Source organism: Humulus lupulus, chromosome 4, assembly GCF_963169125.1.
Source record: "Humulus lupulus chromosome 4, drHumLupu1.1, whole genome shotgun sequence".
Classification (NCBI taxonomy): domain Eukaryota; kingdom Viridiplantae; phylum Streptophyta; class Magnoliopsida; order Rosales; family Cannabaceae; genus Humulus; species Humulus lupulus.
Window position 1 is genome coordinate 174,543,891 of NC_084796.1, and position 144,179 is coordinate 174,688,069.

Genomic DNA, 144,179 nt, shown 5'->3' on the forward strand with positions numbered 1-144,179 from the left:
AACATTTAGAAGCTTTCCCGGAGCTTCCTGTTGTCGAGTCTACATCTTACCGTCGACAAACACACTTCCTATAACTATCTCATTCATTGTTTTGAAGAGTTTTTTCCTCTTTTTTTTTTATCCAATGGAATTTCTGTTCTTACCCATGTTCATCTGCAACACTTATTGTAGTTACTGGTAGGCTATTTTTGAATCTTCATAGGGAATATGTTTCGATTTTAAACTCCACAAGTGAAACCGAATATGAAGGTATTCATAAAACTGGGTAATTTTCTAGGTCCATCTAGGGTAATTCTAATCTCAAATAGGTTTAGGAAATACCTGTTTGGGGCATAAGAAATTGTAAGGTTTCTAGGTTAAAAAACCAGGTAGCTTAAGGGTTACGATTCCTTAAGCAGTTTTGCACAAAACTGCTTTTCAGAGGAAAGTAATGGCCTGCCGTTTCTGAACCACAGATCCCTAAATATCAGGGGACTGTTAAGAAACTAAGGCGCGTGGCCTAGGACATCGCGTGGCATCACGCACAGGGGCTGAGGCTAACTTTAGCTCGTAGAACAAAAATAACCTGTTTCATTCTCCATACTATCGCGTCATAGTTTTAGATCATCTTAGGTCGCCTACTAACTAGGATGTTTTGTCATTAGGCAATCTAATGGCTCCTCAAAAGAAGAATGTTCCAAAGAAGAATGCCTAGAGTTTGTTCTCGCAACAAAAGAACAAGGGGAAGTAGGTTGCCCACGAATCTCCCATCCCTCACTTTAGTCCAGTTGTGGAAAAGGAGCTTGTGTTTGATCCCAACACGTACTTCGAGGCTGAGCGCATCATCTCCAAGATCACGACCGAGGGGAGAGTTAATAAAATTATGTTGAGCCACAACATAGAGGTCGAAGCTGGAACTCTCCTTGCCCGACCTGCGTTCAAAGGGGAAAGGAGTTGTTCCGCTCTCCAAGACAAGTATGCGGCTTGGAGTGATGAGCACCTGAAGGATGGGGCCTTCCTTCTCCTGACCAGTACTTCGCGAATTTCTTGAATTACGTGAAGCTGGCTCCATTTTAGCTCCCCCCAAATTCGTATAAACTTTTGGCGGGGCTGAAGTACTTGTTCCTAAAACATGAGTGGGAGTTCCCCACCCCAGCAGACATATTGTACTTCTTCTGCTTCAAGCCAAGCCCCGACCACAAGGGACGCGGTGATGAATTCTACTACCTTACGCGATTCCCTAACTACGCCTCCATCATTGAGCTCCCCATCCATCAAAATGATTATAAAGATTTTTTTTTTGTCAAATGGCTTTAGAAACTGTGAACACCATTACTACAACCGACCTCATAAGTCTTTTATCCTTGTAAATTCAGCTCGTGAATTTGTGTTCCTTTTAAGATATTTCTTTTGTTTTTATACATATCTTGATTGAATTTGTTTCTCGTTCAACCATATTTACGAGGACGGAAAAGTTTGTGACCCTCAGGGGTTAGTACAAAAAATTATCCAGACTTCCCCCTGGCGAAAAGTATTATCGCCAGGTCGTAAGCGATGCACCATGTTGGCATGCAAGCTGATCGGAGAGGGGCAGAAATTAGCTCTGAGGACCCGAGATCCTCTCCCAACAATCCCCAAGCTTCCCGCTCCTCATGAAGCCTTACCGGTCTGTGAGGAAAGCGAGGAGGAAGAGGCCGAGGTGCCTCTTGTGCAAAAAAGGCGGGATCCTGAGGCTATCCGGGAACCCGATCCAGATCGAGTTGTGTCAGGGGCAGCAGTTGGCCCCTCCTGCCAAGGTAACCCATACCCCTTTAGGGAATTAGATCAGGCTGTTGCCGATTTTTGGTTAGTTTGGTATAATCTGAATAAGCTCATCCACCATCATTGTAGTGAAATTATATGCTATGCAAGTGCACACAGTCGCAATTCGTAATAAAATGGTAAAAACCAAGTATCGTCCTCAAGGACTGATTTATCAATTACCAATCAACCAATCTTTTTAATTCTATTTGATTGAACAATTTTGGAGATTTCAAACAAAGAAAACTACTAACGAAGCACAATGAAAATTTAAACAGAAAATAACAGAGAAAATGAAATTAGGACAATTATGATCCTCTATTTTCCACTCTTTAATTTCCTAATGCAAGAATTATATCCCCTTCTCCCTATTCAAGAACAAGTTGCAAAAACACTTCATAATCTGGTTAAGATTTATAAAATTCAATCTAAATGACAACTTCCTATATTTCTATGATAAGTTGAATCATGAAGAAGGCATTAAACACACAACTCAGAAAAATAGGCAAACAATTTAGATACTTTCGTTCTAAATTGAATTTTCATCCAAACAATGAAAGCATATCAAATTTCACTTTTCAGATTTTAATTTGATTCATGAAATAACAATTAAAGGTGATTAATCAATAATTTCACAAATGACACAGATTGTAAGGAATTGAAAGAGATGAAGAAGAACAATAATTCTGCATTAATCCATAAAAGGGGTTTCCAAAAGATTCACATAATAGCCCTAAAAAGAAATTAGCCCATAATATTCATTCTAGCAGTCATAGAATTCAATTACAAACATGAAACTAATAAAGACATATGAAGAAAACTCAAGAATGGATCCTCCAATGGTGTCCTCCGCTCTCCGCCGTCGTCACCCCCTGTTCAGCACTCCAAAAACGCACCTCTCTGTCTAATTACTCGTCATTTTTAACCTAATTCGTGTTTTGTTTAGCTTGAAATGACTAAAAAGTCCTTAATTAAAAAATCTGCGTTTTTCTCATTTCTAGACACATCCTGCGGTTGCAGGATGTCATTCCTGCGGTCGCAGGAATGCTCTAGAAATGCAAAAACTTCTCTGGAGCTGCGGCCGCAAGACACACTTCTTGCGGTCGCAGGAATTCTCTTCATATTTTGATCATAACTCCTTCAATATAACTCCGAATTGAATGATTCAAAAAGATATAGAAAGATACGAGAAATATCTACAACTTCTATTTCTAGAAGTGTTTCCAGAAAGTGAATAAATCATGGTCAAAATGCGGGTTGAAGTCTCAGACTTGCGTTATAGAGCATAAACGACGTGTGTTGAGCATCTTCAATGTAGTATTTTCCACACATAATGTCTTGAAACTCCACAATCAACACAAAATCCATCTTATTTATCATATTTAACATGTTTCTTCTCATTTCACTCCATATATGTACTTGACCATTAAAGCCTGAAACAAGAAGAAAACAAGCATAAATCTGCACTAAACAATCCTAAATAACTAAAAACATAACATAAAACAATCTCTAAAACAAAACTAAAATGAACCTAACAAATTCCCCCAAACTTAACCTTTACTCGCCCTCGAGTATATAATCTAACTAGACTCAATCCTAACAAACCAAGTTGACATAACTAACCAATTCAAACACTCAAGACTGTTATGCATATATAATTCTCAGGAAAAACAATCATGCAATTGAAACTTTAATCTAGATTTTCAGTCTTAACCACTTCACAATTCACTGCAATTTCTCAACATCAAAGATCATTTACTCATAACTTGCAAATAAGATAATTGAACCACTTTATGCACATCAAATTCTCACCAACTAACCACAAACTCATGTATTCCATATGCTTGCATTGCTTACTATTCTCCATTAATATAGACAAATGTACAAATCAGATTCAATAGGACTTTATGAGGGTTGTAATAGAAGGCTTAGGTATAGGTAGATAAGGAGACAATTTTAGGCTTAATCATACCACAAGCATTCCACTAAACAAGCTTTCCCAACAATTTCACACCACTCATCCCTTGTTACCCCTTTTTCTGTGCCATGATTGAGAATATGCACATATATTTTCTTTTTAATTTTCTTAATTTATTTATATATATTTTTTTCAATAAACTCCCCCAAACTTTGATTTTTCAATAAATAATTATTTGGGAGCATAATCACTTTTCACTTTCTTTCCCTCTTGAATTTTCAAAATTCCTCAATGATGAATCTTGGCTTTGAATTACGGCTTCATTTTTATCCATATACTCCATCATCAATACCTTCAATGAACATGATTGAGCCGCTTGGTGAGGTTTCTCTTCTATAATTACTTATTGAAAATCATCCAAATTTTCCTCATTTGGTCCTTTAGTGCAAGTGTTAAAAGTTGGCTCCATATTGTTATAAGTGCTCTCCCATCCTTTGTTGGTCACTGAACAATTCCAATACAACCATTCATTGTATTCTGCCATGTCTTCCAACATCCAATAGGCTTCATCCACGGATAATTGGTAGAAATTGGCGATACCATCTCCTCTTTCTATCCATTCTCTCGCTTCGACATTCAACCCATTGAGGAAGACCTCTAATTGACACTCTTTGGACAAACCATGGTATGGGAACCTCATTAGCAAAGCTTTGTATCTCCACCATGCCTTGTATAAAGGCTCCAAATCGTGTTGAAAAAAATTCATGAGGACTTGCATATGAGACATCTCAAGTTCCTCGCAAGACAAAAAACAAACATAGAAAAAAAAACATAAAAGAAAAAATATATTTATATATATATACAAACCAAATTAGAATCAAGAATCAATTATATTTGATATTGATTAAATAGTCCCCGGCAACGGCGCCAAAAACTTGTTGCGAAATTATATGCTATGCAAGTGCACACAGTCGCAATTCGTAATAAAATGGTAAAAACCAAGTATCGTCCTCAAGGACTGATTTATCAATTACCAATCAACCAATCTTTTTAATTCTATTTGATTGAACAATTTCAGAGATTTCAAACAAAGAAAAATACTAACGAAGCACAATGAAAATTTAAACAGAAAATAACAGAGAAAATGAAATTAGGACAATTATGATCCTCTATTTTCCACTCTTTAATTTCCTAATGCAAGAATTATATCCCCTTCTCCCTATTCAAGAACAAGTTGCAAAAACACTTCATAATCTGGTTAAGATTTATAAAATTCAATCTAAATGACAACTTCCTATATTTCTATGGTAAGTTGAATCATGAAGAAGGCATTAAACATGCAACTCAGAAAAATAGGCAAACAATTTAGATACTTTCGTTCTAAATTGAATTTACATCCAAACAATCAAAGCATATCAAATTTCACTTTTCAGATTTTAATTTGATTCATGAAATAACAATTAAAGGTGATCAATCAATAACTGCACAAATGACACAGATTGTAAGGAATTGAAAGAGATGAAGAAGAACAATAATTCTGCATTAATCCATAAAAGGGGTTTCCAAAAGATTCACATAATAGCCCTAAAAAGAAATTAGCCCATAATATTCATTCTAGCAGTCATAGAATTCAATTACAAACATGAAACTAATAAAGACATATGAAGAAAACTCAAGAATGGATCCTCCAATGGTGTCCTCCGCTCTCCGCCGTCGTCACCCCCTGTTCAGCACTCCAAAAACGCACCTCTCTGTCTAATTACTTGTCATTTTTAACCTAATTCGTGTTTTGTTTAGCTTGAAATGACTAAAAAGTCCTTAATTAAAAAATCTGCGTTTTTCTCATTTCTAGACACATCCTGCGGTTGCAGGATGTCATTCCTGCGGTCGCAGGAATGCTCTAGAAATGCAAAAACTTCTCTGGAGCTGCGGCCGCAAGACACACTTCCTGCGGTCGCAGGAATTCTCTTCATATTTTGATCATAACTCCTTCAATATAACTCCGAATTGAATGATTCAAAAAGATATAGAAAGATACGAGAAATATCTACAACTTCTATTTCTAGAAGTGTTTCCAGAAAGTGAATAAATCATGGTCAAAATGCGGGTTGAAGTCTCAGACTTGCGTTATAGAGCATAAACGACGTGTGTTGAGCATCTTCAATGTAGTATTTTCCACACATAATGTCTTTAAACGCCACAATCAACACAAAATCCATCTTATTTATCATATTTAACATGTTTCTTCTCATTTCACTCCATATTATGTACTTGACCATTAAAGTCTGAAACAAGAAGAAAACAAGCATAAATCTGCACTAAACAATCCTAAATAACTAAAAACATAACATAAAACAATCTCTAAAACAAAACTAAAATGAACCTAATAATCATCCTTCCAAACCGGATCTAAATATAACCCTGCTCCAGTGCGTAGACCACCTAGTGGTACGCCATGGAAATAGTTACCCTAGGGGCACAATCATAGTTGACAACACCCTAAAGTTTAGACCCGCCACTTTTGAAGAATACGGGACAAACCGTAGGTCCTGACCTTCTCTGCTCCAGGGTGCAATTTCCCCTGGGTTCAGACAATATGTAGATGAGTCCAACTCCGAGGAAGAACATGAACCCCTTAGGATCCAAGAGGTATTAATTGTATATTCCCCTTCTCCTCCATTAGTTATGTGGTAGGAGGTGGTTCCTATCTCGGTCAAAACACCCGAGCTCGTGATAATAGAATCCTTCCCTAGCCCGGAGGGTAGGAAATTTGTTTTATTTCTTTATAAATGCTTTTTGAAACATTATTTTTGTGAACTAACTCCTTTTATTCTTTTTAGGCAAAGAGATGGAACAACCAGGAGCTCCTGACCTACGAACTGCCTTTTAGGCTAGGAAGGCTGGTGCGGGCCCTGTTGTGAAGAGGCTCAAGGTGGTGAAAAAGACCACTCCTATAGCATGGAATACCTCAAAGTTCCCGGCTAAGAGCAAGGACACGAGCTCAACTCATGAGCCAGTTTCGGTGAATGTTGCTACTGAGCCATTTCCCCCTCCCCCCTCTCAAGAGATACTCCCACCTCCTCAAGTCATTCAAGTCGAGGCTCCCATTGTCTGAATACAAGTGGATCCTAAGGACTTGGAGAGGTTCCCTCAGGCCTTTCGGGGAATAATAAATGAGACACCATCTCATATGGTGGGCCACGCATACAAAGCCAGCGTGAAGGACTTGAGGATTATTGAGAAGCGTAGCTCGGAGAATGTCTTCGAGTCTGCTATGGGGATGAATCTCACTGTAAGTTTTCTCAAGTCTGGTGATGAATTTTTTTTTTTTATATTTTTGCTGAGTTCTCAATTGTTTTGTTATTTTCCAGTCCGTCCTGGCTCAATACCGTAGTATAACTCGGGCTCGGACCAAGAACAATGAGCTCCAGGATGAGCTGGACGCTGCCCAAGCCGCCTTGAATGCTACCAAGGAAAGTGAGGAGGCCACCAAAGCTATCCTGACAGCTGCTCAAAAGAATGAGCAAGTTGCCAAGGCTGCTCTCACCACCTCCCAAGAAAATGAGCAGGCAGCAAAAACTGCATTATCTACCTCACAAGCTGAGGCCGGTGAAGCTCAGGTCAAGATTGATGAGCTAAAGCAAGACTACTCGAGGTCGAGATCAAATGTAATGCCCCGAAATTCCTAATAAGGTTTAAACTTTGATTAGGAGGTCGGGAGGGCCATAATTGATTTATTATGTTATTAAATGATTATATGCATGTTTAGGTGCATTAAATATGCATGTGAACCCATTTCTGATTAATTGGGTGTTGACCACAGTTTTGGCCAACGACGTGTAGATGTCAAAACGACAATAAACCTTCAAGAGAAAAATACGACACAGACAATTTTTATAGTGGTTCAGCCCCAATGTGTTGGTAATAGCCTAGTCCACTTAGAGTTATGATTATGAATCTACACTCAAGATCAGATGAACCTGAGTCAACTGAGTTTCTTCAGTGCAGATGAAAAGAATACCATATTTCTCTCAAGATACAAATACTCTCTTAGGAAAATTAGAATCTGAATCCCCTCTCTGATGCCATGAGCTTTGTATTTATAAGCCCAGGATCGTACAAACGCAGTCCCTCATAATCGGGATCTTTTTGTTATTCTTTCAATATTTAATTAATAATAACATCTAAAATACAACAATATGCGATTCTTTGGGATAATATGAGAGATTCCCGTGCAGGTATGACCGATTCTAGCTGAAGCCGTTACTGGGATCTCTTGCGTAGCAATGATCTGTTTAGTCGGTCCACATCACACCTAGAAGGAAAACTGGAGGGCCAAAACACTTCTCCGGTCAGCCAAAACCTCACTGGTCGGCCAAGACAAGTGACTGGTCAGCCAAACACTTGATTGGTCGGCCAAACACATGTCTGGTCAGCCAAACACTTGCTGGTCGGACAAGCACGTGACTGGTCGGACAAGCACCTAACTGGTCGGTTAAAAATCTTCACCGGTCTGACAAAAACTCTACCGAATCACTCCTAAGCCAGGTTACCCAACCATTCCTTGCCATTTGTCACTTCTATTGCCACGTCATCGTTTTCAAATTTTGGGGATAACATTTGCCCCCCAAGTTTATTATATGATACTCTCACATAATAAAAAAATTTCTCCACTGCTGACGGCATAATAAATAAAAAATCTAACTGTACACATTTTCCCGCCTCTGCAACAAAACACGATGCCTTAGCAGACCACTATCACTGTAATTAACTGCTCCCAATCGTGGGGAGATAACATACCCAAGGGAATTCCAAGAGTCTAAAAATAAGTGACAGTTTCCACTTTTTCCCTTTAAATAGACCCATAAGTGCTCATAATCTCATAAGCAAAAAGAAGATAAAAAATCTCCCAAACTCCTTCATCTTTTTTCTTTTGGCCGTGTACCTCCAAAAGCTCTCCTCTTGGCCGAAAAGCTTCAAGGATTTCAAGAAGGTTCAATTTTCTTCAAGCAAGAACACACATTCCTCACGAAATCAACACATTTGGGTAAGCTTTCTTCCTCATCTCCAATTATGTGTTTTCTTCTTTCTCAAAGCTTAAAAAAAACTTTGTAGGCCGAAACCCCTATTCAACATACACCCATGAACTTGTGTTTGAATCCATGATGAATAATGTGTATTGTGGCTGTTTTGATGTTGTTTAGGCTAAGGGTAAATCAATTTTGTCTTCAATTTCCTGAAAATTTGAAGAAAAATGAACTTTCATCCCAAATTGCATATTTGGGTCCTTGGGTATTTGATGATAGATAGGAGCCCTAGAACTTCATATGAACCTTTCAAATCCCATATTTTGATCTTGTTATTATGTACTTTGTGTGAGGAAAAGTGTTTGTGCCAATGTCCTTTGGGATTTAGGCTTTCTCGAAATGGGTTTAGGGAAAATACTCATGGCTGATCGGTCATGGTTCTGTTTTTTTGCTTGAATATTCGGAGATGCCTATGGCTGATCGGGCATGCCTATCACCCGAGTGTGTGTCCTTCCATCCAATCGGATCAACACCCACTGATCGGGTGTCACATAGCTTCCCTCGGACTGACCCTAGCCCCTCGGATGCATCATTGACTGCTCGGGCGAAAGGCCCCTCGGGTGCCTTGATGCTCCTCGGAACCAGGGTGCAACCCCTCAGAATATTCGGCCATGCGCCTAACCGCTCGGACATGCGCAACTCTTCGCGGACACCACGCCTGGGTAGCTCCTCAGGTGCACACACGCCTGCCTAGATGGCACGCACTCGATCGGACATCACAGAGGCACGCCTGCCCCGCTGCTAGAACATGCGCGCCTGCTGCGCTCCTCGGTTGCACACCTTGGCTCGAACACCCTTCAACTGCCTGGATGCACACACACAGCCGATCGGGCATGGCGTGCATCCGCTCGGACATATTGCGCCTCTAAGCCTTTAGGCTTGCAATATTTCTTTTTCCCTCATGCACGCTACATTTTTACTACTTAGATAAATATTTTCTGAGTAGTAAAAATAAATAATTTTCTGTTGAACTGATTTTTTTATGTTTGTTTGGTTACTCACCTCCCCATTTTTATTTTTTGTAGATGAATCGCTTCGACTATAGGGGAGGTGACAACCATACAAATTCTGACACTTCCATTCCGCAATCAAGCGATACTCCTCAAAGTAGTGACTCTTCGTCGAAGTCTCCTAGCAATCGCACCCTCGAAGATCGCCTTCGTCGTCTTAAAAAGATCCTTCCCCGATCAGTCGTATATTTCCTACACGAAGAACAGTTTCTCAATCAATAGACTGAACATTCAGAAATGAGGGTGAAGAAATCCAATAGACTTCCTGAGGACCAAGACCCTCAGGTGGCTCGCAAAGCGGCACAGAAAGTAGTGGAACGCAGTGAAGTCCGAACTGCGGCTTCTTCAAGATCGCCTTGCCAGATACAAAAACCCAGCAAGCCTCGGAGAAAAATCATTCAGAAATTTACAACCGAGAAAAGACGGAGAAGAAACACCCTCTTGGTTTACAGCCAAACCCTCCAAACTTAACCCCTGCATGTTCGACAAACACATTCAAGCCTTGGGCCTGAAAGAGGTTAACGTGATATGTCCCCGCCCTCATCAGAGAGCCAACAAGCCTGGTGGACCTTACTGTGCCTAGTCTAGGTACCACATATTCGCAGGAGCTACCATTCCGCTGCATCGTTTCTTTCGGTCAGTAGCGGACTACTTCAACGTCTCCCCTTTCCAGATTTCTCCCAATGGGATTTAGGCATTGTCTACTTTATACATTCTTTACTTCCTGCAAGGTTGGGATCCACCCACTCCTCATGTAACGCCCTGGATAGCCAAGACCGCTACACTGTGTATTTATAAAGGTGTGAGACTTGCTAATCAAGTCGTTTAATCAAAACGTGTCATTAGCTAAAGTGTTCTAGGGCTAAAAGACATTTTGGCCTCAAAAGATACATTTTATAAGTTATAAACAGTTTACAGAAGGGATCCCCAAAACTCAACAATGTTTAAAAGTTGGTTTAGAAAATTCAACAATTAAGAGTAAACATTAGCCATACTAAGGCAAAACACAAGGTTCTTGTCCTCTCGTCCCTGTAATCTCCTCAACCGTGGCGGTTGAGCGGCCTGACATGTACATTCACCCTGCAGAGCTCTCCAATCAAGGTTGATCGATCTTGCCCTTGCCTTTACCTGCACCACGCAGCACCCGCAAGCCAAGGCCCAGCAAGAAAACAACATACACAACATAAACAATATTATCAAACAGATATCCCAATAAGCATGTTCAGATATTCAATCCACAACATATAGGCACACTTCAAGGTACAGGTAACCTCATCTATACTCAAATTATTCAACACTCTCATTAATCACATTCATAGCCAAGTACAATAATAAATAAACACAAATACTAGGGTCGACACCTTAGGTCGCACCCTCTGTTTAACCCACCGACTCCGGCCCGCTTAAACCGAGCTCAGTGCATAATAAGCTGTCCTCGGATACCAGTGTCCAAGCCGTGCCAATTGCACAAGTTAACCGTGGCACGCTTAGGCCGTTGGTTTAGAATTTACATGGCATAATACCATTCTTTCAATCATATATATCAGGGAGCCCTTAGTCCCATTCAAATATTCAACCGGGTGTAGTTTTCTTACCTTTAGCTTCCAGATGAATTGGCTACGGGCGATACTCCTTGAGCGCGATCCGATCCCCGAGCCCTAACTTAACATCTAGTCACAACGATGATGAAAGATACCATTAACAATCTTAAATGAGTTTCCAAACCAAGTTCTAGTCCCTGGATCATTGAACTTCACCAAATATGGTAAAAGATTCAATCCCGAGCACCCTAGGTTAAATTCCCAAGCCTAAAATCTCAAAATCCAAGAATCCCTTTGTAACGACCCAAATCCGCTATTAAGGCTTAAGGGCCTTGATTAGCGTGCCAGGAGGGCATGATGGGATTTTTGTGTGATTTTAATGATTTAAATGCATGGTTATGATTTAAAGCATGTTATATGACCATTTGTTTATCTGAGATGCATGACTATGTATGTTAGTATGCATATAGGCCCGGATCGTGTTAGAAGGGCATAATTGTAATCTTGGCCATGTTGGGCATAACTGCATTGATATGTGATGATTGTTGAGACCACATTGTGATGTGGATGTATTTGTGATTTGTGACTCGAGGCGATCCCAGTGAGCAGGCTAGCGGAAAGTGTTGACAGGAATTTATACCCAGCTCGGGGCGAGCCTGGGGGGTACGAACAGGAATTCAGAGAAATAGATTGAGATTTATTTTGATGATGGGGGATAATTATTTGGTGATTTATCAGGTATTGGGAAGCAACGGGAAAATATTAGAGACACTTGAGGATTAGCGGGAATTGGGTGAATGACTAAAATGGCCCTACTTGAAAAAAAGGATTTAGAATTTATAGGGAGGGCGTTTTGGTCATTTGGATTTTGGAGATAGGTTTTTTTTATAAGGCTTTATAGAGAGAGGGAATGCTGAAAGAAAAAGAAAAGAAAGAAGAAGGAAAGAAAGAAAAGAGAGAAAACAGGGGGGGTTTTCTCAAGGAACGGTTTGTGCGTTCTTGCACCGTTCCTCTCCATTTTCCTTGGGGAAAATCTCGGTGGAGAGCTAGGATAGGCTGGGCATCAAGAATCTTAAGGTTATACTTGAAGATTTGGCAAGGATTAGCAAGAACACATCAATGTTTGAGGTAAGTTTTAGAGATTTTCGGTTTTAAGGGTTGTGATGGTTTGAGCTGTGTTTTGGGCTGGATTGATGGGAATCTCAGGGGATTTCTGGGCAAGCTTTGAGGGAGAGCAAGCTAAGGAGGCCTAGGGTTGAATCAAGGTCGAAATTTGCAGCAATGGTATGATTTCTAAGACTCTATCTTTGTGGTTTGCTTGAATTTCTGGTTTAGGGTTGTTCATGGTAGATTTTGAGATTTGGGATAAATGATCTTGGGATTTGAGGATTTGGGATGCTTGGGATGAATGGAGAGTGTTCATGAGCTTGATTTTGAGTTTGGTAAGGATTTGGGGAAGTTTGGTTTGAGATTGGGTGAAAGAAATCGCAGAAATGCGATTTTGGGTTTTCTGTGCTGCAACTAGCGCTACAGCGCTAGTCAGTGGGCGCTGTAGCGCTAGTCCCTGTTTCTGGGGGGTGCATTCTGCTTGTAGCGCTACAGCGCCCTCTTTAGAGCGCTGTAGCGCTGCACTGTTCACAGAGGTGAGTTTTTGGGTTTTTATGAGGGATTTTGACCTAGGGTTCGGGGCTCGATTCCGCCACTTTGTTTTGGGGATTTGGGACTTCCCGGGGGCTCGGGATTGGACCCGAGGCTAGGTATTCGGACTTGGGGTTCGGTGTTGACTTTGACCTATGTTTGTGCCTAGGTGTGCGCTAAGGCTCGAGTGGGATCGTGCTCAAGGAGTCAGGTGATCTAAGCTATTGATTTGAAAGGTAAGAAAACTATAACACCCGTAGGATAGGGCGTGGGCCCATAGTGTGATTGCCGGGCATGGCCCTATATTGCATGTTGCATGATGAGATGATTGCAGGGCATGGCCCCAGATTGTGTTGTGTGCAAATGCTTAACCTTAAATGAATCGTGATGTGTGTGAATGATTATTTCGAATGTACTATATGTGTGATTATGATGAAATGAACGGCAGAGGCCGGGTACGGCATAGGCCGGGGCGGCCGTGGGCCGAAAGTAACACCTAGCACATGGGATGCTATAATCAGGGCGGGGCCCGGTGGATTCATGTGTTATGCTATAATCAGGGCGGGGCCCGGTGGATACATGTGTTTGCTTAGTCTAAATGGTTGACTTATTTATTTGTGGATTATCTGTTATGATAAAACTGTATACATTGCATATGTTATGTTCTGCATGAGTTTTCTTGCTGGGCTTCGGCTCACGGGTGCTCTGTGTTGCAGGTAAGGGCAATGACTGAGTCAACCAACCATGAGTACGGAGAGCGTGAAGCGACGTGTACATGTTTGGTCTACCCGACTGCTTTGGTTGGGGGTTTATTCGAAAATGGCTGTAATAATCTATGATTTTATGATTTCTCAACTGTAACCTTATTTCAAGATGTAATTAGTTTTCAAACCTTATTTTGGGATCCCAAATGTTTAATAATAGAAGTTTTAATGAAATGACGCATTTTCAAAGATTACAGCCTTAACTTTTAATTAGTCACACTTTTGTTTCAAAACCTCGGTTAGCGAGTCCATTGCACACTGTTTTGTCTTAAAAACTCACTTAGTAACGGCTCTAAGGAAGTAGGGCGTTACACCCTTAAGCGCCCCGGCATAGGCCACCCATGCCGCGGCATGGCCCCCAAACAGAACCATCTAAGGCACAAAAATAGGTAAGGGCCGCGACATTGCTTGGACCATGCCGCGACCCGCCCTCCTACCTCAGCATGCAACAGCCTCGAAGGGCCGCGGCTCACCAAAAACCATGCCGCGGCCCGACCCTTCAAACCTAGAAAAAACCACCATTTTCAATCTCTAAACCTCACCTTAAGCCATCCCAAAACCCCCAACTCAAAACCAATTAATAATAACAACATTAGAATGATTTAAACAACACAACTCCACCAAAAATCCAGCCTAACACTCACCAAAATCCCAATTCCAATTTCTGAGATTTCAAACCCACAGAACTCAAAACTAGCCATGAAAACTCTCAAATTCAACCATCAAACTTTAAATTAAACCTTACCTCAGCTGTAGAATCGTTTCTCCAAGAGTCCCCTGACCTATCTTCAAAGTTTCAAGCCTCAATTTCCACCTTAAATGCCAAAACCACCGATATTTAAAACTCAGCCATTTCTCTAAATTCCTAACCTCAGAAACAAAAAATTCAAAGCTTACCTTGGCTCTATCTCAGACCTTGATCAGTTCTTGAGCTAATCCTCCAGATTATTCCCTTCAATTCCCAAGTATTCAACTTGATTCTCTTGAAAATTCAGAGTTTTTCCTTTGCTAAGAGAGAAAAGAGAGAGAAGGAGAGATAGGGTCGGTTCTAACTTTGTGTCTACTATTTTCTAAAATCCTCCCAAGTCTATCCTTAAGTTATTAGACTAATCCCAAAGCTCGGGGTGCTGGGAACGTCCCCGAGGCCAAAACGGTAAAATCCCCCAATAATCCCGCCTAGACATCCTAACCTCAAATATATCTCCAATTATTTATTTTCGTCACCCGATAGTCTAACTCGCTACCCGATACCTAAAATACTCCTTGACTTGTCCAAAGTCAATTATAATGCCCCGTTGTGACTTTTCCCGCTATCTAGCCCTAGGATCGGCTCGAGTCGCCGGCTGCAGAATTATCCACATAATAATGTGGTTCTCGCATATATCTCAAACATATATATCACATCATCACATAATATCATCAATTATCACAAACACACTATTAATCATATATTTACGCATTTAAATCAATAACATTCATTCTAATCCCAATTATGCCCTCCCGACACACTAATCAAGGCCCTTAAGCCTTATTAGCAAATTTGAGTCGTTACACCTCATGAAGTGCACCACCTCTTCAACTTCAGGACCAACCCAAGCCACAAGAATACAGGTTTTTTCCACCTATTCCACAGGCATAAAGGGATCAAATACCTCCATGGTATTACTCATAAATCAAATCCCAGAAAATACTATACAGAGTATTTTCTGACTTCAGATATCAAAGCCAACAACTTAGCTTTTACACATGCGGTTCCATTTCACCAGCCCTTGCCTACCAAGGAAATGTGTTCCCGAGCAGAAGAATTGGCTAACATGTCCACCGAGGAGAAGAATGTAAAAGAGTTGGTTAACATGGACAATCTTCAGATGGTGGGGCTGTTACCAAGTAACCAAAACATCCTAATAGAAAGTACTACTAAGGAAGCGAATGCAACTGACCAGCCCAACACTGACACCGAGGTAGTGACCGATCAGTTCTCTCCCGGACCTACTCTCGTAGACCAAATGACCTTATCATTAGGGAATCCTTGCCAGAGGATCAACGCAAACATGTCATTCCCACACAGCTTGGGAAAGGAAAGACCATTCAGCTTCATAGGGACTTCAGCTCATCATCTGATGAAGAGGACGACTTTCTTGATCAAATCCTAAACTCAGGTTCAGTAGTCATAGTGTGATGTTTGGTTATAAATAACTTGGTTATACTTGATTTATAGAGTTGTCTGGTAGTAGTAAAGTATTTATCTACATGTTGCTCCACTTTTTACTAACAAATCTTGTGTTTACTCTTTTGCAGATTCAGAGATGTTCAAGCAATTCAACACTACCCTTGCCCAAAAGAGGAAACCTGGGGAGGGAAGTGGCTCAACTCCTCCAAACAAAGTCCCAAGGACAACCCCGACCAGCCAGGGAAGACAACCCGAGCAGCCCATCACGATCCCACAGCTGACCCCCTCATCGATTTCTCCCTTTGCGAGTTTAATCCCTACTAGCTCGACTGGCTTAAGCGAGCCCCTTCGCATTGGGAAGGAAATGCTTGAGCAAAATCTTCATGACGCTGCAACAATTCAAAGCTTTAAATCTTTGCCTCGGCTCAGTGTTGAAGTTGTTCTGCAAAGGAGGCTGGCCCAACTGATGAATGTAAGTATTTTATCATAAGACATCCAAGTTTGTTATTATTTGCTTTTTACTTGTAGTAACTTTCAGTTTTCCACTGCAGTCGCTCATTACAATCAGCCATGCTCAGCACTCGGTAGTGGACTACAAGGAATTAATCAAGGTCTTGAATGATCAGCTGGTGGACGCCCAAACCAAAGTAGAAACTTTAACTTCTTTTGAAAAGGATCTCAGATCCAAGGTTGAGCATATGGAGAAAACCATTGCCAAGCGGGATGGATCTCTTCGGGAGCTGGGTGATGAAAACTAGAAGCAACTTCAAATTAGCAAGACATTGACTGATCAGGTAGAGAAACTGACTCACGAGAACGAGGAGCTGAAGCAAGAAAAGGAAGCCGATCTCGCTCGCTACGAGGAGATTTGTTTCAATTGCTTCTACCAGGTGTGGAAGTTGAACAAACCCCTCAACCTTGACTTGCTCACAGAGGAGGCCAAAATAGAAGAGCTTGCCAAATGCGAGGCAAAGGCTGCTGAGGAGGCAGCTAGTCCTCCTGGTGTCACACCTTTTTCTCCTGCGTTATCGTTCCGACCGGAAGAAGCCACTGATGCTGAGGAAGGTGTTGATCAACCTGAGTGACAACCCGACCAGGGAGCCCCATAGCTGACCAGTGAGCCTCCATCCGACCAGCTGACTCCTTACCAGACTAGTAGACATTTATTTTATATTTTGCTATTGTACATTGCTCGTATGGCCGAGCTATTGGCATGAACACTTCACTTTTTTAGACTTGAGTCATTTAAAAGTTTTATTACATAGATGCCTTATATTTTCATATGAGTACTTAGTTTTCTAACTTAAAAATTCTAAACATTTCATAAGTTACTACTGATGACGGTGAGAACTCGTCAACCAAATCAAGTTAGAAAAATAGAATCGTATAGATTATTAACAGAAAAACTTTAAAGATCTAATTGGAAACTCAAAGAACACTTGCAGAAGAAAAATGGTGAATTCAATTTGTATTTCTTATGGTGAAGTGCTACAGTCTTTTTTCCAACCCCCTCTCATTTGGAAGCGGGGTTTATTTTATAGTGGGCTCTAATGGCCCTGGATACATTGTGGTCCAAGGGACCAGGTGGTACACAAGTACACTGTCATGAGAGTGGTTTCAGAGGTAGTGGTGTTGGTACCAGTACATGGCCAGGTACCATGAGGATGTCTCCACTACTCGACCGTACGAATGTCAGAGGAGTGGTGCAGGTGGTAGTGGTGTCGACTCTGACATCTGGCCATAGACACATATGCCATGCCCCCTCTCCTGGTGCTCCCACTACTTGTCTGGCAGGGGTACCATATTCATACTGTGACTCCTTTAGGTTTACAGGTACATTCCATATTCATGCGTGTACCCTGCAACTAGCGGGTATTCTCACCTTCTGAAGTGTGCCTGTCGATCTAGCCCCTTTATGTCTATCTAAGCATCAGATTGCTTATTGACGAGAAAAGATACGTATGAGAGTTAAACTTTGCTGGCTAGGCTAAGGGGGCTAGGTATGAGAGGTCCCGCAGAGTGCCCAGGCACGTAGCCAAAGCGAGGCCCTCTCACGCGAGACCCTTAAGGGCATCACTGGCATGCACGGGTGCTCCTGGTGGTGTGGCATGGCATGTGCGGGATGGGACCTCGTGCGCGAGGCTCAGGAGCACATGCATTAGGCGAGGCAAGACAGGGCCTCGCGTCCGAGGCTCGGGTGCACATGGATGAGGCGAGGTGAGACGGGACCTCGCGTGTGAGGCGAGGCCTCGCGTGATCCCTCGGGTGTGCATGGTTGAGGCGAGGCAGGGCCTCGCGCGGATTCCTCAGGTGCGCGCGGGCGAGGCAAGGCGGGGCCTCGCGTAAATCCCTCAGGTGCGCGCGGGCAAGGCGAGGCAGGGCCTCGCGCAGATCCCTCAGGTGCGCGCGGACGAGGTGAGGCGGGGCCTCGCGCGGATCCCTCAGGTGCACGCGGACGAGGCGAGGAGGGGCCTCGCACGGATCTCTCAAGTACGTGTGGACGAGGTGAGGCGGGGCCTCGCGCGGATCCCTCAGGTGCGCGCGAACGACGCAAGGCAGGGCCTTGCGTGCGTGGTTGGGGTGCGCAGCCGAGTTTTGAGATGGACGCAGGTCATGGACGGCCACGTATAGTGAGGCCCTTTTGGCCTTGGAAGGTACTCGTGCATGTTGGGTACCCTCGCGTGGCAAGGCTCTCGGGTCTCTCGGGGCATCTTCATTAAGACCTCCTATGGGACATGGGTCGTGGGGAAAAATATTGGGTTGCTTGGTTTGCCTGAGGCTAATGAGGGTAAACGTCAATATTTTTCTTTGGTGGAATTTGAGCATCTACACTTGCCCCCCAGTCTAGGAGAGGACCTTTAGGTGCTTTGGTAGACTCTTCTCTTTAATTCTTATAAATAGGGCCCCATGCCAATTCTATTAGTTACACTCAATCTTCTTAGCGTAGTGGTATTTAGACTTTTGCTCCTTTCAAGAGGTAAGGGGTTCAATCCCCCACAACCTCACTTTTATTATAGTTTCCTCCCTTTTTATATATATATATATATATTTGGGCTAATTTTTGGTATCTCTATACCCCTTCATATATTTGGAGGCTAACACATCTTTTCTATTTATTTTTGCAGACGCGCACTTTCGACCATTTGGCTCTTTTTGACCGTGACGGTACTTTTGGCCCCCAACCTCCTTTTGACCTCGACATCATCTCATTTATCCTACTTGAGGTATATTCTCTTTTTCCCTTGTGTTCATTGGGTCCACATTAGCACCACTCGGGATGGGGTACTTTGGCCTGAGCCCGTCGTGAGTTAGTCTTAAGGCATGCCCCTTTATTGTCACCCTGTGGCGGGTCATTTAGAGTGTTTGTGCCTAGAAGTTTTGAGCCCATTCCTTTGTGTTTTGTAGCAATCCTCTCAATTATACGTGAACCCCTTTGTGCTTTCGGGATGAGGTCTCATGGCAAGTGACGGTCCGTTCGGCATACCTCCGGGGGTTGAGTTTGTTGACTTATCTTCAGACTCAGAGTCCCCTGAGGAAAACCCTTACCCAGACTATGACTCCTTAAGGCAGGTCCGTATTCGTCATCTTGAGCACATGGCTGAACTTAGGCGTAAAATCTGGGTGGTGGAGAGTGAAATTGACTCGGTGTTGAGAGGAGACAGAGCACCTTTCCCCCCTGACCTTAGTGACCACGTAGCGAGCCTTAGGGTGACCCTTTTAGATTTGTAAGGGGAGTTAGAGTTTATGGAGGGACATCTTCCGCCTGAGCCTTCTAGCCCATCCTCGCCTGACGACTATCATGGGGCCGCTTCTGCTTCTCTTCAGCCCTTATTTTCGATTTTCCCTAGCTTAGCGCTTCCGCAGCCGGTGCCCCGGTGGAAGACTCTTACTAGGAAGAGAAAATGGAGGGTCAAGTGTTCTGTCTCTTCCTCACCTTTTTCTTTTGATTTTGCAGATATGGCGAAGGGTGGACAACGACAGGTGTCCATTAATGAACAGGACGATACCCTTTATTGGCGTCCACTCTGGTGTCCCATGTGTCAGAAAATAAACTGAGGGAAATTGTGAAGCACTGCCGTGTTCCTCAGGAGTATGCCTTATACACCCCTTCGAACAACTACCGGGCTGACTGCCCTAGTCCCAACTTCATGGCCCTTAGTGAGCACATCCTGAAGGCGGGTGGTACCATCCCATTACACCTGTTCTTCGTTGCGGTCCTCAACTACTTCGACCTTGCTCCACTTCAGCTGGCACCCAACAGTTGGCTGACCTTGAGCTGCCTTTTTATCGCGTTTGCAGAACTTGCCAAACGTGCTCCTACGACGCTAGAGGTGCACCTCCTGTACCATCTCATGCCCTCTCCCATGTCCAAGGGCTTATATTACCTACAAAAAGCCAATAACAAGGTCCCTTTGATAGAGGGCTTAGTGTGCAACCCGGGGTCCTGGAAGCATGACTTTTTCTTCGTGAAAGGCCCTCTCTCTGTTCGCGAGCACTTCCATGCCGCTCCTAGTAAGTACCCTGAGCCACCTTTTCTTCTCTTTTTTCTTTTTGTTGAAAATTATTGTTTTATAACTTCTGTTTGTGTTGACAATGGTGTGGATCATGCAGAGCAATTTGCCGTACCCGAGGTTGTTGGGTCGGAAGCGGACGCCGTGAAGGATCTTATCAACGCTGACCCCGCCGTGAAAAAGGCTGCGTTCCTAATCATTGTGGAAAATCTTAACCTTCACTGGCTATCCTCGGTTTCTGATCCCAGGTTGCTGTGGACGATTCCGGGATCAAAGAGGATGAAGGCTGCATCGGCTGAACCTTGCCCAGGTGAAGGTGAGGCTGAGGAAGTCCCCCTTGGACACGGGCGACATTACCAGCGATCCTCGTCTCCTGGGGGTGTCCTACCTGTTATATTATTTTATAATATAATATAATGTAATATTATAATATATTATAATATAATGTTTTAGATTAAATAAATGTGACAATGAGTGTCACATATTGTAACATATAATAGAGAGTTACAATATTTAGATATATGAGATATATCCAAATAATGTAACATATTTGGTGTTACAAATTTGTAACTTCCAAATATTACCCTTTATTGTGTAAATTTGTTGTTACACAATATTGAGATGAATTTCATAAAGCCATATGTGATATGGCTGTTAGAGATATGATTTTAACCCCAATAATGTGTTTTGGGAGTTACAAAATCATTTGGGAGGGTTTGGAACCGTTTGGAAAAAAAGCACATTTTTTGTGCTGAAATTGGTCGGTGGCCGCGGCCACAGAATGTTGATGGCCGCGGCCTGTGGGACAGAGACTAGTGGCCGCGGTCAGTAATGTATCTGGCCGTGGCCACAGGCCAAAAACTGACCAATTTTTCAGTTTTTTCAATCTTTGTTGAACGGCTCAAAAAACCCAAATAACTCCCAAATCACATTTTTAATTCCATATTAATCCAATTAAACATTGGTAACAGCCATGGGGGTTGGTGGAATTTGAAATTCAAAGGGTGTCTCTAAACTCTATAAATAGGAGCCTATAGCTCACTTGTAAGACACAACATTTCTATCCATTAGAGCACTTGGTTAGAAACACCTTGAGGCTTGATAATTCTAGAAAGATTTTCCAATATCTGAGAGAGATCCCTTAGTGTTTGAGTTAGGGGGAAATAAGCTTTTGGACAAAGGTTTTAAACCTTGTTCAAGTTGGTGATCCCCAACACTCTTCACTTTGGATGTGTAAGTGAGAGTTTTCTTTGTTTTGTTCTTACAATTTCCTCTATTGCTTTTCTTCTCATTCCTCCTGTTTTATTTACTTGTAATTTTGTTTAGAGTTGTAATCATATTTTTTTGTGTTCCAAACACTTTTACTTTATTTGTAATCTTTTGCTTAGAGTTGTATTTTTCACTATTCCATTCTTCTTCTTCTATTTTGTTTATTTGTACTTTCAGTTATAGAGTTGTAACCTTATTTAATTAGTCTATATTTATTTGTAATATTATTGCATAGAGTTTTAATATTATTATCAATTTCCATTGAGGCAAAACATTTTTTCCTAACATTCAAAAGCTTAACCCTTTTTTGTTTCAATGGAAGGGGAGACAATCAAGATCATGAACCAAGACCTAGTGAGATTGGATAGGTTTGATGGATCCAATTTTACTAGGTGGAAAGACAAGGGGAGGTTTCTTTTAACCACTCTTAAAATCGCCTACATCCTTGAGTCATCCTTGGCACTTCTAGTCGAGCCATCCGACAAAGACACTCCCGAGGAGGTGGAGAAGAGAAGGAAGAGGGAGGAGGACAACCTTCTTTGTAGGGGTCATATCCTCAACGCCATATCCGATAGGCTCTATGACCTCTACACCGAGACCAAATCGGCCAAGGAGATATGGGATGCACTTGAGAAAAAGTTTATGGCGGAAGAGGAAGGTACAAATTTATTTTTGATATCTCAATACTTTGATTTCAAATTTTTTTGGTGATAAACCTATTCTTCCTCAAATTCATGAATTTCAAATAATTGTTAAAAAATTGAAAGTGCTAATGATTGAGCTTCCCAAGGCCTTTCAAGTTGGTGCTATAGTGGCTAAATTACCACCAACTTGGAAGAGTTATAGGAAAAGAATCCTTCATAAAAATGAGGATTATTCTTTGGAGGAAATCCAAAAACATATTCAAATCGAAGAGGAATCAATATGTAGAGATAAACTTGTGGAGGGGTCTAATGGAGAGACTTCCAAAGCAAATGCAGTGTCACAACCAAAACATCCCAAAAACAAAGAGAAAAAGGGTAATGAGAAATCTTTGGGTCCAAAAACCAACCCAAACAAGTTTAAGGGCGAGAAAGGTCCTTGCTTTGTGTGTGGGGAAAAGGGTCACTATGCTAGAGAATGTAGGCATAGAAAAGACCAACAAGGACCTAAGGTGAAGGCAACTCAAGAGGAAAACATAGTTGCTACCCTTAGTGAGGTGAATGCGGTCCAAGGCAAGGTGAAAGGGTGGTGGTATGATACATGTGCCACCGTCCATGTCACCTATGACAAATCATTGTTCAATACCTTTGAAGAGTCAAAGGGCAACCATGAGATACAAATGGGAAATGAGGACAAATCTAAGGTACTTGGCAAAGGTACTATTGAAGTCTACTTCACCTCTGGCAAGAAAGTTACATTAGTGAATGTACTTTATGTTCCCGAAATGAGTAGAAACTTGGTAAGTGGTGATTTGCTTGGCAAGCCCGGCATTAAAGTCGTTTTTGAGTCCGGTAAACTTATACTTACCAAATCAAATGTATTCATGGGAAAAGGGTACTCTTGTGAGGGAATGGTTAAATTGTGCACCAATGATGTAACTTTCAATGTTATCAATAAAAATGTTAATTTCGCCTATATTGTATAGTATGATTCTTTATTTTTGTGGCATCTTAGACTATCGCATATAGGTTTTTCAACCATGAAAAGAGTAGTAAAATGTGGTATGATTGCATGCAATATTAAAAACTATGGTAAATGTGAAACATGTGTTAAGGCTAAAATGATTAAGAAACCATTTCCTAGTGTAGAAAGATCATCTAATTTACTAGATTTAATCCATAGTGATCTTTGTGGATTAAATGGTGTTTTAACTAGAGGTGGTAAAAGGTATTTTCTTACTTTTATAGATGATTTTGGTAGATATACCTATGTGTTTCTTTTAAAGCATTAAGATGAAACTTTTGATGCTTTTAAATTGTATAAATTAGAAGTTGAAAATCAACTAAATAAAAAGATTAAGGTGCTAAGAAGTGATAGAGGAGGAGAGTACTTCTCTAATGAATTCAATACATTTTGTGAAGAAAATGGTATAATTCATGAGTGCACTGCACCTTATACACCACAACACAATGGTGTTGCCGAAAGGAAAAATAGGACTTATCTAGAGATGATAAATTCTATGTTGGTGTTTTCTAAGTTGAACTTCAACTTATGGGGTGTAGCGCTTTTAACCGCTTGTCACATTCTTAATCAAATACCAATGAAGAAAAATGAGATATCTCCATATGAGTTATGGAAAGGAAGAAAACCCAACATAGGGTACTTCAAAGTGTGGGGGTGTCTTGCATATTGCAAGAAAAACGAACCTAATAGAACAAAGTTAGGTTCAAGAGCCATAATGTGTGCTTTTGTTTGTTATGCCAACAATAGAAAAGCTTATAGGCTATTAGACTTAGAGTCTAATATTATGATTGAATCTAGAGAAGTTGAATTCTTTGAAAATATGTTATGTGACAACAATTCTCAAGCTTCAACATCTCTAAAGGAGAATTTGTTATATGAGAACAATTCTCTCCAAAGTTGATCTCAAGAGGAGAATTCTCAAAAGGATGTAAAGCAACCCTTTGAACCTAGAAGAAGTCAAAGGCTTAAAAATCATAAAAGTCTAGTAGTGGATGAGATAGATTCTCAACGAATTTCATTCTACAAGGTAGAAGGAAATAGAGAGGAAGTCATTAGGAAAATTCCTATTGTACTTCTTGTTGAGGATGATCCTAAGACTTATAGAGAAGCTATGCAATCGAGAGACAGTGCATTTTGGAAATAAGCCATCAATGATAAGATGGATTCCATTCTTTCCAATAACACTTGGGAATTGGTAGACCTCCCACCGAGGTCTAAGCCAATTGGGTGTAAGTGGGTATTTAGGAGAAAATACCACACCGACGACACTATCCAAACCTTTAAAGCTAGATTAGTAGCTAAAGGGTTTAGGCAAAAAGAGGGTATCGATTATTTCGATACCTATACGCCTGTTGCAAGAACAACTTCTATAAGAATTTTGTTCTCTTTAGCTTCTATACACAACTTGTATGTTCATCAAATGGATGTCAAAACGGCATTCCTTAATGGTGACCTCAATGAGGAGGTCTATATAGAACAACCCAAAGGGTTTGTCCTACCAAAATATGAACATAAAGTTTATAGACTTGTAAAATCCTTATATGGATTGAAACAAGCTCCTAAGCAATGGCATGAGAAATTTGATCAAGCCATCATGTCTAATGGGTTTAGACATAACAATGGAGACAAGTGTTTGTATTCCAAAACTTGTAAGGGATATGTGATCATTGTTTGCTTATATGTGGATGACATGCTTATTCTAAGTAATAGCATGAAAGGGATAGAAGAAACGAAGAGGTTTCTATCATCAACCTTCAAGATGAAAGATCTTGGAGAAGTTGATACCATACTCGGTATCAAAGTAAAGAAACATAGTGGGGGTTTTGCGTTAGGGCAAGCCCACTATGTTGAGAAAGTATTGAACAAAGTTAACCATCTCAAGGTTAAAGATGCCAATACTCCATTCGATCATAGTGTAAAACTAGAGAAGAATGAAGGAAGAGTGGTGGCTCAATTGGAGTACGCTAGTGCTATAGGGAGTCTAATGTACGCTTCCCAGTGTACTAGACCTGATATAGCAGTTGCGGTAAGTAAACTTAGTAGGTTTACAAGTAATCCAAGTGTGGATCACTGGAAGGAAATTGGAAGAGTCCTAGGTTATCTCAAGAAAACCAAAGGACTAAGCCTTCACTACTCCAAATTTCCTTCGATATTAGAAGGATATACAGATGCAAGTTGGATATCCAATCTTGGGGACAACTTGTCCACAACTGGTTGGGTATTTACACTTGGTGGAGGTGCAATTTCTTGGGGTTCCAAGAAACAAACCTGTATATCTCATTCCACTATGGAAGCAGAGTTCATAGCTCTAGCTGCTACTGGCAAAGAGGCCGAATGGTTAAGGGATCTGTTGATAGAGATTCCCCTAATCAAAGATAATGTAGCTACTATATCGATACATTGTGATAGCCAAGCGACATTGGCTAGAGCATACAGCGCAGTGTATAATGGGAAGTCTAGACACATTAGTCTAAGACATGGACATGTAAGAGAATTGATTCAAAGAGGAGTCATCTCAATATCCTATGTGAGAACAAGTGAAAATCTGACGGATCCTTTCACTAAGCCACTAACGAGGGATTTAGTGGCTGCATCATCTCGAGGGATGGGACTTAAACTCCCTAAAGAGATTCACGATTGATGGTAACCTATCATAACACTAGTTATTCAACTAGTTTTAGGTTCAATAGGTAACAACAAGTCAATCAAGTGAATATTAGTTGTACTCAAAACAAGTCCCATCTAAGATATTGAGTACTTCTGTGTTACCAAGTGGAGGGTTAAAACCGAAAGGTTTTTTAATAGAATTCAATCTTGTAAAGACAAGTATTTTTGGTAATGAAATACTCTAAGAATTCAACCTATATGGACCTAGGGGTGGTGCCGCCTCTCATGAGAATAGGGATTATTCTCAAGAACGTCCATGAATGGAAAGTGCACATGGCCATTAAAGATGCAAAGCGAGACATAGAGGTCTCAAGTGAACATTGCAAAGGTGTGTGTGTTATCACCGACTTGTCATCATGAAAAGATGGTTCAATGCCTAGTGCAACCTAATTTTCGACAAATTTTGTGATAATTACACTATAGTAAAGTTCAAGTTGAAAAACACTTTGCTTTATACACTAATGCAATGACTCCTATAAGAGAGAGTTCTTATTTAATCAAGTGGGGGATATGTTATATTTCAAAATATAATGATTGATTAAATAAGTGTTACAATAGATCACTATTTAATCTAGTCGGGGAATGTTATATTATTTTATAATATAATGTAATATTATATTATATTATAATAAAATGTTTTAGATTTAATAAATGTGACAAAGAGTGCCACATATTGTAAGAGAGTTACAATATTTAGATATATGAGACATATCCAAATAATGTAACATATTTGGTGTTACAAATTTGTAACTTCCAAATATTATCCTTTATTGTGTAAATTTGTTGTTACACAATATTGAGATGAATTTCATAAAGCCATATGTGATATGGATGTTAGAGATGATTTTAACCCCAATAATGTGATTTGGGAGTTACAAAATCATTAGGGAGGGTTTGGAACCGTTTGGAAAAACAGCACATTTTTTGTGCTGAAATTGGTCGGTGGCCACGACCACTGAATGTTGGTGGCCACAGCCTGTGGGACAGAGACTAGTGGTCGCTGCCACTAATGTATCTGGCCGCGGCCACAGGCCAAAAACTGACCAATTTTTCAGTTTTTTCAATCTTTGTTGAATGGCTCAAAATACCCAAATAACTCCCAAATCTCATTTGTAATTCCATATTAATCCAATTAAACATTGGTAACATCCATGTGGGTTGGTGGAATTTGAAATTCAAAGGGTGTCTCTAAAATCTATAAATAGGAGCCTATAGCTCACTTGTAAGACACAACATTTCTATCCATTAGGGCACTTGGCTAGAAACACCTTCAGGCTTGATAATTCCATAAAGCTTTTCCAATATCTGAGAGAGATCCCTTAGTGCTTGAGTTAGGGGGAAATAAGCTTTTGGACAAAAGTTTTAAACCTTGTTCAAGTTGGTGATCCCCAACACTCTTCACTTAGGTTGTGTAAGTGAGAGTTTTCTTTGTTTTGTTCTTATAATTTCCTCTTTGCTTTTCTTCTCATTCCTCTTCTTTTATTTACTTGTAATTTTGTTTAGAGTTGTAATCATCTTTTCTTGTGTTCCAAACACTTTTACTTTATTTGTAATCTTTTTCTTAGAATTGTATTTTTCACTATTCCATTCTTCTTCTCTTCTTCTTCTTCTATTTTGTTTATTTGTACTTTCAGTTATAGAGTTGTAACCTTATTTAATCAATCTATATTTATTTGTAATATTATTTCATAGAGTTGTAATATTATTATCAATATCCATTGAGGCAAAACATTTTTTCCTAACACTACCTTTGTCCCTTCCGACCCGGTCATGGCTTCCCAATCCCAAGACCAGCATGCAATACCGGGCATTTTGTTTGCCCCGACCCCGCGGATTTTGATGCTTTTACTTAGGCTCCCCTCGACCCTGGTCCATCGGGGGCTTACTTTCCCAATCTTCCTGCACCCCCTCCTGATCTACTGGGGGCCCATTTTTCCAATTTTCCTACACCCCCTCCTGATCTACTGGGGGCCCATTTTTCCAATTTTCCTACACCCCTCCTGTTTCGGTGAGTGGGTCGTTTGTACTTACCCAGCCAGGTGCCCTTGACTCGGAAGGGGTGCCCTCGGTGAATCGCATGGCAACCTCCTACAGGCGGCGGTATGTCCAAATCGCCTCAGACCTCCCCGAAACTGATTGGAATGGTCTTGGGAGTTTTGCCCTATCGGACCTTGGGGAGACTCTGACGCGCACTACTGCTTGGGTGAGTTCATGCATCTTGTGTCGGCCTTGTTATTATTATTATTTTTTTGTTACTTATCATTGTTGTTGTTATCTTTCTTGTGCAGGCCTATACTGTGGCTCAGGGTTTGCCGACTCGGCTCACAATCTTTCCGCGTTGAGTACCGAGAGGGACCGTCTCACGGCCCGGGTCCAGGAGCTCAAGAGAGAGATTGATGAAACCAAGTCTAAGCTAAAAAGGTCTCGGGCCAAATTTTCTGCCTCGTCAAAAAGGAAGAAGAAGGCAGTTGTCAAGGCCACGATGCTGTAGGAAAGGGTTACCAGCCTAAAGGGCGAACTCCAGGGTACCAAGGCTATCGCAGTTGCGTCGCAGGAGAGGGTCGCTTCTGTAGAGGCCGAACTTGAGGTTGCCAAAGCTGATGTAGCTGCGTCATAGGAGAGGGTTGCCTCTTTAGAGGCGGACAGGGAAGCCACTTAGTATAGGTCTATAGAGGGTGCCCTCTATGGTGTATGGAGGCAGGATCCAAATTTCAACTTCTCCTCCTTTGGCGAGCATGCTGTCGCCCGGGCAGCTGGGTGGAACGGTCGGGGTAGGAGGCCCTGAGATCATTATTTTATAATCTTGTCCAGTTAGCCCGCTGTGGGTGTATGCTCACTTGAGCCTTGTTGTAATAATATTTTTTTTTTAAATCTTTCCATGTTACAAAGACTCTTTTTTTTTTAATATATACATATGTGGTTATTCGTCTCTTATTCCTCTGTGTTTGAGGTCTTTTTGAGTCTGTATGATGGGGTTTGGTAGGTTCCTCTCTTTTATTTATCAGGCTAGAGGTCCTTTGGAGCCCATGTGAAAGGGTTCAATGGGTCATTTTTTGATGCCTCTTGATTACTTCTACAAGGATATTTTTACCCCTTGGGTTCTAGCTATCCTTTTATATATTTTTGCGCGCGCTTATTATATTTTTACGAGAAGCGTCCTTCTCGTCATTATTCATAGTACTATTTTAGCAAGGGCCTCTTTTAGGACCCTTTTTGGCTAGACTACTTGGTTGCCGCTCTAGGCTTATTAGACCTTTTGGCTTCCTTGATGTTCATAAGGGTAGCTAATCCTTGTGAACTTCAGGAGATGCCTTGCAAGATCTCCTTCCTATTTGTTAGGGTTCACCACGAATTGCATTCTTCTTTTAAAGAATTTTGTTTAAGGCTCTGATGCAAGGGGTCCTTTTTAGGATCCTCCTGTTAGAGGGTCCTTTTGAGGATCCTCCTGATAAAGGGTCCCTTTTAGGGTCCTCCTGATAGAGGGTCCTTTTTAGGATCCTCCTGTTAGAGGGTCCCTTTTAGGGTCCTCCTGATAGAGGGTCCTTTTTAGGATCATCCTGATAGAGGGTTCCTTTTAGGATCCTCCTGATAGAGGGTCTTTTTTAGGATCCTTGTGCAAGGGGTCCTTTTTAGGATCCTCTGGATAGAGGGTCCTTTTTAGGATCCTCTTGTTTGCTGTGTGCTTTGCCTTCACGGGCCACTATTGCCTCCCCAAGTATCTGGTGAAGTTTATTTCAGCAGGCACTTTGATTGATGCCCACATAAAGGAGAAAAAATGGCATACGAAGATGTGAACAGTTTCATTCATAGTGGGTAGGTTACAACGATATGTATACATATAAAAAGTTTACATCTTCTTGGGGGGTTATCTAGACGCCCTCCTTGATTCTTTTTTACTGAGCTAGCATAATACATAACAAATTAAGCACGGATACTGCTTGCATTGGATGTGGAGGTCTCACTGGTAGTACTTCTTGAGGTGCTCCGCATTCCATGCCTGAGGCATGACGATGTCATCCATGCGCGCCAGTTTATAGGTATTTGGTGGTATGCACTGAGCAACCTGGTAGGGTCCTTCCCAGTTTTCTCCCAGTACCCCCGCCCCCAGGTCTCGCGTGTTGGGGAGTACTTTCCTCAATACTAAGTCTCCTACTCTGAACTTTCTCTCCCGTATCCTTGAATTGTAATACCTCGATGCCCGCTGTTTATACGTAGCCAGCCTTAATTGTGCCTTTTCTCTTTTGGCTTCCAGCAAGTCCAAGTTTTCGACCAACGCTGCGGTGTTAACCTGGTCATCGTATGTTTGCGTGCAGAAGGAGTTTACCTTCATTTCTACTGGAATGACAGCCTCGTAGCCGTAGGCCAAGGTGAAAGGTGTTTCCCCAGTGATGGAACAGGGGGTGGTCCTGTAGGCCCAGAGTACATTCGGGAGCTCTTCGACCCAGGCCCCTTTCAACTTCTCCAACATAGTTTTTAAGTTCCTTTTCAGGATCTTGTTGTTTGCCTCTACTTGCCCATTAGCTTGGGGGTGTACTACTGTGGAGAAACTCCTCCTGATCCCTTTGGCCTTGCAGTAGTCTTCGAACACTCCTCCTTCAAATTGTGTTCCATTGTTGGAGATGATCTTGTAAGGTATTCCGAATCTGCAAACAATATATTTGTTGACGAAGGTGGTGATCTGCTTAGCCGTTATATTGACTAAGGGCTCCGCTTCCACCCACTTAGTGAAATAGTCAACCGCTACCACCGCGTACTTGGCTCCTCCTCTTCCTGTTGGCAGTGCCCCTATCAAGTCAATCCCCCACACAGCAAAGGGCCACGGGCTGATCATGCTCACCAGCTCATTTGGTGATTGCCGCGGGTAAGTCGCATGCCTCTGGCACTTGTCACACTTTTTCGCGAAGTCACTCGCGTCCTTCTCCATGGTAGGCCAGTAATACCCTTGGCGGACGACCTTTTTTGCTGTGGACTGCCCCCCCAGCATGGTTCCCACACTCCCCTTCGTGTATCTCTTGTAAAAAATTTGACGCTTCTCCCTTATCAACGCACCGCAGGAGTGGGGTAGAGAAGCCTCTCTTTTACAAGATCCTGTCTACTAGGGTGTATTAGGTGGCTCTGTAAGCCAGTCTGCGGGCCTCCTTCTTGTCCAAGGGTGAGGTCCCGTCATTCAAGTACCTCCTAATGGGGGCAAACCATGGCTCCTGGGAGCTCTTGACCGTGTTGATCCTCTCTTCGGCTATGTTTGGCTTGGGGAGATATTCCACCGGTATAGACTCAAGAGTATCTTCATCTCTTATGGAGGCGAGTTTCGCGAGTGCATCGGCGTTCGTATTCTGCTCTTTGGGGATTTTTTCTATCGTGTATTTTTCGAACTGGTCCAAATACTCCTTCACCTTGGAAAGGTATGCAGCCATTTTTGGACCTCTGGCTTGGTATTCACCCTTCACTTGAAACACCACTAGCTGTGAGTCACTAAAGACATGCAAGTGGGATACCTTTAATTCCTTAGCTAGCCGCAGGCCAGCCAACATGGCCTCATATTCTGCCTCATTATTGGAAGCCTCGAATCCAAATCTCAAAGCACAATACATCTTGTGACCTTCAGGCCCTGTCATTACTATGCCAGTGCCGACTCCCCCTTCGTTAGAAGCCCCGTCTACATGGAGGCTCCATTCTTCGGGATGCCTCTCCTCTTCAGGTGCTGGTTCCTTCTCCTCTATTTCCCCCTCCTCTTGGGGTCAGTATGTGACCTCAACTATAAAGTCTGCAAGTACCTTCCCGTTGATGGAGGTCCTTGGGGTGTAAGTGATGTCAAACTGACTCAATTCAATCGACCACTTTAGCAATCTTCCTGAAGTTTCTGGCTTGTGCAAGACTTGACGCAGAGGGGTGTTGGTGAGCACCTCAATCGCATGAGCATGGCAATAGGGCCTCAATTTTTGAGAGGCCACTACCAGGGCATATGCTAACTTCTCTATTTTTGGGTACTGGGTCTCTGCGTCTACCAACCGCTTACTCATATAGTAGACCGGGCGCTGGTGCTTCTTCTCACCCTTGACTACGGCGGCGCTTATGGCATGCTCAGATATGGCTAGATACAGATACAACTTCTCTCCTTTTTCTGGCTTGGCCAAAAGGGGTGGCCTTCCAAGGTGCTCCTTCAGCTTGGTGAAGGTCTCCTGGCATTTGTCATCCCAAGCGAACTTTTTGTTCCCTTTTAGGATGTTGAAAAAAGGAAGACATTTGCCAGTCGACCTAGAGATGAATCTATTGAGGGATGCCACTCTCCCCATCAGGCACTGGACCTCTTTTTTGCTCTGTGGTGGGCTCATTTCCAGCAAGGCCTTGATTTTTTCAAGATTAGCTTCAATACCTTGGGAATTCACCATGAAACCCAGGAATTTTCCTGACGAAACTCCGAAGGTGCATTTGAGTAGGTTCAGCTTCATTCTGTACTTGTGCAGGGTGCTGAACATCTCCATGAGGTCGCTAGTGAGCTCTTCGGCTTTTTTTTGTCTTCACTAGCATATCATCCACATACACCTCCATGTTCCTTCCTATTTGATTTGTGAACATTTTGTTCACCAGCCTCTGGTAAGTGGCACCTGCATTTTTTAAACCAAAGGGCATCACTTTATAGCAATACAACCCCTTGTCTGTTATGAACGAAGTATGCTACTCATCAGCAGGGTTCATTGGTATTTGGTTATACCCTGAATACGCGTCCATGAAGCTAAGTAGCTCGTGTCCCGCTGTGGTGTCTACCAACTGGTCTATCCTAGGAAACGGAAAGCTGTCCTTAGGGTATGCCTTGTTGAGGCTGGTAAAATCCACGCAAGTCCTCCATTTTCCATTGGGCTTTGGAACCAGCACTGGGTTCGACACCCATAGTGGGTAAAACGCTTCTCGAATGAACCTGTTTGCCTTCAGCTTGTCCGCCTCCTCTTTTAGGGCCGCGTATCTTTCTGGGTCTAGTGCTCTCCTTTTCTGCCTTACCGGCCTTGCTTTCGGGTCGATGTTCAGGTGGTGGCACATGACCGCTGGGTCTATCCCTACCATATCCTCATGACTCCAGGCAAATACATCGAGGTTGGATTTTAAGAACTCTACTAGTTTGTCCTTCATGTCATCGGCAAGGTTTTCTCCTACTTTCAATCTCCTCAACGGCTCATCCATGATCGTTACTTCCTCCACTTCCTCTACAGGTTCAGTTTTGGGCTCTTCTATGACTCGTGGGTCTAACTCGCTTGGGTTCGCGCCTTCGTGCACAACCATCGCCATAGGTGCTGTTGGCTTTGTGGCTGTGCGGAGGGATGTGTTACAGCATTCCCTCGCTTCCTTCTGTTCTCCTTTCATGCATGCTATTCTCCTGGGGGTTGGGAACTTCATAGCTAAATGGTACACATAAGTTATCGCCTTCAATTCTCTTAGGGAAGGTCTCCCTAATACCGCATTGAAGGCTGAGGCGCAATCTACCACAACGAACTTTGCCATTATGGTGGTTTGTCTGGGCTGTTCTCCCATAGTAAGGGCCAACTCGATTGCCCCTAGGGGCTGTATCGAATCTCCCGTAAATCCATACAAAGACGTAGCGCAAGGCTTTAGGTGGTGGAGGCTCAATCCTATCTTCTCCAGTGCTGATCGATACAAGATGTCCACAGAGCTCCCATTATCCGCCAAGACCCGATGCACCCTCATGTTAGCAAGCTGGACTGTCAACACTAGGGGGTCATTGTGGGGGAAGTGCACAACTCGAGTGTCTTCTTCGGTGAAAGTTATTGAGTCATTTTCACCCTTGAAACTCTTCGGGGAGCATTGCTTCAAACTCAGGATGCACGGTGGTGGACTTCGCCTGGCCTCCCTGGCATATCTATCTCGCCCCTTTCTTGATCCGCCCCTGAATCCTGGTCTTCCAAAGATGTTCCTGACCTCTCCTTACACTTCTGGGGCTACTTCTCATACCCGCGGCGAGGACGCTGCTTCTTCTGGCCTATGGTTCTCCTTGCACACATATCTGCCCAAATGCCCCCTATGGATGAGTTCCTCAATCTCCACCTTCAAATGATTGCATTCCGCAGTTGTGTGGCCTATATCTTTGTGATACTGGAAATACTTGCTGGGGTCTCTCTTGGACCAGTCTTTTTTCATCGGTGGGGGCCTTCTGAAAGGGACTTGATTTTCGTTCGTAACGAAAATATGCTCTCTCGCATGAGTGAGGTCAGTATAATAGGTGTAGGGGCATTGTCTGCACTCGTCAGAGCGCTGGTGCTTTCGGGGTCGATCATCCCTTGCCCCTCATAGACCCTCTTTTTCTTGGCATTGCCTTAGTTCTCCCGAATTGAGGTCTTTGGTGAATTTTGGTCTTTTTCGGCCTTGAGGCTCTCGTGATCATCTTCCACGCGAATATATTTTTGCGCCCGCTAGGAGAAATCATCTAAGTCCGTGATCTCCCTCTCGAGCATGTTATCCCATAATTTGCTTCCTAGGCGTACTCCAGCTGTGATGGCCATTTTCAGCTCTCGGCGGGTTAGGCTCCCCACTTTAGCTGCCTCCATGTTGAATCTGTGAATGTAGATCTTTAGACTCTCATTTTCTCCTTGCTTCAGGTTGGTAAGGTTGGTGCCTGGCATCGTGTAGTCCAGCACGGTGTGGTGTTGTTGGAGGAATTCATCAAAAAACTGTTGCCAGGAACTGATGGACCCCGGTCTGAGTCTTTTGAACGATTTGTACGAAGGTCCTTTCAATGTGACAGCAAAGCAGTGGCATCTGGCCCCGCTACTAATTCCCATTAGTTTCATTAGATCGTTAAATGCGTACAGATGATATTTTGGATCTGTACTTCCTTCGTAGGGGGTCATATGGGGCTCCTTAAAATTGGCTGGGAGCCGAATGGCTTGGATCTTCCTAGTAAAGGGTAACTCATGGTCGAAACTCTTCCTCTAAAGTTTGACCTCCGAAGGCAGTGATGATTTTTCTTTGTAGGCTCCTCATTTATGTGTCCAGGTCCTGCCTCCTCTTGCTTAGGGAGTCTCTCCGAGCTGACGGGTTAAGATCCCCCTTTCCTTTGCCTTCTCGGGGTGCCATAAGGGGTGTTGTCCTTTTACCTGCCCTCTTTCTGTTGAGCTCCTCTCGTAAATCTGAGGGTGCTCTCTTTGAGGTGACCTCATCATCATTGCGAGGGGCAGTATTGGTCTTTGACTCTGGCTTCTGGGCCTATTTTGGTGGTCCGGGATGTTCGCGTTGCTTCATTCGAGGGGTGTTACTAGTGGAGAGTCGCATCTTTCCGTCATCTACTGGGATAGTAGTTTCTATCTCCCTCTGGTCTCTCTCTTTGTGCTTAGGGAGTGTCACATTTGATCTCCCTTGCAACAACCCATTTAGCACCTCTTGCATGTTTTCCAAGGTGGTCTCTAGCCTCTGATTCTTGCGGTGAAGTTCTCGTATTTCATCTTCGTAGAATTGAGACTTCGAGCTTGAGCTGACGGAGTGGACCCGAGGGTGTTTGTCAGCCCGGTGCTTCGACAGGCCTCGATCCTGTCGACCAGGGTTCAACACCTGTGGCGGCTTTGGAGGCAGGAACTCATCGGCGTCTCTTGCCGGGGCGGTCGCCGACCTTGGACGATCCTCCTCAGGTGGGACTACTGGGGACGAGGCCTCCCTTTCGTCTCTGGGCGCCTCAAGCTCCCTTGGGGCCTCCAGGTTTGCAGGTGGAGGAGGATCCCTCATGGACGCTTTTAGCTGATCTCCGTCAAGGTGGACCTCCACCTCGCGCGGCTCTCTCAACCGTTTCGAACATCGCGGCATTTTTCCTTATCAGAATCAATGGAAGAACAATGACTTGCACTCTATTCTTCCCACAGACGGCGCCAAATTGTTGACGGTGAGAACTCGTCAACCAAATTATGTTAGAAAAATAGAATCGAATAGATTATTAACAGAAAAACTTTAAAGATCTAATTGGAAACTCAAAGAACACTTGCAGAAGAAAAGTGGTGAATTCAATTTGTATTTCTTATGGTGAAGTGCTGCAGTCTTTTTTCTTACCCCCTCACATGTGGAAGTGGGGTTTATTTTATAGTGGGCTCTAATGGCCCTGGATACATTGTGGTCCAGGGGACCAGGTGGTACACAAGTCCACTGTTAGGAGAGTGGTTTCAAAGGTTGTGGTGTTGGTACCAATACACGGCTAGGTACCATGAGGATATCTCCACTACTCGACCGTACGAATGTCAGAGGAGTGGTGCAGGTGGTAGTGGTGTCGACTCTGACATCTGGCCATAGACACATATGCTAGGCCCCCTTTCCTGGCGCCCCCACTACTTGTCTAGCAGGGGTACCATATTCGTACCCTGACTCCTTTAGGTTTGTAGGTACATTCCATATTCATGCGTGTACCCTGCAACTAGAGGGTATTCTCACCTTCTGAAGGTGTGCCTGTCGATCTAGCCCCTTTATGCCTATCTAAGCATCAGATTTCTTATTGATGAGAAAAGATACGTATGATAGTTAAACTTTGCTGACTGGGCTAAGGGGGCTAGGTGTGAGAGGTCCCGCGGAGTGCCCAGGCACGTAGCCAAAGTGAGGCCCTCTCACGAGAGACCCCTAAGGGCATCACTGGCATGCACGGGTGCTCTTGGTGGTGTGGCATGGCATGTGTAGGACGGAGCCTCACGCGCGAGGCTCGGGAGCACATGGATGAGGCGAGGCAAGACGGGGCCTCGCGTGTGAGGCTTGGGTGCACATGAATGAGACGAGGTGAGACGGGGCCTCGCGTGCGAGGTTCGGGTGCGAAAGATCGAGGCGAGGCGAGGCCTCGTGTGATCCCTCGGGTGCGCATGGTCGAGGCGAGGCAGGGCCTCGCGCAGATTCCTTAGGTGCGCATGGACGAGGTGAGGTGGGGCCTTGCGCGGATCCCTCAAGTGCGCGCGGGCGAGGCGGGGCCTCGCGTGGATCCCTCAGGTGCTCGCAGATGAGGCGAGGCAAGGCCTTGCGCAGATCCCTCAGGTGCGCGCGGACGAGGCGAGGCGGGGCCTCGCGCGGATCTCTCAGGTGCGCGCGGACGAGGTGAGGCGGGGCCTCACGTAGATCCCTTAGGTGCGCGCGAACGACGCGAGGTGGGGCCTCGCGTGCGATGCTGGGGTGCGCAGCAGAGTCACGAGATGGACGCGGGTCATGGACGACCGCGTATAGTGAGGCCCTTGTGGCCTTGGCAGGTACTCGTGCATGTTGGGTACCCTCGCGTGGCAAGGCTCTCGGGTCTCTCGAGGCATCTTCATTAAGGCTTCCCATGAGACATGGGTCGAGGGGGAAAATATTGGGTTGCTTGGTTTGCTTGAGGCTAATGAGGGTAAACCTCAATATTTTTCTTTGGTTGAATTTGAGCATCCACAACTACTAAGCATGCTTTCTCACATTCTTATTGCTCTAATATTTTATGAGCATAGCGTTTTGTTTACACATTAATAGTTGTTCTTAATGTAAAATTTTGAAAAAATTCCAAGTTACTTACGCTTTGTAAAACAAGTTAGCTTAACGGCCCTTTTGACTTCAATGATTTACAAGTCAGCCTGAAAACAAATATCTTTGTTCGTGTTCTTATTGCTTGTGTTGAATTGTATACCAGTATACCCTATGTGCCCCCCAAGTGATTGAGGGTTGAAAAATCCTTGATCACTTACTACTTGACCGAATTTTTCCGAGACAGTTATTACTCGTGAAAGACATTGAATATAAAGAGGATATTTCAGCAGTTAAACACTGCAAAAACATGCAACTATTTAAACGCTGGTCATTCATATGATGGATAGCAACCAGTTGAACACTGCCTGGTCTTTCCTCCAGAAAACCTTTTTTGTTTTAAGATACACTGACAGTTGAACACTGCCAAAGTAAGGATAATCAACACATATGAAAAATTTGTAGCAAGATTCGACCGCGCTACACGTGGTCTTTTTTATTACTTGTAAAAATAAAGGACAAAGCGTGTCTAATTACGAGTCTCAAACAAAATAAAATTGTTCAACAATAAAATGACTCGTTAGCAAATAGCCAGTTCACAAACAAACTTAAATAACAAGTTAAACACTTGAAACTAAGCTACTACTCTGTAAGCAATATTTATTAATAATATTTCCTCAAGTGCTCGCCCTTCCAATAGTTCCTGATCAACTCTCCATTTAATTGAGAAAGTTTGTAAGTGTCGGGTGGTAAGACTTGCTCAATCTGATACGGTCCCTCCCAGTTTGGTCCTAGCACTCCAGCTGCTGGGTCTCTGATGAACACCTTTCTGAGGACCAAATCTACGACTTGGAACTTTCGATCTCTAACTTTGGAATTAAAATAACAGGCCACCTTTTGCTGATGGGCAGCAACTCTCAAGTTTGCTTTTTCTCGTCTCTCTTCAAGAAAGTCCAAAGATTCAGCTAACAACTGGTGATTCTCCTCCTGGTCATACGTGGTTCTCCGATAAGATGGTGGGTCTACTTCAACAGGCAACATGGCTTCATATCCATATGCCAAGGAAAAAGGGGTATGACCAGTTGTTGTCCGAGCAATATCCTGTATGACCAAAGGACTTCTGGAAATTCTTCCGCCTAAGCACCCTTAGCTCGCTCTAAATGCTTTTTTAAAGTATCCTTCAAAGTCTTATTTACGGCTTCAACTTGCCCGTTGGCTTGCGGATGAGCTACTGAGGAGAAACTTTTCATAATGCCATGCCTAGTGCAGAAATCGGTAAATAAGTCACTATCGAACTGAGTGTCGTTGTCAGAGACTATCTTCTTGGGCAGACCATAGTGACATATTATATTCTTAACCACAAAATCTAACACTTTCTTCGAGGTGATCGTTGCTAGTGGTTTGGCTTCGGTCCACTTGGTTAAATAATCCACAGCAACTATTGCAAACTGTACTCCTCCTTTCCCTTTGGGTAGTTTCCCGATCAGATCAATGCCCCATACTGCAAAAGGCCATGGGCTCTGCATTTGCTTCAAGACATTCGGAGGTCCCTTGGGTACTTTAGAAAATCTCTGGCTTTTATCACACTTCTTCACACACTCCATGGAATCTTCATTCATTGTAGGCCAGAAAAATCCTTGCCGCAAAATATTTTTAGATAGACTCTGCCCTCCAGCATGATCTCTACAGAACCCCTCGTGCACTTCGGTCAATAAGTGTTTTGACTGGTCGGGTGCTATGCACCTTAGTAGTGGCAAAGAGTACCCTCTTCTATACCACACCCCATCCATCATAATATACCTAGTAGCTTGCCTCATAACTTTCTTAGCTTCATTACGATTATCTGGGAGGATTCCTTGCTCAAGGTAAGTAATGATGGGTGTCATCCAAGTGTCAACTATTGTGATGGGCATGGCTTCTTGTTCATTAATGCTCGGCTCTGCCAAGTATTCCACTGGTACTATATTCAAAGTTTCAGCATCTTTTTCACTAGCTAATTTTGCTAGAGCGTCTGCGTTAGAGTTCTGCTCCCGTGGTACCAGCTTAATAGTATACTCTTCGAATTGTGCTAGCAGATCCTTGGTCTTATTCAATTATTCCATCATGCGTAGGCCCCTTGCTTGATATTCCCCTAAGACTTGGTAGACCACCAATTGGGAATCACTGTTTACTTCAACCGACCGGGCACAAACATCTCTAGCCAAGCGCAAGCCTGCTAGGAGGGCTTTATACTCTGCCTCATTATTAGAAGCATTAAATCCAAACCTCAATGCGCAATGAATTCGATGCTTCTCCGGCATGACTAATATAATTCCTGCTCCCGAATGATGTTCGTTTGACGACCCATCAACAAAAAGTTGCCAAGTAGGAAGATCTTCTCTCTGCCCAGTCACATGCTCTTGCCGGTTGGGAATATCAGTATTCCCAGTACATTCAGCAATAAAATCAACCAAAGCCTGTCCCTTAATAGCAGACCTCGGTTGGTATTTGATTTCGAATTGGCCCAATTCAATCGCCCATTTAAGTAGACGACCAGATGACTCTGACGCTGTAAGACTTGACACAGGGGCTGGTCGGTAAGCACTTTAATGGGATGTGCTTGGAAGTACGGTCGAAATTTGCGGGATGCAAGTACCAAGCGATAGGTCAACTTCTCGATCACAGGATACCTGGACTCTGCTCCTATCAGTCGCTTGCTATCGTAGTACACCGGACGCTGCACTTTATCTTCTTCTCGCACTAGAGCAGCACTGACAGCATGCTCTGTGACTGCTAGGTAAACAAAGAGGTCTTCCTCTCCATGTTCTTGTCGATTAAGTCACGGAACATGCCATTCACTAAACGCTGGTATGTGGCTCCCGCGTTCTTCAAGCCGAATGGCATGACCTTATAACAGTACAGCCCTATGTCTGTTCGGAAACTGGTATGCTCCTTATCGCGAGGATGCATACTAATCTGGTTATATCCTGAGTAAGCGTCCATAAAGGACAAAGTTTCATGACCAGAGGTCGCGTCAACCAACTGGTCTATTCTTGGCAAAGGAAATCAATCCTTTGGACATGCTTTGTTCAAGTCAGTAAAGTCCATACAAGTCCTCCCCTTTCCATTGGACTTGGGCACTAATACTAGGTTTGAAACCCAGGCAGGGTAATATGCCTCCCTTATAAACCCATTTTCCTTTAGCCGCTCCACCTCCTCCTTGAGAGCCTTTGCTTGATCCTTGTCAAGCAGCCTTCTCTTTTGCTGCACTGCTGGATAGCTTTCATCCATGTTGAGCACGTGGCTGATCACAGTTGGTGAGATACTCACCATATCCTTGTGAGACCAGGCGAAGACATCTTGTTTCCTCCGCAAAAATTCTACCAACTGTGCTTTTATTTCTAACTTCAACTTTTTTCCAACCTTGACCCCTCTGGTCGGGTCATTCTCATCTATTGGAACCTCCTCTAACTCTTCTGTAGGTCCCATCTCACTATCATAATCCCCAAAGTGAGGATCAAAGTCCATTCCCTCGCTTTGGGCAATGCTCTATTTGGTGACTTCATCACCAGATGGGGCTTGTTGTTTACTTAAACCAAGAGTGCTTTCTTAGCCAAACTCTTCTAACATTTTCTCTCGATCGACCACGACTGCAATGCTTTGGTCGACATCCATCTCTTCTACCTCCTCTCTATCTGCACATACAATCCTATTGTTTTCTTTAGCCCCCTTTCGTGCTTTAGCCATCGAGGCATTATAACATTCTCTAGCTTCTCTCTGGTCTCCTCGGACACAACCTATGCCTGCACTGGTCGGGAACTTCATAGAAAGGTTGTGAGTAGTGGTCGACCAAAGACCACATTATAAGCTGACGAATAGTCAACTATCAGAAACTCTGTCATAACTGTCTCATGTTTGGGAGCATCTTCTGTTGTGACTGGAAACTTGATCGTTTCGGCCGGTGATAGCCCTTCTCCAATAAATCCATAAATGACTTGAGAGCATGGCTTCAATTCATTGATAGATAGATTCATCCTTTCAAAGGATGATTTGTAGATGATGTTCACAGAGCTCCCCGTGTCGACCAGGCATCTCTTCACCTTCATGTTTGCTATTTGGACTGTCACGACGAGAGGGTCATTATGAGGATATCTCACGTGTCATGCATCATCTTCAGTGAAAGTGAGGGACTCACTTTCATACCGTGGGTTCTTCGGAGGCCGCTCCTCTACAGTCATGACTTCGGACGTTGATGTTGCGTCCAACTCATGTTGGAGTGTTCGAGCATATCTCTCCCTTGCTTTGTTGCTATCCCAGCCAGATGTGGACCTCCACATATGGTGTCTAGAGTGAAGTCCACAGGCTCGGGTTGCAAAGGTGGAGACCGTTGTCGCTTAAACCCAGGATTATAATTACTTCCCTCTCCTTGGGTCTTCTCTGCTCGATATTTTTTTAATTTCCCCGACCGGAGGAGAAACTCTATCTCGTCCTTGAGATAATTGCATTCATTCGTGTCATGACCATAGTCGCCATGGAAACAACAGAACTTATTCAAATCTCTCTTACTCATCTCCTTCCTGATGGGTGGGGGTTTCCGGTAGGGGACCTCCTGATGACTCGCGAGATATATCTATGCTCGGCTGGCCAAAAGAGTGGTGTAATTGGTGAATCGAGGTTCATACTTAGTTGGCTTGTCGTTTGGTCCTGACTTAGCCTTCTTTTCATTGTGGTGGTCAGACCCGTTATTTCCACACTTTTACCACAACTTTGTTCATTTCCACCATTCTTGGGAGGATCAGTTGATCTGCTCGGATTGTTCAGGCCATTCTCTCCCTTCTCAATCGCGTCATCCAATTTCATATATTTGTTCGCCCAGTCAAGAAATTGTTGTAACGTCGAAATCGGGTTGCGATGAATACTGTCCCATAAAGGACTCCGATAGATTATGCCAGAAGAAATGGCCACCATCTTCCCCTCATCTCCAACCGCAGTTGCTCGGTTCACTTCTCTCATGAACCTCTGTATGTAGTTTTTGAGAGATTCATCTTTCCCTTGTTTAATATCTGCCAAATGATTGGCATAAACTGGAGGGGTCTGAGCAGCACTGAATTGCCTACAAAACTCTTTGCTGAAACTCTCCCAAGAAGTAATGGAGTTTGGCTTAAATTTCCAATAACATTCCTGGGCAGTGTCGGATAATGTTATGGGGAAAAATCTGCAGCGATAGTCATCGCTCACTCCGAGCAGCTCCATTTGGTCTTCGAATTTCCCCACATGCCTTTTATGTATAAATTGGCAGTACCAGTGCTTTATACTTCATTGGTGGCTGGGCTGCTCTAATTCGAGCATAGAATGGGCTGCCACTCCTGTGGTCTACTGGATCGATTGTAGAATAGACCTTGAACTGCTACCGTCAGTGCATCAAGTTGGGCTTGGATGCCTGGGGCCACTGCTGGGGCCTCAAGTTCTGGACCACCTGGTCGGGTGCTCCTATCCGGCGCACCATCATCAAGTATTTCTACTTGACTAGTAGGCCGGTTCGGATCTCGCCCTTCGACCGGGACGGTCCTTCTCCTATTGGCAATGACATCTCTTAAATCCTTCTGAGAGGTATGCCTCCCTAACCGATCGAACACTGTGCTCCGAGTTTTTCGGAAGGTTTTCCATGCGAGACATGCTCCTTGCCACTCCACTGCTGGTTGGGATGCAGTCGTGGCCTTCCTGTCTGTGCTGGGCGGTCTTTTCCTCCTCGCTGGTTGTTGTCATTATTTTCCTTCAAATTGTCAGTGTGATGACTATCAGCTCCATCACGACCATGCCCGTCTTTGAATAGCAAAGTTTCTTTACCTCGAGGAGCTCTGTTTTGCTCCTGCTCAGGTGGAGTCTTCTTACTGCCTGACTTATGACTTCCGAATCTAGTAGTCACTGATCGGTGGCTCCTAGAGGGGGTTCTGGAGTTCGCCCTTTGGGTTGAGGCAGTGCCCGATCAGATCCCATCTTCTTCCCAACCAGGAGGGTTACTACCGCTTCTATTTGGTCCTTGGGGATTGGGTCTGTCAGTGGTTTTTCGACCAGCTTCTGTGGTCCTTGCTCCTTAGGTGACTACTCCTCGCGTTGCAGCTTGGGAATTGGCCTGGGCCAGCTGTGTATCCGCCTCCAGAGCGAGAGCAGCCTCACGGTGTCGCCTATCAGCCTCCTCCTGCCGTTGCCTGATATCTTTGCTCCTGGCCTCCATTTCCCGTCTTTGCTGCTCAAATGCAGCCTCCTGTCTAGCCATTTCTTCAGCAAATGACTCCTGTCGGGCATTGAATTGTGCCATTTCCTCCTGGAAAGCCCCCAAGGCTTCCTGGAGTTGTTCAACCTCTAGAGTCACGTCGTCGAGCAAGACTCTAGGCCCAGTCTCATGGTCTTGAGGACCAGGACCTTCTGATCTAGCAGGCTCTTTAGAGGAACCTAGCTTCTTGGAGGTCGCATTGGTGTTCTTAGGCACCATAATGCTACGGTAATTGTCTGTTTTTCTCTTCAAGCTCTCAATGAAAGCACCAAAATGTTGACTGCGGGTTTGCCAAACAACGTGTAGACATCAAAACGACAATAAACCTTCAAGATAAAAATACGACACAGACAATTTTTATAGTGGTTCAGCCCTAATGTGTTGGCAATACCCTAATCCACATAGAGTTATGATTATGAATCTACACTCAAGATCAGATGAACCTGAGTCAACTAAGTTTGTTCAGTGAAGATGAAAACAATACAATATTTCTCTCAAGATACAAATACTCTCTTAGGAAAATTAGAATCCGAATCCCCCCTCTGATGCCACGAGCTTTGTATTTATAAGCCCAAGATCGTACAAACACAGTCCCTCATAATCGGGATCTTTCTGTTATTCTTTCAATATTTAATTAATAATAACATCTAAAATACAACAATATGCGATTCTTTGGGATAATATGAGAGATTCCCGGGTAGGTATGACCGATTCTAGCTGAAGCCGTTACTGGGATCTCTTACGTAGCAATGATCTATTTAGTTGATCCACATCACACCCTGAAGGAAAACTGGAGGGCCAAAACACTTCTCTGGTCGGCCAAACCCTCACTGGTCGCCCAAGACAAGTGACTGGTCGGCCAAACACATGTCTGGTCGGCCAAACACTTGACTGGTCGGACAAGCACCTGACTGATCGTACAAGCACCTGACTGGTCAGACAAGCACTTGACTGGTCGGTCAAAAATCTTCACCAGTCTGACAAAATTTTTACCGGATCACTCCTAAGCCAAATTACCCAGCCATTTGTTACTTCTATTGCCACGGCATCGTTTTCAAATTTTGGGGATAACATTGGGTGATTTTCATATTTCAGCCATTTCGGGCATATTGGCATATATGTGGCATGTGTGTGTGGTGCTTTATTATTATTTGGTTATGCAGGGTTACTCAGCACGAGACGATCCTAGGAGGTAAGCTAGTGGGAAAGTCACAATGAGATTTATACTTGACTCGGAGTGAGTCAAGGTTTATTTAGCATTACCAGGTTATTGGGTAATCAGAATACATATTTGATGATAAATTGGGAGTTAGTAAGATCAGGGGGAAATTCTGAAGGTTTTGACTATTTTGCCCCCGGGGACGTTTTCGGGACCCCGAGCGTTAGGATTTGTTTGAGGCTACTTAAGCTTGAAGTAACCAGTTAAGAAATAAAAAGAATGTTCAGAACGTTCTCTCTCTTTCAAAGTTCCATTTTCGTCTCCCGGTCGCATTTTCAAAGGAAACTTGAGTTCTAGGACTCAGATTCAAGCAAGGATCGAGGCATAGCAATTCTAGGGAAAATTAAAAGCTTATTAGCTGGAGGATCTAGTTGGGAATCAATTGGAGGTAATTCAAGTTTTAAGTTCTAAGTTTTTAAAGTTTTAAAGCTTGAATTGGACTTTGTGTTTTGATGAGTTTTTGATTGAATTGATGCTTGGGTTTTGTTGGTTTGGGATCATGGGGATGTTTGGGAACTTTGAATTTTGAATTTGGAGATGTTTGGATAGGTTTGTGGAAGGTTTTACAAAGGAGAAAGCGAGGAAAAATGGCGGCCCAAGCTTGAAGAAGGAGGATGGCTCTGTCTGGGGGGCGGGCTGCGACATGGTGTCTGGAGGGCCGTGGCACTTAAGGGAAAAAGTTGCCAGAATTGTGTTTTTGTCATGGGAACTTAAATCTAAGGGCCTGGGATCGATCCTACTACCTAGTTGAGTGGGATTTGACGTCCCGGAGGCTTAGGTTGGCATTGGAAGTATTTATTTACTCATTTTGATGAGGTTTTATATTATGATTGTGACTAGGTTTTCACTAGGGGCTTGAAATCAAGATCGTGCTTGTGTCTCATTTATTAGTAACCTATGCTTGGACGAAAGGTAAGAAAACTGCACCCAGTATGTGATGCATGTGATGCACGAGAAACATATGATTAGGGCATGCCATGAATGTTGAATATGAGATTGTTCAGAGCTTGAGTCTCTGTGTTTGTGCATGGTCCTAATTATGCTAGGAATTGTTAAGTAAGCATGCTGAATGCCCTACATTTGGATATTTGACATATGATATATGCCTGGTAGCATTGCTTACTTGTGCATGGCACTGACTAACTAGTCAAAATCGGCAATGATGTCAGATCCGTCTGTGAAGTTGTGACTTACTAGTCAAGTTCAACAATGGTACTGAGCCCTGGTCGTGTTTTATTGGCCTAAGAGTCAGGAGCAGCATAAACGTCATGAACATAGTGCCGATAAAAGATTGGAACTAATCGACATCTGCATTGAATGACTTATTATGAGCATTAATGTCGGGAAAACCCTAAGTTCGATGAAAACTAAATGCGCTTGTCTAGTCTATGACTAGTTACTCAAAGCCAAGGCCAGAAGGCCCAGGTGACCGTGTAGTCACATGGATGAGGGTTCAGATCCTATGATAGTGACTTGCTTATAAGTCACTTGACTAAGGGTGTTGATCCCATGATAGTGACTTGCTTACAAGTCACATGGCTGAGGGTGCCGATCCCATGTTAGTGACTCGCTCCTCAGTCACCCATCTAATTAGGGCTATAAGCCCAGTATGGTTATTAGAACCACCAGTGTTAAATCACTCATCTGAATTGGGTTGACTTGATAGTAATCCATTCAGGAGGGCAGGATTCCTTATTCTGGATACCCCATCATTATCAGAACTTACTTGCATGCTTAAATAAGGCTGTATTTGCTAGGCATGCACGTTATGACTTGATGACGTATCACGGGTGCTATGGGATGCAGGTAAAGGAAAAAGAAAGTTGGACCATCCTTGAGTTAGAGAGCTTAGGTGACGATGTGTACATATGCGGCTGCTCGGCCGCCACAGCCGAGGGTTGAAAGAGGAACTAGGGTTAAACCCTGTTTTGCTGCTTAGTTCGACTGGTTGTAAATATTTTCTTGTAATAAACCTTTAAATTATATTTTGGGATCCCAATGTATACGTTAAACGTTATATCTTAACCAAAAATTTTAACGCTAAACAGCTAATCATACTTAGTTACATGATTATAGCCAAATGACTCGATTAGTGAGTTTAGCACTGTTTAAAATGCACACCGTAGCGGTCCCTGGAGTTTAGGGCGTTACAACTTGGTATTGGAGCGAGCCAAGGTTAAGGGTTCCTGAAGACAAGCTGGGCATGTACACTCATCACTAAAGATAGCTTCACTAAGGGAATGGTAACTATTTCTGTAGTTATGTGCTTAACTACTTAAATAGAATGTAAATGCTTTACCTGCACATTGTATTAGGGAGCATGAGATTCTGATATAGCCCGGCTCTTGACTATATGATTACCTACTCCATGAATATATATAATTGTGATATTTGCATGCTGGAGTTGGAAGCATGAGGTGAATGTTGGAAGAGCAGGGATTATGATTGATGTATGAATGCCATGGGCATGTTTTTAGCACTGCAGTGATTTGTGAATGTGGTGTGGTCAGATTGTTCCCATGGGGAAAGCTGTTCATATGCTCATCATGATTAATGGGTCAAGTTATTGACTGCAGATTCAATCACCAGGTTTACATCCAAGGCAGATAATGAGGCCTGGTGGTGATTATATAGAGGCTAGGAGTTTCAGTCAGGGTTGAGTTCTTCATCTGCCCCTCAGAATTTCCAGTAGGTGCTTACAGATTTGCAATCAAGATTGCAGAGGCATGAGGAAGAGATCGGGTGTTTGAAGCAACAGCAGAACCTGTCGGGAAACACTTCTTCCTTTGTTATGCCAGGAGTGGCACCAATTTTGGCTCAGCCTAGGTTTGAGAACAGATGGGAATTTCTTTGTGGAAGATTCCAGGAGTATTACCCTCCAGTCTTTGAGGGAGGCCTAGATCCATTCAGAGCTGAGCAATGGATGGGCATGATCAGTTCCATTCTTAACAGTATGGGGCTAATGGGTCACCATAGGGTGATCTGTGCTACTTATGTATTGTAGGATGATGCCCAGACGTGGTGGGAGGTAGTATCCCAGACGCGAGATATAGCTATGATTGACTGGAAGGAGTTTAGGCAGCTGTTCAATGAAAGGTATTACTGTGATGCAGCCAAGACTGCTAAGATAAATGAGTTTTTAATCTCGTTCAGGGAAATGCAACAGTAACTGAGTATGTTAACAAATTTGATGGGTTGGCGAAGTTTGCTTTTGACATGGTTCCCACAGATGTAGCTCGGAAGGAAAGGTTTATTCAGGGGTTGAGTTCCAAAATAGCTCAGGGAAGGCTCTTGCTGTTAAGAGCATAAGAAATGAGAAGAAGAGTGCCAGAGAGCACGGAGCTCAAGTAGTGGTACCTCCACTTATTAGAGCAAGCAAGAATGAACGCTGAAAGACTTATCCAATATGTGCTCGGTGCGAGAGGCATCATCTGGGAGAATGCCAAGAAAGGGCATGTTTCTTATGTAAAATGTTTGGGCATCGTAAGAAGAATTTCCCAAGGCTAAGAAAGGATGAGAAAAAGGGGATGGGCAACTTTACTCCATCTCGAGTGTTCGTTCTGATGCAGTCAAAGACTGGGACTAGTTCCTCAGGGATGGCAGGTCAGCTTTCTAATTCTAATTTTGTATTATGCTGACTGGTGTTGGTGCCATGTTGTTTCTTTGTTTGTTGTATATAGAGAAGCATAAAGATGATATGCAGATCACATGGTTATGTTGTGATAGGAATGTAATACTGTATTGGTGATCTAAGAAATGAGTTGGGTTATGATAAAAAGGACTCATTAGTGATTTTGATAAAGCTGGTTATGACTGGCTTTGGTATGATTCAGGATATGGATTGGTTAAGTAAGTATGGGGCAATGCTAAATTGCAAGGAAAGGATAGTAACTCTTGGGTTTGAGAGTCGAAAGCCTTGTGACAGTTGGCAATGTGCATGGATTGTGTATGCTAATGACATATGCATTAAGAGCTAGAGTTTTATTATAGGGAGATGCATAGAACTCTTTGCTAATGTGGTGGATACCACTTAGGTTGCGCCAGTGGGATCAGGACAGATTAGATTAATCTGTGAGTTTCTGGATGTGCTTCTAGGGGACTTTCCAGGGTTTCCTTTATGTGAAGAGATAGAATGGTGAGTGGATTAGTGCCAGGGATGGAATCAGATCTAGGGCACTATTTTGAACGGCATTAGCAAAGTTGTAAGACCCAAGGGATTCAGTTATTAGATAAGATGGAATTCTCTAAAGTGGATCACAGATCAGGTTAGTACCAGTTAGAGATCAGAGAGAAGGTTAAACAGAAGATTATTGTATCAGATAAGGGCACTGGGAGTGCTGAGAGTATTTTGAGGATTTGGTTAATGCCAAGATTGCTTTGATGAATCAGATGAATAGAGTATTCAAGGATTATCTGGATTGAATTTGTGATCGTCTTGGATGATGGTATTATGGTATATTCTCAGTTGGAGATTCTCCAAGGTCAAGGAACGCCTTAGAGGCAGGGGTTTCCTTGGATGAGCAGGATATTATATGTGCCTCGGGAAAGAGTTCTGAGTCTTCTTACAGATCAGAACCAGTTAGTAGGTTGTTATGACACCTCAGTGAGAGGGAAAAGTGATTGCTTATGCAACATGTTGGTTAAAGGATCTGACCAGAACTAGAGTAGAGTTTTTGGTGGGCCGGATGGCCAGTTTTATGCTTGAGATTATCATTTCAGGGAGGATCAAAAGGAAAACAATTAAGTGAACCACATATAGGAAATATTGAGTGGGAAGTCTTAGATGGATTAGCTAAGGATTAAATAGTGTCAGGTATGAATTTATTGAGGTATAAGGACCGGATTTGGAATCCGATGAACACTAAGATTAATTGGGAGATTCTGGATGAATCTCATGCTACTCTATTATTCTCTTCATTCAGGCATCATGACAGTGTATCAGAGTTTAAAAGTCTTATAGTGGACTGGGATAGAGAGGGACATAATTGTATATGTGGTAAAGTTCTTAACCTATTAGCAGGTCAAATCAGAGCATCAGAAACCATTAAGGCCATTGCAGCCTTTGAGTATTTTATAGTGGAAATAAGGAAACTTCGCGATGGGCTTCGCGATGGGGCTGCCCAGGATAGTGGGCTAGTATGAGTTGGCATTGGGTCATTATGGACCAGTATTCCAAGTGAGTTCATATCTATCAGTGAGAACAAGTAATACAACTGATCAGTTTTCAAACCTCTTTGTGAAAGAGGTAGTGCGCCTTCATGGAATCTGAGATCTATCCTATCAGATGAGGACTCAGTTTTTACTTCCAGGGCTTGGAAGGGTTAAGGAAGGCGATGAGTATATAGATGGAATGTAGTACATTTCATTATCCTCAGATTGATGGTAAATCAGAGAGAGAGAAAGAGAGTTATCTAGTATTGAAAAGGTATCTTATGAGGTGAGGTATGCTCAAGAATGTTTATCACCTGTTCATTGGATTGAGATGGGTGAGGAGGTGATTTTGGATCCTGAGGTAGTTCAGGGGACCATTGAGATTATTAGAGGTTAGAGCTTGGATGCTCACTTCTCAGAGTAAATGGAAAAGTCTTACTGAATTAAAAGTAGGAACATGGAGCTCCAAGTAGAAGATTTTATCTTCCTTAAAGTATCACCATGGAAAGGGGTGAGGAGATAAGGGCAAGTTGACCCCTAAATTTATATGACCATTTGAATCTTGGATAAGATCGGTCAGGTTGCCTATGGATTGGCCATATCTTTGGCACTGTCAGTTGTACACAGTGTATTTTATATTTCCATGTTGAGGACATGGGTTGGAAGGAAACTCATGAGTTTAGCAATGAGAATCTGGGGATTTGAGGCGAAGTTATCCTATAATGAATAGCCAATCTAGATATGAAAAAAAAGAATAAGGTTCCGAGGAACAAAATTATACCTTGGGTTAAGGTATGTTGCAGAAACAGTGAGGTCGAGGGAACGACCTAGGAAACTGGAATTAGTTGTGTAGAATTCTTATTTCGAGAAATTTAGATAAATTTCGAGGAAGAAATTTCTGTAAGGAGGGGATAGTTGTAATGCCCCAAAATTCCTAATAAGGTTTAGGACCTTGATTAGGAGGCAGGGAAGGCCATAATTGATTTATTATGTTATTGTAACGCTCTGGATAGCCAAGACCGTTACACTGTGTGTTTATAAAGTGCCAGACTTGCTAATCAAGTCATTTAATTGAAAGCGTGTCATCGAAACTGTAAAGGAACTAGGGTTAAAATGTTTTGGTCTCGAAAGCCACATTTTCATTAAGAAACACTATCTTTTTACATGGGATCCCAAAAATATAAGTTTAAGGATCGTTTACAAAAGTTGTAAGGTTCAGATACAATAACAAGACATACTAAGGCAAAACAAATAGTTAGGCAATCCCTGTCCTGACCCACTCCTCGACCTTGGCGATCGAACAGCTGGCTATATACATTCAACCCCGCAGCTCTCCACCTCAGGATTGGTCCAACTTGCCCTTGCCTTTACCTGCACCACGTAGCACTCGTGAGCCAAGGCCCAGCAAGAAAACATAACAACAGAGCATAAGCAGTCAACAGACAAGTCAATATCTCATACTACATCACATAATCTCAACCATATAATCATTCAGTATAATCAAGGATTCAACATGCTAAACATATCAACTCATATCATATATCACTGCACAAATGATAACTATGGCTAGCGCTCTTAGGCTGCTCCCTCCGTTATCCCACTGACTCCGGCCCGCTTAAACCGAGCTCAGTGAATGTTAAGCTGTCCTCGACTACCAGTGGCCAAGCCGCGCCCTGTGCGCAAATATTATGTACGACACTCTTAGGCCGCTTTTACATGTCGCATGGCATAATACCATCATTGACACGATACAAGTATCGGGAGCACTTAGTCCCATCACAAACATATAACCAGGTGCAGTTTTCTTACCTTTCAATTCACTAGCTTTGATCCCTCGACTCCTTGAGAAAGATCCCCCTCGAGCCCTAGCGCTCACCTAAACACAACCATGGGCCAAAGTCATCATCAATCCTCAAGTCCAAAACCTAGCCTCTGGGCCAATCTCGAGCCCCCGGGAAGTCCTAGTTCCACCAAACAAGGTGGTGGAATCAAACCTCAAACCCTAGGTCAAAAGCCCTTGCAAACAACCATAAAATCCCCTTCAGAAGACAGGGTAGCACTACAGCGCTCATGGGAGGGCGCTACAGTGCTACAAACAGAAGCAAAACCCCATCAACAAGCTTGGCCTAGCGCTGTAGCGCTAGTCACAGGCAGGCTAACACCAGTTTTTCCCTCCTGCGATTTCCTCAAACCAACCTCAACCAAAACTCCTCCAAATCTTTCACAAACTCAAAAACAACCTTATGACCATACTCCACTCATCCCAAGCACCCCAAATACCTAGAACTCAAGCACATGCATCCCCAAACTCAAAATTCACCATAGCCACTTCCAGACATTAAAACTCAGCAGAAACCAGTTGAACATCAAAGTCAGAGCTTAGAATTTATACCTTTGGTGGAATTTCAACCTCAAGTTGTCTCTAGACCTCCTTGACTTGCTTCTCCTCAACCCTTGGCTCCAACTTCCCTAGAATTCCCCATCAACACAGCTTAGATATCTTTGCCAAATACCAAAACCAGAACTGAAGGAACTTACAGAATTTACCTCAAGTGTTGATGAATCCTTACTAAACCTCTGCCAATTCCCCAAACTTAGCTTAAAATCCTTGATGCTTAGTTTATCCCAGCTCTCCTCTGAGCTTTGTTCCAGAAATCCTCAAGAAACTGATGAAGGAAGCTTAAACCGACTTTAGAAATCTCTCTCTGTTTTTCTCTCTTTCTTTTCCATCCTTTCCCTTCTTTTTCAGACTTCTACACTTCTCTACAATTCCCACTAACATAAAGTCTCAGTAATTCCCATATTTAGAAAGCCAAATGACCTTAATGCCCTCCCCTTTATTTCTAATCCTTTAATCCACTTAAGGGCATTCTAGTCATTTTACCCAATTCTCGCTAACTCCTTGAGTGTCTCTAATATTTCCCGCTTAACTCCTGATACCTAACTAATCACCAATAATATTCCTCAATGTCAAAATAGACTCCAGTATATCCACTAAATTCCCATTTATACCTCTGAGCTCACCCCGAGCCGGGTATATCCCCGCCATGACTTTTTCGCTACTTTGCTCACTAGGATCGTCTCGAGTCACAGATCACAGATATATCCACATAATAATGTGGTCTCGACAATTATCACATATATCAAAGCAGTTATGCCCATAATGGCCAAAATTACGATTATGCCCTTCTAACCTAGTCAGGGCCTACATGCATACTAATACACATAGTCATGCATCTCAGATATTCAAATAATCATGTAACATGCTTTAAATCATAATCATGCATCTTAATCATTAAAGTCACTCATAATTCCCATTATGCCCTCCAGGCACACTAATCAAGGCCCTTAAGCCTTATTAGCAAATTTGGGTCATTACAGTTATTAAATGATTATATGCATGTTTAGGTGTATTAAATATTCATGTGAACCCATTTCTAATTAATTGGGTGATTTTCATATTTTGTTCATTTCAGGCATATTGCCATATATGTGGCATGTGTGTCTGGTGCTTTATTATCATTCGGTTATGCTAGGGGTACTCAGCACGAGACGATCCTAGGAGTTAAGCTAGTGGGAAAGTCACAACGGGATTTATACTTGACTCGGAGTGAGTCAAGGGGTATTTAGCATTACCGGGTTATTGGATAATGGGAATACATATTTGATGATAAATTGGGAGTTAGTAAGATCATGGGGAAATTATGGAGGTTTTGACTATTTTTCCCATAGGAACGTTTTCGGGACCCCGAGCGTTAGGATTTGTTTGAGGATACTTAAGCTTGAAGTAACATGTTAAGAAAAAAATGAACGTTAAGAGCGTTCTCTTTCTTTCAAAGTTCCATTTTCGTCTCCCAGTCACATTTTCGAAGGAAACTTGAGTTCTAGGAGTCGGATTCAAGCGAGGATCGAGGCATAACAATTCTAGGGAAGATTAGAAGCTTATTAGCCGAAGGATCTAGTTGGGAAACAACTCAATCAGAGGTAATTCAAGTTTTTAAGCTTGAATTGGACTTTGTTTTTTGATGAGTTTTTGATTGAATTGAAGCTTGGGTTTTGGTTGTTTTGGATCATGGGGATGTTTGGGAACTTTGATTTTTGAATTTGGAGATGTTTGGGTAGGTTTTTGGAAGGTTTAAAAAAGGAGAAAGCGAGGAAAAATGGTTAGTTTGTGGTTGGGCCGCAACCCTATTCTAGGGTGCTGTGGCCCAAGCTTGAAGAAGAAGGAGGAGGGCTCTGTCTGGGGGGCGGGCCGCGGCATGGTGTCTGGAGGGCCGCGAAACTTAAGGGAAAAAGTTGCCAGGATTGCGTTCTAGTCGTGGGAACTTAACTCTAAAGGCCTAGGATCGATCCTACTACCTAGTTGAGTGGAATTCGACATCCTGAAGGCTTGGGTTGGGTTTGGAAGTATTTATTTACTCATTTTGATGAGGTTTTATATTATGGTTGTGACTAGGTTTTCACTAGGGGCTTGAAATCAGGATTGTGCTTGTGGCTCGTTTATTGGTAACCTATGCTTGGACGAAAGGTAAGAAAACTGCACCTAGTATGTGATGCATGTGATGCACGAGAAACATGTGATTAGGGCATGCCATGAATGTTGAATATGAGATTGTTCAGAGCTTGAGTCTCTTTGTTTGTGCATGGTCCTAATTATGTTAGGAATTGTTAAGTAAGCATGCTGAATTCCCTACATTTGGATATTTGACATATGATATATGCCTGGTAGCATTGCTTACTTGTGCATGGCACTGACTTACTAATCAGAATCAGCAATGATGTCAGATCCGTCTGTGAAGTTGTGACTTACTAGTCAAGTTCAACAATGGTACTGAGCCCTGGTCGTGTGTTACTGGCCTAAGAGTCAGGAGCGGCATAAACGTCATGAACGTAGAGCCGATAAAAGATTGGAACTAATCGACATCTTCATTGAATGACTCATTATGAGCATTAATGTCGGGCAAACCCTAAGTTCGATGAAAACTAAATGCACTTGTTTAGTCTATGACTAGTTACTCAGGTGACCGTGTAGTCACATGGCTGAGGGTGCAGATCCCATGATAGTCACTTGCTTATAAGTCACATGACTAAGGGTGCCGATCCCATGATAGTGACTTGCTTATAAGTCACATGACTAAGGGTGTCGATCATGTTAGTGACTTGTTTATCAGTCACATGGCTAAGGGTGCTGATCCCATGTTAGTGACTCGCTCCTCAGTCTCCTATTTAATTAGTGACATAAGCCCAATACGGTTATTGGAACCACCAGTGTTAAATCACTCATATGAATAGGAGTGACTTGATAGTCATCCATTTAGGAGGGCAGGATTCCTTATCCTGGATACCCCATCATTATCTGAACTTATTTGCATGCTTGAATAGGGCTATCTCTGCTAGGCGTGTACGTTATGACTGGATGACATGTTATTACTGTTCGTGAGAAAATTCAGTTTTCTTGCTGGGCTTCGGCTCACGGGTGCTATGTGGTGCAGGTAAAGGCAAAAGAAAGCTAGAACATCCTTGAGTTGGAGAGCTTAGGTGACGATGCGTACATATGCGGCTGCTCGACCGCCACGACCGAGGGTTGAAAGAGGAACTAGGGTTAAAGCCTGTTTTGTCGTTTAGTTCGGCTGGTTGTAAATATTTTCTTGTAATAAACCTTTAAATTATATTTTGGGATCCCAATGTATACATTAAACGTTTTAGTGAAACGTTACATCTTAACCAAAAATTTTAACCATAAACCGCTAATTATACTTAGTTACACGATTATAGCCAAATGACTTGATTAGCGAGGTCATCACTGCTTAAAATGCACACCGTAGCGAGGTCAGTTTAGGGAGTTACAATAAAGCCAAGGATTAAAGGGCGGCATCATCATCATCATCCATGGAGGAGATTCTATACCAGTGCTCGACTTTCAACCAGGACGGGAACGTCTCTTTTATGGAGCCCGGGTTATGGGATCCATACCTTGCTAAATTCGAGGTTCAACTTCTGCAAGAGCCCTCGGAGACAGGTGGTGCCTCTAGAGTGATAGAGGGAGGTGTCGAGGAGGTTACCTCTTTGGGGCGAGCTGAAGGAGCCCAATGATCTCCTTTGTATTTGTTTTTCTTTGTAATTATTTAACAATTTTTTTTATATTAAACAATAGCCTTCGGGCTCAGTTCGAGGTTTTTTCTCTCCATGTAATTTATTTGATTTATTTTGATATATATCTATCTTTTGATCCACTTATCTTTCCTTTATTATCTCTCATGCTTATGAATCCTCAGACTTGTACATTTGAGATTTTAGGAATCGATTTTTAGATCGAGACAGATTTTATTGAGCTTTGTTATATCAAAGTTTTTGTTCTTTTATTTGCATCATACCTGTTAAGAATTAGGCCTCGGACCCTGTTATATCCATGGTTTTTTAATGATTAAAACTTAGTTCAGTTTAGGTTCATTGAAAACTCGAGCTTAAAAAAGCCCTTGAATAATCAATTTTCCCAAATTTCTAGGTTTTTTACCTAGTTATATCCAGGGTTTTAAATGATGTAAACTTAGTTCACGCTAGGTTTATTGAACAGTCGAGCTTTACAAAGCCATTGAATACTCAATTTTTCGAAGCTTGTAAGTTTCAGACCTTGTTACGTCCAGGGTTTTAAATGACTTTAAACTTAGTTTGTGCTAGGTTTATTGAAAACTCCAGCTTTAAAAATCCGTTGAATAATCAATTTTTCCATGCTTCTAAGTTTTTTAATCTTATCAAGCAGGCTTAATTTGTCCAATCTCGGGTTATGTGCCCCCAAGAAACCAGAAAGTAGAAACTTTCTTAGTTGCTTTTACAAATATTAGAACACAAAATAATACACCCTAAAAAAATTATTTAATAATCCATCTATTATTTAATCAAATGGCTCTTATAAATTAGCCTTACATTGATGGTTGTAGTACTTATAATACTTTGTCAAATGTAGGGCATTCCAGGTCTGCGGAACTACTTCCCCATTCAGCCGAGCTATCTTGAATGTTCCTTCACGCAAAACCTCAACGACCTGATATGGTACCTCCTAGTTCGGGCCTAATACACTGTCCTTGGGATCTTTATTTGCTAAAATGACCCTTCAGAGAACCAGGTCACCCAGTCCGAGTCTGCGCTTCTTAACTTTAGAATTAAAATAGCGAGTGATTTTTTGTTGATAATGGGCAAGCTGTAATTGCGACTCATCTCATTTTTCTTCAATCAGATTGAGAGATGCGTTAAGTAGTCCATCATTATGTTCTTGACTAAATGACCTTTTCCTATGGGTGGCTACCGTGGCTTCGACTGGAAGCACGACCCCGCTTTCAAAAGTTAAGGAAAAAGGAATATGTCTTGTGGAGGTTCTGTGAGAAGTTTGGTAGGCCCAAAGTAGTTGTGGGAGCTACTCGGGCCATAACCCTTTGGCTTCATCGAACCTCTTCTTCAGGCTCGCCTTAAGCTTTTTGTTCACAGCCTCGACCTACCCATTGGCATGCTGATATACTACTGAGGAGAAGCTCTTACTGATGCCATATTTTTCACAGAAGTTAGTGAAGAGATCGCTGTCGAATTGTGTCCTATTGTCTGACACGATCTTTTTAGGAAGCCCAAACTGACATATAATACTCTTCCCCACAAATTTTAGGAATCTTTTTGAAGTGATGGTTGCCAGAGGTTTGGCTTCCACCCACTTCGTGAAATAGTCAATTGCCACCACCGTGAAACGAACTCCTCCTTTTCCCATAGGTAGAGAACCTATTAGGTCGATTCCCCATACCTCAAATGGCCATGGGGATGACATCATCGTTAGCTCAATCGGAGTAGCTCGGGCAATCATAGCGAAACACTGGCATTTGTCGCACTTCTGAACATACGAGATTGAGTCTTTCATCAAAGTGGGCAAAAAATAACCCTACCTCAGTATTTTCAATGCTAGGTTTTGCCCCCCAACATGATCTCCACAAAAGCCTTCATGTATTTCTTGTAAAATGGTTTTGGCTTCCTTGGCCAGAACGCATCGTAGGAGAGGTAATGAATGACCACGTTGGTAAAAGGCTCCATCCACTATTATGTACCACGGAGCTTGATAACGTATTTTTCTTGCGTCTTTTCTATCGTCAGGTAGCTTCCATATTGTGAGGTATTCCATTACGGGAGTCATCCAGGTCGGTCTTGTGTCGATCAATTAAACTTCTATCATTTCTGTTACACTCGGAATCTCCAAGAACTAAAGTGGCACTACATTCAATGTCTCAACTTCTTTTGTGGTAGCAATTCGTGCCAAGGCGTCAGCATTTGGATTTTGCTCGTGAGGTACTGTTCAACAGAACTGTACTCAAATTCAGACATTTCTCCTTTCACCTTTGCTAGGTAGGCTGCCATCTTGGTACCTCGAGCTTGATATTCTCCACATACCTGATTGATGATGAGCTGAGAATCACTATAGCATTGGACGACTTTCTCCTTGAGCTCCCTTGCCACTCTCAGCCCAACTAGTTAGGCCTCATATTTAGCTTCGTTGTTGGATGCTTCGAATCCGAATCTCAGAGTTGTATGAAATCGATGCCCTTCTGGTGAGATTAAAATGATCCAAGCTCCTGACCCATTCTCGTTTGATGATCCATCCAAGAATATTTTCCATAACTCCTACACCGGCTCCTTCAAGAGCTCCTCTTGAAACCCGGTGCACTCAGCCATAAAATCAGCAAGGGCTTGACTTTTGATCGAGGTTTGTGGTACGTACAATATCTCAAACTGGCTAAGTTCGATAGCCCATTTTAACAGACGTCCCAATGTTCCAGGTTTTTGCGAAACCTTCCTTAAAGGTTGGTCGGTCATGACGTTGATTGAATGGGACTGGAAATATGGCTGGAGCTTATTGGAAGCCATTATCAGACAGAATGCCAGTTTCTTTGTCAATGGATATCTTGATTCAGCTCCGAGAAGTCTTTTGCTTATATAATATACTGGTTTTTGAGCACGGTCTTCTTCTCGAACTAACATGACACTGACTACATTTTATGTCACAGCCAGATAAAGGAATAGAGGTTCTCCAACTATAGTCTTAGATAACATTGGGGCTCGACCAGGTGCATTTTTAGGTCGAGGAACGCTTGTTCGCACTCCTTAGTCCACTCAAATTTTTTGTTTCCTCTGAGCAAGTTGTACAATCGTAGGCACTTGTCATTAGATTTCAAAATGAAACGATTCAAAGTTGCTACCCTTTTAGTCAGGCTTTGAACTTCTTTATGCGACCTGGGCAAGGGCATTTTTAACAACGATTTAATTTTCTCAGGATTTCCCTCTATCCCCATCGTGTTGACTATGAATCCCAGAAATTTTCCAGATGCCACTTTGAAAGTGCACTTTGGAGGATTCAGCTTCATGTCGTACCTCTTTAAGATTCCAAAAAATTATTCTAGACTAGCTACATGGTTATTGACTGTCTTTTATTTGTCAAGCATATCATCGACAAACATTTCCATATTTCTCCCAATCTGATTAGCAAACATCTTGTTGACCAAGCGCTGATATGTTGCTCCAGCATTCTTCAGCCCGAAGGGCATAACTTTATAACAATATACATTATTTGGGTTCATGAAGCTAGTATGTTCCTGGTCCGCAGGATTCATCGTGATCTGGTTATATCCAGAATACGCATCCATGAAGGACATGAACTCGTGACCTGCCGTGGTATCTACCAACTGATCAATCCTTGGCAGTAGGAAACAATCCTTGGGACAAGCTTTATTCAAATTGGAGAAGTCGATAAAGGTCCTCCATTTCCCATTTGTCTTTGGGACCAACACGGGATTGGCGACCCAGATTGGGTATTTTGCCTCGCAGATAAACCTACACTTTAATAGTCGAGCTACTTCTTCCTCAAGAGCTTCAACTCGAACCGTTCCCAAGCATCTCTGTTTTTGGGATTTTGCAGGCACATTCATGTCCAAATTTAAGGTGTGCATGATTACACTCAAATTTATTCCCACCATATCTTCATGTGACCAGGCGAAAACGTCCAGATTCTACTGTAAGAAATTGACCATCTCCTTCTTCCTTTTACCATCAAGACTCTTTCCAACCTTTATGACTCTTGAAGCTTCTTTAGGGTTAATGTTTACTTCTTCGAGCTCCTCTATGGCTTGGAGTTCTGACCTATCTTCACCCATCCATGGATCAATGTCATCGCGTTGGGCAACGTTACTATCCTCTTTTTGTTGAATTTTTTTCATCCCACAAGTAACTTCTACTTCCTCGGACTCCTCACATCCGTCATTTATGACGATAGCTTGCTTTCCAGGTTGTGATTTTACCTTCATATAAATGTTATAGCATTCTCTGCCGATGAGCTGATCACCTCTGACGGTGCATATTCCCGCACCTGAGGGGAATTTTATTCCTAGGTGGTAGATAGAGGTTATCGCTTCAAACGCCATCAGCGCAGGTTGGCCCAAAATCGCATTGTATGTAGCTGGACAATTGATTACCACAAACTCAAGTAACTTGGAAACAATTCATGAGCATTCTCCCAATGTCACTACCAATCCGATCGTCCCGATGGCTGCCGACCCTTCACCAGAAAACCAGTACAGAGTCATTGAGGTCGCTTTCAAATCTGTTACAGAAAACCCTATTTTTTCCAAGGTGGACCTGAAAAGTAGATTCACAGAACTTCAGTTATCTACAAGTGTCCTCCAGACCCTCCGGTTGGCAAGCTGAATGGTTATGACCAAGGGATCGTTATGTGGGAATTGGACGTGGCTAGAATCCTCTTCTGTGAAAATGACTGGTTTCTTTCCAATCGTTGTTGTTTCAATCACCGCTGTTCTAGGACAAACTCCACTCCATTATGGGACTTCAATTTGTTAATGTACCTCTTTTGGGGCTCGCTGCTCGTGTCTGCCAAATGAGGTACTCCCGAAATGGTAGTTATATCTCCCCTACTATCGGAGGAGGGTATACCTGATTTCCTTGAGCTCCAGTTTGACTTACTGGAGCTTCAAGGACTAATGGAGGGTTTGATCAAGCAGGCTGATTAGGGACCACCCGATTTTAGGTGTACTGGGCCAAAGGTCCTGCTCTAATGTGAGTTTCAATCTCATCCTTCATTTGTCGACAATCATCAGTGTTATGCCTGATGTCATTATGAAATCGATAGAACTTTGAAGAATCTCTCTTCGCCCTCTGGTTCTTCAATGGATCTAGCTTCTTCCATGGAAGGCGAGTAGAATTTCCCAGGAAGATGCTGTGACAGTCAGAATCCTGTGATCTGCAGGGGGAAATAGCGAGTAAAAGCTGTGTAATCCCACACCGCCTAGGGAAGGTTAAGTGTGATGATTCTAGGACTGTGTTGGTATGGGACTACACAGTTGAAGAGGGCTTAAATGGATTGATGGATACTACCTACGCCAACAAGATGCATCTTCTTTTCGGTAGCCCATTATTTGAGAACTCCAAAGTTAAGCGTGCTTGACCTGGAGTAATCTCATGATGGGTGACCTCCAAGGAAGTTTTCCCAGGCAGCGTGCGAGTGAGGAAAAAGAACGCTGGAAAGACTCGTGTTGGTTTACAGGGCCAGTCGTCATTCCAGGAAGTAGCCATAGTGACGTGGGCATTACAAATGGTATCAGAGGCTTGACCCAGCCGGAAGTGTGGCCGACGGGGACGTCGGGCCTCTTAGGGGGATGATTGTGATAGTTAGGATCCCGTGATCCGCAGGTGGAAATAGCGAGTAAAATTGTGTAATCCCACATCACCTGTGGAAGGTCAAGTGTGAGGATTCTAAGACTGTGTAGGTATGTGACTACACAGTTGAACAGGGCTTAAATGGATTGATGAGTACTACCTATGCCAACAAGATGCATATTCTTTTCGGTAGCCCATTACTTGAGAACTCCATAGTTAAGCGTACTTGACCTGGAGTAATCTCATGATGGGTGACCTCCTGGGAAGCTTTCCCAGGAAGCTTGCGATTGAGGACAAAGCACGCTGGAAAGACTCGTGTTGGTTTCAGGGCCAGTCGTCATTACAGGAAGCAGCCATAGTGACATGGGGCGTTACATATGCGCTCCCTAGTGTCCGTTAGGTTGGTATAAGTAGTGTAAACAGGTTTGAATTTTCCCCATATTTATTTTTCTTCGTCCTGCTCTAGTCGCCCTCGCCATTTCCCTTCCTTTTGTTATATTCCCCTTGGTTATTCTGGGTAATGGTTTGAGCCTTAGCTGCACCATCCGCTACCGCTCTAACATGCTGGACGGGGGTCTGGCTGGTTCCCGCAGCGGAAGCTCGCGCCTCCTCTAGATTAATCCACTCTGGATCTCGGGCCAAGAATTCATCCAAACTCTTAACTCCATTTCTTTGGAGTTCTTGCCACAGGTTGCCCTGACTAGAATTCCTGTCCTTAGTGCCATTAGCTTAAAGCTGTCATCAGCATCCCTAGCCCATGTAGCGACATTGGAGAACCTACTTAGATATGCCTTCAACATCTCACCGGGTTGCTGCTTTACATTGGCCAGTGAATCGATATCAACCCAAGCTGCCTATAACTCTCAGAATGCTTTTTTGAAATCAGAAGAAAAATTCTTCCACGAGCTTATGGAATGCCTCTTATATTGCCTAAACCACTGCCTGGCTAGGCCGACCAGAGTTGCAGAAAATAAAATACACCTTAGATCGAGCCTAACATTATGGGCCATCATCATGGTGTTAAACATTTTAAGGTGGTCTGACGGATCTCCATCTCCATCTCTATCAAATTTTGACAAGTGTGGCATTCTGAAGACTACCAGATATGTGACCGCCGCAATATTCGGAGCTCCAGGCTTGAGCTCGTCCTCTGAGTCGCAATCATCTTTGTCTTTTCCAGATAAAAGCCTCTTCATTTGCTCTTCCATCAGAGCTAGTCTCTCGAGGGTTTGGTCTCTGGTCCCTAGGTTACCTTGGGGCTGTTCAACAACTCCCATCCTATCGTATGCGTTTGATGGGTTATTGTCCCTCCAAGCTCGAGCTTGGTTTGGTGCGGCACTATTCCCATTATCACATACTATGTACGGACCTCCCTCTTGTCGAGTATAACTAACATCTTCATTCCGAGCTGGATTCCTCCTCTGCGAATTTAGATGATCACACAAATTGGGTTGTGGATCTTACCGAGGGCTCTATGCTGAACTTAATTGATTTCTTAGGTCGCTCTCGGACCTACCACTATGACAGCTTTCGGTCCAGTAACTCCCATTTGTGAAGCTTATAGCTCGCGGTTGGGTCCGAGGATCTAGATTTTCAACAAGTGTCCGTGGGATGTAAGTATTGGTTAATGGGGGAGGATTTCTCCTATTGTCTCCATAAGCTAGAATGTCTCATGTAGGACGAGGTGGCGTTGGATGTATTATGGGTGATGGGGGATGCTTTATTGGTGAGGCAATCCATGTTCCATCAGGACAGACTAAATTAACCTACCTATGTTCTACTCCATTGTCTCTAGCTCTCTACACCTGAGGATTTGATCGCGACGAAGGAGGGTTTGTTGGAACATTTTGTTTTTGTGAGCCTGTCCCAGCCCCTCCTCGTGGATTTCCATGGGCATTTCTAGGGACCTGTGAATGAGGCACCGAACTTGGGGTTGCGGTTCTAACCAACCGACTAACATGCTGATGACCCCTATGAGGGCCACTGGGTTGAGCATTCTGGCGATCTGACCCTGTAGGTACAGAACTTGGGTGGCAGTTCTGACTGATCGACTTGGTTTGGATCGATTACTCCTATGGGACTTGTGAGACCCACTTTGCCTCTTTCCGACATTAACGTCGGTTGCAAGAGGGGGTAACCGAGTCAAAACCTCCTCAATATGCCTCTTTGCCTTAGTGAGATGGCTTCTCAATTGCATGTTTTGTAACTCGACTGTAGTTAGGCAGTTTGGATTTGGCTTCGGTGGCAATGACGCCGAACTCCCAGTGTCACCATGACCCACCGGTTGTTTTCCCGGACACTGCTGAATCTCAGGCCCATGTTCATTCGGAACAGCGGTATGATGGGCCTCCTGCCCACCAGGCCATTCTATCTCATTATCGTGCATTGAACAAGTGAGCATCATGATGAGAATCGCCTGGGATTTTGATGAAGCACTAATTTTCTCTCAATGAAAGCACCAAATTGTTGACGCGATTTTTTGCCAACGGTGTATTAAGAAATAATAAAGCAGATTAGTGCTTAATAGTAAACTGTAATGAATAATAATATGAATTCACTTAAGAACACATGAATTTTATGTGTTTCAGTGGTTAAAATCCACCTAGTCCACAAGTCAATATTATTGTTGTTTCTCTCTCTATTTTGGAAGAGTTTTGGTATTATAGAATAATGGTCCCCCTTATACTTTCCAACATTCCCAATCTTTATAAGGGAATTTCGTGGACAGGTTTGAGTAACCGCGTGAGTCAATCACACATTTACATAATAGTTACATTTAATACAAATAATTCCAATTTATATTGGGATATAATTTGATTATAAAACAAATAGATTCCAGCTATCTCGGATAATTAATATGACGACCTGGTCATAAATAAACGTATAAAGGGATCTCGAGTCTCTAGGGATCCACGGGTATGCAATATGCTAGAATTACCATGAGCTGGATATCTCCTCCAAGTTCGTGCTTCGACAACTATTAAAATTATGAGCTCGCGCTTCACAACCATTGCATCCTTAGTTTGGGATAAACTCAAGACACCTTACACCACGTATGACCACAATGAATCTCGAGTTGTCCATGTGGGTAAAAGCATATATCATTCTCGACTATTTCTTTTTTTTTTATCTGCCAGCTGTACCCGAACTGAGTGCATGGACTCGTGCTAAAATCATGGGACAACATACATAATCTTAATTTTTATTAAAAAAATAATTATTTATGTTTAAAAATGTTATTGTATTATATATATTTAAAAAATTATAAAAAATGTTTTGGTTTAATTTTTCATTTAATATATTGATGTCATTCATTTATATATAATACTAGAAAACATAACTGCGCTGTGCGCAATCTTTTTTAATGATTAAACAATAATTTTTTTAGGAGATTGTGTTGTAGGTTGTCATTTTCATCATTCACCTACAACATGCTCCCTATATAGTCTGCGAACGCGTCTTGACCCAAGTGTTTTTTTTTTCTAAAATAGTATTCATTATATAACAAATAATTAAAGTGAGGAAAACAAAGTCAAACAACTTGTTGTATGCGTTCTTTTATTTATTTATATTATTATTATACACTTTACGTGTCTTATAAATTGTGTATAAAAAAATTTATGTTTTGTGTAAGAGTTATTTTGGTCGATTATCATTTTGGACCCATTATTTTTTTAAATTAAATGTTAGACCTCATATTTTTTCAAAATAATAAAAATAATAATTGATAGATTGATTATTTGAACATTATATTTTGATTGATTACTCGTTTCGACCCTTTATTTTTTAAAATAACCTTTTGGACCATGTATGTATTCAAAAGGTTAAAATTCTTAATAAAAAGTAAATTATATATATAATTTATGCTTTGTGTAAGGGTTCACATAATTTTGGAAATTTTATTTTAAGAAATTAACTTTTGGACCTTAGGTTTTGTCAAAAGTTTTTTTCATGATAGTGTTCATTGTATATCAAACGTTCTGCAGGATTCCGAGAAATTCTGAATAATTAAAGTATCAAAAAAAGTAACAACTCGGTGTACATATACTTTATTTATTTATTATATTGGTCGATTACCCATTTAGACCCTTTATTTTTAAAAATTAACTTTTCGACATCATGGTTTGTCAAAAAGTTAAAATATGAATAAATAGATCAATTATTTGAACATTGTATTTTGACCGATTATCGTTTGGATCCTTTAATTTAAAAAATTAACATTTGGAGTATGTTGACGCGGTTCTTCGCCAACAGGTAATTAAGAAAATAAGAGGAAGGAATTAGTGCTTATGTTGAACCGAAATAGATGAATGATATTTTTAGGAATGGGCTGGTGACACAATTACGTTTTTAGGTGGTTCAAAGGTTAAAATCCTTCTACTCCACCAGTCAGTATTATTGCTATATGCTTGGTATTCTTTTACAGGGTATTTCTTACACGATAGAGTCCAACCCTTTGTAACTCCCAGGGTCTCCATATTTATAGGAGAAGGCACCTGGGAGTTGGTAAGAAGGTCATCCCGTGACCTTCTTACCTATCATGTCAACTCTATGACATTCATGATTAATTCCTAAAACCTGACACATGAAGTGTGGTCTAATCAATAGGCAAGGGGGATAATGGGCCGCACGGCCCGACCCAGTCGTGGGTGCCAGAATGCGCACATTCATGCTGCGTGTCCGAGAAGTCAGGGATATATCAGACACGTGATGTCTGATATATGCACGTTTACCTTGCGTGGTTGACTTTATAAGGGGTAACAACCTCCAACTCTAGCTCGTACCACGAGCTGGATGCTTCCCTCGACCTGTGGCTTTCAAAGTCCAAACTCAGTCTAATCTTGGCGAACCCTTAGGTTACCTCGAGCTGAGGAGGTAAGATCTTTTGAGTGGCAGCTCCGGTCTTGGGGATGTCCACGTGGTAGACCTGATTCGGCCGAATCTCCTGATTAGGCCATATCTCAGCTTGCTAACAGCCCGTGGGAAAACGAGGGCGTACATTTGCCCCCTAAGCCCCTATTCGTGGTACACGAAGTCGCATAGGGCCACAGTAGGGTCTTTTAGGCTTCCCCATGAACTCATCATATTCCACATTCTACGCAGGCGCCGAATACGTGGAACATCGTGGTTGGTGACGGTACGTCTTCCGAGAACCGCATTTAATGGCCTAGCCTATACTCAGCCGTCATTTCGTCTTTCGAGTGGGGAGCCTTGGATCCCACATCAGGGCAATCCAACAGTCCTCCTCACATGGCCCTTCACGTATATAAAAGGGGTGGCCACCTTACGCATGGGCCACCCGTTCATTTGAAATTTTTCAGAAATTTTCTTCTTCTTCTCTCTTCATTTTCAAAAGAAAAAACTCTCTTCTTTCCGGTTGCCATTCCCAGCACTCAAGAAGTTTAGGTGTAAGGGCTCCTTCGAAACTTTGGAATTAACTACTCCGACGAAGCCCCAACCCAGGCGATCCCTTCATCCTCTTCTCAACTAGAACACTCAGTAAGTCTCCTGACCGTGCATGTTTTGAAATTATTTTTCACTGTAGCTTAGGTAAATATTTACTATAGCCACATGCAGGGTTTTGTTGGTTTTTTGTGGGCATGAAGGGTAAAAACCTTTTAGGTTAGGGTATTGTTTGCAGTAGAAAACCATTTAGGAGCCTTGGTGCGTTTTCTGGGGAATCTTTCTGGGTAGGATTTTAGGTATGCTTGTTTAAAATACCCAGTATTTTGGGTGCAAAACCGGGTAGCTTAGGGGACACGCCTCACAGGCGGTTTTGCCTCTCTTGCCTACCGAAACTTTCCTTCTAAGGAAAATTCTATCCTGACCCACCTGACACACGAATTCCGAGTAATCGGGGATCTGTTGGGAGCACAGGCGCATGTTCATCGAACCGTGTGGTCTCACTCTCCACGGGCTGGGCTTACCTTAGCTCGTGTCAAGGAAACACTTTCAAATTTTTCTCCATTTTTAGGTCGCCTTCTTTTAAAATTTCTTCTTTTTGTTCGCTAGGCAACCAGATGGGACCCAAGAAGAACGCTCCCAAGAAGTCCGTAGGCAGCTCGTCATCCCAACAAAACATGGGAAAGGAGGTGATTGCTGAATCCCCGATTCCCAACTTCGAGCCAGCAGTGGAATGGGAGCTTGAGGTGGCCCCCGACGCATTCTTTGAGGCGGAGAGGATCGTCTCGAAGATCATTGACCAGGCGAGGGTAAACAAAATATTCCTCTCCCACAATATCGAGCTGGGGAGGAGAACCGTGGTTGCCCGACCTCCCTTAGAAGGCGAGCGGAGCTGCGCCCCGCTTGATGAGGTGTTCTCGGCTTGGAGCAACGAACATTTCAAGGCGGGGGCCTTCCTCAACTACGTGAGGTTGGCCCCATTCCAGCTCCCCCCCAACTCTTACCGTTTGTTGGCGGGGTTAAGATACTTGTTCTTGAAACAGGAGTGGGAGGTCCCCACTCCTGCGGACATTCTGTATTTCTTCTGCCTCAAGGCTAGCTCGGAGCAGCGGGGGCGAGGTGATGGGTTTTATTATTTAACCCGGTTCCCCAACACGGCTGCGGTCATCGAGCTGCCCTGCCACCCCAACGACTTCAAAGATCAATTCTTTATGTCGACGGGGTTTCGAAACTGCGAGCTGCACTACTTCAACCGTCCTCGTAAGTGCCTTTCAACCTTAGCTCGTAAGTTAAGTATCGGTTAGCTCCTCCTGTATCCATTTCTGACTTAGATTAATTCTGCAGCTATATTCGCGAGGACAGAGAAGTCTGTGATCCTCAGGAACCAGTACGAGACACTGGCGGGTTTGCCCCCCAGTGAAAAGGACTATCGCAAGCTCATGATAGATGAGACGATGCTGGCCTGTTAGCAGATCTCCCTAGGCCAGACTCTGAACCTGAGGAGGCCCCGAGTACTTCCCCCAGCCCGCGATACGAGGACTATCATCGTGGAGGAGGTCGCGGGGGATGAAGATAAGGAGGACGAGGAGGACGAGGTGCCCCTCATGAGGATGAGGAAACAGGCGTTGGAGGTCACCCAAAGAACGGACGAGGAGAGGATCCGGTCCGGGGTAGCTGCAGATCCCTCCGGCCAAGGTAACCCTTATACGTTTAGGAACTTAGATAGGGCCACTGTAGACCCCCGGCTAGCTAGCTTCAATCCAAGTCAGATCTTCCAACGCCATCGAAGTGACCCAGACTTAGATGAAACCCTGCTCCACTGCGTCGACCAGCTCGTGCTGGACTACGAAAGTAGCCGCCCTAGGGGGACCATAGTTGTAGACAACACCCTAGCTTTTAGGTCGGTCCTATTCGAGGAGTATGGGACTAACCTTCGGTCATGGCCATCACTCTGGAAGGGTACCATAGCTCCAGGTCTTAAGGCAATACATATAAGAGTCTAGTCCTGAGGCAGCCTCGGATCCAGGACCTGCGCCAGCGTGAGAAATAATTGCCTTAGATTCCCCCGCGGAAGCTCCGGGGCCGATGGTCGTAATCATAGATTCTTCGTCTAGCTCGGGGGGTAGGATTCCCTTTAGTATATATACATACTTGAATTTTGCTTTTTTTCCCCTTTGTTTTTGTTTTTGCATGACTGGTAACTTGTGTACTAACCATGTCTTTGTTTTGCCAGAGGAGATGTCTCAGCTTGGGGGAAAAAATCTGCAGTCTGTGTTCACCGGGGGGAACTCCTCAGCCGGGGCCTCTGGGCCCAAAATGAAGAAGCTCCGGATGGTGAAGAAAGTTGTCGGGACCTTGACCAAGTCTCCTGCAAAGGAGAAAGAGCAGCCCCCAGCCGCCCAGGTCGAGGAAATTGCACCTCCTGCTGCAGGGGAGAGCATGCCCCCACCCCCTCCGCGAGCTTCGGCCTTCGTCTGGGATACAGGGGTGGAGCCCGGGGCTTCGGCGATTGTGCCTCCCGAGGTGCGCATCCCGGTTGACCCCCAGGACCTGGAGAAGATTCGAGACGTCTTTCGGGGGACGATGTATGAGGCGGCGAACTACGCTGTCAGCCACTTCTACCGCTTCAACGAGAGGGAGCTTAGGGCCATCGAAACAAGGAGCCCGGTGGGCGTGCTGGAATCTTCCTTGGGCATGGCCCTAACGGTAAGCTGACCTTATCCTTTTGTGATCTTTGATTAGCATGCCTTGCCCTGTTTTTCCTTTCTCCCTTCTCTTTTTCTTAAGGCAGTTGCCTCTCCGTTTTAGCAGAGCGCCTTGGCCCTTCACAGGAGCATAGCTCAGACCAAGGCCCAGCTCGAGGATATGAGGGGCGAGCACCAGGCGGTTGTGTCCACCCACCAGACTTCCTTGCAGGAGGCTAAGGATGCCCTAGTGGCTGCGTAGGCCGTGCTGGAAGAAGCCCGTCCCAAGCTTCAAGAGGTCGAGGCTACCAAAGTCGCCCTCGCCGCTGCTCCGGCAGAGCTAGACACTACGAAGGCTGGGGCCGAGGAGGCCAAGGCCGCCCTGGAAGCCGAGAAGGTAGCCTCCAGCACTGCCATGGAGGACATGCTCTACCATTGCTGGGTCTACAACTCTGAAGGTGTTTTCTCGTTCTTGGGAGCGGACGTCTGGGAACCCTTGGTGGAGGGGTTCAAAGCTCGCATGCAGAAAGAAGTACCTTCTGAGACCGGGGAAGTCTCTGGCGCAGCTGAGCAGGAGGGCGAGATGGCGACCTCCACGGGGCAGCCTGGCGGAGCTTAGGGCCTTCCTTTTTTGCACCTTTTCCTTTAATAGTCTCAATTTTTTGTGTAACTTTTGCATGAGGTGTTTCCACCTCGAGACAATCTAATTATCAATTTTATTTTTAATTGACTTATTTCCTTTTGTCTTTACGCACTTTAGTTACTATTTTGAAAAACATAGTTCGCGTTAATTTTTATCAATATCTCGTGCTTTTTATGAAAAACCACGATCAATCGATTTAAATTAACTTCCAAGTTTTGTGACCTTGTTATATCCAGGAACTTAGTTTGAAAACTTAGTTCGTGTTAACTTTTATCAATATCTCGTGATTTTTAAGAAAAACCACGATGAATCGATTTAAATTAACTTCCAAGTTTTGTGACCTGGTTATATCCAGGAACTTAGTTTGAAAACTTAGTTTGTGTTAACTTTTATCAACATCTCATGCTTTTTAAGAAAAACAACGATCAATCAATTTAAATTAACTTCCAAGTTTTATGACCTGGTTATTTCCAGGGACTTAATTTGAAAACTTAGTTCGTGTTAATTTTTATCAATATCTCGTGCTCTTAAAAAAAAAACAACGATCAATCAATTTAAATTAACTTCCAAGTTTTATGACCTGGTTATTTCCAGGGACTTAATTTGAAAACTTAGTTCGTGTTAACTTTTATCAATATCTCGTGCTCTTTAAGAAAAACAACGATCAATCGATTTAAATTAACTTCTAAGTTTTAGAACCTGGTTGCATCCAGGGTAGAGCTTAGTTCATATTAATCCCTTATCAATATCTCGCGTTTTTTAAGAAAAACAATGATCAATCGATTTGAATTAACTTCTAAGTCTTTAAGGCGACCTGGTTATATCTAGGTACCATATGCCCCCCAAGTAACTGGGAAAGGGTCTTTCGTGGTTACTTTAGATTACACTTGTAAATATGTACAGTCATTAAACGAATAAAGTTAATTCTCATTGCGTAATACATAAAAAATGACCTTTTAGGCCTTACAAGGGAATCATTGATAATATCTCTTCAAATGGATGGCGTTCCAAGTTCGTGGGACTGCCTCTCCATCAATCCGAGCTAGTTTGTAAGTTCCTTCTTTAATGACCTCGATGACTTGATATGGTCCTTCCCAGTTCAGTCCCAATACCCCATCTTTGGGATCCTTTGCGGCTAAAAAAACTCTCCTGAGGACCAGGTCGCCAACGCTAAAGGCGCGTTTTTTGACATTTGAGTTGAAATAGCGAGTGATTTTTTTCTGGTAATGTGCACGCTGGAGTTGCGAATCTTCTCGTCTTTCATCAACCAAGTCAAGGGAAGTGCAAAGTAGCTCGTGGTTGTGGTCCTGGTCATATGCCTGGACCCTATGCGAAAGTACCTTAATCTCCACAGGGAGGACTGCCTCACTCCCAAAGGTCAGGGAGAAAGGAGTATGACCCATAGGAGTCCGATGCGAGGTCCGGTATGCCCACAGAACCTGGGGGATCTATTCTGGCCACACCCCCTTCGCTTCGTCTAGTCTCTTCTTGAGGCTCGCCTTTAACGTCTTATTAATGGCCTCGACCTGGCCATTCGCCTGAGGATAGGCCACGGAGGAGAAACTTTTCACAATTCCATACCTTTCGCAAAATTTGATGAAAAGGTCGCTGTTGAATTGAGTCCCATTGTCGGAAATGATTTTCTTGGGCAGCCCGAATCGGCAGATAATGCTCTTAACCACGAAGTCGAGGACTTTTTTGGAAGATATCGTTGCCAAAGGTTCTGCCTCAGCCCACTTCGTAAAGTAGTCGATGGCCACCACGGCGTAACGGACCCCGCCTTTTCCAGTGGGGAGGGCGCCAACTAAGTCGATCCCCCAAACTGCAAACGGCCATGGGGACGAGATCATCTTCAGCTCGACTAGGGGAGCTCGGGCAACTGAGGCGAACCGCTGGCACTTGTCGCACTTCTTGACATACGAGATCGAATCCTTGGACAGAGTGGGCCAGTAATATCCTTGCCTCAGGACCTTTAGGGCCAAGCTTTGCCCCCCAGTGTGACCTCCGCAAAAACCCTCATGCACTTCCTGCAGGATGGCCTTTGCTTCGCCTGGAAGAACACATCGTAGGAGAGGTAGGGAGTGCCCACGCCGGTATAGCACCCCGTCCACCATCGTATACCTGAGAGCTTGATACAGTACTCATCGCGCATCATTACGCCCTTCAAGTAGCTTCCCCTTGGTGAGATACTCGAGGATGGGGGTCATCCAGGTCGGCCTAGCGTCGATCATCTCGACCTCCGCCCTGGCTTCTTCTATACTTGGTTTTTCCAAGAACTCTACCGGAACTAACCCCAGTGCCTCCGTCTCCTCGGAGGTGGCAATCTTGGAAAGAGTGTCTACGTTAGTGTTCTGCTCCCAAGGTATTTGCTCGATTGAGCTTCGCCTAAACGCGGACATTTACCTTTGCTAGGTAGGCAACCATCTTGGGTCCTCGTGCCTGATATTCGCCCAGAACCTGGTTTACCACGAGCTGGGAGTCATTGAAGCACTGGACGGAGCTTGCCTTCAGCTCCAGGGCTATTCTCAGCCCAGCCAGCAAAGCTTCGTATTCGGCCTCATTGTTGGAGGCCTTGAATCCGAATCTCTGCGCCGAGTGGAATCAATGTCCCTCGGGGGATATTAAATTATTCCAACCCCGGAGCCGTTCTCATTGGATGAACAATCCACGAAGATCCTCCACGATGCCTGGGCTGAGGTGACCTGGGGTGAGTCTTCTGCACGATCCTCCCGGAATCCTGTGCACTCTTCTACAAAATCGGCCAGGGCCTAACTTTTTATAGCAGTTCGTGGGGTGTACAAAATCTCGAACTGACTGAGTTCGATAGCCCACTTTAACAGACGTCCCGATGCTTCAGGTTTTTGCTAAACCTGCCTTAAAGGATGATCGGTTATGACGTGTATTGAGTGGGACTAGAAGTACGGCCTGAGCTTTCGAGAGTCCGTGATAAGGCAGAACGCCAATTTCTCCATCAACGGGTACCGGGATTCAGCTCCGAGAAGTCTCTTGCTGATGTAATAGACAGGTCTCTGAACCCTGTCTTCTTCTCGGACCAACACGGCACTAGCTGCATCCTCTGTGACAGCTAGGTAGAGAAAAAGAGGCTCTCCTGCTTTTGGTTTAGATAATACGGGCGGCTCGGCAAGATGTGCCTTCAGGTCGAGGAAAGCGCTTTCGCACTCTTCTGTCCCTTCGAACTTCTTATTTCATCGGAGCAGGTTGTAGAATGGCAAGCACTTATCGGTGGATTTTGAAATAAAGTGGTTGAGGGCTGCCACCCTTCCTGTCAGGCCTTGGACATCTTTGCGTGACCTGGGTGAGGAAAGCTCGAGCAACGATCTGATCTTGTCGGGGTTTGCCTCGATTCCTTGGGTATTGACGATGAAACCCAAGAATTTTCCCGATGCGACTCCAAAAGTGCACTTTTGTGGATTAAGCCTCATGCCATACTCCCGTAGTATCTTGAAGCATTCTCACAGGTCGGAAACATGGTTATCGGCAGTCTTTGACTTGCCTAGCATGTCATCAACGTACACTTCCATGTTCTTCCCGATCTGGCTTGCGAACATTCTATTTACTAACCTTTGGTACGTAGCACCGGTGTTCTTCAGCCTGAATGGAATGACCTTGTAACAATAAACGTTAGTCGAGGTCATGAATCTGGTGTGCTCCTGGTCCACCGAATTCATGGCGATCTGATTGTAGCCTGAGTATGCATCCATAAAGGACATGAGCTCGTGCCCCGCTGTGGCATCCACCAATTGGTCAATCCTCGGTAATGGAAAACAATCCTTGGGGAAGGCTTTATTCAGGTCAAAGAAGTCGATGCAGGTCCGCCACTTCCCGTTGGGCTTCGGGACCAGCACGGGGTTGGCGACCCAAATCGAAAACTTGGCTTCACGGATAAAGCCGCATTTCTTGAGCCGGGCTACTTCTTCCTCTAAGGCTTCAACCCGGGTTGTTCTAAGGCGCCTCTGCTTCTGGGCCTTTGAAGGAACGCTTTTATCCAGATGAAGGGTGTGCATGATGACACTCGGGCTGATTCCCACCATGTCCTCGTGTGACCACGCAAACACATTCAGGTTGTCCCGCAGAAATTTGGTCAGCTCCGCCTTCCTCTTGCTACAAAGGTTTTTCCCGAGCTTGACCATCCGTGAAGGGTTCTGCGGATCGATGTTTATTTCCTCGAGCTCCTCAATAGCCTAGAGCTCGGACCTGTCCTCGCCTATTCGGGGGTCAATATCCTTACTTAAGACGATATTTTCCCCTTCGGCGCTCTGAGGTTTTTAAATCTCAGGATCAGCTAAGGGTTCCTGAGATTCCTCTCCACCACCTTGGATGGCCATTGCTAGCTGCCCGGGTTTCGATTTTCCCTTCATGGAAATGTTGTAGCATTCCCTGGCAGCGAGCTGATCGCCATGGACAGTGCATATTCCCGTGGAAGTAGGGAATTTCATCGCGAGGTGGCGAATGGAAGTGACGGCCTCAAAGGCTATGACCGTGGGTCATCCCAAAATTGCGTTGTATGCAGCGAAGCAGTCGATGACCACGAACTCGAGGAGTTTGGAGACTGTCCGAGGTCCTTCTCCTAGGGTGATCACCCGCTCGATAGTCCCTATAGCCGCTGATCCTTCTCCCGAAAAACCATACAACATCATGGAGGTCGCCTTCAGCTCGGCGACAGTCAGACCCATCTTCTCCAATGTGGACCGGAATAGAAGGTTTACCGAGCTCCCATTATCGATCAGCACCCTCCTAACCTTCCGATTAGCGAGCAGAACTGCTACGACCAGAGGGTCGTTATGAGGGAACTAGACATGGCCCACATCTTCTTCTGTAAAAATGATCGGTTGCCTATCCAATCGCTGCTGCTTCGGCAGACGCTGTTCCGGGACGAACTCTACTCCATTATGCGCCTTGAGTTCGTTTACGCACCTCTTCTGGGCACCCCTGCTCGTGCAAGCCATATGCGGACCTCCAGATATTGTGGATATCTCTCCTCCTATCATGATATCTCTCCTCCTATCGCGGGAGGAGGGACGTCTTGATCTACCCGAGACCCGGGCTGACTGACTGGGACTTCCGGAGTAGGTCGACTTGCTGGAACCCTGTTTCGTGCATACTGAGCCAAAGGGCCGGCTTGGATGAGAGTTTCGATCTCATCTTTCGAATGCCTACAATCATCGGTATTGTAGCCAACTTCGTTGTGAAAACGGAAAAACTTGGAGGTGTCTTTCTTCCCCTTTTGGTGCTTCAACGGCTCCGGCCTCTTCCAGGGGAGGAGAGTAGAGTTCGCTAGGAAGATGTTCTCCCTAGAGTGGGTGAGCTCTGTATAAGTCGCGTAGACGGGCTTGAACTTGTCTGTGGACTTAATCTTCTTTGGGTTGTGCTGGCTGCCGTCACCGTTCCCCTTTCTTTTGCCTCCACCGAGCTAGTTGTTCTGTGTGACGTTTTGGGTCGCTGTCGCGACCTCCGTCACTCCAGCGAATTGCTCAGGGGCCTGGCTGGTCCTTGCAGCTGAGGCTTCGGCCTCCTCCAAGTTGATCCATTCTTGGGCCCTATTTAGGAACTCGTTCACCGAGCTAACTCCCTTCATTTGTATATCTTTCCAGAGTGCCCCTCCGACGAGGATCCCAGTCCTCATGGCCATGAGCTTGGAGCTATAATCCGCGTCTCTGGCCCAAGCAGCGACGCTAGCGAACCTACCCAGGTAAGCCTTTAGAGGTTCGTTGGGCTGCTGCCTCATGTTAGCCAGAGAATCGGCCTTGACGCAGGCAGCCTGGGAGGCTCGGAATGCCCTTTTGAAGTCAGCAAAAAAAGTCTTCCAGGAGCTGATTGATTGTCTTTTGCTTTGCTTGAACCACTGCTTGGCTGGTCCAGTCAGTGTGGAGGGAAATATCAGACACCTCAGCTCGGGGCCAATGTTGTGGGCCATCATCAGGGTGTTGAACATCCCCAGATGATCCGACGGATCTCCGTCTCCATTGAACTTGGACAGGTGCGGCATACGGAAATCGGGTGGGTAAGTCGTTGCTGCTATGCTTGGGGCGAAGAGCACCTTCTCGTCCCCCGAATCATATTCATCTTTCTCTTTCTCCGACAGGAGCTTCCTCATCAGCTCCTCCATCTGAGCCAGGCGCTCGAGGGTTTTGTCCTGATTTCCTTGGTTATTCCGGGGCTGCTCAACAGTTCCGGATCCATTGTACATATTTGGTGGGTTTTTGCCCCTCCTATTTTGAGATAGGTTATTTGGGGCATTCCCGCCGTTACGTACTTCGGACAGGTCTCCCCATGAGCGAGCATGGCTGCCACCTCCTACTGGCTCTCCTCTATGAGAGTTTGTGCCGAGCTTAAACGCTGACGCAGGTCTCCGCCAGAAAGGTCACTCCGGTGACTGCCGGTCCAGTAGCTCCTGTTAGAGAGGCTCGGAGTCCGCCTTTTGTGGTGAGGATCCGGGCTTTCTCTCGGCGCCCTGCTACGTCGGGAAGGTCCCGCAGACGGCAGGTTTCTCCCAATGCTTCCATAATCTGGAATATCTCAGATGGGCCGAGGTGGAGACGGATATCTTATTGGTGAGGGAGGATGCCTGACCGGAGATGCAATCCTAGTTCCATCAGGGCGAATCAAGTTAGGTGGGGGCCTCGCGGCCCTGTCAACATGCGGGTCCCGCGCTTGGCGATCTGGACGAGGCGCAGGACGGCTGGTGGGGATGGGCTAATGCTGTGAGCCCTCCCCGGATCTCTTTCTGGAATTTCCTCGAGCTCTCCTGGGCGCGCTAGAGGCTGGTTGGGAGCTGGGAGTTGAAGTTCGGATCGAACGGCTGTACTGTTGTTGTTCGGCCCTAGGCATGTCTTCGAAGTTTGCCTCTCGACGGTGCGATGAGGGAATAGAGTTGGATAGCGGAGGTCTGTCCGAGCGGCTAGGCCTGGACCGATTACCCCGGCGGGACTTATGAGTCTCGCCTTGCCTCTTTCCGACGTTAGCGTCGGTTGTAAGAGGGGGTAGTCGGGCCAACACCTCCTTGATCTACTAATTAGTTGTTGCTAGCTGGCTCCTCAGCTGAGCATTCTCCATCTCCACCGCAGTGTAATAACCTGGGTTTGGATTAGGTGGCTGGGGCGCTGAACTTCCAGTGTGATCCTGGCCCACCGGCTGCTTGCCCGGCCGCTGTTGGACCTCAGGAATTTGTTCGCCGAGGATGGCGATATGATGAGCCTCCTGCCCATCATGTTGTTCCGTCTTGTTACCGTGTCTAGATCGAGTGGTCACCATAGTGGATGTTTGCGACAACACCAATCTAACTTGTTCTCAATGAAAGCACCAAACTGTTGACGCGGTTCTTCGCCAACATGTAATTAAGAAAATAAGAGGAAGGGATTAGTGCTTATGTTGAACCGAAATAGATGAATGATATTTTTAGGAATGGGCTGGTGACACAATTACGTTTTTAGGTGGTTCAAAGGTTAAAATCCTTCTACTCCACCAGTCAGTATTATTGCTATATGCTTGGTATTCTTTTACAGGGTATTTCTTACACGATAGAGTCCAACCCTTTGTAACTCCCAGGGTCTCCATATTTATAGGAGAAGGCACCTGGGAGTTGGTAAGAAGGTCATCCCGTGACCTTCTTACCTACCATGTCAACTCTGTGACATTCATGATTAATTCCTAAAACCTGACACATGAAGTGTGGTCTAATTAATAGGTAAGGGGGATAATGGGCCGCACGGCCCGACCTAGTCGTGGGTGCCAGAATGCGCACGTTCATGCTGCGTGTCTGAGAAGTCAGGGATATATCAGACACGTGATGTCTGATATATGCATGTTTACCTTGCGTGGTTGACTTTATAAGGGGTAACAGGCTCCAACTCTAGCTCGTACCATGAGTTGGATGCTTCCCTCGACCTGTGGCTTTCAAAGTCCCAACTCGGTCTAATATTGGCGAACCCTTAGGTTACCTCGAGCTGAGGAGGTAGGATCTTTCGAGTGGCAGCTCCAGTCTTGGGATGTCCATGTGGTAGACATGATTCGGTCGAATCTCATGATTAGGCCGTATCTCAGCTTGCTAACAGCCCGTGGGAAAACCAGGGCGTACAGAGTATTTATTTATTAAAGGTTAAAAATTCTTTATAAAAAGGAAATTATGTAAATAAATATATATAATTTATGTTTTCATTAAACGTTCACACCATTTTGAATATTGTATCTTAGTCAATTAGCCGTTTGGACCCTTTATTTTTATAAATTAACTTGTGGATATCATGTTTTGTCAAGAGCTTAAAAATAGGAATATATAGATAAATTATACATGTATTTTGGTCGATTACCTGTTTCGACTATTTATTGTAAAAAAACTATCTTTTGGATCATGGACACTATTAATGGTTAAAAATGTAAATAGATATATTATTTATTTATTTATTATTATATATATTTTTAATTGCCATCTATTATAATTATTATTAAAATAAAAAAAAAGAGAAAATAGATAAATTCAAATTTAAATTGTATACATAAGTTGGTTGTTATTTTGATATTTTTTATTTTATTTTATTCTCTTTATACGAATATTCATTAAAAACAAAATTGAATGTGTATTGGTTAGAAATTTTCAATTTTTTAAAATTAGATATTTAATTAATTTTATTTATTATGATTTGTCAATTTTTTTAAATAAGATATTTAATTTGATTAAATTTATGCTTGTATAGATTGTACATAGATTATTTAATCAAAATAAATATATAATCAAATTTAAATCATATATTATCTTAAGATATGAAGTGTGTATAGATTAAATAAACGATTTTTAGTAATATTAATAATAGTTTTTTTTTTTTAGATTCTCATGATTCAAATGCTACTATGGTCATTACTGCAAATATGCTTACATTTTTTTTTTTTTTGCTTTTATACATGATATGCTTATTAATAATAAATGTACTCGTTACTCTTTTCACATTTCAATGCGAAACAAAATTACTAACACAGAAAAATGGAAAGAGTTTATCTCTTTAAAAATAGAAAAGGAAGCATAAATATAAATATAAATAAAAAATCAAGAAATTCTCGTATTACAAAATAATACCAATTATGTTATTACTTTGATTTAAATAATATCTTCTAAATATCTTTTTTTTTTAAACTAATGTGGTTTAAAATGATTTTAGAATTTCACATCATCTTCTTTGAATTTGAATTACATTAAATAAAATAATATATAATATTTTAGTTATTTTTACTTTGATTTTTAGATAATTGATGAGACAAGATATTATCTTCTTGCAACATAATAAACATTTAAATTCAATTAAACACGTATTTGAATTTAAGTTACTTTAAATAAAATAATATATTATATTTTAGTTATTTTTAATTTAATTTTTAGATTATCTATAATGACTAATTAATTAATTATTATAAATATTAGATAGATATTTATAATATAGACTTAGGTTTACGGTTATAATAAATTTTAAACCTATTAAATAAATATACATATATGATACTTATATTTTATATTTTTATTATTAATTAATAATTTAATTATTTTTGTGACTATATGATTATTAGAAAATTAATTAAATAGGGAAAAATTAAATAAAAAGGAATGAAAAAATAGATAGGACATTTTGGAGAGAGTTTAGAGTGCACTTGAGGTAGAGAAGCTAACTTCACTTATTTACAGTAAATGTATATTAATTGTTGTACCGTAATTTTAGCAGAAGTTCACCACTCAAATCGGGAACAGCTGGCAGGTAAATACATGGAAAAGATAACCAAGTAGAATATCTAATCATTAACCACTTGAGCAGCTCGAGGTTCATGGTGGTCAGACCCAGTATTGGACATCCTGGATCATTACGAGCTAGGAGTCAGATAGTTGTCAAGCTTGAGCTCGTATGAGATATTCAGCTCGTGAGGACCCAAATATAACACATACTAAAGGATCCCAAGAGACTCGGGAAATCTTTATACGTTCATTAATGACAAGACTGCATCATATTTATGTCATTTATTACCCAAGATAGCAGGAACTTGTTTATTATGTTATCTAATCATATCCCAATGTAAATGAGAATAATTGGTATTAATTATATACCTTATATGTAATTACGCAGTTTGTTTACACGGTCACCCAAAGCTGTCCATGGAATTCCCCTACAAATACTGGGAATATTGGACAGGAAAGGGGACCATTATTCTGTATTATCGAAACTCTGCCAAAATAGAGAGAAAAACAGTAATATTATTAACTCGTGGACTAGGTGGATTTTAACTACTGAGCCACGTAAAAGTTTAGTGCTTTTGAGTGAGTTCTTGTTATTTCATTACGATTTACTATTAAGCACTAATCTGCCCTTTTTACATCTTAATTTTTCATTGGTGAAAAATTGTGTCAACAGTTTGGTGCTTTCATTGAGAGAAAATTAGTGCTACACACATTCCAGTCAATTTTCATCATGGTGGTCACTCACTCAATGCACGATAATGAGGTAGAACAGCCTGGTGAGCAGGAGGTCCATCATACCGCTGTTCCCAATGAAAGAGGTCCGGATGTTCAGCAACGTCCAGGGAAACAACCAACGGGTCAGGGCGATGCCAAGAGTTCGGCGTCATTACCGTCAAATCCTAATCCAGACTATCTGACTGCCGTCGAGATGGAAAACATGCAGCTGAGGAGCCATCTCGCTAGGGTAAACAGGCAGATTGAGGAGGTTTTGGCTAGGTTACCCCTCTTGCAACCGACGTTAATGTTGGAAATAGGAAAAGTGGATCTCATAAGTCCCACAGGAATAACCGGTCTAAACCAAGTCGATATGTTTGAACCGCAACCCCAAGTTCTATGCCTGTGGGGCGAGATCGCCAGAATGCTCGGCCCAGTGACTATCACAGGGGTCGTCAGCATGTTAGTCGGTCAGTCAGGACTACAACCCCAAGTATGGTGCCTTCTTCATAATCCCACAAGAATGTCCATGAAAATCCATGAGGTGGGACTGGGACAGGCTCACGAAGGCATAACGCTTCAACAAATCCTTCCATAACATGATCGGATCACCAGGCATCAAGATCTAGGGACGATGGAATAGAACAGAGACGGGCTACTCTAGTCTGTCCTGACAGAATAGGATAGCCTCACTAATAAGGCATCCTCCGTCACCTGTAAGACATCTGATACCACCTCATCCTCAATGAGATATTCCAGCTTATGGGGACAGCAGGAGAAATCCTCCCCCATCCGTGAATAATTCCGCTCCACAAACGCATGTTAAGAATCCACGCCCTTGATCTAAACCGCGACCTGTAAGCTTAGCAAATGGAAGTTACTGGACCAAAACTCATCGTAGCAGTAGGTATGAGAGAGACCTAAGAGATCACTTGAGTTCACCATAAAGCCCTCGGTATGACCCATAACCTGACTTGCTTGATCATCTGAACTCACAGAGAAGGTATCCAGCTCGGGATGAAGGTGTTAGCTATACTCGACATGAGGGGGGTCCGTCCATATTATGAGACAATGGGAATGCCCCACTGAACCAAGCTTGAACTTGGAGGGACAATAAACCGCCAAACGCGTATGATAGGATGAGAGTCGTTGAACAACCCCCAGCTAAACTAGGGACTAGGGACCAATCCCTCGAGAGATTAGCTCTGATTGAAGAACAAATGAAAAGACTTTTATCCAGAAAAGAAAAGGATGATTGCGACTCAGAAGAGGAGCTCGAGCCTTTTGCTCCAACCATTGTGGCAACAACATATCACGTAGGTTTTAGGATGCCACACATGTCAAAGTTTGATGGAGAAGGAGATCCATCTGATCACCTCGAAATGTTTAACACCATGATGATGGCCCACAATGTTGGGCTTGATCTAAGGTGTATTTTGTTCCCTTCAACTTTGGTTGGGTCTGCCAGGCAGTGTTTAAACAATACAAGAGGCATTCCATAAGCTCGTGGAAGAAATTTTCTTTCGATTTCAAAAAAGCACTCTGAGCGTCACAGGCAGCTTGGGTTGAGGCTGATTCAATGGCCAACGTAAAGAAACAACTTGGCGAGATGTTGAAGGCATATCTGAGTAGATTTGCCAATGTCGCTGCACGAGCTGGGGATATTGATGATAGCTCCAAGCTCATGGCAATAAGGACAAGAATCCTCGTCAGGGGCGATTTATGGTAGGAACTCCAAAGAAAAGGAGTTAAGAGCATAGAAAAATTCATGGCCCGAGCTCAAGAATGGATAAATCTAGAGGAGGCGCAAGCTTCTATCACAGGAACCAACCAAGCCCCTGTCCAACCCGTTGGAGTGCTAACAGATGTTGCAGCTACGACTCAAACCGTTACCCAGAATAACCAAGGGGGGTATAACAAAAGGAAGGAGAATGGTAAGGGCGACCAGAGCAGGTTGAAGAAAAACAAGCCTGAGGAGAAAGTCAAGCCTGTCTATGCTACCTATACTGACCTAATGGACACTCGGGAGCACATTTTTCTAGCAAATTCTAATCGCCTTCCATGGAAAAAGCCAGAACCATTGAGGAACTAGAGGGCGAAGAGAGATCTCTCAAAATTCTGCCGATTCCATAATGACATCAGTTATAACACTAATGATTGTCGACAGTTGAAGGATGAGATCGAAAGTCTCATTAGAACTGGATCATTGGCCCAGTACGCCTGAAATCGGCTAGTCCCTAGTCAGCTTGCCAGGTAGAACCCTCAGTCAATCACTGAAGCTCCGATAGGCCAAGTTGGAGCTCAGGCAAATCAAGTTGAACCTCCTCCGGTAGTAGGGGGAGATATAACCACTATTACGGGAGGACCGCATTTGGCGGGCACAAGCAGCGGGGCCCAAAATAGGTACATTAACGAGCTGAAGGCTCATAACAGGGTGGAGTTTGTCCCGGAGCAACGATTATCAAAACAGCAACGATTGGAAAAGCAACCAATCATTTTCACAGAAGAGGATGCTAGCAATGTCCAATTCCCACATAATGATCCACTGGTGATAACCGTTCAGCTCGCCAACCGAAGGATGCTAGTGGATGATGAATGCTCTGTGAATCTACTTTTTAGGTCCACCCTGGAAAAAATGGGGTTATCCGTAACTGATTTGAAGGCGACCTCAATGACTCTATATGGGTTTATTGGTGAAGGGTCGGCAGCCATCCAGAAAATCGGACTGGTGGTGGCGTTGGGGGAAGAATCATGAACTATTTCCAAAGTACTCGAGTTTTTGGTAATTGATTGTTAGGCCGCATACAATGCGATTTTGAATTGACATACGTTGATGGCATTTGAAGCCATAACCTTTATTCGCCACCTTGTAGTTAAATTCCCCTCAACTATGGGGATATGTACAGTCAGAGGCGATCAACTCACTGCCAGGGAATGCTATAGCATTGTATGAAGGGAAAATTACAACCCAGGCAGCAAGCGATGGTCATAAATGACGAAGGTGAGGAATCCCAAGAAGTGGAAGTCATTCATGGGATGGAAGAACCTCAGTAGGAAAATGATAGTGAGGGTGCCCAACGCGACGACATTGAACTGTGGGTCAGCGAAGATAGATCAGAGCTCAAAGCCATAGAAGAGCTCGAGGAAGTAAACATCGATCCCAAGGAACCTTCAAGAGTCGTGAAGATTGGAAAGAATCTTGATGACAAAAGAAAGGTGGAGCTGGTCAATTTTTTACAGAAAAACCTAGACGTCTTCGCTTAGTCACATGAGGATATAGTGGGAATCAATCCAAATATAATAATGCAGACTTTACATTTGGACAAGAATGTGCCTGTAAAATACAAAAAATGCCGACTTTTGGGAACGGCCCGAGCAGAAGCCCCTGAGGAAGAAGTAGACCAGCTATTGAGATACAGGTTTCTCCGAGAGGAAAAATACCCGATCAGGGTAGCCAATCCCATGCTAGTCCCAAAGCCGAACGGGAAGTGGAGAACCTATATTGACTTCTCTGACCTAAACGAATCTTGTCTTAAGGACTGTTTTCCGCTACCAAGGATTGACCAATTTATATATGCCATGGCAGGCCACGAGCTCATGTCTTTCATGGATGCGTACTCTGGAAATAACCAGATCGCGATGAACCCTATAGACCAGAAGCATACTAGTTTCATGACTGAGCATAACATATATTGATACAAAGTTATGCCATTCGGATTGAAGAATTCCGGGGCCACATACCAACGCTTGGTTAAAAAGATGTTTGCTAACCAGATCAGGAGAAATATGAAGGTGTATGTCGATGACATGCTTGTCAAGTCAAACACTGCCGAAAACCTTGTATCTGATCTGGAAGAGTGTTTTGGAATATTAAAGAGGTATGACATGAAGCTGACTCCCCAGAAATGAACTTTCAAGGTGGCATCTGGAAATTTTCTGGGATTCATAGTCAACACGAGGGGAATAGAGGCAAATCCTGAAGAAAAAAAATTAGATCCCTGTTAGAAATGCCTTCACCCAGGTTGCGTAAAGAAGTTCAAAGCCTAACTGGAACGGTGGTGGCTTTGAATCGCTTCATTTCAAAATCCCTTGACAAGTGTTTGCCATTCTATAACTTGCTCAGGGGAAACAAGAAATTTGAGTGGATTGAGAAGTGCGAACAGGCATTCCACGACCTAAAAACGCATCTGGCTGAGCCGTCGGTATTGTCTAAATCAATATCTAGGGAGTCTGTTCCTGTATCTGGCCATGACAGAGGATGCAGTCAACACCTTACTAGTTCGAGAAGAAGGTCGTGCTTAGAAACCAGTGTATTATGTGCACAAGAGGCTTCTTGGAGCTGAGTCACGATATCCATTGATAGAGAAGCTAGCATTTTGTCTAATATTGGCTTCCAGAAAGCTCTGACCATACTTCTAGTCCCATTCTATCAACGTCTTAACCAACCAACCTTTAAGGTAGGTTTTGCAGAAGCCTGAAACGTCGGGATGTCTTTTAAAATGGGCCATCGAACTCAGCCAGTTCGAGATATCGTACAGGCCACAAACTTCAATCAAGAGTCAGGCCCTTACTGATTTTATGGCTGAATGCACCAGCTTCCAGGACATGCTCATGGGAGAGTTGGTGCAGGAATTATGGAAAATCTTCATTGATGGATCGTTAAGCGAGAATGGATCAGGAGCGGGGATCATCTTAATCTCGCCAGAAGGGCATAGGTTCCATACAGCTCTGAGATTCGGATTTGAGGCATCCAATAATGAAGCAGAATATAAAGCCTTGTTGGCAGGACTGAGGGTGGCAAGAGAGCTAAAGGCGAAAGCCTTCCAGTGCTATAGTGATTCCCAATTCGTGGTGAATCAGGTATTGGGAGAATACCAAGCTTGAGGAATCAAGATTACGGCCTACCTAGCTAAGGTAAAAGGGGAACTTTCTGAATTTGAGTACAACTCTATTGAACAGATACCTCGCGAGTAGAATTCTAACACCGACGCTTTGGCACGACTTTCTACCACGAAAAAGGCTGAAACATTAAATGTAGTACCAATGGAGTTCTTGGAGAGCCCAAGTGTAATAGAAGAAGCCATGGAGGTCGGAATGATTGACGTAAGACTGACCTGGATGACTCATGTAATGGAGTATCTCGCAACTGGAAAGTTACCTGATGGCAAAAAAGCCGCGAGAAAAATACTCTATCAAGCTCCAAGGTACTTAGTAGTCGACGGGACCTTATATCGGTGTGGCCATTCATTGCCTCTCCTGCGATGTGTTCTGCCTGAGGAAGCAAAAACCATTGTGTAAGAAATACACGAAGGTTTTTGTGGAGATGATGCTGGGGGGAAAAATCTCGCAGTGAAGGTACTGAAGCAGGGCTATTTTTGGCCCACTTTAACGAAAGATTCGATATCGTATGTCCAAAAGTGGGACAAATGCCAGCGTTTCACCATAGTTGCCTAAGCTGCTCCAGTTGAGCTAACAATGATTACCTCCCCATGGCCGTTTACAGCACGGGAAATTGACCTGATAGGTTCCCTACCCATGGGACAGGGAGAAGTTCGATATGTGGTGGTAGCGATCGATTACTTCACGAAGTGGGTGGAAGCAGAACCTTTGCCAACCATAACCTCAAAGTTCCTGGATTTTGTGGTGAAAAATATCATCTGTCGATTTGGACTCCCTGAGAAGATCGTATCAGAAAATGGGACGCAGTTCAATAGTGATCTCTTCACAAACTTTTGTGAAAAATACGGCATAAGGAAGAGTTTCTCGTCGATAGCATACCCACAATACAACGGGCAGGTCGAGGCTGTAAATAAGACCCTTAAGGTGAGCTTGAAGAAGAGGTTAGATGAAGCCCAGAGATTATGGCCCAAATAGCTCCCACAAGTACTTTGGACTTACCAAACTTCTCATAGGACCGCCACGGGGCACACTCTTTTTTCCCTAACCTTTGGAAGTGAGGCCATGCTTCCAATTGAAACAATGGTAACTACTCATAGGCAAAGGAGGCTTGATCAAGAACAGAATAACATGCTACTTAATGCATCTCTCGATCTGATCAAAGAAAAATGAGAGGAGTCGCAATTACAGCTCGCCCATTATCAACAAAAGATCACTCATTATTTCAATTCAAAAGTCAAGGGGGCGTAGAATGGGATTAGGTGACCTGGTTCTTCGAAGGGTCTTTTTGGCAAATAAAGACCCTAAGGATGGTGTGTTGGGCCCGATTTGGGAAGGACCATACCAGATTGTAGAGGTCTTACGCGAGGGAACTTTTAAGCTAGCTTGGCTAAATGGGGAAGTACTCCCATGGACTTGGAATGCTCTTCACTTGAAAAAGTATTATCAATAGTGCTACACCCAAATTTCAGGAATAGAAATTTTGATCTCGAAAGTAAGTCTAGTAAAGTGTAAGCTCGAAATAAGCAAATTAGTCATGAGAACAACATTAATGAGAATCGAGTTTGACAGTCTCATTCAATTTTATAATGACGACGTCGTAAGTGGTAAGCTCAGAACCACATGATCTCGAAGGTTCGAGCCAAGCTTGAAGTTACAATGACATGGGTTCTACACTTGTTTAATTTTCCTGGTCTATTTGTATTAAAATCAGTCAAGAAGGTTCGAACCTGAATATTGCAAGCTACGGAGGAGATGACCTCGATAAAGATACTTAATCATATCGAGGGAAGTCGAGCTGGTAAGCTCGTGATGATTTGCTGATCTCGAAGATATGTAAGTCGAACGTGAGATGTCGATGGCCAAGTGTGGACGCGGTTACTGTTTAAAAATCCCTATATCTAAGGGATTTTTTGTAATCTATTAATGAATCTCAAATATCATGGGATTTATACATGTATTATATATTTATATGCATTTTATTACACCCAAATTTTGAGAATAGAAATTTTGATCTCAAAAGTAATGCTCATAAAGTATAAGCTCGAAATAAGAAAATTAGTCATCAGATCAGCATTAATGAGAATCGAGTTTGACAATCTCATTCAATATTAAAACGACGGCATCGTAGGTGGTAAGCTCAGAACCACATGATCTCGAAGGTTCGAGCCAAGCTTGAAGTTATAGTGACATGGGTTCAACACTTGTTTAATTTTCCTGTTCTGCTTGTATTAGCGTCAGTCAAGAAGGTTCGAGCTAGAATATTGCAATCTCGGAGGAGACAACCTTGATAAAGATAATTAATCAGATCGAGAGAAGTCGTGCTGGCAAGCTCGTGATGATTTGCTGATCTTGAAGATATGTAAGTCGAACGTGTGAGGTCGATGGCCAAGTGTGGATGCGATTACTATTTAAAAATCACTGTATCTAAGGGATTTGTTGTAATCTTTTAATGAATCCCGAATATCATGGGATTTATACACATATTATATATTTATATGCATTAAATTGTATTTATTTTGGGATTTGAATCATAACTCCCAGAAATGTGAGGGGAGATATTCTATAAACTAGTCTATAAATAGATGGAGAAATTCATTTGTAGACACGCTGAAATTGGCACTGGGAATACTCTGCCGAATCGCTCCCTAAAAGAGATTTGAGAGAATTCCCTAGTTGAATAACATTGACTCGTGGACTAGGTAGATTTTGACTGCTGAACCACGTAAAAAATCGCCGGTTTCCTCTTTATTTTTCTGATTTTGTGTTTAGTGCTCTTCATTTCTAAGTTGATGGAAAGCAGTGTCAACAATTTGGTGCTTTCATTGAGAGACATTAAACAAGACGTTAGCCTGTTTGATCAGAAAACCTCCCGAGTAATCAATGGCCGCCACAAACGATCCCAGCACTGGCAGGTGACCATTGCCCCGAATACTGGAGGGGCGAAACTCCTCGCACCGAAGACTATCCGCGATGACCTGGAAAGTAGCCCATGGATGACCCAGGCCCTGAAGAAAGAAGCGATTCATCTGATTCTCAGGGGCCGCCAGCTCCCAGGCCTGATGAAGATCTGCACTACAATCTCGAAAGCTATGTTCCTATTGTGGAACTCGAAAATTGCCAACTGCGAAAGCAGTTGGCAGAGGCAACAAAACGCAATGAGGCATTAGCCAGGCAGGCCGCGGAAATCCAGGCACCTCCCCGGAGGCCTAGAGGACGTCCCCGTGGGAGCATGGCTGCCAGGAAGGCGAAACAAGTGCCACATTCGAATCAGCCGAGGCCCCGGAGAAGTACCCATACAGAGGCCACTGCTAACCCGACTGCAGAATTACCAACAGGAACGGGTAATAACCGAGCCCCTCTAGTGGTTCGGAACCCTAATCTTGAAGCTGGAAGAAACAACCCGGATCCTATTCGGGAAAAATCTGGGCCATCCAGGCCCAACAATGGGAGACAGTTTATGTCGCCCATAATGCATCCACCGTCACCAATAAGGCACTCCTCACTAGTACAAGAAGTCCCCCGACCTGCACCACGAAGACCGTCTCACAGTGGCAGTCGGGATGGAAAACGATAGACCAGACCTGGACGAGGAAATGAAAGGGAGGCTACTTGAGAGCACAGAGCTCCTCAACCTTCGGGAAGCCAAATTTCAAGATCATAATCTGCTGGGTTAGGGAGACCGATAGAGGACCCACCTCGTAATTATCGAGCATCACAGCCAGAAAGGGCTGCAAGCTACGCATGCAGGAGCTTGGACGACACTCGTTCTGTAAGCATTTATAATACTGAGCCTAGACATACAAGAAATCGGAGGAATCATCCTGATCTGCGGGATCACCTGAACCATAACTGGGAACAAGTTGACCCCCCAAACCCTGATCTGCGAGACCATCTGAATGGTCGTAAATGGTCGGCACACAACCCCATGCCAAGACCCAGAGCTAGAATTTTTATTAACGAAAACAAAAACCATCAAGTCCAGGCTCGACACCCTGTTGATCTGGTCCAGGAAAGGATTGACTAGTTGGAAATAGCATTCAAGATCCTGCAAGACTAGTGGAGCAAGGATAAGGCTGAAGAGTTCGACGAGAAACTCGAGCCTTTTGCCCCGAATATTTCTAGCACTCCATTTCCCCAAGGATTCATAGTACCTCATGTAGCACCATTTGATGGGAACTCAGACCCGTACAATCATCTGAGGACCTTTAATACCATCATGCGAGCCAGAAATGTTGGCTACGAGCATAATTGTATGCTGTTTCTAACAACTCTTACGGGACCAGCAAAAAATTGGTTTGAAAAGTTTCAAAGACACTCAATCTCATCCTGGGATCAATTAGCAAGAGAATTTATAAAGCAATTCAAGGCTATGGTTTGCGTCAGGCTTGAGGCTTCGGTCTTAATCAATGTCCGACAACAACAAGACAAGTCATTAAAGAGTTACCTTACAAGGTTTAACCGAGAAGTGGCCTGAGCCTGAAATGTCGATGATAGTGGCCACCTGATGGCCATTAGAACTGGTGTTTTACTAGGGAGTCCCCTTTGGGAAGATTTTCAAAGAAAGCCCATTAGGTCACTAACCGAGTTCAATCGGAGGGCCCAGAGGTTTTGTCAATGTAGAAGAGGTGAGGTTAGCGCTGAACCTGACCTCTCAACCCATAACTACAATGACAAACGTTAACTCTGTCTCGATCTCGGTGGCCCTATAAACTTCAAAACCCTTTGGGGATAACCCTTCTAAAAAGAAGAAGAACGAAGGGCATAACCCTGAGGCTGATGGAGGGAAAAAGAAGAAAGGAGATAAATATTTCTCCGTTTACACAGTGTATACCAAGCTCAACAAAACTCGGGAAAACATATTTTTGATCAATGAAATTCAGCTCCCATTCAGATGACCTGACCCTATGCGGAACAGTCACTTGGCCCTTCTGGCCCTAGCTTTAAGTGACTAGCCATAGACTAGACAAGCGCTTTTAGTTTTCATCGAACTTGAGGTCGGTCAGGCATTAATGCTCATGATGAGTCATTCAATGCTGATGTCAATTAGATCTAATCTTTTCGGCTTGCGTTAAACACGCTAAGACTATTCTTGACTTATGAGTCAATACCATATGACTAGTGATCAGTACTACTGCCGAACCTGACTAATGAGTCACAGCTTCACAGTTAATGCCAACGACATTGCCAATTCTGACTAATGAGTCAGTGCCATGCACAAGTAAGCAATGCAAACAAACATATATCATATGTCAAATATCCAAAAGTAGGGCATTCAACTTACTTACCTAATAGTCACTAGCATAATGATGATCATGCCCAAATGCAGAGACTCAAGCTCTGAACAATCTCATATTCAACATTCATTTCATGCCTTCACATATTTCTCATGCATCACATACTGGGTCCAGTTTTCTTACCTCTAGTTCGAGCGAGAAATAACAATTGAACGACCTTGAGAATGATCGATCCTTTTGATTCCTTAGTGGTCACCTAGCCATAACCAAATATAACCTCCAATTAATGAAATCAACAATGAAAGGGTCTTGACCTAAACCTCACTCCCGGGACCCCGAATTGTACCCAAACGATGAGTAGATTCGGTCCTGAGCCTTAGGAATTGAAACCCCGAGCCAAAAACCCTAAAAACTGCCCAAAACATGCATCAAGGAAAACAGGGTAGCGCTACAGCGCTGCCCCTCTAGCGCCCTAGTGCTACAACCAGGATTGATTTTCCCTGGCTAGCGCTGTAGCGCCCTCCCTTGGGCGATGTAGTGCTAGGACCACGCTAATCAGCCCTGGTTTTTCCCTCCTTCGAGTTTTCCATTTCCAACCTGAAAAACCAGCTTCCAAACTTCATCCAAACCCCCAAATTAATCCAAATATCCACTCCACATGTCCTAGGCATCATAACCTAAGTAACCCTAGCCAAAAACTCCCATCAATTCTAATTATCCAACTCAAAAATCCAGATGAAACTCAATAAGAAAAACAGAGCAAGAACCATAGTTTTAATGGCTAGAAACTCACCTCAATCTCAAAATTACACCCTCTTCAATGGTAGAACAAAATCCTAGATCATCAAAGCTTGGTTCCCTAGCTTGGTTCCTCAAAAAGAGCTTCAAAATTCCAAAGAAAAAGAAAGAGAAAATGATGATCGGTTGAAGGAGAAGATGATGATCAGTTTTGGTTAACTTTCCATAGCCTTCTAATGGCTAAGTATAACCTTAGGGTGAAAAGACCATATTGCCCCTAATCCTAATTAAAACCCTAAACAGCCACCAAGGGCAAAATTGTCCTTTTCTGCCTATTTCGTTAATGATAATCAACATCCTCCGATTCCCGTTATTCCCAATATTCTCAAATGCTAATAAATCATATCCCGTTACCCTCTAATTCCCGTCAATGTTCTAATTCTCAAATCACCCAGAGACTCACCCCGAGCACCGAAATTAACCCCGTCATGACCAGACTGATAACTTGCATTCAAAGATCGTCTCATGCTGAATGGCTCGAACAAATCCAAATATAATGTGGTATTATTCATAATTAACCAACATGCATGAAAATACATAATTATGCCCTCAACAGGCCAAATTACCAAAATTCCCTTATAATGAAAAATTGACCCATATGCATATGCCTAGCCTAGAGATCCTCAGTAGGCACCTTGTCATGTGCAAAACAAGTGTCTGGCTTCATGAGATATATATAAAAATACTTATAGTATATATATATATATGAGAGGTGAACCTTATAAGATAACATTTGAATCTATAAGGACTAGCTACCCTTAAAGAGTCTAAGAAAGTCAAAAGTCCCCTCAGAAGTGACATCTTCACAAACACATCCACCCTACAGAGGGATCGGTTCGTAGAAGAAAAAAGAGGAGCCCAAAGAGATCTCTAAGTATAGAACGACCAAGTAGCCTAACTTGGGGAGAAAGGGACGTAGAGGAGGTCTTTGCAAAAAAAAATCCCTCGCAATCAATAAAAGGTCCTTGAAAATAGGCGCTTGCGAGGCTTCACAAGTACCATCTCCCCATAAGAGTCCTAATCCAAGGGGAGACCACATCAAGGACCAAAACAGGTTCTCATAATAATCCTAGGTCGACCAAAGTCACGTAGTCTGAAAAGGGTCTCAAAGAAGACGCTTGCGAAAAGGGTCTCAAAGAAGACGCTTGCAAAAAGGGTCTCGAAGAAGATGCTTGCAAAAATAGTACTATGCATAATAACAAGAAGGAAGCTTCTCGATCAAAAATAAAAAGTTAAAAGCGTGCACCTAACGAATATAAAAAAAAAAGTGGATGGGAGATACCCAAAAGGTCAACACATCCTTAAAATAAATCAATGTGCATACATAAGAGGAGCTCAAATGCTCCTTCAATGTGCATGAAACACAAACAAGACATCAAGTGTGTTTCTTCAATGAGCATGTACTAGTAGACTTCGCGGTCATGTCGACCTACTACTTTGATAGTGCAGAGGAAGCCAACAAGACGAAAGGACCACAAGAAAGAATTGTTAAAGCACTCTTCACTGTGAAATCTAGCAAGCATTGAATACACATAAACCCCCTAGGGAAACTTCTTAAGAGCACCACACGAGAGCCCACCTTGTCTAGATGATACTTCTTTGGCCCCTTTGGGTAGTGTGCCTCAAGCTCCTTCCTGCGGCTCAATGTTTTGTAAAACAATAACACCCATGGGATCTGTACAAATGAATGATTGGTGTTAATTAAACATTAAAGGAGTCTTGAGGATCACCACTCATGAAGTATGTTTTTCCATATCTCTTAAGCAAAGAAACACACTTATCCCTTGCATGTCATAAAGATGGCACAAAAAGAGTCTACAAGAACACCTAAAGGCCTCCTTATGGACTGAGGGGCAGTTGTGGATGCGAAAAATCCATCAAGGAAAAAAGGTCTGATCCCTTGTTGAAATAAATGGCTAAGGGTCACTTAGCCACTCCAATGGGCTCATGCCTAGAGGTCTCACAAGACCACAATCTAGGAAGTACTCCCAAGAGCCCCGCGAGGTCTCTGCCTCGCTGAAGACCTAAGAGCCTCGTGCCTAGGAGGGGCACATCTCTCATGCCTGGTGTTTCGTAGGTGTCGCGACTCGCACGGCCCATGCCTCGTGTACCCCCCATCTTGCGCGCTCAACGCCTCGCATGCCCAATATCACTCCACCTCGCCTCGTGTCTCCACAAGGCCTTCTTGCGTTGCGTCACCCATGCCATTTGCAAGGGTATCCCATGACTATGACAAGTGTCTCATTGATGAGGCACTGCATTGGCCTTCGAGGTAGGTGCTACCAACGAGACACATCAAATAATTCATTTAATCATAACTCACTCATGTGAGGCACAAAGTGGCACCGTATCGTGAAGTCTACGAGAGAGCCTGAAGACCCTCTCATATATTGGGGGCCAAGCATGAACACAAAAAACTTCTTACTCTTAAAAGACATTCATTACATTTCTCCTAAGACATCGGATAAGGGTAGGGAGCAGAAGAATACACCCCCGCACAAAGCATACCTCGCGCGTCTTCATGCTCATAGCCTCGTGCCTCCATAACACCATGCCTCCGCAAGACCACACCTCTGCGAGATCTTAACTCTGCTAGACCATGCCACCGTGAGATCCTCTTGCCTCCGCGAGACCATGCCTCCGCAAGACCACGCCTCCATGACACCATGACACATATATATTTACAATCTCACATATATTTATTACAGGGGGGTCACAGCCCCATTCATAAACCGGGTCAAATTTTCTTACCTTGAGTCCAGAGCTGAAGACGAAGAGTGATCCCAAGCACGATGCTTAATCCTGTGCCTTAACGGTAACCCTAGTCACACAAAGATAATGGAAAACTATTAAAACCTACTAGAATTAAAATATTTAGAATAACATACTAGCCTTCGTGACATCGAATTCCACTAAATTGGGTAGTAGAATCCTTCCCGAGGCTAAAAACCTAACTTGGTTATTTCTCTCTATTAGAGTCGCGGTACACTACAGGTCAGAGAACCCCGAGGATTTCTTCTGGGGGACATATACTGCAGTGCGCCTCAACCTGTGCCGTGGTACCTGGCAAAAAATTCAGAGGCTCCCAGCCTCTTCCCACACACAGGTTGCGGTGCCTGAAGAACAGGGTCGCGACTCGAGCCCAAAACCCTAGAAAACCTGCATATTTTCTCTATGTTTTTCCTCATCCTAATTCACCAAAATCCAACATAACATGCACCAAATCAAGAATTGAGCCTCTACACCTCAGTAGTATACTCAGAGCAACACAATTAGGTAGAAATCTAACCAAAATCCTCCTAGGAACTATGAATTCAGCTTAACCCCATGATATCAGGTCAAGAAGCCTACCTTAGGAATGATTTCAACCTTGAATTGATCCTCAAGTAGTCCTAGTTCCAATTCTTCAGAAAAAAAACTCAATCCTTCCCCTTGAATTCACCAAGACTTCAAATGTCTTTCAAGGTTCTAGAGAGAGAGAGAAGGAGAGAAACGAAAGAGCGTGAGAGCTGAGAGAGAGTGCTATTCTTCTTCCCTCTTCTGATTGTTTATTAATAAAGCTAAGTCTATCTCCTAACTGTTAGGAACAAGTTTCCTAATGCGCAACGGAATGGTGGTGGGGTTGGCCCAGTGTACAACAAAATTTTTGTAACATATTTAAACTACCTTTAAATATGCGGATCCATTGATTTACATACATTAATCATAAGCAAGATAAGGATAGAAATCATACCTCTTGAAGCCTATCAAGTGTCCTTCCTATCTTTTCGTAATAAGAACAATCTTCCTATCCAACCTGCTCGCAGGTACTCACACCATGATCTTCCACAACATTCTTTACACCTCAAGAAATGTGTGGGAACTTAGAAAATAAAGGATGGTTAATTTCTGATTCTACTTGATATACTCAACACATGAGATCAAGAGAACATGCCTGAGATTGGTTCTTTATCTTTTTTAGGGAGAGATAGAAAAGTAACGTTCTTTTCTTATTAAGAGCGAAAGACTTCTTCTATCTATTTTCTAATTTACAATTTATCTTTTAATTAATTAATTATCTCATTAATGAAAATATCCAAGAACTAATTTTTGAATCTTTCATTAATTAATTAATTAAATAAATAAAATTAAAAAATCTATTCCTCAAAATCATACAGTACACGCCACACAGTCAAACTGTGTGTGGTCGTGTACCACCCTTAATTTTAGGGATATTCAATTTTTCTATTTTTATTTAATTGTTTATTCAGACTACCTTGTTAGAAAAAATCTAACTAAAATCTAATTCAAATTTAATTTAAATTAAATATCTTTTTAACTTATTATCAAATATAATTAATTATTTGAATAAATATCTATCTTTTAAATTCAAATCTAATTTGAACTTATCAGATTATTATCTCCCACTCAAATAAAGATATTTAATTCATTCTACGAATTAATTAAAATCAATATAAATTTTGAAAAATTGAATATTTAATTAATTATAATTTCAAAAATTATAATTAATTAATTATCGAAAATCAATTTTTTTTTATGAAAAGGAAACTTAAATTGAACCACAAAGCAAATACAAACACAAGCTCAAATAGAGCCCCTCAAGCCGAGGATTATGTTGATAATTAAATCGAAAATCAATTTAATTATTAACATAATTTCGAAAATTACATAATAATTAAATATTAATTAATTTTTTTAATTACAACTAATTTGTCATTAATTAATTAATCACTATTATCATATAATAGCATATTTGGCTCGAAGAACAAATTTCTTCTTAAATATGTCTTTAAACCATTTTTCCTTTATATCAACTCTTGCCTTGAATAGTGTTGATAGAGCCGTTGTCGGAACCTATGGACCTATAATTCCATGCTCCAATAAATTTATGATTATTAATTAAACTCTTTAATTAAATAATCTTAATTTATTAATTTCATGATTATTCCACTATAAATATGAGACTACACTCTTGTAATTATAGACATTTCATTTACTGAGTACTTTATAACAATTAAGTGTCCATTGATATAATCATTACATAAAAATTAACTCTCTAATAATGGTTCATAATTAATCGGGAATAAAATCACCGCTTTATCCTTTTAATTATCACTTGTTTCCTTAAGTACTATTGACTTTACTAGTGAAGGTTAATTCATAACTGAATTATGAATTTGAGCTCAATAATATTTCAGTTCGAAAAGTCAACCCTTAAGAGAACCATTATCCAATCTCTTGCGAGAAGGTATAGATTCCATATTTGTATACTATGTCCCCAGCCATTTACATTAATGAGTTCTCATAACAAAAGTTTCTAGCCTGGTCATTCTGACATACCCTAACGAGTGAATCAAAGAACTCATATAACATAAACATGAATTCATAGTAACTTCAAGATTAAGATCTATTTGCATATGATCATCAGTTGATATATTTAATTAATACTTCAAAACGGTATTTAACTAAGTATTAATAAACATATCTAGTCCAGTTCTATATATTCTCTAATATATAAAGTACATCCACTAAAGTGTCCTACTACACTAGTGATCCGGATCTAGATCACATGTATTCGTAATACTAGTGGACCGTACTTGCAGTAATTATTCTAAAGATTCCATAACTTTAATTTACTACGAACTATTCAAGTTCATTTATCTCAAACATAATCCTCCCGTACCAATACATGTTTGAGATCACATATATGAACTTAGGTATTTTTCTAATATTTACATAATATTATCACAGAATAATATAGGCCATAAAATATATGCATAAAAAATTCAATTTATTTATTTATTTCTTAAAACAATGTCTACTACATATGCTTTCAGAGCACAATTCCCAACACTAACATCAACAATAAGGTCTAAAGTGCCCCTATGTTAAAACCTCCCCTTTCAATGCCCTCAAGGGAAAAACGGTCATTTGTCCTGTTTCCTGCTAATTCCTTGAGTCGTCCTACAAATTCCCATTTAGTCCCGACATGGCCAACTAATATCTAAATAATTATCTATTACTCGGTAAACCCTAAATATATGTTAAATTTCCCAAAATACCCCAGGCTCACCCCGAGTCGGGTATTAAACCCCGTTGTGACTATTCCTCTAATCAGTTTAATTGGATTGCCTCGAGCCTATACCACCAATATATCCACTTAATAATGTGGTCTCAATCATTTATCACATATAATCACATTTATGCCCTCAACGGGCCAAAATCAGAAATATGCTTAATTTAACAAGGACAGGCCCACATGCATATTTAATACTCATAAACATGCATGTATATATATCCATATCATCATATAAATCATGTATGCCTTATAGTCACACATTTAATCAATTAATTTCACACATATAACCAATTATGCCCTCTTAGCACGCTAATCAAGGCACTAAACCTCATTTAATCAAGGCACGCTAACCGACTCTAGCTCCCAGGTCACTTCCTCGACCTTACTATTCCTCCATAAGACTTTTACTAGAGGAATCATCTTGCTCCTTTGAACCTTGTCCTTTCTGTCTAGGATCTGAACTTGTCGCTCCTCACAAGACAAATCTGTCTGTAGCTCCAGATCCTCATATCCCAATACATGGGTCGTATCTGACACATACTTTTGAAGCATTGAGATGTGAAACACATCATGAACTCCTGATAATGATGGGGGTAGAGCCAATATGTAGGCTACTTGGCCAATCCTCACCCGGATCTTGAAGGGTCGTACAAATCTAGGGCTCAACTTGCCCTTTTTCCTAAATCTCCTTACCCCTCGTAATGGCGAAACTCGCAAAAATATGTGGTCTCCTACTTGGAACTCCACGTCCCTACGCTTAGGGTTAGCGTAGCTTTTCTGTCTGCTATGCGAAGTGAGCATTCGAGCTCAAATCTTATCAATAGCATCATTATTCTTCTGAACAATCTCTGATCCCAAATACTTCCTTTCTCCTATCTCATCCAATTGAATGGTGATATATATTTCCTTCCATACATCATCTTATATGGAGCTACACTAATTGTTGACTGATAACTATTGTTGTACTGAAATTCAATCAACAAGAGGTACTGTAATGCCCCGAAATTCCTAATAAGGGTTAGGACCTTGATTAGGGGCCGGGAGGGCCATAATTGATTTGTTATGTTATTTAGAGATCATATGCATGTTTATGTGAATTATATTATTATATGATGATAAATGCATGCATATGGGTGTACTTATAATTACAAGGGCATTTTGGTAATTTGGCCCGTTGAGGGCGTAATTGTGTATTTTCGTGCATGTGGGTGAGTTATGAATGGTGTCACATTATATGTGGATTTTTTCGAGCTTTCCGGCATGAGACGATCATGAAATGCAAGTGTTCGGTCTGGTCATAACGGGTTTAAGTTCGAGGCTCGGAGTGAGTCTTGGGGTGATTTTTGATGATTAGAGCGTTACCGGGAATTAAAGGGTAATGGGATTCAATTTATTGGTGTCTGAGAATATTGAGAATAGCGGGAATTGGAGGGTGTTAATAATGATTAACAAAATAGGTGCGAAAGGACGATTTTGCCCTTGGTGGCTATTAAGGCTTTATTTTAGACTTGAGGGCATTTAGGTCTTTTCACCCCTTAAGGATGTATATCAGCCATTAAGGCTGTTGAAAGAAGAGGAAAATAGAGTTTCCTTTCTCCTTCTCTCCCAACGGTTTTTCTACTTCATTTTCTCTTTGGATTTTCAAGATCTTTTTGAGGAATCAAGCCAAGGAACCAAGCTGGGATAAGCTAGGGTTATGCTCCACCATTGAAGAGGGTGAGTTGCTGAGATTGAGGTGAGTTTTTAGCCATTAGAACTCTCGGTTTCGCTCTGTTTTCTTAGTTAAGTTTCAGGTGGCTTTTGAGTTGAAAAGTTGGGAATTGATTGAATTTTTGGCTAGGGTTCTTGTGGTTGTGATGCTTGGGGTATGTGAGGATGGTTTTTGGGTTCATTTGGCACCAAAAATGGGATTTGGAAGCATTGGAATTAGGTTGGAATTGAAGGAGTCGAAGAAGGAGGTTTCAGGGGTGGTTCAGTCTGGGGGTAGCGCTACAGCGCCCATCAGAGGGCACTATAGTGCTACACAGGTTTGCTGATGGGCGGTTTGTGGTTCTGGGAAGAGCGTTGGGGCACTAGGAGGGTAGCGCTGTAGCGCTACCTTGTTTCTTCAGAACCCCGTTTTGAGTGTTTTTAAGGGTTTTTGGCTTGGGGTTTCAATCCTCAAGGCCCAGGATTGAATCCACTCACCGTGTGGGCATGTTTCGAGGTCCCGAGAGTGGGATTTAGGTCAAGACCCTATCTTGGTTGATTTTCATTAATCGGAGATTGTTTTTGGTTATGACTACGTGACCGCTACAGGATTAAGGATCAGTCGTTCTCAAGGGTCGTTCTTGTTCTAATTCTTGCTCGAACCGGAGGTAAGAAAACTGCACCCTGTGTATATGTGACATGCATGGTTATTCTTGATGCATATAGAATGCTTAAATGTAATGCACGAGAAATATGTGATTAGGGCATGCTATGTATACTGAGTATGATATTGTTCAGAGCTTGAGCCTCTGTGTTTATGCATGATCCTAATTGTGCTAGTAATTATTGAGTAAGCATGCTGAATGCCCTGTATATGGATATTTGACATGTGATACATGTTTGGTAGCATTGCTTACTTGTGTATGGCACTGACTAGTCAGGGTCGGCACTGGTCGTGTATCATTGACCAAAGAGTCAGAAATGGCATAAGCGTCCTGAACGCAGGGCCGAATGAAGATTAGATCTAATCGATATCAACATTGAATGAATCATATGGGGTATTAATGTTGGACCGACCCTAAGGTCGATGAAACTTATAAGCGCTTGTCTAGTCTAAGACTAGTTACTCAGAGCCAGGGCCAAAGGCCTAGGTGACTGCTTGTCACATGGCTAGGGAGCAGTACTCCATGGTTATGACTCTATGGTCATGAGGAAGGTTATGTTGGTGACTAGTCATCATGCACCTATCCTATTTAAGCTAGTGAAATGATCACTTATCTACTCGATAGGTTTATGCTAGTGACTATTTCACCAGATACCTATCTTGTGTTAAGCTAGTGAACAGATCACTTATTTATAAAGGGAACGGAACCCACCTTAGTGACTATTACAATTGTCACTCTTTTATATAGGGCTATAAGCCCGGTATGGTTACCGAAACCACCAGTGTTAAATCACTTATCTGATTGAGATTGACTTGATAATCATCCACTCAGGAGGGTAGGATTCCTTATCCTCGATACCCATCATTACATTAATTTGTTTGTCTGCTTGAATAGGGATATATTTGTTAGGCGTGTGCCTTATGATTTGATGACATGTTATTACTATTCATGAGCATATTAAGTTTTCTTGCCGAGCTTCGACTCACGGGTGCTATGTGGTGTAGGTAAAGGCAAAAGAAAGCTGGACCATCCTTGAGTTGGAGAGCTTAGGTGACGACGTGTACATATGCGGCTGCTCGACCGCCACGGCCGAGGGTTGAAAGAGGAACTAGGGTTAAACCCTGGTTTTTCTGCTTAGATCGACCTGTTGTAAATATTTTCTTGTAATAAACCTTTAAATTATATATTTTTTGGGATCCCAATGTATACAGTAAACGTTCTAATGAAACGTTATATCTTAACCAAAAATTATAATCCCTAAACCGCTAATCATACTTAGTTACACGATTTTGGCCAAATGACTCGATTAGCGAGTTTAGCACTGTTTATAAGGCACACTGTAATGGTCCCTGGAGTTTGGGACGTTACAAATTTTGTATCAGAGTGAGGTTTATGGTTCCTGAAGACAAGCCAGGTATGTACACTCATCACTGAAGATAGCTTCACTCAGGGAATGGTAACTATTTCTGTAGTTATGTGCTTAACTGCTTAAATAGAATGTAAATGCTTTACCTGCACATTGTATTATGGAGCATGAGATTCTGATAGAGCCTGGCTCTTGACTATATGATTATATGCTCCGTGAACATATATATGAATGTGATCATATGATTACTTGCTCCATGAATATATAATTGTAATATTTGCATGCTGGAGTTGGAGGCATGGTGTGAATGTTGGAAGAGCAGGGATTATGATTGATGTATGAATGCCATGGGCATGTTTTTAGCACTGCAAGAGGTTAATGAATGTGGTGTGGTAAGGTTTATCCCCGTGGGGGAAAACTCTTGATATGCTCATCATGATTAATGGGTCAAGTTATTCACTGCAGATTCAATCAGCATGTTTATATTCAAGGCAGATATGAGGCCTGGTGGTGGTTATACAGGGGAAAGGAGTTACAGCCAGGGTATTAGTTCTTCATCTGCTTCTATGAATTTTCAGCAGATGCTTGCAGATTTGAAATCGAGATTGCAGAGGCAGCAGGAAGAGATTAGGTGTTTGAAGCAACAACATAATTTGCTGGGAAGCACCTCTTCCTTTGTTGTGCCAGGAGTGGCACCAGCTTTGGCTCAGCCTAGGGTGGAGAGCAGGTGGGAATTTCTCTGTGGAAGATTCCAAGAATATTACCCTCCAGTCCTTGAGGGAGGCCTAGATCCATTTGGAGCTGAGCAATGGATGGGCATCATCAGTTCCATTTTTGATAGTATGGGGCTGGAAGGTCACGATAGGGTGGCTTGTGTGACATATGTATTGCAGGATGATGCCCGGACATGGTGGGAGGTAGTATCCCAGACACTAGATGCAGCTATGATGGACTGAAAAGAATTTAGGCAGCAGTTCAATGAAAAATATTACTGTGATACCTATCTTGTTTAAGCTAGTGAAAGGATCACCTATTTATAAAGGGAACGAAACCCACCTTAGGGAATATTAGAATTGTCACTCATTTATTTAGGGCTATAAGCCCGGTATGGTTACCGAAACTACCAGTGTTAAATCACTTATCTGATTGAGATTGACTTGATAGTCATCCACTCAGGAGGGCAGGATTCCTTATCCTGGATACCCATCATTACATGAATTTGTTTGCCTGCTTGAATATGGCTATATTTGATAGGCGTGTGCCTTATGATTTGATGACATGTTATTACTGTTCATGAGCATATTAATTTTTCTTGCTGGGCTTCGTCTCACGGGTGCTATGTGGTGCAGGTAAAGGCAAAAGAAAGCTGGACCAGCCTTGAGTTGGAGAACTTAGGTGATGACGTGTACATATGCGGCTGCTCGATCGCCACGACTGAGGGTTGAAAGAGGAACTAGGGTTAAACCCTATTTTTGCCGCTTAGATCGGCCTGTTCTAAATATTTTCTTGTAATAGACCTTTAAATTATATATTTTTTTGGATCCTAATGTATACAATAAACGTTCTAATGAAACGTTATATCTTAACAAAAAAATTTAATCCCTAAACCGCTAATCATAATTAGTTACACGATTTTGGCCAAATGACTCGATTAGCGAGTTTAACACTGTTTATAAGGCACACTGTAACGCTCCCTGGAGTTTGGGGCGTTACAGGTACTTACTCCAAGACCCCTCAATGTCTAGCACACATGCTCTAAGCATGAACTCTAATATCTGAATTGTTCTCTTAGACTGCTCGTCTATCTGAGGAGAAAGATTGTATGGAACTTCAACTGAGTACCCATAGCATTCTGCAAACCACCCCAAAACTTGGAAGTAAATATGGGATCCCGGTCCGGTACTATAGACTTTGGGACCCCATGGAGACATACAATCTCCCTCACATTTTTGAAAATTAAATTGAATTTTTGTAACCTTAGGGTACTGTTACTTCATACCCATTTTTGACCCAGTAATATTATGCTTTTAGAAATCTAGTATTTCTAAAAAATGTAGATAATTAAATTGGCTTTCCAACGGTATAAAGATTGTCTAAATCAGACTCCTACAACTCTAGTTATGTTGATTTTACTACAGGTGAGTCCAGAGTTACGAGATTTAGGAAGTTAGAGATTGAGATATTCTTTCCGAGGTAGTGTGATGTTAGATTATTCCTCAATTATTTAATAAAATATTAATAAGATATTGTGGAGATATTTTTTTTGTTTAGAAGTTAGGATTCTATTTTATTTAAATTTAAATTTTAATTATAATTAGAGTGAAAGAAGGAGATAATCAAGGGAATTCTAGTGTAGTTAGGATTTTTGAGAGCCTATTCCTTCTCATTTTTCTCGCATTAACTCTTGGTCCTCTCGAAACTCTCACATGCACTCTCTCTCTCTCTCTCCCTATTGTTGTCATGCACACCACCATCAAAACACAAACCCTATGGAAGAAATCATCCTCATCACCATCATTTTTTCATGATCTTTCAAAACCCTAGTGTGGCCGAACACATCATACCCTAGTTGCATCAAATTTTCAAAACCCTAATCTTCATCATACATAGCTGTTATCCCCAAACTTTCTTTCAATGACGTGTCAATTGGATGGACAAGTGGCAGGGCATGGTTAATAAATGACACATTAATAGTCAATAAATGTGTTGACTAAAGAAGTGAAAAGGTTGAGAATTGACCTAAGAAGTTGTGATATTACTGGTCAGAAATAAGTTTAGCCGACCAGTGGTGTGATTTTCCATGTTTGATAAGAGATGTGCCATGCCCGATTGGTGGTGTGCCATGCCCGACCAGTGGTATGATTTTCCATGCCCGACCAGTGGCGTAATTTTCCATGCCCGACCAGTGGTGTCTATGCCAACCAGAGATGTGCCATGCTTGACCGGTGGTGTTCCATGCCTGACCGGTGGTGTGCCATGCCCGACCAGTGGTGTGCCATGCATGACCAGGGATGTGCCATGCCCGACTAGTGATGTCTTTGCTGACCAGAGATGAGTTCGCTTATGCCGACCAGAGGTGAGCTTGCCTATGCATACCAGTAGTGTGCTTTGGACAACCGGTGAGTTGTCTTGGCTGACTAGTCACTTCGGGGATGGATTTGGTCGGTCAATGGATCAGAATCTTAGAAGTTACCGTCTAGTGACTCTTTAGTAAAATTTCAGTAATAGCTTCAACCGGAATCATTTGCAACTGCCACGGGAATCTCTCAGATATCCTAAAATAATAGCTATATTGTTGTAATTTGAATTTAGTTATATTTTATTAATTAAAGTTGGTTGGAAGAACCAAGGACCCCGTCAAAGGGATATTTCTAATGTACGATCCATGAGCCTATGAATAAATGGTTCATGGCATCATTTAAGGGGGTTTGATCTAGGCGAGACTTCGAGATTATCTAATTTTGAGACTTTGGGATTGTTACTTGGGGCATTCTTGGGGTACTTTTTAAAGAGAGAAAACTTGTATTCTTAAGAGAGAAACTCTGTACTTTTCTACTTCCACTTGAGAAACTCAATTGACTCAAGCTCATCTGATCTTAAGTGTAGGCTACATATATCACAACTCCAAGTGGATTAGGCTATTACCAACAAATTGCGGCTGAACCACTATAAAATTACTTGTGATATTTATTTTCTATTCAAGGTTTATTGTCGTTTTTGCGTCTACTCACAGTTAGCCAAAATCGTGGTCAACATTTTTGGTGCTTTCATTGAGAGCCTGAATAGAAGAAGTACACTACTACCCTAGCAATATGGCTCCCATGAATACCAGTCTGGCCTCCAAAAAGACAAGTACGTCAAAAGAGCCTACTAGAGCAGAAGGTCCTGGACCTTAGAACCCAGAGACTGAGCTCAGGGTCTTTCTTGAGGATACCACTCCAGAAGTTGAACAACTTCAGGAAGCAGTAGGCGCTTTCCAAGAGGATATGATGCAATTCAATGCTCAGCAAGAGTCTTTCACCGAGGAAATGGCTAGGCAGAAGCCTGCATTCGCGCAGAAAAAGAGGAGATGGATGCCAGGAGTGAAGAGATTAGGCGACGACAGGAGGAGGCCGACCAGCAACATCATGAGGCTGCACTTGCTCTAGAAGCGGCCAAGCAGTTTACCCAGGCCAATGCCCAGGCCATGACACGAGGAGCAACCACCCAGGGAGCAAGAAATAATAATTCAGGTCGAAGGACCACTAGCAGAGCCAATTCTCGAGGACCGGACAGAGATAGGAGTAATCTAGCTGGTCGGGAGGATGATGGGATCCGCTCTGGAACTGCCTCGACACAAAGGGAGAACTCTAGAACTCCCTCTAGGAGCCACCGATCAGAAAATTCTAGATCAGGAAGTCACCGGTCAGGCAATAAGAAGACTCCACCCAGGCAGGATCAAACCAGGACTCCTCAAGATAAGAAGACTTCGCAGTTTAAAGATGGACATGGTCATGATGAGGCAGATAGTCATCACACTGATCAGTCAAAGGACAAAGAAGGAAATAGCCCACAAGGAGGAAAAGACTGCTAGGGATGTACCGAAATGCCTCCACTACATCTCGGCCAGCAGCGTAGTGGGAGAGAGCAAGTCCCGTGCAGTAAGCCTTTTGAAAATTCTAAGAGCATAGTGTTTGATCGGTTAGGAGGATGCACTTCCCGAAAGGATTTAAAGGATGTCATCAGTGACAAGAGAAGCACCGTCCCGGTCGAGACCAACCATCTTCCCAGATAAAAATGCCCGACCAGGCGGTCAAGACCTTGAGCCCTCGACAGTCGCCCCAACCATCCAAGCCTAGCTTGATGCGCTAACGGATGCAGTTCATGGTTTGTTAAAATGACATTCTGCAATGGATCCAGTAGACCACAAGAGTGGTCGTCTATTTTGTGCCCGAATTAGAGCAGCCCAGCCACCAGCAAAGTATAAAGCACCAGTGCTGCTAGTATATACAGAAAAGGCAGATCCCATAAGGAATGTTGGGAAATTCGAGGACCAGATGGAACTACTCGGGGTAAGTGATGATTATCGGTATAGAGTTTTCCCAACTACATTGTTAGATACTGCCCAGGAGTGGTATTGGATGTTTAAGCCGAATTCCATTACCTCTTGGGAAACATTCAGGAAGGAGTTTTGTGGACAATTCAGTGATGCTCGGACTCCACCAGTTTATGCCAACCACTTGGAAGATATCAAACAAGGAAAGGTTGAATCTCTAAAGAATTATATACAGAGATTCATGAGAGAGGCCAATAGAGCAACTGTTGTAGCCCTTTGTGGGATAGTATACATAAGAATCAAATTTCAACACTTCAACAATTTCTTGACCGAGCGGACAAGTCTATGAAATTTGATGATGCAATCGAGAAAGAGGATAATGTCATAAACAATTCGGGTGGATCAGCTGACCCTCCTAAGAATGGTGGAAATGATCAGAATGGTGGAAAGAGACATGAGAATAACGGGTCTGACCGCCATGAAGAAAATAAGGCTAAGTCGAGTTCAAACGAAAAGTCAACCAAGTATGAGCCTCAGTTCACTAATTAGACCACTCTCTCGGCCAGCCGGGCAGAAATATATATTGCTAGTCATGAAGAGGTTCCCTACAAGAAACCTCCACCCATCAAGAAAGAGATAAGTAAGAGAGACATGAATAAGTTTTGTCATTTCCATGGAGATTATGGTCACGACACAAATGAATGCAATCACCTCAAGGAAGAGATAGATTTTCTTCTTCGGTCGGGCAAGTTGAAAAAGTACCGGGCAGAGAAACCCTAAGGAGAAGGAGGCAGCAACAATCCTGGGTTCAAACAACAGAGATCTCCACCCTTGCAACTCGGGCCTGTGGACTTTACCTGAGACACTATATGTGGAGGTCCATACTTGGCTGAGGATAGTAACAAAGAAAGGGAGAGGTATGCCCAGACACTTCGACATGAGCGGGAATGCTAGGATCAGATTTGGTGAACAAAGCCTGATTAGGAACCACTGGAATGGCGAGCATTTGAGGATATATTATCACTAAATACCACTTTCAGAGTGGTAGCTTAATTTCAAGTTGTTTAACTTGTTATATAAGTTTTGTTTATGAGCTGGTTATTTGCTAACCAATCATTTATTTTTTTGAACAATTTTTTTTGATTAAGACTCATTATTAGACACGTTTTGTCCTTTTTTAATTTACAAGTAATAAAAGAGACTACGTGCAGCGTGGTCGATTCTTGGTACAAATATGCATGTGTGTTAATTTTTTGAATAGTGTTCAACTGGTTGGTACGTTCAAGCAGTGTTCAACTGCTCGAATATTTTCCATATATTATATGTGTTTCATAAGTAATTAACTACGCGAACAGATTCGGTCAAGTTGCAAGTGACCAAGGATCTTTCAACACTCGATCACTTGGGGGGCACATGGGGTATACTGGTATATAATTTAACATAGGCAATAAGAGCACGAGTTAAGATATTTGTTTTTAGGCTGACTTGTAAGTTTTTGAAGTAAGAAAAGACCATTAAGCTAACTTGTTTGACAAATCTTAAGTAACTTGGAATTTTTTAAAATTTCAAGTCAAAAGACAATAAACATTATGCTCATAAAATGTTAGAGCAATAAGAGTGTGAGAGAGTGTAATTAGTAGGGACTTATGAAATGTCTAGAATTTCTAAGTTAAAAAATTAAGTACTCATGCGAAAATATAAGACATACATCAGAGTGACTTTACTATTCACAAAAAACTTATAACGTTTTATGTCTAAAAGGACATAGAATGTTTCAAGTTTGCAAATAAAAGTAAAGTATAAATGCCAACAGCTTGGCTGTATGAGAAAAACATCAAAGCTGCAAAGCAGTAATTGTCTTCACAAAAGTATACGAAAAAAGAGTAAACTACTGGCCAGGTACAAAGTTTAAGCCTGGTCAGGTGCAAAGTTTTCCTGGTCAGGAGAGTAGATACAACTTCCCTGGTCGGCTGAGCATGTTTCACTGGTTGAGTAGCAAGCTCTGTTGATGGATAGGAAGCTCTCAAGTCGGCTAAGAGTGTCTACTGGTTGGGTAAACTAATCCTTGACTGGTTAACACCATCGTCAACATCCAGGACCTCCTCTAGTTATAATGATAGAGTAGGAGAGGCAAGCACAGTGTCAGCTAGATTAGCTGCCTCCTCGGCGGCCTTGGCTTCACATTTAGCGAGTTCTTCAGCCTTGCCTCTTCTAAGAGAAAATTGAGGTTGAGGGGCTTGTTCAGCTTCCATATCTGGTAGAAGCAATTGAAATAGATCTCCTCATATCAAGCAAGCCAACTCCCTTAGAGATCCATCCCGCTTGGCAATGGTCTTCTTCACCTGCTCGGCCTTGAATTGAAGATCTTCTTCAGATTTGGTCAGACTTTTAATCTTTGCTTGGGCTTCCACCAATTCATCATTCTAGACCTTGAACAACTCCATATAGTCTACTGCTCGGTATTGAGCATGACTAACAGTGATGAGTCCCTGGAGTAAACCAAACAGAAAATGAATGAAAAACAAAAAATATATACACTACTCTGCAAAAATAATTTCTTTGAGGAGAGGAGTCAATCTTCCCTAAAGAAGGATATTTAGGAAAGTAATAATACTATCAAGAGATTTAAACAAAGTATTCAGAGCATAAGGTTTACGCATGCCCGAGCGGCTATGCCGCGTGCCCCTGAGTGGTTATGCAGTCTGTCCAAGTGAATGAGTTGCATGCCCAAGTAGCTGTGCTGCATATCTGAGGGACTGGGAGGGCCATGTGTCTGAGAAACTCGAGGGGCACGTCGAGGAGCTGCTAGCAAGCGCATATCTGAGGAGCCAGGTATCCGAGGGGCTGAGCCGTGTGCTCGAGCGGCTACGCCGCATTCCCGTGCGGATAGGCCGCGCTCCCGAGCGGCTACGCCGTGTTCCTGAGTGGCTATGCCGCGTGTCCAAGGGAGCATGTCGTAGGAGCTGGGGCGTGTCTGAGCAGGAGTGGTGCCTGAGGAGATGGGAGTGTGTCCGAGGAGTTGCTGGCTGGGCATCCGAGGAGCAGCGTAGCTGTGCATTCGAGGAGTTGCTAGCTGGAAATCCAAGGAGCAACGTAGCCGTCAATCTGAGGAGTTGCTGGGGTGTGCATCTGAGGAGCTTCGTGTGTCCAAGCAGATGGGAGCATTCCTGAGGAGCTGGGCACATCTGAGGCTACGCGTCCGAGAGGCTGGGCATATTTGAGGAGTGGTGTTTGAGGAGCAAGGCATGCATCCAAGCAGCAGAAAACAAAGCACCCAAGGGACAAGAGTTAAGAAATTATTTGGGTCCTGAGGACCAAATAGGCATTTCCAATCGGCTAAGCAAGCACAAGTTTACTCAAAAACATGGAGCACAAACACGTTTTCCTATTCACAGAGTACAACAACAAGACCAAAGAGGGAACTTCAAGGTTTCAAAAAGTTTCAAGAAAACTTCAAAGTTAATATAAACCCTCGAACCCGAAAGTGTGATGGAAAACGGGAAACTGATAACTACCATTTTCATGGATTGAAAAATTCAATCGTGGGTTTACTTAAAAACCCGGGAGAATATAGAAGGTCATTTTTGGAATTTTAAGACACAATAATTATTAAATTTACTGCGAAACTTTGCAAGGAGTTAGAAGAAAAGTTTATCATATGAGAAAGTCATATAATAAACTTGGGGGACAAATGTTATCCCCAAAATTTCGTTCAATGAAGTGGCAATCGGATGGACAAGTGGCAGGGCATGGTTAATAAATGACACATTAATAGTCAATAAATGTGTTGACTAAAGAAGTGAAAAGGTTGAGAATTGACCTGAGGAGTTGTGATATTACTGGTCAGGAATAAGTTTAGCCAACTAGTGGTGTGATTTTCCATGCTCGACCAGAGATGTGCCATGCCCGACTCGTGGTGTGCCATGCCTGACCAGTAGTGTGATTTGCCATGCCCAACTAGTGGTGTCTATGCTGACCAGAGATGTGCCATGCCTGACTGGTGGTGTGCCATGCCCGACTAGGGGCGGGATTTGCCATGCCCGACCAGAGATGTGCCATGCCCAACTAGTGCTGTCTATGCCGACCAAAGATGAGTTTGCCTGTGCCGACCAGTGGTGTCTATGCCGACCAGAGATGAGTTTGCCTGTGCCAACCAGTGGTGTCTATGCCGACCAGAGATGAGTTTGCCTATGCCGACCTGTGGTGACTATGCCGACCAGAGGTGAGCTTGCCTATGCCGACCAGTAGTTTACTTTGGAAAACTGGTGAGCTTTCTTGGCTGACCAGTCACTTCGGGATGGATTTGGCCGGTCCACGGATTAGAACCTCAAAAGTTATCGTCTAGTGACTCTTCAGTAGAGCTTCAGTAATGACTTCAACCCAAATCATTTGCAATTGCCGCGGGAATCTCTCAGATATCCGGGAATAATAGCTATATTGTTGTAATTTGAATTTATTTATATTTTATTAATTAAAGTTGGTTGGAAGAACCAAGGACCCCATCAAAGGGATATTTCTGATGTACGATCCATTAGCCTATAAATAAATGGCTCATGGCATCATTTAAGGGGATTTGATCTAGGTGAGACTTGGAGACTCTCTAATTTTGAGACTTTGGGACTGTTACTTGGGGTACTTTTTAGAGCGAGAAAACTTGTATTCTTGAGAGAGAAACTCTGTATTTTTCTACTTACACTGGAAAGGCTGCAAAGACGAGTGCACAACCTAGTGCACAATGCCTAGGGGAAGAAACTATAAAACAAGAACGGTAAAGGTAAGTGTTTTCACCGGAAAGAGAAGGGGCCTTGGAAATAGGAATGCCCCAAGTTTCTACCATGAAAAAACAAAGGTGATGATTATAGTTCATGTATTTTATAAACATATGTTTTAGAGAATGATAAATCCATTTGAATTATTGATTCTGGATCTAGTAACCATGTTTGTAACTCTTAACAGCTTCTTGAATCATGGGAAGAAGTGGAAGAAGGCGACTTAAAGCTTAGAGTTGGGAACAGAGCATTTATTACAGTCTAAGCTAGAGGAAGAGCTCGCCTGATGTTCGGAAATAAATATTTAATTTTGAAAGATGTCTTTTTTATTCCAGATTTTAGTAGAAATTTAATTTTAGTTTCCATGATACAATTAGAACAATTTGTTATGACTTTCACAAGTTTTAATACATATATTTCTTTCAATGGATTACAATTGTGTATTGCATGTTTGGAAAATGGGCTTTATATTCTGCGATCTAACGAACACTGTAACGCCCTACTACCTTAGAGTCGTTACTTAGTGAGTTTAAAAATAGAAATCGTGCTTTTGACTGACTCTAAGTGGTTTCTAAAACCAAAAGTGTGAATAAATCAGAATTTAAGGCTGTACTCTTTGAAAATGTTTAGTTTCATTAAAAACGTTAAGTATCAAACATCTGGGATCCCAAAATAAGGTTTACAAAATATTTACAACTCAAAAATAGATTTACACCAGGTTAACTATCAAAAGAATGGATTAATACAGCCATGTACAAAATTCCCCCAACCAAAGCAGTCAGGCAGGCCGAACATGTACGCGCCGCCCCCACGCTCTCCATACTCATGGCCGGTTGACTGACTCCTTGCTTTAACCTGCCACACGGAGCACCCGTGAGCCAAAGCCCAGCAAGAAAACCCAAATAGAACATAACATATGCAAATAATATAGCTGGCATAATTAACAGATAAATAGGAAAACCATCAGATTAAACAAGCACGGCCATGCCGCCCCAGAGGCCTTACCAAAGCTTGGGGTCTCGGTCCTCACCGTAGGATAACTCATGTATCCCTTGGGTCCCACCCTGGCTATAGCATCCCATGTGCTGAGCGTTACTTCCGGCCCCACTGCCGTACCTGGCCTTCGCCGCTCTCGGCCTTGCCGTTCATTTCATTATAATCACACATATAATACATTATGAAATAACCATTCAAACATACAGTAGTTCATCTAAGATTACACATTTGCACACAATACAATCTAGGGCTGTGCCCTGCAATCACACAGTGGGCCCATGCCCTATTCTCGGGTGTTACGGTTTTCTTACCTTTCGATTCGGTAGCCTTGATCACCTGACTCCTTGAGCACGATCCTACCCCAGCCCTAGCGCTTACCTAACCAAAATCCACAAGTAAAAGTCATCACCAACCTCAAGTCCAAAACCTAGCCTCGGCACTAATCCCGAGCCCCCGGGAAGTCCTAGATCCCCAAAACAAAGTGGCGGAATCGAGCCCCGAACCCTAGGTCAAAATCCCTTCATGAAAGCCCAAAAATCCCTTCTGTGAACAGTGCAGCGCTACAGCGCTCCAAAGAGGGCGCTGTAGCGCTACAAGCAGAACCACCCCACCAGAACAGGGACTAGCGCTACAGCGTCCCCCTGACTAGCGCTGTAGCGCTAGTTGCAGACCAGCACTACCCAAAAATCGCATCTTGCGATTTTCTCCTACCATTTCAACTCCAAACTTGCCCAAACCTTTTCCAAACCCAAAAACACACATAACCACACCTCACACTCATCCCAAGCATCCCATGAACTCAATCCCAAGCTCAAGTAACCCAAAACTCAAAATCTAACACAATGAACCCAAAAACCAAAAATTCACTCAAATAACAAGGATAGGGTCTTAGAAATCATACCGTGGGTGGAATTTCGACCTTGAATCGAAACCTAGACCTCCTTAGCTTGCACCTTCACAACCTTGACCTGTTTTCCCCAAAAAAAACCCATCCATTTAGCTCAAAAACACAATCCAAACCAGTGAAGCCCTAAAACAGAAAATCCCGAAGAACTTACCTCAATTTCTGATGTGATCTTGCTAACCTCTTGCCAATCCTCAAGTCTAGCTTAGGATCCTTGATGCTTAGCCTACCCTAGCTCTCCACTGAGCTTGACTCCAAGAAAAATGAAGGAAAAAGGTTGGGAGAGCCACAAACCGTTCTTGGACAAAACCCTTCAGCTTTTCCTCACTTTTCTTTTCTCTTCTTTCTTTCTTTCTTTTCAGCCTATAACTTTTTCTCTACTAAATCCACTAAGTAAAAAGCCTTCCTTTAATTCATCTCTTACAAGCCTAAAGACCAAAATGCCATCCCTTACTAATTCTAAACCTTTATGTCCATAAAGGGGCATTTTAGTCATATTACCCAAATTCCCTCTAATTCCTCAAGTGTTCCTAATAATTCCCGCTCGCTACCCAATACCTGATAAATCATCAAATATACATTCATCATCCTCAAGATTAACCTCAATATATTCTCAAATTCTCATTTAAACTCCCCAGGCTTAACCCAAGCCGGGTATAGATTCCCGCTTTGACTTTTCCGCTAACCCGCTCACTCTAGGACCCTCTCGAGTCATGGATCACCGATATCAATACAAAACATGCCCAAAATGGCCAGATTACAATTATGCTCAATCAGGTCTACATGCATACTAATTCACATAGTCATGCATCACAAATAATCAAATAGTCAAATAACGTGCATTAAACCATAATCATGCATTAAACTCATTAAAGTCACACACAGAATCCCATTATGCCCTCCAGGCACACTACTCAAGGCCCTTAAGCCTTAATAGTGAATTTGGGGTCGTTACAAACACCTTGCTCTTAACAATGATTTATTCAAAGTAGCTAAACCTAGGACCAATAAACGTCAATAGACTGACAACGATAACATGACATATTTATGGCATTTGAGACTAGGTCACATTGGCTATGATATAATTCTAAGACTTACAAAGGACGGGCCTTTGAGGGAACAAACCTTAGGTGAATTACCTGTCTATGAATCTTGTCGAGAAGGCGAACTGACTAAGCGTCCATTCTCTGCAAAGGGTGATAGGGCCAAGGAACCACTTGGAAATGTTCATTCAGATGTTTGTGGCCCTTTGAATGTACAAGCCAAGGGTGGTTCTGAGTATTTCGTCACTTTCATTAACGATTACAGTAGATACTCATGTCTTTACCTAATGCATAGGAAATCAAAAACATTTTTAAAGATTCAGGAATTCCTAGCTATCTCTCATAACCAATTAGGTTATATGTTAAAGATCTTACGACCTGATAGGGGTGGAAAATATTTGGATATTCAGTTCCAAGATCATTAAACTGAACTTGGGATTTTATCACAACTTACTGCCACGGGTACTCCGCAACAAAATGATGTAGCATAAACTTTATTGGAAATGGTTAGATGTATGCTTAGTTACTCAACTCTGCCAACTTCATTTTGGGGACATGCAATAGAAACTGCGAAAGACATTCTAAATGCCGTACTATCGAAAGCAATCCCCAAAACACCATAGAACACTCGAATGGTTGTGAACCTAACTTATGTCTTTTTAGAATCTAGGGTGTCCCGCCCACGTCCTGAGGAAAAAGGAAGAAAAGCTAGAACTGTGAAATGAAGTTTGCATGTTTGTTGGCTATCATAAAGGCACTCGGGGTGGACTTTTCTATAGTCATTTAGAAAAGAAAGTTACTTCTATGAATACTACTTTTTTGGAAAATGACTATGTCGAAAACTTTAAACCGCGCAGCAAAGTAGTTTTAGAAAAGATGGTAGAAGAATTGACTCCAACCAATGTTACATCGTCATCAATACAAGTTGATGATGAATTTCCCACTGTTCATGTCCAAACAATGCAAGTCAATTTAAATGAAGAAATTAACATTGTTCCTGAGCAAACAGTCACGGAGCCTCGTCGTAGTGGGAGGGTTTTTAGGAACCCAGTTTGCTATGGTTTGGTGGGCGAAACCAATATGAATGTTGGTGACACTAGTGACGATGATCTACTGCCTTTAAAAAAGGAAATGGCTAGCCCTGAAAAGGAACTATGGCTCAAAGCCATGAAACAGGAAATAGAGTCTATGTACTCAAATTCTGTCTGGAAACTTTTGGAAGAACCTAATTAATTTAGGGCCATTGGATGCATGTGGATCTACAAGAAGAAACATGGTGTTGATGGAAATATCGAAACTTATAAAGCTCGATAAGTGGTAAAAGGCTTTGAACAATATTGATTAGCCTTATGTTTACAAACTGAAGGAAATTCAAATAGTGTTATTCCAAGTTCTTTATGTAGATGATATCTTACTCATTGGAAACAATGTTAAGAAATTATCAGTTGTTAAGAATTGGCTGAGCACTCAATTCCAGATGAAGGACGTCTGAAATATTGGGTAAAGCAAGTTATGTTCTAGGTATCCAGATCATTAGGGATAGAAAGAAAAAACTGTTAGCTCTATGTCAAGTAAGTTACATTGATAATGTAACATCCCAAATTTCCTGATAAGGCTTAGGGCCTTGATTAGGGGGTTAGGATGGCAAATTATGGAATAATGTGATTATATGATATTTTATGTGAAATATTATGTGATTATGTGAGTTATATTATAATATGACTTGATATGCATGTTTAGGCGTAACGCTCTACATCACTATGGCTGCTTCCTAGAATGACGACTGGCCCTACAAACCAACACGAGTCTTTCCAGCATTGTAACGACCCAAATCTACTAATAGGGCTTAATGTCCTTGATTAGTGTGCCGGGAGGGCATAACTAGATTATATGTGATTTAATGATTAAAAGCATGTTTATATGACTATTTGAATATCTGTGATGCATGACTATGTGTATTAGTATGCATGTAGGCCTTGATTAGGTTAGAAGGTCATATTTGTAATTTGGGCCCGTTGAGGGCATAAATGTAAATAAATGTGGTAAATTTTTTAGACCACAGTATTATGTGGATATATTTGTAGATTGCGACTCGAGGCCATCCTAGTGAGCGGTTTAGCGAAAAAGTCACGGCGGGGATTTATACCCGGCTCTGGTCGAGCCTGGGGGTATTCCTGGGTATGTAGGAAATATATTGGACTCTATCTTCATATTGAGGAATATAATTGGTAATAAGGTAGGTTTCGGGAAGTAAGCGGTAAATGTTAGAGACATTCGAGGAATTAGCGGGAATTGGGTGTAATGACTAAAATGCCCTTAGGAGGTTTAAAAGCTTAGTTTTAAATGGGAGAGCAGTTTGGTCTTTTGGTGTTTAAAATCAGAGATAAGGGTCATGCTGCTTTATGCCTTAGTGGGATGTGTAGAAAGTAGTAGAAGTCTGAAGAAAAGAAAGGAAAGAAGGAAAAAAGAAATAGAAGTCTTTCTCTCACGGTTTGGGGTTCTTTCGTCAATTCTAGGGGTCTTTTGGAATTAAAATCAAGAGGAGATCTTGGCTAAGGCTATGCACTGGAGACCTTGATCAAGTTTGAGAAATCAGGAAGGACTAGGCATCCAACTGAGGTAAGTTTCTAGGTTCTGCTCTTGTGTTTCTGGTTTTGGATTGGATGATTTTCTAACTTGAGTTTTCGATGGAAACAAGGGGGATAAGCTTGAGGAAGTGAAGGGCTTGAGGCTGAAAGGACACCAGGGATAATCTAGGTTGAGAATCTCCATTGAAGGTATGAAATTATAGCTCTAAAGTCCTGAGGTTTTTGTTGTTTCTGTTGAGTATTTGAGCTCGAAGCTCAGCTATGATGATTTCTTTGTTTTGGGGTGCATGTGATTGAGTTTTGCATGGTTGGATCTTATGGGGTGAGATATAGATGTTAGTAGGCTTGCTTTGGAGTTTGGTTGAGGTTTGGAAAGATTTTGGAGGGTTTTGGCTTGAGGAGGTTTGAAGAGGAGAAATCTAGGGATTGTTTGGCTGTGACTAGCGTTGTAGCGCTAGCCTTACGACGCTACATCGCTAGGATTGGATGCTTGGGAATTTTTGGGCTTTGTATGTAGCGCTGTGGTGCCCACTTTAGGGCGCTGTAGCACTACCCTGTTCCTAGAAGAGGATTTATGGGTTATTTCCTAGGGTTTTTGCCCGGGGGCTCGGGGTTTGATTCCACCACCCCGTTTGGTGGAATTAGGGCTTCCCGAGGGCTCGGGATTGATCCCGAGGATAGGTTTTTGGGATTGAAGTTTAGTGATGATTCTGATCTATGGCTGCGAATAGGTGTATGCTAGGGCTCGGAAGGGATCGTGCTTGAAGGGTGTCATCACTGATCAAAGCTACCGGAATCCGAAGGTAAGAAAACTGCACCCGATTAAGTGATTGTGTTGGGACTAAGAGCTCCCTTTATCTGTATAATGTCATACGTTGTATTATGCCATGGGACATGTGATAAACGACCTAAGAGGGACGTATTCAATATTTGCGCACAGGGCGCGGCTCGCCCACTGGTAGCTGAGGACAGCTCGATATTCACTGTGCTTAGTTTAAGCGGGCCTATAATGCCCCGAATTCTCCGATGTGGTTTAGTGGCGGTTTAGTTTTCTGGGAGGGTCGTAATTATTTAATTACGCCATTAAATGAATATATGCATGTTTATGTAAATTATATTATGATATAATGATATATGCATGCATGTGAGTCCACATTTGATATAATATGTTGTTTTGATAATTTGGCCCATTGAGGGTAAACTTATGTATTTGGGTGCATGATGTGATTTGTGAATGAGATTCCATTATTATGGAAATATATTCGAGCTATTCGGCATGAGACAGTCATTCTTAATGGAATAGCGGTTTTGTCATAACAGGGTCAATTTTGGGGTAATAGAAATGTTTATTTGATGATAAATTGGGAATATTTGAGATCAGGGTGAAATTATGGAGGTTTTGACTATAATGTCCCCGGGGGTGTTTTTGGGACCCCGAGCATTAGGTTTTATTTGAGGTTACTTAAGCTTGAAGTAGCTGTCAGATAGAACGTACGATAAGAAAACCTCTCGTTTCCCTTTGTTAGTTCAGAATCGAGTGAGGATCGAGGCATAGCAATCCTAGGAAATATTAGAAGCTTCTTGACCGAAGTATTTGACAGAAAACAACCTAATCGAAGGTAATCTAAGTTTAAAGTTTTGAGTTTTCAGAGTATCTAACCTTTGAATTGGACTTTGTGAATTGTTGAGTTTTCGATCCATTTGAACCTTGGATTTTGAGGGTTTTGGTGCATTGGGAAGCTTGGGAATCTTGTTTTGATGATTGGGGAATGTTTAGGTATGATTTTGGAGGCTTCAGAGTGTTCAAACCACGTTTGGGAATGGCCCAGAGTTGAGGGCTGCTGCCCTGTTCTTGGGGTGCCGCGACCCTGCGTTGAAGAAGCAGGTGGAGTTTTTGTGCTTGCTGGGCGCCGCGGCCCTTGCCTCAGGGAACTCTGGGGGCCGCGGCCCAAGGTGCTAGGGCCGCAGCCCTTGCCCAGTTCTCGCCCCGTTTGCTCGTTTTAAACCCGGGAACCTAGTTTTAGGCCTTGGGTGTGTCCTTACTACTTGGATTACTTTGGATTGATCTCTTGGAGGCTAGATATTGGTTTGAGAACCTTTGATTATCATGTTATTGATGGTATCCTATAAGGTGTTATGATTAGGTAACCGCTAAAGGACTAAAAGCTAAACCGTTCTCAAGGGTCGTTCTTTTGTTCATTCTAGCTCGAATCAGAGGTAAGAAAACTGCACCCCAAATGTGACATGCATGGCTATTCATGAGGTATGTTGGTTGTATAAATGTGGACATGAATTGATTGTGGAATACTTAGCAAATGTTGCTCACTTTTGTATGGTACTGACTCAATAGTCAGATTTGACGAAGGTGCTAGTATCAACTGTGAAGCTGTGACTTATTAGTCAGGTTCGGCAGTGGTACTGGGCACTGGTCACATTGCGCTGACTCATTAGTCAGGACGACCTTAGTATGTTCAACGCATGCCAATAAAGATTAGATCTAATCGACTTTCTGCATTGACTGACTCAAAGAGCATTAATGACGAACTGACCTCAAGTTTGAGGAACATTATAAGCGCTTGAAGGCTAGTGGCTTACCTAGCAGCCACTCTTCCATTAGAATAAGTGAATTGTTGGTCACTCAGTATGGTTTTCCAGAACCTGTTGAAGGCTAATGGCTTACCAAGCGACCACTCTTCCATTTGAATTAGTGACTTGCTTGTCAGTCACTCAGTATGGTTTATCAGAACCTCAAGTGATATTCACTCATCTGTTTGAAAGCTATGAGCTATGTGTGATTATAATAATAATCATTTGATGATGTTTACATATAATGTTATGTTTTCTTGCTGGGCTTTGGCTCATGGGTGCTATGTGGTGCAGGCGAAGGAAAAGAAAAACTCGCCTAGCCTTGAGTGGAGAGCTTAGGTGGTGATGTGTACATATGCGGCCGCTTGACCACCACGGCCAAGGAGTTCTCAGAGGAACTAGGGGGTTTACCCTATTTTTACCGCTTAGGTCGGCGGGGTTTGAAATTTTGGAACAGTAATGACCTTTCTGAGTTGTAAATAACTTGTAAATGTTCTTGTGGGCCCATGAACAGTTTTATGTATCAATAAAACATATCCTTTCCTTTTTACTAGTTTCACCTTAACCTGTTAATAACACTTAGATCACGTTTTAACCAAAGGACTTAGGCAAAGAGTCAAATTTCTGGTTCACCGTTCACTGTAACTGTTCTGGGGTAACCTGGGCGTTACAACTTGGTATCAGAGCCATGCCAAGGTTAAGGTTCCTATAGACTGGCTGGGCACATACACACATCACTGAAGTCAAGCTCGACTCATGGTTTGGTAACTATTTATGTAGTTATGTGCATAACTGCCTAAATATGGTGCATATGTTTTACCTGTATGCATGAGACACTGTGTTGAACCTGTGCCCTTGAAATATTATGAATTGTTATGTGATACATGTTGAGTGCTGAGTGCCATGAACATGTATCTGCTTGTGAATATTGAATGACTGTGGAATATGATAATTGTCTGCTTGTTCTTGGACCGTGAGGCGGCAAGAGGTTTAGTTATTACTACCTGACTGGCTGTATTGATCAATGTTTCAGCAAGGTATATCAGAAATAAGAATGAATCCGGAACAGACAGATACTATAGTTGGCCAGAGTGATCAGGGCCAGAATAGCAATAACAGTTAGGGTCAAGAAAATGACCAGTCTCAGATTCCACAACTAGCTCCTGCAAACTGGCAGCAATTGTTTAATGAGTTGCAGGCGACAGTGATGAAACAAGGAGAGGAGCTTCGTCTCCTGAGATAGCAACAAGTGCCTGCAGTGGTTAGTGTTTCAGAGGCACCTTCTGTGTCGGTGCCAGTGGTTGGATAGCTGCCTGAGGTAGGAAATAAGTGGGAACCTCTTTATGAAAGGTTCAAAAAGCAACAACCTCCTGTTTTTGAGGGCAGTGCAGATCCTGCCAAGGCAGAACAATGGATGAGCATGATTACCACTATCCTTGACTTTATGAGGGTAGCTGGTAGTGAGAGGGTGGCATGTGCTACCTATATGTTTCGGGATGATGCCCAGATTTGGTGGGAAGTGATTACCCAGACCAAGAATGTTAATACCCTGAGCTGGGAGGAATTTTAGAGTATGTTTAATGAAAAGTATTACAATGATGCCATCAGGGCAGCTAAAGCTGAGGAATTCATTAGGCTATTTCAGGGAAGCTTATCAGTTACTGAATATGCCTTAAAATTTGACCGTTTGGCAAAGTTTGCCAAGGAACTGGTGCCCACTGATGGGACCAGGAGGGAGAGATTCCTTCAGGGGCTACAGCTCAGGTTAGCCCGTGACGTTCGTATCACCACTATGGCAAGGGTTACTACCTATGCACAGGTGGTTGAGAAGGCACTTACAGCTGAGAGTGCAGAGACTAAGATCTGGCGTGACAGTGCAACCAGAAAGGATTTTAGGAGGACAGTTCCTCAATTTGTGGGTTCTGGTAAGGGTGTTGGCCCCAGTGATCAGAAGAGGAAGGCTCCTGATACCTTCCCAGTTCCAGGTCCTGATAGGAGACCCCATGGTATTACAATGGGTCGTCTTGGGCGTAGTGAAGCCTGGACGACTTGTCCTGAATGCCCTAGATGCAAGAGGCGCCATTTGGGAGAGTGTAGGGCAAAGGCCTGCTACTTGTGTGGAGCAGTGGGTCATCTTAAGAAAGATTGCCCTCAGGTAGGGAAGGAAGAACCCAGAAAGGTGGATAGCTCGGCCCCAGCTCGAGTGTTCACGTTGACACAGGAAGAAGCTGAGGCTTCCCCCTTAGTTGTTACAGGTTAGCTTCTTAGTGCTGGAATCCCTTATAATGTGTTGATTGATTCTGGTGCTACACATTCCTTTGTTGCTAGTAGCATTATTGATAGGTTGTGTAGACCTTGTGATTTCTATGTTGTGGGGTTTGGTGCTTTGTTACCCACTGGAGAGTTAGTGGTATCCAGGAGGTGGGTCAGATCTTTGCTAGTGTCAGTAGAGGGCAGAGAGTTGTCAGTGGACTTGATAGAGTTAGTTATGATTGACTTTGATATGATATTGGGTATGGATTGGTTGGCAAAGTATGGGGCAACTATTGATTGCAGAAGGAAGATGGTCACCTTTGAGCCTGAAGGTGAGGATCCTTTTGTGTTTGTTGGTGCTGTGCATGGACCTCGCATTCCTATGATTTCTGTGTTGAGGGCCAGGGATCTATTGCAAAGAGGATGCATTGGATTCTTAGCCAGTGTGGTTGACGCCACTCAGGTCATGCCAGTGAGACCAGAGGATACTAGACTTGTATGTGAATTCCTGGACGTGTTTCCAGAAGATTTGCCAGGGTTGCCACCACACAGGGAAATTGAGTTCGTTATTGAACTGGCACTAAGGACGGAGCCAGTGTCTAGAGCATCATACAGAATGGCCCCAGCTGAGTTGAAAGAATTAAAGGTGCAGTTGCAAGAACTGTTGGACTTGGGTTTTATTAGACCTAGTTTCTCACCTTGGGGTGCGCCAGTTCTGTTTGTAAAGAAGAAGGATGGTTCTCTGAGAATGTGTATAGATTACAGAGAACTGAATAAGTTGACAATTAAGAATAAGTATCCTTTGCCAAGGATAGATGATCTGTTCGATCAGTTGCAAGGTAGGAAGGTATTTTCTAAGATTGACCTTCGTTCCGGTTATCATCAGTTGAGGGTCAAGGAGGGAGACATACCGAAGACTGCCTTTTGTACCATGTATGGGCATTATGAGTTTCTAGTTATGCCATTTGGATTGATTAATGCCCCTGCTGCTTTTATGGATCTGATGAACAGAGTGTTCAAGGATTACTTAGACCAGTTTGTGATCGTCTTCATTGATGATATTCTGGTATATTCTCAGACTGAGCTAGAGCATGAGCAGCATCTGAGGTTGGTTCTACAGAGACTGAGAGAACATAGGCTGTTTGCTAAATTCAAGAAATATGAGTTTTGGTTGTCTCAAGTATCCTTTCTTGGACACATTGTCAGTAAGGAGGGGATTAAGGTAGATCCAGCAAAGATCGAAGCGGTCAAAGATTGGCCAAGGCCAAAGAATGCTTCTGAGGTTAGAAGTTTCCTTGGATTGGCAAGGTATTACAGGAGTTTTGTGGAAGGGTTCTCGAAGATTGCTAGTGCTTTGACTGAGCTGACATGCAAGAGCCAGAAATTTGTGTGGTCAGATAAATGTGAGAACAGCTTCCAGGAACTGAAGTAGAGATTGATTACAGCTCCGATTCTGAGTCTTCCAACAGATCAAGAGAAGTTTTTTATTTACTACGACGCTTCTCATCAGGGTTTGGGCTGTGTTTTGATGCAATCAGAGAAGGTAATAGCTTATGCTTCTCGTCAGTTGAAGGAGTATGAGAAAAGGTATCCCACTCATGATTTAGAGTTGGCGACAGTGGTTTTTGCTTTGAAGATATGGAGGCATTATCTCTATGGAGAGAAGTGTGAGATTTATACAAACCACAAGAGCCTGAAGTACTTCTTCACCCAGAAAGACCTGAACATGAGGCAAAGGCGTTGGCTGGAGTTAGTAAAAGATTATGACTGTGAGATTCTGTATCATCCATGAAAAGCCAACGTGGTAGCTGATGCTTTGAACCAGAAAGGTCCAGGGCAGATTCATGGTGTGAGGCTGATAGCCAGAGAGTTAGCAGATGATATGACCAAAGCTGGTATAGAGTTGCTGGTGGGCCAGTTGGCTAACATTACGCTACAGTCTACGCTATTGGAGAGAATTAAAGAAGGTCAGTTGAGTGATCCACAGCTGATCAAGATTAGAGAGGATGTTCTAGCTGGAGCGTCCAGAGATTATTCAGTGTCTGAGACAGGCTTGTTGAGATACAAGGGGAGGATATGTGTTCCGTTAGACACTGCATTGAGGCGAGAGATTCTGGATGAATCTCATACTACACCTTACTCTTTGCATCCAGGCACCACGAAGATGTATCAGGATGTGAGATCGCTATACTGGTGGCTAGGGATGAAGAGAGATGTAGTAGAGTATGTGGCTAAGTGCTTGACATATCAACAGGTCAAGGCTGAGCATCAGAGGCTGGCAGGGACATTGCAGCCGTTGGATATCCCAGAGTGGAAGTGGGAGGACATCACGAAGGATTTTGTGGTGGGCTTACCCAGGACTACTGGTCAGCATGATTCTATTTGGGTGATAGTGGATCGCTACACCAAATCAGCTCACTTTCTGCCAGTGAAGACCACCTATACAGTTGATCAGTATGCAGATCTCTACGTGAGAGAGATCGTGCGGCTCCATGGTGCACCTAGGTCAATCGTGTCAAGTCGGGACCCCACTTTTACTTCCAAGTTTTGGGGGAGTTTGCAGAAATCCATGGGGACACAGTTGAAGTTCAGTATAGCATATCATCCTCAGACAGATGGGCAATCTCAGAGGACGATTGAGATTCTGGAAGACATGCTGAGAGCATGTGTGCTGGACTTTGGTGGATCTTGGAGTAAGTATCTGCCTTTGATAGAGTTCTCCTACAACAACAGTTATCAATCTACCATTGGAGTAGCACCTTACGAGATGCTATATGGTAGGAAGTGTAGATCGCCCATTCATTGGGATGAGACAGGAGAAAGGAGATACTTAGGTCATGAGGCAGTTCAGAGGACCAGTGAGATTATTGAGAAGATTAGAGCTAGAATGCTTACTTCTCAGAGTAGATAGAAGAGCTATGCAGATCCCAAGCGCAGGAACGTGGAGTTCCAGGTAGGAGACTATGTTTTCCTTAGAGTCTCACCATGGAAAGGGGTTATAAGGTTTGGGAAGAAAGGCAAGCTGAGTCTTAGATTTGTAGGTCCATTTGAGATCCTGGAGAGGATTGGTCGGGTGGCTTATAGATTGGCCTTGCCTCCGGCATTGTCTGCCATGCATAATGTGTTCCATGTATCAGCTCTTCGGAGGTATGTATCTGATGTGGGCCATATTTTGAGTTATGAGGATCTGGAGCTTGAACCAGATCTCTCCTTTAAGGAGTAGCCAGTTCAGATACATGATAGAAAGGACAAGGTCCTCAAAAATAAGGCGATACCTTTGGTTAAGGTATTGTGGAGGAACAGCAAGGTCGAGGAAGCGACCTGGGAGCTGGAGTCAGACATGCAGAGTCAGTATCCCGAGCTGTCAGGTAAATTTCGAGGACGAAATTTCAGTAAGGAGGGGATAGTTGTAATGCCCCAAATTCTCCGATGTTGTTTAGTGGCGGTTTAGTTTGCCGGGAGGGCCGTAATTGTTTAATTACACCATTAAATGAACATATGCATGTGTTATGTGAATTATATTATGATATAATGATATATGCATGCATGTGGGTCCACATTTGATATAATATGCTGTTTTGATAATTTGGCCCATTGAGGGTAAACTTGTGTATTTGGGTGCATGATGTGATTTGTGAATGAGATTCCATTATTATGGAGATATATTCGAGCTATTCGGCATGAGACGATCATTCTTAGTGGAATAGCGGTTTTGTCATAACGGGGTCAATTTTGGGGTAATAGAAATGTTTATTTGATGATAAATTGGGAATATTTGAGATCAGGGTGAAATTCTGGAGGTTTTGACTATAATGTCCCCGGGGGTGTTTCTGGGACCCCGAGCATTAGGTTTTATTTAAGGTTACTTAAGCTTGAAGTAGCTGTCAGATAGAACGTACGATAAGAAAACCTCTCGTTTCCCTTCGTTAGTTCATTTTCGCCACCCGAAGTATTTTTGACGAAATCTTGAGTATTAGGAGTCAGAATCGAGTGAGGATCAAGGCATAGTGATCCTAGGAAATATTAGAAGCTTCTTGACAGAAGGATTTGACAGAAAACAACCTAATCGAAGGTAATCTAAGTTTAAAGTTTTGAGTTTTTAGAGTTTCTAAGCTTTGAATTGGACTTTGTGAATTGTTGAGTTTTCGATCCGTTTGAACCTTGGGTTTTGAGGGTTTTGGTGCATTAGGAAGCTTGGGAATCTTGTTTTTATGATTGGGGAATGTTTAGGTATGATTTTGGAGGCTTTGGAGTGTTAAAAACACATTTGGGAATGGCACAGAGTTGAGGGCCGCTGCCCTGTTCTTGGGGTGCCGCGGCCCTGCCTTAAAGAAGTAGGTGGAGTTTTTGTGCTTGCTGGGCACCGCGGCCCTTGATGGAGGGTGCCACGGCCCTTACCTCAGGGTACTCTGGGGGCCGTGGCCCAAGGTGCTAGGGCCACAGCCCTTGCCCAGTTTTCGCCCCGTTTGCTCGTTTTGACACCGAGAACCTAGGTTTAGGCCTTGGGAGTGTCTTTACTACTTGGATTACTTTGGATTGATCTCTTGGAGGCTAGATATTGGTTTGAGAACCTTTGATTATCATGTTATTGATGGTATCCTATAATGTGTTATGATTAGGTAACCGCTAAAGGACTAAAAGCTAAACCGTTCTCAAGGGTCGTTCTTTTGTTCATTCTAGCTCAAATTAGAGGTAAGCAAACTGCACCTCAAATGTGACATGCATGGCTATTCATGAGGCATGTTGGTTGTATAAATGTGGACATGAATTGATTGTGGAATACTTAGCAAATGTAGCTTACTTGTGTATGGTACTGACTCAATAGTCAGATTTGACGAAGGTGCTAGTATCAACTGTGAAGCTGTGACTTATTAGTCAGGTTCGATAGTGGTACTGGGCACTGGTCCCATTGCGCTGACTCATTAGTCAGGACGGCCTTAGCGTGTTCAACGCAAGCCAATAAAGATTAGATCTAATCGACTTTCTGCATTGAATGACTCAAAGAGCATTAATGCCAAACTGACCTCAAGTTTGAGGAACATTATAAGCGCTTGAAGGCTAGTGGCTTACCTAGCAGCCACTCTTCCATTTGAATAAGTGACTTGTTGGTCACTCAGTATGGTTTACCAGATCCTGTTGAAGGCTAGTGGCTTACCTAGCGGCCACTCTTCCATTTGAATTAGTGACTTGCTTGAAAGCTATGAGCTATGTGTGATTATAATAATAATCATTTGATGATGTTTACATATAATGTTATGTTTTCTTTCTGGGCTTTGGCTCATGGGTGCTATGTGGTGCAGGTAAAGGAAAAGAAAAGCTCACCTAGCCTTGAGTGGAGAGCTTAGGTGGTGATGTGTACATATGCGGCCGCTTGGCCACCACGGGCAAGGAGTTCTCAGAGGAACTACGGGGTTTACCCTATTTTTGCCGCTTAGGTCGACAGGGTTTGAAATTTTGGAACAGTAATGACCTTTCTGAGTTGTAAATAACTTGTAAATGTTCTTGTGGGCCCATGAATAGTTTTATGTATCAATAAAACATATCCTTTCCTTTTTACTGGTTTCACCTTAACCTGTTAATAACACTTAGATCACATTTTAAATAAAGGACTTAGGCATAGAGTCAAATTTCTGGTTAACCGTTCACCGTAACTGTTCTGGGGTAACCAGGGCGTTACAGGGCCGGAGTGAGTGGGATAAATAGAGGGTGCGGCCTAAGGGCGTTGACCCTAGTTATCATACATGGATTGGTTATTAATGTGAAATAATGATCTTGCTATGCCGAATACTTGATTATAGTGAATATTTGGATTGTTGAGTTTATGATTATGTTGTATGGGCTATATGATTATTTGACTAATGTTTATGCTTTGTTATTGTATTTTCTTGCTGGGCCTTGGCTCACAGGTGCTACGTGGTGCAGGTAAAGGCAAGGGCAAAGTGGGCCAGTCCTGAGACAGAGAGCTTTGAGGCTGAATGTACATAGTCAGCTGATAGGCCGCCATGGCTGAGGAGTAGTACAAGACTGGAAAAGCCTAAAATTCAGTTTTGCCTTAGAATGGCTAGTAGCTGTACTTTTATCCTGAGATTTTGTAAACCGTCTTTTAATGTTATTACTTTTGGGATCCCATGTAAAAATGTTTGATTATAAGAAATGAAACTTTTGAGACCAAAATCTTTTAACCCTAGTTCAATTATAGTTTTAGTAACACATTTCTAACTAAATGACTTGATTAGCAAGTGTTGCACCTTTATAAACACATAGTGTAACGGTCTTGGGTATCCAAGGCGTTATAACTTGGTATCAGAGCGTCCTAGGTTTAAGGGTTCCTGAAGACTGGCTGGACATGTACATTCATTGTTAAAGACAAGCTCGACTCAGGGTTTGGTAATTGTGCATACGTGATTATATGCTTAAATGATTAGGATGGAATATGACTATTGATATTTGCTTGATGAATAGGGAGCATGAGATACTGATAGGGCCTGACCCTTGACTATTGTGTGATGATATTGAGGTGTGCTTATTATCATTGCTATGCATGTGAATGAAAATATTTGAATACTTGGATAAACTCTTATATCTTGATTGCTTGTCAATGTTTGTGTCCCAGTGGTGGATCATGAAAGGATTATTACCCTGTCATCATAGTCTGACCGCCGAGTTGTTGATTGCAGATTAACTTGGATAACTATGCGTCCAAGAAAATCTACACGACTATCCGGCACCAGGTTTGAGACTAGAGATGATGACCAGGGCCAGACCCCTCCGCCAGTCCCTGATAACTGGCAACAACTTATGGCTGATATGCAAGCTCGGCTACAGAGCCAGGATGAGCAGATTCGAATTCTGTGACAGCAGGCTCCATCAAGGAGTGCTGCCCCTATTGTGCCACCAGTAGTGGTACCAGTTGTACAGCCATAAGAGGTTGGTAACAGATGAAATCCGTTGTATGAGTGGTTCAGGAAGCAGCGGCCCCCGATCTTTGAGGGAGGACCCGATCCACTGAAGGCCGAACAGTAGATGACCATGATTACTACTATCCTAGATTTCATGAGGGTAGAGGGACGTGACAGAGTGGCCTGTGCCATATATTTGCTGAGAGAGGATGCCCATATCTGGTGGGAAGTGGCATCATAGACCAGAGATGTTACTACATTGAGTTGGGAAGGATTCAAGGATTTATTCAGTCAGAAGTACTATAATGTTGCCATCAGGGAAGTGAAAGTAAATGAGTTTTTGGGGTCGGTTCAGGGCAGCATGACAGTTACAGAATATGCATTGAAGTTTGACAAACTTGCAAAGTTCGCACTAGATCTTGTGCCTACTGATGCTGCTAGGCAAGACAGATTTATCAGAGGGCTTAATGCTATGATATCCCGAGATGTGAGGATTACAACAGTTCCTGGGGGGAAAACTTATGCCCAGGCTGTAGAGAAGGATCTTATCGCTGAGGAAGTGGAGAATAAGATATGGAGGGAGAGTGCAGCAAGGCGGGAGGGCCGCAGGGCGGTGCCTCCATATTTTGGGTCTGGTAGGGGCGGAGGCCCTAGTGATCTGAAGAGAAAGACCCCTGATGCTTCGACCGCTCCTGGTTCTGATAGGAGAGGGCGGGGTACTCAGGGTGGCCGTCAGGGAGGCGGTGATACATGGAGGACCTATCATGAGTGCACAAGGTTCAGAAGACGCCATCCGGACGGATGTCGGGCTAAGGCCTGTTATGCGTGTGGGGCGGTAGGACACCTCAAGAAGGACTGCCCAGCAGTGAAGAAGGGAGATGTAGGGAAGGTGGACAGCTTGACTCCGGCTCAAGTGTTCACCCTGACGCAGGCGGAGGCCGAGGCTAGTCCCTCGGTAGTGATAGGTCAGCTTTCTAGCGCTGGCTCTCCTTTTATAGTATTGATTGACTCTGGTGCTCCACATTCGTTTTTTTCTAGTAAGGTAATTGATAGACTATGTAGACCTAGTGAGTATTATACTTCGGGGTTTGGGACTATTTTGCCTACAAGAGAACTGGTAGTTTCTAGGAGGTGGATTAGAGCACTTCCAGTGATGGTTGATGGTAGGGAATTGTCAGTAGACTTGATTGAGTTGGGTATGGAGGACTTTGATATGATTTTAGGCATGGATTGGCTGGTTAGATACAGAGCTTCTATTGAGTGCAGGAAGAAGATGGTGACCTTTGAGCCTGAGGGTGAGGATCCCTTTGTCTTTGTGGGAGCAGTGCATGGACCCCGCGTACCCATGATATCAGCGCTGAGAGCCAGAGATCTATTACAAGGAGGATGTATAGGTTTTCTGGCTAGTGTGGTAGATACCACTAGGGTTTCGCCAACAAGACCGGAGGAGACCAGATTGGCTTGCAAGTTCTTGGATGTGTTTCCCGAGAACTTCCTTGGGTTGCTGCCGTGTAGGGAGATCCAGTTTGTTATTGAGTTGGCGCCAGGTATAGAGCTAGTGTTGAGGGAACCATATAGAATGGCACTGGCAGAACCGAAGGAATTGAAGATACAGTTATAGGAGCTTCTAGATTTGGGGTTCATCAGGCCTAGTTACTCGCCATGGGGTGCTCCAGTTTTGTTTGTGAAGAAGAAGGATGAGACTCTAAGAATGTGTATAGACTATAGGCAATTGAACAAGTTGACTATCAAGAATAAGTATCCCCTACCAAGGATTGACGATTTGTTCGATTAGCTCCAGGGGTAAGACGATGTTCTCGAAGATTGATCTTCGATCTGGTTATCACCAGCTGAATATCAAGGACGATGACATACCGAAGACGGCCTTCCGAATGAGGTATGGGCACTATGAGTTTCTGGTCATGTCGTTTGGCTTGACCAATTCCCCAGCAGCCTTTATGGATCTAATGAACAAGGTGTTCAAGGACTTTCTGGATCAGTTCGTTATTGTCTTCATCGACGACATCTTAGTGTACTCCAATTCAGAGGCAGAGCACGAGTTTCATCTTGACAGGTTCTATAGAGGTTGAGGGAGCACCAGTTGTACGCCAAGTTTAAGAAATGTGAATTTTGGCTTCCAAAAGTGACATTCCTTTCACATATTGTCGGTGCAGATGGGATTAAGGTGGATCCATCTAAGGTGGAGGCAGTTAGGGATTGGCCGAGGCCAAGGAACGCCTTGGAGGTGAGGATTTTTCTTGGCCTAGCGGGCTCGGAAGGGATCGAGCTTGAGGGGTATCATCACTGATCAAAGCTACCGAAATCCAAAGGTAAGAAAACTGCACCCGGTTAAGTGATTGTGTTGGGACTAAGAGCTCCCTATATCTGTATAATCTCAAACATCGTATTATGCCATGGAACATGTGATAAACGGCCTAAGAGTGCCGTAATCAATATTGGCGCAGAGGGCGCGGCTTAGCCACTGGTAGTCGAGGACAACTTGATATTCATTGTGCTTGGTTTAAGCGGGCCGGAATTAGTGGGATAAATAAAGGGTGCGGCCTAAGGGCGTTGACCCAAGTTATCATACATGGATTGGTTATTAATGTGAAATAATGATCTTAGTATGTTGAATACTTTATTATAGTGAATATTTGGATTGTTGAGTTTATGATTATGCTGTATGGGCTATTTGATTATTTGACTGATGTTTATGCTCTGTTATTGTGTTTTCTTGCTGGGCCTTGGCTCACAGGTGCTATGTGGTGCAGGTAAAGGCAAGGGCAAAGTGGACCAGTCCTGAGACGGAGAGCTTTGAGGCTGAATGTACATAGTTAGCTGATCGGTCGCCACGGCTGAGGAGTAGTACAAGACGGGAAAAGCCTAAAAGTCAGTTTTGCCTTAGAATGGCTAGTAGCTGTACTTTTATCCTGAGATTTTGTAAACCGTCTTTTAATGTTATTACTTTTGGGATCCCATGTAAAAATGTTTGATTATAAGAAATGAAACTTTTGAGACCAAAATCTTTTAACCCTAGTTCAGTTATAGTTTTAGTAACGCATTTCTAACTAAATGACTTGATTAGCAAGTCTTGTACCTTTATAAACACACAATGTAATGGTCTTGGCTATCCAGGACGTTACAAGCATGCTTTGTCCTCACTCGCACGCTTCCTGGGAAAACATCCCAAGAGGTCACCCATCTTGAGATTACTCCAAGTCAAGCACGCTTAACTTTGGAGTTCTCAAGTGATGGGCTACCGAAAAAAAGATGCATCTTGTTGATATAGGTAGTACCCATCAATCCATTTAAGCCTTTTCAACTATGTAGTCCCATACCTACATAGTCTTAGAATCATCATACTTGACCTTCCCTAGGCCTTGTGGGATTGCACAGCTTTACCCGGTCTTTCCCATTACGGATCACGAGATCCAGACTGTCATAATCGCCCCCTCTTACGGGCCCGACGTCCCCGTCGGCCACACTTCTGGCTGGGTCAAGGCTTTGATACCATGTTGGAACACCTTACGTTAATATGGTTGTTTCATGAAATGACGACTGGCCCTACAAACCAACACGAGTCTTTCCAGCATACTTTGTCCTCATTACACGCTTCCTGAGAAAACTTCCCAAGAGGTCACCCATCTTGAGAATACTCCAGGTCAACCACGCTTAACTTTGGAGTTCTCAAGTGAAGGGCTATCGAAAAGAAGATGCATCTTGTTGATATAGGTAGTAACCATCAATCCATTTTTGCCTCTTCAACTGTGTAGTCCCACACCTACACAGTCTTAGAATCATCACACTTGACCTTCCCTAGGCAGTGTGGGATTGCACAGCTTTACGCGGTCTTTCCCCTTACGGATCACGTAATTTTGACTGTCACATTAGGTGTATTAAATATGCATGTGGGCCCATTTCTTTTTAATTGAGAATTTTTCGTAATTTGGCCCGTTATGGGTATATTTGGCATATATGTGGTATGTGTGTGGTACTTCATTATTATATGGACATGTTTGGGTTACTCGGCATGAGATGATCCTAGGGAGCAAGCTAGTGGGAAAGTCACAACGGGACCCATACTTGACTCAGAGTGAGTCAAGGGGTATTTTGGGTAATGGGAGTGAATATTTGATGATAAATTGGGAATTAGTGAGATCAGGAGGGAATTATGGAAATTTTGACTATATTACCCCCAGGGGTGTTTTTGGGACCCCGAGCATGAAGATTTTCTTGAGGTTACTTAAGCTTGAAGTAACTTGTCAGAAACATAAAAAGAACGTTCAGATCGTTCTCTCTCTCTCTTTCTCTCGTTCCTTTTTTGACACCGTTAGCATTTTTGAAGGAAACTCGAGTTTTAGGACTCATAATCAAGCAAGGATCGAGGCATAGCAATTCTAAGGAAGATTAGAAGCTTATTAGCCGAAGGATTTAGTGAGAAACGAGATAATGATAGGTAATTTAAGCTTTGAATTCCTAAGTTCTTACTCTGTTCTTGGTGTTCTTGAGTTTTATAAACTCAAGACTTGGATTATGAGTTCCTATGGGGATTTTGGGTATTTTTTGTTGTTTTAATGTTGTTAAGCTACTGGGTGAACTGTTTGGGTGATTAAAATGTTGATTTCAGGGGTTAGGGAGCTGTTGGGGTCAGGTCTGAAGCTTTGAAGCTCGAATAACACGAAGAGAGAAACCTGAAAATTTGAACTTCTGGTATGAATGTCGTAGTGCTAGGTTGGTAGCGCTACAATGCTCGGTTGTTTGTTTGGGGGTTGAAGTGCTGACTATAGCACTGTAGCACCCAATAGGTAGCGATGTAGCGCTACACAGCGTTCAGAATTTGGTTTTTTGTTACTTTTTGGGGGTTTTGGCCTGAGGACTCGGGATGATTCCACCTTCCTGTTTGGTGGGATTGGAGGTCTTGAGAGCACGGGATTGGTCCCGGGATTGGGTTTTGGAACTTGAACTCATTGAAACACTGTTTATGGTTGTAACTAGGTTATCGCTACGATTTAAAACTGAGATCGTTCTTGAGGGTCGTTCATTGGTACCCTGTTCTTGGACCAACGGTAAGAAAACTGCACCCAACATGTGATGCATGTGTTACATGTGATTATAGCCTGACATGAATATGAAATATGGAATTTATCAGAGCTTGAGTTTCTATAAATGTGCAGGATAATGATTATGATTGTGATCATTGAGCAAGCATGTTGAATGCCTTATATTTGGATATTTGACATATGATATTTGTTTGGTTGCATTGCTTAATTGTGAGTGGCATTGACTTATCAGTTAGAAACGACAATGGTGTTTAGTATTGGTCGTGAAGCTTTGACTTTTCAATCATGATCGGAAATAGTACTAAGCGTTGGGCGTATGGAACTGACTTATGAGTCAAGAGCGATATTATTTTATTGAATGCAGAGCCGAAATGATTAGATCTAATCAACATAAGCATTAAATGCTTGACTGACCTATTGGTCGAAGAAACTAAAGCACTTGGCTAGCCTAAGGCTAGTTACTCAGAGTCAGGGCTAAAAGGGTCAAGTCATTGGAAAGTCACATGGCTTAGGGCGCAGGTCCCCAGAGAGACTCATTAGTCATCTATTTAGGGTGCAGGTCCCCAGAGAGACTCATTAGTCACCTATTCAAGGCGCATGTCCTCAGATAGATTCATTAGTAATCTATTCAGGGCGTAGGTCCCAGAGAGACTCATTAGTCATCTATTCAAGGCGCAGGTCCCCAGAGAGATTCATTAGTCATCTATTCAGGGCGCACGTCCCTAGAGAGACTCATTAGTCATCTATTCAGGGCGCAGGTCCCCAGAGAGACTTATTAGTAATCTATTTAGGGAGCAGGACCCCAGATTGACTTGACAGTCATCTACTAAGGGTGTAGGACCCCATAATTATTTATTTGTACTTGCTTGCATGCATGAATAGGGTTATTACTACTAGGCATGCTTATTATGATTTGGTGATATGTTACTGTCTTCTTATGAGCATGTTTGAGTTTTCTTGTTGAGCTTCAACTCACGGGTGCTATGTGGTGTAGATAAAGGAAAAATAAAGTTGGACCATCCTTGAGTTGTAGAGCTTAGGTGACGATGTGTACTTATGCGGCTACTCAACCACCACGGCCGAGGGTTTAAAGAGGAACTAAGGTTAAACCCTATTTTGCCGCTGAGGTCGGCAGTTGTAAATCTTTTATTGTAATTAACCTTTAAAATGCAGTTTGGGATCCAAATGCATACAGTAAAAACTTTAGTGAAACGTTGTATCTTTGGCCAAATGACTCGTTTAGCGAGTTTAGCACTGTTTGAAATACACAGTGTAACGGTCCCCGGGTAGTAGGGCATTACAACTTGGTATCAGAGCAAGCCAAGGTTAAGGGATCCTATAGACAAGATGGGCATGTACACTAGTCATTAAAGACAAGCTTCACTCAGGGTATGGTAACTATTTGTGTGGTTATGTGCTTAACTAAAACGTAAATGCTTTTCCTGCATACCTTATTAGGGCGCATGATATTCTGTTAGGGCTTAGCCCTTGGCTATTGATATGATTAAATGATTACCTGCTCAGAGAATATATCAATGTGTTATCTGCATGCTGGAGTTGAGAGCATGGTATGTATGTTGAAAGAGCAGAGGTTATGATTGATGTATGGATGTTGCGGGCATGTTTTTAGCACCGAAATGGTATATGAATGTGGTGTTGTGTGATTGTTCCTGTGGGGAAGGCTTATGAATGTGCTCATCATGTTTAATGGGTTAAGTTATTAACTGCAGATTCGATCAGAGGTTATGTACCCAAGGCAGTTAATGAAACCTGGTGGTAGTTATACCGAGGCTGAGAATTACAGCTAGGGTTTGAGTTCTTCCCCTTCCCCTCAGAATTGGCAGCACGTGTTTATAGTTATGCAATTAAGATTGCAGAGGCAAGAGGAAGATATCGGGTGTTTGGAATAGCAGTAGGTTATGTCAGGGAACACCTCTTCCTTTGCTATGCTATGAGTGGCACCAGTATTGGCTCAAACAATGGTTGAGAACAGGTGGGAATTTCTTTGTGGAAGATTTCTGGAATACTACCCTCCAATTTTTTAGGGAAGCCTAGATCCATTCAAAGCTGAGCAATGGATTGGCATGATCAGTTCCATCCTAGATAGTATAGGGGTGGTAGTTCCATTATAGAGCCATATGCAATATACAAAAGATGCATGTACGGTCATGATAGGGTGATTTGTGCTACATATGTATTCCAGGATGATGCCTGGACGTGGTGGGAAGTGCTATCTCAGACACGAGATACAGCTGCAATGAACTAGAAGGAATTTAAGCAGCTGTTTAATGAAAGATATTATTGTGATGCAGTCAAGACTACAATGATGAATGAGTTTCTGAAGTTGCTTTAGGGACATACAATAGTAACATAGTATGTTAACAGATTTGATGGGTTGGCCATGTTTGCTTTTGATATTGTACCCATGGATGTAGCTCGAGAGGAAAGGTTTATCCAGGGATTGAATTCCATAATAGCTCAAGGCGTTAGAGTCGCCCCAGTACATGAAATCTCTACCTATGATAAGGTGGTAGGGAAGGCTCTTGTTGTTGAGAGCACAGGAAATGAGATTGGGAAGGAGAGTGTCGGAGAGCATAGAGCTCAAGCAGTGATACCTCCGTTTATTGGATTGGGCAAGGATGAGGATTGGAAAGTCTACCCAAAATGCACTCAGTGAAAGAGGAATCATCTGGGAGAATGTCGAGCAAGGGCATGTTTCTTATGTGGGATGGTTGGGCACTTTAGGAGAGATTTCCCAAGGAAAAGGAAGGATGAGCAAAAGGGGTCAGATAGCTCGACTCCAGCTTGAGTGTTCGCTCTGATGCAGTTAGAGTAAGAGACTGAGATTGAGACTGAGGCTGGTTCTTCAGTAGTGGCAGGTCAACTTCCTAGTTCTGATTTTGTTTTATGCTGACTAGTTTTGGTGCCATGTTGTTCTTTGCTTGTTGCACATAGAGAGGCATAGACTTGATATGCAGATTACATGGTTATGTTGTGATAAGAAAGTGGTACTCTATTGGTCATTTTAAGAGAAGAGTATGATTATTGTGGACAGGACTCATCAGTTGATTTGATAGGGTTGGTTATGACTGAATTTGATATAATTGTGGATATGGATTGGTTTGCTGAGTGTGGGGCCATGATAGATTGCAAGGAAAGGACAGTAACTCTTGGGCTTGAGGGTGAGAAACCCATGTATTGGTGGCAACTGTGCATGGACCCTGTATGCTTATGACATCTGTATTAGGAGCTAGAGACCTATTGCAGGAGGATGCATAGGACTCTTAGCTAGTTTGGTGGATACCACTTAGGTTGTGCCAATGGGACCAGGACAGACTAGATTAGTCTGTGAGTTTCTGGATATGTTCCAAGGGATTTGTCAGGATTACCTTATATAAAGAGGTAAAATTGTGATTAGGTGGGGGCCAGGGACGGAACCATGTCTAGGGCACTGTATTGTACGACTTTAGTAGAGCTGTAAGAACTAAAGGTTCAGTTATTAAGTAAGACGATATTCTTTAAGGTGGATCTTCGATCTGGTTATTACCAGCTAAAGATCAGAGAGAAGGATAAGGAGGAGATTGCCTTTTTATATTAGATAAGGGCACTAGGAGTGCTGAGTAATGTCTTGTGAATTTGATTTATGCCCCAATGGTTTTGATGGATTAGATGAATAAGGTTTTCAAGGATTATTTGAATTGGTTTGTAATTGTCTTGGTTGATGATATTGTGGTATATTCTCAGTCAGATATTGGCCAAGGCCAGGGGACGCCTCAGAGGTCAATAGTTTCCTTGGATGGGCATGATTTTACATGGGTTTTGTGAAAGAATTCTCGAGGATTATTACCTCATTGACAGAAAAGGTGATTGCCTATGCATAATGTTAGTTGAAGGTTATGACCAGAACTAGAGTAGTTTTATTGGTGGGCCAGGTGGCCAACATTACGCTTGAGTTTGCAATTTCAGAGAGGGTCAAAGGGATAACAGTTAAGTGAACCACATATGGAATGAGTTAAGGGGAATGTCTTAGCTAGATTAGATAAGGATTATTCAGTGCCACGTATGAGTTTATTGAGGTATAGGGATCTGACTTGGGATCTGATGGACACTGGGATTAAACGGGAGATTCTGGATGAATCTCATACTACGCCTTATTCTCTTCATCCAGGCATCATGAAAGTGTAGCACGATCCAAAAAATTTATATTGGCGGCCTGGGATGGAGAGGGCGTGACTGAATACGTGGCAAAGTTCCTAACTTGTCAGCAAGTCGAGACTGAGTATCAGAAATCAGTAAGGCCAATACATCCTTTGTGTATTCCATAGTGGAAGTAAAGAAAAATCACGATTGATTATGCGGTGGGGCTACCCAGGATAGTGGGTCAGCATGATTCGGTTTGGGTCATTATGGACAAGAATATAAAGTCAGCTCACTTTTATCAGTAAAGACGAGCAATATAAATGATCAGTAGGTAGATATCTATATGAGAGAGATAGTACACCTTCATGGAATTCGAGGTCTATCTTATTAGATGAGGACCCTGCTTTTACTTCCAAGTTTTGGGGAAGGTTGCAGAAGGAGATGAGTATAAAATTGGAGTTTAGTACAATTTATTATCCTCAGATTGATGGTAAATCAGAGGGAGTTATCAAGTTACTGAAAGGGCACCTTATGAGATGTTGTGTTGTTAGAACTGTATATCGCCCATTCATTGGAACGAGATGGGTGAGATGTTATATTTGGATCTTGGGGTAGTTTAGAGGATCATTGAGGCTATTGAAAAGATTAGAGCTTGGATGCTCGCTTCTCAGTATAGACAGAAAATCTATGTTAACTTGAAATGAATGAACGTGGAGTTCCAACTGGAAAGGTTGTATCTTCCTTAAAGTATCACCATGGAAGATGGTGAGTAGATAAGGGCAAGTTGAGCCCTAGATTAGTAGGACAATTGGAAATCCTGGATAGGATCGGACAGGTTGCCTATGGATTGGCCTTAGCTTTGGCACTGTCAGCCATATACAATATATTTCATATTACCATGTTGAGGAAATATGTGTTAAATGAGACTCATCTGTTGAGTTATGAGGATTTGGAATTAGAGGCTAAGTTATCTTGTGAGGAATAGCCAATCCAAATATGAGACAAAAAGAATAGAGTTCGGAGGAACAAAGCTATACCTTAGGTCAAGGTATGATAGAGAAACAGTAAGGTTAAGGGTGCGACCTAGGAATTGGAATCAGTTATGTGGGATTGATATCCTAGGCTACTCAAATAAAATTTCGAGGACAAAATTTCTGTAAGGAAGGGATAGTTGTAACGTCCCAAATTTCCTAATAAGGTTTAGGACGTTGATTAGGGGGCCAGGATGGAAAATTATGGAATTATGTGTTTATATGATATTTATGTGTAATATTATGTGATTATGTGAGTTATATTATAATATAACTTGGTATGCATGTTTAGGTGTATTAAATATGCATGTGGGCCTAGTTCAGTTTAATTGGGAAATTTTCATAATTTGGCCCTTTATGGGTATATACATGTGTGGTACTTCATTATTATATGGATATGTTTGGGTTACTCGACACGAGACGATCCTAGGGAGAAAGCTAGTGGGAAAGTCACAACAAGACCCATACTTTACTCGAAGTAAGTGAAGGGGTATTTAGCAAATTACCAGGATATTGGTTAATGGGAATGATTATTTGATTATAAATTGGGAACTAGTGAGATTAGAAGGAAATTTTGGGAAATTTGACTATTTTACCCCAGGGGTGTTTTTCTGGACCCCGAGCATTAAGATTTGCTTGAGGTTACTTAAGCTTGAAGTAACCTATTAGAAACATAAAAAGATCGTTTAGAACGTTCTCTCTCTCCCGTTCCCTTTTTGACACCATTACCATTTTCGAAGGAAACTCTATCTTTAGGACTCGTATTTAGGAAAGGATCAAGGCATAGTGATTCTAGGGAAGATTTAGGGAGAAACGAAATAATGAGAGGTAATTTAAGCTTTGAATTCCTGAATTCTTACTCTGTTACTGGTGTTCTTGAGTTTTATAAACTCACGACTTGGATTATGATTTCCTATGGGGATTTTGGGTATTTGTTGTTGTTTTAATGTTGCTAAGCTATTGGGTGAACTGTTTGGGTGATTAAAATGTCGATTGGAGGGGCTAAGGACCCGATGGGGTCGGATTTGGAGCTTTGAAGTTCGAAGAACACGGAGAGAGAAACCCAGAAATTCAAAATTATGGTATCAACGCTGTAGCGCTAGGTTGTCTATTTGAGGGTTGAAGTGCTGACTATAGCACTGTTGCGCCCAATAGGTAGTGCTGAGGGGATGATTCCACCAACCTGTTTGGTAGGATTGGAGGTCCCGAGAGCGCGGGATTCGTCCTAGGATTGGGTTTTGGAATTGCACCCAGTATGTGATGTATGTGATGAATACGATACATGTGATTATGGCGGCATGAATGTAAAATATGGAATTTATCAGAGCTTCAGTCTCTGTAAATGTGCAGGATTATGATTACGTTTGTGATCATTGAGTAAGCATGTTGAATGCCTTATATTTGGATATTTGACATATGATATATGCATGGTTGAAATGCTTACTTGTGAGTGGCACTGACTTATTATTTAGAAACGGCAATGGTGTTTAGTACGGGTCACGAAGCTCTGACTTATCAGTCATGATCGGCAATAGTACTGAGCACTAGTCGTATGGAATTGACTTATGAGTCAAGAGCGGCATTGCCGTATTGAACGCAAAGCCGAAATGATTAGATCTAATCAACATGAGCATTAAATGCTTTACCGACCTATTGGTCGAAGAAAACTAAAGCGCTTGGCTAGCTTAAGGCTAGTGTTGTGATAAATTTAATATTTTATTTTAAATACGCAAGTGCACGTAGTCACACAAGTAATACAATGATAAGTAAATCGTCTGCACAGGGATTGGAAAATAGAAAAATGAGCAAAACAATTACTAAACAGCTTATAAGTACTAAAAAACAAATGGGTTGTTTTTAGGCTAAACAAAATATTAAAAAGATGGAAATACTGAAATTAAAAACATAACTAATCAATAAAATTGAGAGAAATATATGGATTGCAAAATGGACTTGAATTATTGAATTCCCCTATATTAATCATCCTGAACAAATTGCGGACATATTGCTGCAGCAATATTCTAGCAAAACTCCCAGGTTAACAAGAATGCATTTAAACACTCGTAAAACTTTCCCAAATTTTACGATATTAATTCTTCTACCCAATTAAACATATTCCTATGTAAAATCAAATTTAAGAATGCAAATCAAAGTTTAATTATCAAAAGTTACACAAGGCAAATAACATATCCCTATGTTACTTACTAACATAACCTAACCTAGATTATGACTTGTATCATCCAAGTTCTTCCCATTACATTTAATATTTCCATCATTAAAAATAATTAAATAACTTGCCATTGCTGGCCAAACAACAACAAGAAATTAATATACGCACACTTGAATGAACAAAGGAGATTTTACTATAACAAAGTGCAAGAAATTGATAGACTATAACATAGGGTTCATCAACAATTCAAGCCACCTAAAAATTAGTTAATGGTTGAGTTCATAAATATTAATCCACAATCAAAACAGCCCATAATATTCAGATTCAACAATCACTAAGAAAATGTGAAAATGGAGTTTAGAAATAGAAAGAAGAACAAATCCAAAGTGATGCTTGAGCTAGCTTCTTCCTTCTCCTTCTTCTTACTGATTTTTGGTTCTCCTTGTTTCTTCTTCTGGTTTTATCTTTCCCAAAATGGCTGCTGCCTTCATATTACGGCTAATGCCTTCTTTTGTGTATTCTAGGTTTTGTCCACTTTTTATTAAAAGTACCATATTGCCCCCTTTTCTCCCAAAACATGAATTCCTCCTTTCTCTTTTATCCTTTTCTCCAATATGTTGACTAATTATTTCTACCCTTGTCACCTCAGCCAAGATTTCCAGCTTACCCATTGACTGCCACGTGTTCCATGTGCCCAAAAGCTTCCTAATCAAAATGCTTCAACAAAATTTGTTTTGCTGCAGCAAACCTGATAATTCAGCCATCAACAACAAAATTCAATCAAAATAGTTTCACATGTTAGTTCATTCCTTGTGCAAATATTTATCCATGAAACTATTAACTTTAACCCAATAGCTATTAAAAACTACAAAAAATAATTAAACTTAATTAAGATAATAAAAACACCAAAGTTAGCAACAAAAGCTAAAAATAAACTAATATCACCCATAATTTTTTCACAATTATAAGTTCAAAAGAACATGAAATAACTCTTTATTCAAGAGTTATCAGCTAGTTACTCAGAGCCAGAGCTAAAAGCTTCAGGTGACTGGAAAGTCACATGGATTAGGGTGCATGTCCCCAGAGAGACTCATTAGTCATCTCTTCACGGGGCAGGTCCCTAGAGAGACTCATTAGTCATCTATTCAGGGTGCAGGTCCCTAGAGAGACTCATTAGCCATCTAATTAGGGCGCAGGTCCCCAAAGAGACTCATTAGTCATCTATTCAGGGCGTAGGTCCCCAGAGAGACTCATAGTCATCTATTCAGAGCGCAGGACCCCAGATTGACTTGATAGTCATCTACTTAGGGCGCAGGACCCCATAATCATTTATTTGTACTTGCTTGCATGCATGAAAAGGGTTATTACTGCTAAGCATGCTTATTATTATTTGGTGACATGTTATTGTCTGCTTATGAGCATGTTTGAGTTTTCTTGCTGAGCCTCGACTCACGGGTGTTATGTGGTGCAGGTAAAGGCAAAAGAAAGCTGGACCATCCTTACATTGGAGAGCTTAGGTGACGATGTGTACATATGAGGCTACTCGACCACCATGGCCGAGGGTTTAAAGAGGAACTAGGGTTAAACCCTATTTTGGCGCATACGTCGACAAGTTGTAAGTCTTTTATTGTAATTAACCTTTAAAATGTATTTTGGGATCTCAATGTATACAGTAAACGTTTCAGTGAAACATTGTATCTTTGACCAAAATATTTAACCCTAAACCATTATTGTAGGAGAATTCTATTTGTGGCAAATACTTACTCCATGATCCTCCGAAGTCTAGTACACAAGCGTGAAACATATCTTCTAAAATCTTTATGGTACTTTCGAACTGACCGTCGGTCTGAGGATGAAATGTCGTACTGAGACTTAACTTGGTACCCATGGCTTGCTGCAAGCTTCCCCAAAATCTCGATGTAAAGACTGATCCTCTATCAGATACTATGGTCTTAGGGATTCCATGCAGTCGTACTATTCTTGAACATAGATGTCTGCATATTGATCAGCAGTGTACGTAGTCTTGACAGATAAGAAGTGAACTGACTTGGTGAGTCTATCTACCATGACCCACGCCGAGTTGTGTTGTTTATTTTTTTGTGGTAATCCTGTCACGAAGTCCATGGCTATGTCTTCCCATTTCCATTCTTGTATACTAAGCGGTTGTAATAACCCTGCAGGTCGCTGATGCTCCGCCTACTTGTTGGCATATAAGGCATTTGAACACATATTCTGCTACGTCTTTCTTCATTCTCGGACACCAGTATAGTGCCTTAAGGTCGTGAGTCATCTTGGTCAACCCCAGGTGAACTGAGTATGGGGTAGTGTGTGCCTCTTCTAAAATCTTCATTGTAATTTTGTAATCATTCAGCACGCACACCTGTCATTTATATCTCAAGAACCCCTGCCTTGATATGGAGAAATCCATAGTCTTGCCTTCTTTGACTACAGCCATATGCGATACTAACGTGTCATCACGCCCTTGCCCAATCCGTATATTTTTTAATAGACTTGACTGGATGGACAAATTAGTTAGTTCACCCCTGACTAGTTCTATCCGGCATTAATCAGCTCTTGCTGAAGCGGCTTTTCTATTCTAGATAATGCTGCTAGATTTCCGTAACACTTCTGGCTTAACGCATCTACAACTACATTTGCCTTTCCTGGGTGGTATAGGATTTCATAGTCATAATCCTTTACTAGTTCTAACCACCTGCGCTGCCTCATGTTGAGCTCTTTCTGCGTGAAGAAATATTTTATGCTTTTGTGGTCCGTATAAATCTCAGAACATTCTCCATAAAGATAGTGGCGCCATATTTTCAATGCAAAGACCACCGCTGCCAACTCCATATCGTCTGTTGGATAGCGTTGCTCGTATTCCTTCAGCTGCCTTGGGGTGTAGGCTATTACTTTGTCATTTTGCATCAGTACACAACCCAAACCTTGCTTCGACACATCACAATATACTACAAACTTGTCATTGGGGGTTGGTACACAAAGTA